Here is a 144,179-nt window from a genome sequence, read left to right as displayed (position 1 = left end):
AGAACCCTGCTGGCCGCCAGCCTGGCGCCTCGCCGGGCCTACCAGCATGCCCCTGCCCCCGGCACAGTCCGGGAGATCACCCAATCCCAAATCCGCAATTCCTCATCGGCCTTCCCGAACCCCAATCTCTTCCTCTCTCTGGAGCTAGGGTTAGCGCCCCCATGGCCGGCGCCGGCATCCACCCGTTCCACCAGCAGTGGCCGCCCGCGGCGGCCGCGCCGCCCCCGCCGGGGGCTCCCGCCTCGGCCTCCGTCCCGCCGCCTCCCCCCGTGCCCGGCGCGCCCGGCACCGCCGCGGCCGACGAGGTCCGCACCATCTTCATCACGGGCCTCCCCGTCGACGTCAAGGAGCGGGAGCTCCACAACCTGCTGCGCTGGCTCCCGGGGTTCGAGGCCTCCCAGATCAACTTCAAGGGCGACCAGCCCATGGGCTTCGCGCTCTTCGCCACCGCGCACCAGGCCGTCGCCGCCAAGGCCGCGCTGCAGGTCCGGGTTCGCTTCTCTCCGTGGCGGGTGAGCGCTTTTGGACGGATGGGGTGACTTGACCCCGGCTGATCGTTAATCTGCAGGATCTGGTGTTTGATGCGGAGACCAAGTCGGCGCTGCACACCGAGATGGCCAAGAAGAACCTCTTCGTCAAGAGAGGTGGGATTCCGTCTACCGTTGTGCACTTGTTCTCTTGCTGTCGCGTTAGTAGTTTGCATCAGCTGTGGGAAGTTTGGACCTGCTAGATTATTGTCGCGATGTTGAGCTTCTAGTTGGTTCGAAGCTCTGTTGGGAGAAACTTGTGATGTGGGTAAACTGAGGTGGTTAAAGAAAGTTTGTCATTGTTGGATGATATGGTGGGTGCGTGAGTAGGCATGGAGTATATCAAGAACTTAGTGGAATTCCATACTTCTTTAGTGATACATCAAATTTGATACTTCTCCTTCAATGATACGTCGAACTTGATCAGGAAATCCCACTATTTAGGTCACATAGGCTGTGTATCCTGGATCTGCTATTTGAGGAGGGCCTTTTCAATTTTTTTTTTCTGTTAATCATATGCTGTATGTTGACCAGTGGGGGAGAAATGTGAGCTTGAAGTAGAGAACTTCGGCTACCTATTTTTTGCTTTTTTTTCTTAGTCAAATAAACCTTTCAATTTTCGTAAGTGTGAGTATTTTTTATTAGGCACTGATGTTCCTTTTCTTCGTTTGTTGAGTCTCATGCAGAAAGAAAAGTTTGACCAATAGTTGATAACCTTGGGATTGTGATTCTAAGTTTGATTGAATTTTTTTCATGCCATGTGTTACATATTTGATATGAGTAGGTGGCAAGAAATTGTTGCAAATTTTTTGCTGAATGTTTTATTAGAGGGTACAAACACTTGTCTGAACTTCTGACATTGATCTACTACAACTTTACTGCAAAGTTGTGGTTACAAATTTGTGTGATATCCGTTTATCCTTCCAGTTAATAATTTTTTTTGCCCTTTTGATAAGTGGGTTGGTTAGCATAATTTTCTCCATGTTTATTATGCATTTAAAGACTTTAAACCTTTTTTCAGGTGTGGGAACTGATGCAAATGCTGTGGACCAAAGTAAACGCCTGCGGACAGGTGGAGACTATACTCATTCACCTTATGTTCCACCTGCGTTTCATCCACCCCCACCAGCTGTTTCCATGTGGGGAACTGCAGGGTAAATTCTTTTCCCTCCTGCACTCAGTGAATCACTCATCAAATGACTTAACATTCTTCTCTTTTTTGGGGTGATTCAGTTATATCACTGCTCCACCTCCTTACAACCCCTATGCCTATCCAGTGCCTCCGGTAGCTATGACTTCACCTTCGCCTGTACCAGGTCCAACTGCCTATGCTCCTGTGCAGGTAATTTTGAGTTAATATTGTTTGAATCATAAACAGAAGGTTGCACTATTTCGTTTATCTCAGATCATGATGACTTTCTCTTGAGAGTTGTATGTAATAAGCCCAGCATCAATATGGTTTAGCACAATAACTTATCATTTTTCTTCTCCTCTGCATAGCAACTTGTTTTTCTTAGTTTGCATAATTCATGTTTGATGAGAAAAGGACCAAGTCATGACTCTCGTTGCTGCCCTCTTTACAAAGTTCAGTTGTGATAGTGATTGCGCCACTCTTGTTATGTCTGCTTTGATATCATAGTTTCTGTAAATTTTTAATATAAGTAACTAAACTTTTACTTTTCTGAAGCTTGGGATACTCAATTTCTTTTAGTCATACTGATCCCTGTCATTTGGTTGGGGCTCATGAGAAAATTTGAGGACAAGAATCCTTTTATGATCAAGCTTAGATTTTTTTTCTTTAGATCACCTATTGAACATGACAAGAATATCTAATGTTTAGCATGTCATTTATAGCCTAGCGCATTCATATCCAACTTTTGATATGAACTGTGAACTGTATTTTAATGAACCTCCATTAACCACTCTTGCATACTCATAATTTTATTTGTGGCTAATTCACATGTATATTAAATCTTGCTTGCCAGTTGTCTTTTCACAAAGCCTTAATGTTTGGATGGAATTACATTGATTAGTTTTGCTGATCTTGTATTTTCCTTTGGGTAATTTCAGTTTGTCACATAAAAAGCTGTATAAAAGGTGAATATTTGTGACATCAATTAATTTACTATAGTTCAAGTCTGTCTTCTGTCTACAGTGATAACTGGTTCATTGTTTTCATTCGAGATTTTTTTGAAGGGTATTCTTATCAAGTATTCTAATTTTCTTTTGCAGAACACAAAAGATAATCCTCCCTGCAATACCCTTTTCATTGGTAATCTCGGTGAAACTGTAGTTGAAGAAGAATTGCGGAGTCTCTTCAGTGTGTAAGAATCTGAATTTGAAACAGAAACATTATAACAGTTGGCGCAATTTTGCTTGCTAGGTGTATGGCTCCACATACTATTGTTCTGGTTGATGCAATCATCTGTGTTTCCTCAATTTTCTTTCAGGCAACCTGGTTACAAACAAATGAAAGTTTTACGCCAAGACAGAAACACTGTTTGTTTTATTGAATTTGAGGTAATTAGTTATACAACAACAACAATGTTTTTTATTTCCAAGCAAGTTGGAGTAGGCTATAAATGAGTTCATCAGAAGCCACAAAACAACTAAAATAAAAATAAATTAATAGGGTTGAAATGCAAAATGCAGGTATTAGTAGTGATAGAAACAATAGATTTTCTTGTGTTTTTAGCATTACTATCCATATATGTCTTAGGACCTGCCCTTTTTTTCAGGATGTGAATGCTGCTACAGCTGTACACCACACGTTGCAGGGTGCAGTTATTCCTAGTTCTGGTCGTGGTGGAATGCGAATACAATATCCTTTACCTTTTCATTCTTAAGTTCTTCAGTTTGTTAATTTATTCACGTCAAGTGTCCAAACATATATTTCTTGTTGTGCCTTGTTCATCCTTTTATTCTTATATATAAATTTTGGTGTTACTTTACTCTAGTTTATATCGATCTTTTTGGCACTCCTTAACATCTAGAACGTTTTCAAAGAATCCCTTTGGGCGAAGGAAAGATTCAGCTGGTGGCGTTGCAGGCATTTTAAATGGAGCTTCAGCAAATTGAGAGCTGCCTGAGGGGATGTATCTTGAACTTTAGCATGCCATCATGGATATCATGCCACTCCATCCTATCTATCATCTGCATGCTTCTGCTAAATGCTGTGTTTTTTTTCTCATGCGTGACATTGGCATCTTCATTTGGTGAAGTTTCTGGGACATGATCATCATCTTCATTAGGTGGAGTGTCTGGGACATGATCATCATCTGGTAGACATTGCATTGTCACCAATACCATTGTTGCTGGTGCTGTTTTCTTTATATTTGTAGTTTTGAGTAGTCCGTTCTCGATTTCTTCTAGGTGTGCATTTGGCATTTGTCATTTGTCATGGATATTATGCAGTTCCCTGTATGCAGTTACAACATTTCTTGTGTTCATGTTATTGTGGCTTTGCAATATGGACATTTTGTAATAGTTAAAGTGATTTATCTGGCATACTAAACTGGGGAAGCTGGGATGATTCATACCATCATGTCATGGCATGTTCATGAGGGAGGAGAGTTGATAGACATGGCATGGCATACTCATTCCATGAATTCTGGAGCATCGCCTTACTATCGAAGCATGCAAGCATCCATTGCTAATTAACTAATTTAATTTGTTTAGCATTGTTTTCCCTCCAGGCTAAGAGAGGCTAACAGTGACTGTTAAATTGAAAACCTGTGCCAGCCTTCTTTTCCCTCTTACCAGCAGATGGTGAAAGGCATGTGGCAGTTCTTCTGGTAAGAGAAGCTTAGTGACGCTGGTGACTTGCCAGGGGTTCTGCTGAATTGGTTTCAAGATAGACTTGTGCATGAGCCAACTGATGGAGTTTATTGCCGTGACCAGTACCTGCTGCTGTTCCATCTAATGGAGATCCACTGTACCTGGTGACCTTTTCATTTTCTTAACAAACTGTTAATGTGGATGTTCGATTGAGAACTTGTTAGATATGCGTGCAGCTGCTTGCTTGTTTGGTCTGTTAGTAAGAACTGAAGTGGACTACGAGAAAGCTTGACAAAAATGACAAGGGGGTCGGGGGCGCCTGGCTGTTTTACATGTCAGAATGTGTAGCATTTCTCTGGAAAAAGGAGAGGAGAGGCGTTGGTGTGCATCTACAGTTTGTACTGTGTAGTACAACGTATCAAAGTAGTACTTGCGTGAACACGGTGGCACTGTTATAGCCTTTTTTGTTGTGGCAGGTATATTGGTACACGTTAACTGTCTCGAAGGTCGGTTGGTACACTAGTGGGCGTGTTCATTCCCTCCATCTATTGTTTTTCTTCCTTCCATTTCTTTTCTTTCTTTCTTCCAATTGTGACGCACCGCATCGGACTATCCTACTACCACCAGCCTCCACCCATCGCCCATGGTTAGAAGTGACCTTGGTACGTTGTCCCTTCGCCCGATTCCACGATCCCATGCTTCCTATGATCTATCCACTCCTCGATCATTATCCTTGCTGCAGGCCACAGAGCACACAAGCGTAATCACCACCGTACCTTCCCTGCCGTCCACAGCAGGCCACGGAGCCCTCCCCGACAACCTTATGTTTCCATGTAAATCTCTCACGTCTCACCACCCCTCGTAGCAATCCGCGTGGGGCACATGTTTCTATCTAGGTTCTCTGCTAACGCTAGACGTGGGAGCCAAGCTTGTGTGACGGTTAGGGCAGGTGGAGCTGAGATGGGGCTAGCTGGCCCTAGGATACGCCGATCTTCCATTGAATGAATGAAGTTTGTGTTCCATGGTCGGTTGCCTATCGATCATAGGGGAGTGCCTGGATCTGGACCACCATGTTATCGGGGAGCGCTTCATTGCCATCCATGTTAGTCTTGCATTCACAAACTTATATTACCAAAAGTCATGAGATCTTTATTGGTTGAATCAAAATAAGTACTACAAAATATAGATATAGTAACACAATCTTGTAAAATATTCAAAAATGTGTTACAAAGAAGTTTTATATGAACATAAAATTATGCCTTACGTACGCATCCTGTAACACATAGGTGTTGGTTTGTAAAAATATGTTACAAACAATTATTGTAATGAAGGAGTGGGTGGCATAGGAGTGTAGTGCGCGCGTTGGCGATGGAGGGGGCGCGGCGAGCTGGAGAGTGAGCACCACGGTGCTGATACTGTCCCGAAGCCGGCTCCGATCTCACCATAAGGTGATGATCGAGCGTGACAGTGACTGACTGAGGATCTTGACTGCCGGGGAGCCGCCACGTGAAGCCGACGCCCATGCATTCGTCGATGAACAGCCACATTGTGCAGACGACGATAACGGAGTGGCGAAGGGAAAGGCTGAGCAATACTATGCCTATGGTGCCAAACCGCAGGGCCTGCATATGCTTGACGGGTGCCAGGATCGGAGTAACCAACAAAGCTGGCCTGGTGTAGCAGAGCGGTGTGCTACGGTGAGCAGGATTGTTGGGCAAGGCAAGTGTCGACGGTCTTTAAGTGCTAAATCTATCTGTCAACGTCTGCAGAAGACAGTGGCATAAAACTAGAGATAGATAGGAGTTTAATACTAATCATTTCCACAAGTTTTGGTTAATCACTGTTTACAAGGACCACGCCTACATATGGAGGAAAACCGTGCTCAAACAAAGGAAAAAGTACATTACAGAGCATTCTATGCAAGCACGAGAATTGGAGGGCCCTCATCCCGAAGCAAATCAACCCAAGAGGCCAACTCCAAGCAAATCAACCCAAAAGAGGACAAGAAACACACCTCTGAATCAAGAGCCCACAAACAGGAGAAAACCGCCTAAACTTACCGCCAACCACCCTGTACCCACTTGGGGACTCACCTGGTAGTATCCCGGATGAATGGCGGCGCGAGAGGCGGCAGCCAGGGGTCGGCCGAACCCTAGGTTCGGCCGAACCTAGATGGCCTCCCATCACGCTTAGTTTTAGCGGGAAGAACCCCGCGCTCCCCCAAGGCGGTTCTCAATGTTTACATACATAATACCCACCAGAACCGATCTCTACGAGCTATATAAGGAGGAGGAGAGCACCCCATTCAAAACACCACAAGAGAAGAGAAGAGCTTCACTCCAAGGCGAAGCCCTACCTCTGTAGTGCTTAGAAAATAGGAAGAGAGTGAGGGGTAATTCGGAGGAAGTGCTGGCCTATCGGCACTTCCCCAGCCTTGTACCTCGACGGATGCTTCCTTTCTAAGTAAGTGTTCATGATTCCCTATGGTGGTGAGTCTCTTGGTTAAGTAAGTGTCGGTGTTTTACCGCCAAGCCCACCAAGGGATACCCCTGAGGTGGTAGGTTGTTAGGTAGGGTATCGCCGAGATCTAGAACTCGAAGGTGCAAGAAATACGAAACTATAGATAGGTTCAGGCCGTCGAAAGCGTAACACCCTACGTCCCGTGTGGTGGTTTGTATTGCCTTAGATGATTGATTGGTTTGGAGGGGATCCGTGCCCGCCCTTATATAGTTCAGGGGGACAAGGTTATAGATATCCTAGCCAGATACGAGCCTCGAAGTCCTATCCGAGTACCACTGGGTAGTTTCCTTCTGTTCCGACTAGTCCTACTCGTGGCCAAGTAGCGTACAATAGGTATAAGGTATGGGACATACCCCATCTCTTATTCTAGAAAGTCTATGCCATGTGCACAGTCCCGTGGCTCCGGGTCTGACAAACCCCCGAGCTCTTCGTAGCTGAGTATTGCAGGCTTCCGAGTACTTCTGAAAGCATCTTCGAGTTCTTCCAAGTTCCATCTTTAAGGTGTCTTCCGATTACTTACTTGGCTGCCTCGAGGCTGTGAGGTGCTCATGCTCCGAGTAGTCTTTTTTTATATGGGATGCGATGACACTCGCACTCCATATGGAGTAGCCCCCGAGCCTTAGGTTGAATCGAAGAATCAGGCTGAGGGTCAAATTAGTCTTGAATCTTCCGGTCTTTATCTTCCAAGAAAATTTGAAAAATAAGCCATTGATGACACGTATCCTACAGCCCCCGCGCCTTGAATCCAAATCCTTAGGTTTGAAAAAAAGGATCCAAAAGGTCATGGCATGCATTGTAAAATGAATTAAGAGTTTGAATTGATGGTTAAAATTGGCAAATTGGTTTAGAAATTTGAAAACCTTTTTTTCAGAATGACATCCCTGAAAAAAATGGTTAAACAAATAGCTTTCTCAAAGAAATCCTAAATTACCACTCAAATCCAAACTTCTGCTGAGAAAAACTCTTTGGCTTCTGCACGATGACAATTGGCCTTCCATAGTAGCGCCCGCTGGTTATTTAATCGCGCGGTAAACCTAGCATTTTCACCCATTCACTTATTAGGCTTCTTGCCTTCGCATTTTAGATCTCCTTTCGCAAGAAACCTAGCGCCACCGCTAGTGACCCAGATCCGCCAATCCTTAGCATAGTCGTTCTTCTGCAATCCGCGCCCACGCAAGCCATTGGCCACTGCTCTGCGAGCCCCCGAGTGTATGCTATTGATGACTCTTAAGTACCATTTTTAAACCGTCAACTCCTGCGTAAACACCGAAAAGACAAGCATCAACCTAGTGGTAGGGGTTTATTACTAACCATTTCCACATGTGTTGGTGAATATTTATATGCAGCTCAACTAGAGGAGAAAACACACCTTAAGAGTAAGGAAACACACCCCTCAATCCAAGGAAAAAGGCGTCGACCAATTAGAGCGTGCCGTTCAGCCTCACATGCATCAATGGGCCCACCAGAGCAAGCAACTACCTTAGAACATCGCCAAGCCCTACACGGGAGTCACCAGAGTCCACCTGCCAGCCTCTCAGAGGAAGCTTAGGTCGGTTGGTGGCTTGGCTGGTTCGGCCGAACCAACCAGTTCGGCCGAACAAGGACCAAGGCCACCGACTTACCTCTTGCACGTGGCAGCTCCTCCTTCCTCCTCAAGGTCGGTTCCAGGTGAATCCCCCTCATTAGCTGGCCGAGACACTTCTGGTACACCCCTATAAATATGAGGGGAGCGGCACCATTTGGATATAAACCATCCAAGAGAGCCTTGAGCCTCATTCCAAAGGCAAAGCCTTGCCTAGCTTGTGTTCAGAGTAGGGAGAGAGTGACGGGGTAGTTCGGAGGGGCGGCAGGCCTGTCGGCGCTCTTCTCTAACTTGTACCTCTATGGATGCTGCGACATTCTTCAGAGTTAAGTAAGTGTTCGTGATTCCTTCTTATAGTGTTATACTTGGTTGCATGAATAGCCTTATTCCCTTGCTATCATAGTATAGGCTTGAGTGCTCTCATGTATGTCTATAGTATACGCTATTAGTTCTTGTAGTTGAGTGAGATCAGTTCTCTTAATTGCAGGTTCGTCGCTCCATATTTATACGGAGTGCTGTAGTTTGCTACGGGACGTCAGATATAGTTAGACTGCAGTAGTAATCAATAGCGTAGACATGGTGTCTAGGCTAGGGGTTATCCTTCATTTGCCTTATATCCCACGGATAGCTAGAGGTAGGCCGTAGGTGGTGACAGCCCTATCGGTCCTTTGTAATCCTCCACATTCGGATATAGCGTAGAGCTGTTGGTCAGAGTCTCCTGGCAGACCAGGGTTAAGCCGGTGCCCGAAGCAAGTATTTTTCTCGAGAGATCGAACTTTAACTCATCTATAGTGCTACCTCAGGAATCCTCTCTGCCCTCACCTATCTTGGTGTGTCCTTGGACTGACTAGAATAGAAGTTAGTACACGCACGTTCCCTTGGAGTCGATAACCCTTGAAATACTCTGAGGTGAAAGCTACAACGGTATCCGTGCACTTGCGGATTTATTCGCTATCGCTAAAATGCCCAATATATGCGCGAGAAGTGCCTCGTCAATTTCCGAGCGAAGATGCCAAGGGCTAGCACTACCGGGAGGGGCGGGAACTAGAGGAAAGCTCACGATGAGCAAGGCGATTAGGCCCCACCCTCCAAGGTGGGTAAATCCAAAGTTGGCGGAGTGGACAATTGGAGGTGGTTGTTAGCGGTCCTTAAATGCAAAATCTCACCGCCAACTATACTCATGAATAAAGGAAAACTACCTCACTTACCCGCATATTTGTATCACTAACCTCATTCCACAGATGTATTTGTATATTTGGCCATTTCAGGATTCAAGTCCAAAATAAGAAGAAAACACGCAGATGACGCAGAAAAAGTACACAGAAGATCCTATCCTGCATCACACTTACGAAGAGGGCCCACTTGGCAGGGCAAACCGACGTACAAAGGCGGTAAACACCTAAAGGATAAAGATAAGACCCACATGTCAGTGCCCTGGCCAAAGGCGGTGGCCAGCAGCCCCACCTGGGGGTCGGCGGACCCCTAGGGTCGGCCGACTCTGGCCTGAAGCCCGTCCAAGTGCATTTTGGCAGGAAGCCTCCACCACCATCCTACATCGGTTCTTGATTGTTTCCATCCTTAGATCCACCGGGAACCACCCTTGGAGAGTATAAAAGAAGGAGAAAGAGCCCTCTCACAACACACACCACACTTGAAGCCTCTCTCCTTCTCTCTAGTTGTGACTTGTAATCCTTAGGCTAGTGGAGCTAGGCTAGTTATCTACCTTAGCGAATCCAAGTGGTCCTAGGGGTCGTTGAGCAACCTTCGGCCTTGGGTATGATTTTGTATTCAACTTGTCGATACTCTACTCATAATGCAGAGTTGATTCATGGTTACCTTACTATCTTGATAGTATGCTTTGCCATGTCTTATGCTCCCTTAAGTTATATAATCATATTTAGCTTAGCTTTAAGTACCAGCATCGGTTCGGTGTGCTTTCAGGCTTGCTCTAGTCTAAAGCCTGGCCATCATCATGGTGGGGGTGCTGGAGGGGCTAGAGTAGTGATCTTGTGCACGGGCGTGGTGCTCTAGGCACGAGGGATCTATCGAACATGACTACATCCCACGATCTATCGGGGGTAGGCGGTAGGTGGTGACAACCCTGTCCGTCCGTTGTAGTCCCCCACGTTTGGATGTGGTGTGGGAGTCTAAGGTGCTATTGCAAGTTGCTGGCAGACCAGTACTAGGCAGTCTCCCTGGTTGTTGAATGCTTAATGCTATCTCTAACCATGTGTTGTATAACCCTTTCTAACTTGAGTAGATATCACTAGGACAACCCTCTTTATGCCTATGCTCCCGCTAACCTTTGGTTTACTTGTTATCCTTTATTCATGAGATTGGCTTGTGTGTGTTACATTACCCTATATTTCATTTATCATGACTTACCCCTGTATGGTTTATAGTCTATCGCTTATGCATATTGTTATGAATATGTATCTGGTAAAACTCTTTTACACCATGTCATCCCGTGAGAAAATATAAATAATGATACCCAAATACTCATCCGGGTGAAATGTTACTGGGTTTATTCTGTAATCGTTAAGACATAGCAACACACATTTCTAGCATCGTTGCCAAGGATTAACAATCCTGGTGATGATGTTACGAAATGCCAACAAGCATTTCTGGCGCCGTTGCCGGGGATGGCATTGGTTAAAAGAATTTACTAATACATACTCTTAGCAATGTGTTTAAGAAATAGCTATTGTTTATACAGGCTAATGTTACTTTTGTTTTCTCCTGCCTGGATGAAAATAGGGTAGTGTATGACTTGTTTCTCCTTGCCAACAAACTTCCTCAAAAATCCAGAGAAGCTTGTGAGAAGGGTTCGATCTCGCGTCGTCCCTCCTCAGATCATCCTCTCAGCAACCAAACCAGTCGTTCAAGCACCATCTGCGCCTGAGCCTAAAGCCGAGCACTCTCTTTCTGACTTTTCCGTCCCTCCGCCACCAACATGGCTACCGGACCCAACATCAATGTCGGGGACGTGAATTTTGAGCTGAAATCAAGTCTTAACAACATGGTGCAGGCTAGCCCATTCTATGGCAAGCCAAACGAGGATGCCAATGCCCATCTCCAGAACTTCCTTGAGCTATGCGAAACCATAGTGATACGGGGAGTCGCAGCTAATGCAAGTAGGCTTCGTCTGTCTCTCTTCTCCCTCTTGGGGAAGGAAAAATAGTGGTTCTATAAGGACAAGGAAGCCGTCGACACATGGAACAAATTTTCTGCAGCGTTCCTCGCTAAGTTCTTCCCACTAGGCAAAACCAATGCCCTGCGCAGGAAGATATCAATCTTCCAGCAAACAGGGATGGAATCCATCCCAGAAGCTTGGGAGAGACTGCAAGAGTACATCCTTGCCTGTCTTCATCATGGGATGGATAACTGTCTCGTCCTCCAAAGCCTCTACAATGGGCTAACATCGACATCAAGAGCCCATATTGATGTTGCTGCTGGAGGAATCTTTATTGATCTCACGATTACCAAGGCCACGACGATCAAGAAAATGGTATCCAATTAGGGGTGTAATGAAGATCGTCTCCAACCCCGGATGAAGGGCATGCATACCGTTAAGGAGAGGGATATGCTAGCCACAAACCTGGACTTCCTTCTGAAGAAGATGGATGAAGAAAGCAAACAACAGATCCGCGCTCCCATCCAAGCTCTGGATTCGCACTTCATGTGTGAAGTATGCGAAAATGGTGGACACTCGGGGAACGACTGCCCCGAGACCCGTGAAGACTGCGCCTACCTCAACAAAAACATCGGGTTTCGTCCACAAGGAAGCCAAGGTGGAGCCAGTCGCGCCCACCGTATCAGGGAGGTAATAATTACACCTCAAATTTCAATTCGAACCAACCTTCCTTGAAAGATCTTGTTCTTGGCCAAGTTAAAATAAATGAATCTTTGAACAAAAAGCTTGTTGCCAATGATAAAACTTTGAAAAACATAAACATAAAAATTGAAACTTTATCCTTTGCTCTTGAAAATCAATTGAGTTTCAATAAAATGATCGAAACACAACTTGCTCAAATCGCTGCTGCGATTCCTGCCGCTGAGATCGGAAGGATTCCGAGGCAACCCAAGGCTCCTGTGGAAAATGTCAGCATGATAACCACCAGATGGGGTAACCCATCTCGAAAGTTATCACACACTAACCGTGCAGGAACACCCACACAAAGGACGAATGTGTGGGGAGGTCAAACAACATTAAGGAAAGGAGACCTAGGGGTGCCTATGATCAGCTGCTCAATCTACGGCTGCCAGTATGATGAGGCCCTCTGCGACCTTGGGGCAAGCGTGAACATCATGCCCAAGGTAATTTTTGAACAACTACAACATCCTACTTTGTCTCCAACCCGTATGTGCTTGCAGCTTGCCGACTCGACCATTCGATATCCCGAAGGTATAGTCGAAAATCTTCTAGTACGAGTCAAGAACTTCTTTGTCCTCGCCGACTTTGTGGTCCTCGACATGGAGGGCGACTTGGGCGTTCAACTTATTCTGGGTGACCCTTCCTAAGGGATGCCAAGGCGAGGATAGATGTCGGAACCGGAGACATCCGCTTCCACATCGGAGTAGACAACATGCATTTTAAATTCCAACACAAGAATGAGCAAAGCTTTGTGATTCATCAGGATCTTGATGGGAGTGGGATTTGGGGAGAACCAATACCCCAACCTAGAAATTCACCTACCACGCCATCAAGAAAAAGAAGAACAAAAAGGGTGTGGTGAAAGGTGGAGAGTGCATCTTCATCCACTTGTCCAAGGAGGGACACTAGTTGTAAAAGCACGGCGGAGGAGAAGTCTCACCCGTCGGACTTTAAACGACAAGCCCATGCTGAAGGTAAATTGGTAGTTATCTCATATTTAAATTTTCTAAATTTACTTTTTCACATCATTTGGATTTTCTCATTGCATATTTGATTTTTTTTCCTACATTCTCCTGCATGCTGGAATTTTAAATTTTTCCCTTTTTACAAAAATCCTAAAAAATATTTCTGAGCATAAATTCCTTTGGAAAATCATATTTGAAAATCTTTCCAGAGCAACTTTGGCTGAAGCACCCAGGCATCAAAGCTTGTAGCCGTTGGAGAGCCAGTGGGCCCCAGCTGTCAGCCAGTTGGGGCACCAGGGGTCGGTCCAACCCCTGGGTCAGCTGACCCAGGAGCAACGGCTCCTGGGCCCCACCAGCTCCAACGGCTACTAGCCGTTGTGGCCTGCATGTTCCTGGCCATTTGAGCTCGTGGCTCTTTAAATAGAGCTCGAGAGGGGAGCCCTTCACTCTCACATTCATTCCTCTCTTTCACTCACTCTCTCAAACTTTGCTCTCAAGATTTTCCATTGGTTTTGTGCTCAAGTTCAAGTGCAAGAAACCTCTTTTTCTTATTTCTTTGATGCAAGAATAATCACAACTTGGAGGAGCAACGTCGGGTAAGCATCTTCCAGTCGGTTTCACTAGAGTAACCCGCTCCAAGTTGTTCGTGTTTGTTCTTGTTTTTCAAGCTTCAACAATAAAGGGCATGGGACGGAAGATCTCCGGTGCGTTGAAGAAAATGACGAGCACGAGCTCGTCCCGTTCTCAGGGTGGCTCAAGCTCCCGTCATACCAACACCAAGCCCAAGCATGATGGACTACGAAGAAGAGCAAGAACAACACACCGAAGAGCAAGCCAAACCACAAGCTGAAGACATGGAGATGGATGATGATGACGCACCCTACCTTGACTTGCGAGACGACCACGAGAGGCAAGCCTACACCCTCCTCAAGCGTCGGGACTTTGGTCACACCAAAGCCTTTGACCCAGATCCCTTCGTATAGATAGGTATGGACGTAGACTTCGCTCAAGTTTGGCATGCAATTGGTTGGGATGGTTTTGTGCCTGCTGAGGAGAATGGTTCTCATCTCCTCACCATCCAGTTTCTTTGCACTATTCGAGAGGTGGACAGTTAAGGGTTATAGTTATGCTTGCTAGTATCCAGTTCTATAATGGAAAGCTGCAAGGAATTCACATGAGTCGGGCTTTTTGTTATATACAAACATCATAGATGGTGCTCTTCTTTGGTCTCATAGAGCATTAGTAAATATCCCCCGTTTCAAGATAGTGGTACATATTCTTCATAGAGCAAAATTCATATCCACTGACTGGATCAATGTAGACCTGATACTGATATGGCATGCATCTTGCTACTCTTCAGTTTGTTTATTTGTTGCATTGCTTTTAAGAATTGTACCTTGCAGTTGAAAAAGTTACCATCTGGCAGCTAAGATTTGCAACTGTGAATTTGCGATACAGGAAGATGGTGACTGCCCAAAGCGAATGTCAAGGAAAAATAAGTGAAGGAAAACTTCCTGATAAAATCAAATCTCGTCAAACTTCAGTAAAATGCATTGTTCCATACAGAACTGAATATAATGAATGCTTGGAAAAGGCAAAACTTCTTGATTTTGCAAAGCTTTTCAACGAGCCAGCTCTTTGTTATTTGCACTATGCTCCTTAATAAGCCAGAAAAATTATCCTTACAGAGATTGGTAAGCATAGTTCAAACAATTTTTCTTGTTAACAATCTCTATAAGGATAATTTTATGTTCACCATCTCTGTTTTTTTCCTAGTACCAACTTTTGGAAGCACCAAACTCCAAGGGGCATCTAGAAAGGGATCTTTTGGCAGAAAAAATTAAGAAATAGCGACTAGTTCGTGCTTTTACTCCTCCCTGTTGTATTTATTCTTAAAAAAATCTTAGGTAACAACCCTTTCTTTTTAGATATTTGCACCCAGTGTGGTAGATCTTCACTAGAGGCTGCTCGTGGTATCACTTGAAGAGTGGAAAATATATGTATATGATTCCATGCAAATAGTTGTGCTCGAATGGACACCGGTAATATATCTTCGATTATGTTGACTTTGGAATTGAAAATTTTCAATTATCATCTACTTTCATGACCTTAATGCATTATTGTAGGCTCCAGTTATGCAAGCTCACTTGAAAACCGTTCTCCCCAAAAAAGAATTTTCTGTGGAATATCCCACTATCAAGAAGCAACAGAACCTGTAATCATCTTACTTTTGGTTTTAAATAATATTATCCGAGTGCTTGCCTTTTGGTTTTGAATATTAATAAATTTCATGTTGAATCATTTACCTCTATGACTGTGGATTCCACGTATGACTGTATATAGAAGAACTTGAAAGCAAGCACATCAATCACATTGATGAAGTTAGTGCTATACCCTTCTTGAAATGTATGACTGTAAAGATTTTGCTTGAAAATACTTTAGAAGTTCTTACTTGTACTTTAACATGCAGAATGTAGTATCAAATTACTGTGAAAGACTCTCCGCGGATATTATGCAGGGTTACCAAGATTTAGCCAGAAAGTGCCCTAAAAAAGCGAAAAACATTTAGCTGCAAATTAGTAGTGATGACTGAAGAGGCCCTTTTTCTTTCATTTAAAATGTTCCAACTATGGCAAAGTAGTGACGACTGAAGCGTGGTTGTTGGTAATGATGTTCCTTTCTGTATTTAAAGTACTAAGTAAGCATGGTGGTTTGAACCTATGTTTCTTTTCAGTCTTATGAACTGATGGACCTCTGATGCATGTTTCCGCTATGTTTCTTTTTCCGCTACCTTGATGACTCGTCATAGTCGTACCGTTGTCGCCTATCCGCCGGAGCCCGGGAGGCGCGCTGTGACAGTGAGCCTCGAAGTGGGTGCTGTGGAAGCCTTCCTCATTGAGGAAGACCTCCTCTGCTTCACGACCTTTGCCCTGATGGCGTACAGCTTTCAGCATAAAGCCACGGACGAAAGTAGTTTTACATGTTCGGCACTACGGTCGTGAGGCCAATTAAGATGACTCTTTTCTAAACATCTCAGAATCATATTTGACTGCCTAAGGCCTTGTTCGGCAGCCCAGTTTCATAGCCAGGCCTGGTTTCCTTCCACACCGGGATTGAGTGGATCCTAGGTTGGCACTCAAACCTGGTCAAGGATTAATTCCGGCCCGGAATGATTTCTAATGTGTATTTTCTACCGTTCGGCAGGAATGGTTCCTGGCCACTTTTTTTTTCTTCAGCTGTTCCTAAGTCTAATCTACCTACCATACATTTCAGTCAATTTAACAAGAGACAAACAAGCCATCAGTCGAAAAAACTGGCTTCCTCACGGATCCTTCATCCGTTCAAAATTCACATGAGCATGCATCAGCCAAATTTAATAGGGAAGCATTTCATTTCTGAGATAAATGAATTTGCTCCTTCAAACCTTGTTTCCTTGGTAAGTTCAGGCAATGCATTCCATACTACGGCCGCCAAATTCAACCAAGCAAAGCTGAGACATTGCAGTTAACTAGCTAATTTGGGTTTCAATAAGAGCTACAACCAAATCATGCCCAGCCATCACAAGATGACAAAAGTCTAGTCTACTTGCTACGTGCACTTCATCAAATGCGCCAAACCATTGTAGCTACGTTATGCAGCGTATCATGGCCTTCCTCAACCTGCATGAACAAATAAAAACCATGCAGTATATATTAATGTACAAAGGACTCATCAGATGGTATAATAATGTAGAGCAAATGTGTCCAACCTCAATGAATATGCAGTGAAATCAAGTAAAGCAACAGGTGAAGTAGTGAACTTATAACAAACTTGCTCTTAGATCAACCTCAATAAATATGTAGTGAAATCAATGTATGACTACTTAGATCGATCCCAAGAAGGGGGAGCTTCACCTTCTCCAACTCGAACCGCTGCGGGAGGGATCTACAAGTAAAAAAGAGTTGATAGAAAGGAGCATTTTCAGATTAGAGAACCACAATATGACTGGATAAGTTAGTGTCTACAATATCATATATACCTGCTAAGCCATCTCACTTCTGAGCCAAATCAAGACTGATTCTTGATCTACTTCACAAGCACACATGAAAGCTTCTCTATTTTCTTTGCTCTTGATGAAGATTGCATATGATTTTGCCTTTTCTTCTTTCGTCACTTCCAATGTGTTCAGAACTGAGATGCACCTTCTGATCAAGAAATTAGAAGCTTAAGCAGCATCCTTTTCTCTTGCCTCCCTTTCTCTTGTCTCCCTTTCTCGTTCCTCCATTTCTTTTGCACGATCTGCAGCTTCAGCTTCAGCTTGCTTGGTCCACATTTCTAGGTATGCCCCTATCATGCCTACTATGTTTTCATTCTTCCTAGGCCTCTTTAGTTCCTTTTCTTGTTTGTTTCTTGATGCAGCAGGTCTTTGTTGTCCACTTCTTTCAATAGCTGGAGCATCAGTTTCTTCATCTCGTGAAAGAGTACCACCCATTCCTTGAAGCCCCTTTTCATTCCTTTCAGTGCCATCACTACCTTCATCATTTACCTCATGAACCACATTGTCATCAAAGCCTTGTGGCTCATCTTCAGCATCCTGAAGTTGCTCAGGGGGTTCTTCCTCTTGCAGTGTCTCAAGAGAAGTGACATTATAAATCCCTTCAGCCAAGTGCCCTACACAATAACAACGAAATATGAGGTCATCACAACAAGCAGGTCACCAGGCATCTATTATGACAGCAAAACTTACCATCATAAAGCTCTCCCAAAGCATCAAAGAGTGGAAAGGTTGCCTTGTTGTTGTTAAACTTCTTAATTTTAGGGAATTCTGCACAATTAAAGAAAATATTGATCATATACGAGGTCATCACTATGAGGTTATCCACATTGATAAAAGAATTCAACTTCAAGAAATCAACTCACCACCATGAGATTTGTCCACATAGCTGGTGGTCCTTCAACCATATTCCTTTTCTCGTTCCAGCTCGACCCGCTCTGTTGCTTTGCCGCTTTGAGCATCTTGTAGTCTCTCTTCAACTGACCTTCTTTCTCCTGAATCTGAGTCTTTGTGTAGGAGACGTACTTGTTCCTCAGATGGAACTCTTTGACCATCTTATTCCACCCTCAAATTTCCATCCATTGTCACCTCTATAGCCACTATCTTTATACTCATGGAGAATGTCAACAAGGGACCTCTCTAGGGCTGGATTCCAATCCGCTCTTTGTTTCACAACATAAAACAATGGTCACGCATCAATAATAGAAATTTCATAGCATCAATAATAGAAAACTTACAAGAAAGCAAGAAGAAACATTAAACACCATACCTCTTGGAGAACCTCCACTCTTTTTTGCCCCACTGCATTTAGGAGAAGGCTTCTTTTTACTAGCACTTGTTGTAGGCATGTACCTACGCAGCTTTGATGAACTGCTCATATTGAACCTTGGGGAGCCTTTTCTAACCATAGCTTTGTAAAGAAAAAGGTTATTCAACAACTTATTCATGATACAAGCTTATTAAATTATTACAACCATGAAAAGATTAATTTACATGATACAAGACTATTAACTTATTGCAACCTATTCAAAGACTAATTTAAATGTTGTTGGCACTGAGCCCACATTTCTTGGGCGATGGTATCTCTTAAAGCATTGCCTTGTGTAGTTCTTAGGTCACTTATTTGATCACCATTTGGTCGAGCAACAAAGTTTGATGAATCGATATTATCCGGCTGATGATCTAACCATTTCTCATCTCCATGAAGTAATCGGATTAGATTGTGGAAGATGGCAGCAGCTATAGGTATCTTTACTTGATTTTCCAACATGTGGAATGTGGCAACTTTGAGAATGGGGAAGCGCTTCTTAAGCACCCCCAAAGCCCTCTCCATATGGTTCCTAAGTAGTGCGTGGCGATGGTTGAAAAGCTCCTTTGGGTTCTGTGATCTTCGATGTCCAGCCCCAAATTCTTTCAAATGGTACCGAACTCCTCGGTATGGAGCAAGGAAAGATGTAGTATTTGCATACCCTCTATCAACCAGATAGAATTTTTCTGGAGGTACCTGGAAGCCCTTGCTCATAGCTGACCTTAGCACTCTGGAATCTGTAGCCGATCCCTCCCATCTACTAGAAATAAAAGTGATGTTGAGATCAAAATCACACGCCACCGTCACGTTTATGCTTAGTGTTCCCTTACAATTTCTAAAAGGAGAATGTTTCTCAGGAGATATGGAAATAGGATTGTGAGTTCCATCAATGGCACCAAGACAATTCTTGAAGAAAGGATAGAATCTAGGATTGTCTTGGATTTTCGGCTGCACTTGATGAGGATCAGGAGGCTGAAGGAAACGGCGAGCGAGTCTGGGAATGACCACCTTAAAGAAGTGGTTGATGTGATGGTGGAAGGTGTCGTTGCTGTGCCCAAAGAATACTTGGCGATCCTCATATGAGATGCTGTGACTTAGCATGTATAAGCAGAAACCCAACTTCTCCTCCATCGTGATTCTTGTATCAATGACAAGCCTTCTCCTTCTAAGATAAGTCGCCACCTCTCATGTGGGGTTCCATCCTAAATGTAACTTTACAGTTCTTGACATGTCCCTTGAGGAGTCAACGAACCTTAACCTTGCCTGTCTCTTCTGATGTATGGTGTTTCTTTTTTCTCCCCCACCTCTAGTAGAACCCATGAGATATAAGGTAGGGAAAAGAAACAGCATAATGTCATCATCTTCTTCCTCCTTCCTCTTTCTAATGCGATCTCGCAATGAGATACTCATTGTAGAACTAAAGCATGTAAATTTATCGATGGGAGACTAATCATAAACTCATTATTCAATATCGATAGATAGAAATTTGGCTGGTAAAAGAATTTTAAAACAGAACATATCACTGACATTTACGAACTTATTTCAGCATGCTGGTAAAAGGTGGAGTACATTTTGGAGTTTGTACCGGATCCCAAGAAGGGGAGCTTCACCTTCTCCAACACGAACCAGTACTGGAGAGATCTACAAGTAACAATAAAAAGTATTCGTTGAGCAAAAAGGACTAAACAGCTAGAATAAATTAGAGGGAGCTACACATAATGTACATAAACAGTTTACTTTTTCAATGTTCATTATTAACATGCTGACAATAATAACATGCAGGAGGGTTCCTGGGATAAAATAGCTCTAACGGATACCAATTCATAGCAAGATTCATGGAGTAATGTGGCAATCCAGAGTAACAACACACTGAATGATTACTGGGAAAATGGAGCTGGAAAAGGTCCAGACTTCTGCTGGAGAGGACTCCTGGGGTAATCTGGCTGCAACACCAGCGGGTAACGCAGATGCGAAGCAATCAGATTCATGGAATGGCTGGAATGCAACTACCCCTGCTGAGAACTCACAAGGTAAATGGAACGAGACAACCGATTCTGGTAACAGCAAAGGCTGGAAATCAGATGGATGGGGTGGCAAATCTGGTAATTGGAGTGGCCAAAGAAACAATTCTAGAAGGCCCCCAAGGAGACCAGATGAGAGGGGCCCGCCTCCACCAAGACAAGGGATCAACCTAGGGTTTCCCTAGAAATCAAATCAAGGTTCTATGCATACTTGCCATGGATCTCAGCTACCTTGTGCAAAAACCTCAATGAGGAGAGGGGAAGGACGAGGAGAGGGCAAGGCCTATCGGCGAGAAGGGGGTGGGGAGCGTCGACGTTGGAGGGGAGAAGGTCGCCGTCGCCATCGTGGTGATAGCCGTCGGGGGAGATGTGCCGCGCCGCCGCCTTGCCACCCCATGCCACCGCCTTGTCGCCTTGCGCACCGCCCTGCCTCGCCTCCTCACCTGCGTGAGTTGTTTGGCGGAAGCGATCCGGAGGTGTCGCGGTGGGGATGAAATCTAGGCGGATTTGGGGATGGAAAGGCCGTTCCAGGCCTCTTTTTCTTCCAGGCCGGCCCAAACCGAGCAACAATTCCAGGCTAGGACTAATTTCGAACCAGGCCGGACGGATCTAGCCGGAATGGCACCCAGAACGGCCATTCCGGAAAACCGAACGGGCCCTAAGGCAACATGCACTCAAGTTAAACACGTTGAATAGAAATTGATCCGAGTGAAATCAAGACCATACTCGAAATGGCTCCTCAAAACCTTAAGGACATGCGTTCGCTTGAAGTGCGCCTGGCATACATCAAGCAATCCATAGCCAATTTTGCAGGACGAATCCAACCTTTTACAAGACTCACCAAAAAAGACATTCCATTCTTTTGGGATAAAAATTGCCAACAAGCCCTAGATGGCATCAAAAGCTATCTCCTCAATCCCCCAATCCTGGCTGCACCGATACCAGGGAAGGAGCTTATACGCTACACCACAGCCTTGGATGAATCTCTTGGGGCTCTATTGGCACAAGAGAATGAAAACAAGAAACAGAATGCCCTCTAATATGGATTCATAGTATACCCATATTTTAAACGGATTCATAAGGTCTGTTCAGCACGTGCCTTAGCTATTGGACCGATTTAATGTGTATTCATAGTATCTCTCCATATATGAAAGTCACTTGAATTGAAAGAGCAACACCTAACCCAAAAAAATATGCTAACCAGATGTTAACAATCTGTTCCTGTGCATGCCAATTACATAGGAAGAATGACCGGTTATATGTGATTTCATAGTATCTCTCTACGCACTCTATCCATATATGAAAGCAACTTGAATTTAAGATCAACATCTTAACCAACACCTAAACCAAGTGGACTCGAACAGTCCGTTTAGTTACATGCAATTTAACATGGAGGAAAAAAGATTATGTCGGCCACTCCCTTACCTATTGGAATGATTCTAATTGAATTCATCGTATCTCTCTGCGCACTCTACCCATATATGAAAGTTGGCAAAGTGATCCTATGCCGATTCATTGTATACTCATAATCCAAACAGACTCTAACGGTCCGTTTAGATCAAAGCTACTTTCAGATGGGGTCGTTCCATCTCTATTTTCCATCCTGGTAGATGAGACAGGGCGATTGGATTGGACAGATAATACACTATGAACAAGAAGATTGGACACGGCGAACATCTGATTTAATATGGTAAAAAATAGAAGCTAAACATCGTGAGCAAATGAATCAATATTGCCGAATAATTTGTTCTATTGTGCCTATCTCTGAGTGCTACACCCTAGAAAATTCAGATGTGCTTGATATCACATGCGCCCCATCTATGGCTTGTCCATCACTTGCTACAGCAAGCTAGTCCAATGAGAATATGCAACCAATATTCTAAGCTAAAAACAAGCCAGCCCGCTGAATCTAGCACAAATGGACCTAATGATGCCCCTGATGGTGATGAATATTTAGCAAATTCTTAACCACAAAATGAACCTTTAGAAAAATATGTTGACAACTATTATTTAGTCGATAAATTCAGAGCTACTTACGACTCTCTCATTATGACAAGGCACAATGGCCACAATCTGATCATGATTTTTTCATGCATCCACCACTTATAAAATCTACAACGGGTAGAAGACAGAACCAGAGGTTCAAAGGATGTAGAGAAGGCAGCACAACAAGAAAGAAAGGGTCACAACAGTGTAAAGTTTGCTAGAAATATGGCCATCGCTGGTATAAGTGCAAGGACGGTGACCCTGAGGACATAGCAGCTATGCTAGCTGAAAAGTAAGCATTGTACTCTTAACCTACCAGTGACTTGTTATCAATTTTAGAGTTTCTAATAACTTATTGGAAACTTATTGTTGTTCATGCAACATACAGGTCCACCAAACAAAAGAAAGAAAATCATTGAGCCATCTTGTGAGAGTAGCATCGTACCTGTTGGTCTAACACATAAGACAATGGATTTTCCTCCTAGCATGTATCTGTACATCTATATTCTGATTTTTTCCAAAGGCATATGGCATTTCATCCATTCCTAATATTACATTCGTATTACAGCCAAAGTGCCTCGGTTAGCTTAGGATCTAGAAACTCTCTCGGGTACATGTCATATTCATTGCTTACACATATTATCATGCTTGGTATTTTTCCATATGTACAAAACTCATGTGTAGGTCCGAAAGTGGCTCAAACCGTGAGACAACACCAACACCAACACCTGCCACCTCCAAGCCCAGGGAAAGAAAGCTAAAGGGAAGGTGAAAGCATCTACGTCCCTAATTTGGATTTTGGTAATTAATGACAACGGTTGTGGACTAACAATTTCATTTGAGAATTGAGTATAGGTTAGTCCCGGAGATGATTTTAGCCTTTATATGTGCTATGGAGATATTCTTTGTGAATGCACGATGAATGGCTCAAGGCAAAGGTATAAGATAGGGCTTTTCCATTTTACCGGTCAAGAGGTGATTAGCGGATGATATTTGACCGGATTAATAGGCTAGATAGCCGTACTATCAAGAGGGGTCAATTTCATTTGCTTGATGGTTCTATAGTGCCACTCTGCTCAAACAATGTCATTGCATGCATATAGGAAAATCATGTTTGAAAAAGTGGAAAGACCGGAGAGGAAACGCTTGTTGGAAATGGCTAACTATGCTTGAAAGGCAGACGGTCTGCCATTTGTACGGCGGACCGTTCCATGACTTGGCCAAAATTCGAGTTGTCTGGTCGAGCTGAAGTTTTCAACGGCGGACGGTCCACTGGCTAATGTGAGCGAATTGACAGAAACTTCAAAGTTTCCAGTGGGCTTTTCACGTTGAACAGCAGACAGTCCGCCTGGTACTGGCGGACAGTCCGCCTGGTCTTGCTGTGCGTCGACAGAAACTCAAATGTTTCTGCCTAATTTTTGACCGTGAACGGCAGACGGTCCAGCCCTGGGGGCGGACGGTCCGTCAGCTAATGCTGTGCAATGATAGAAATTTTGTTGTTTCTGTGTGCTCTTTAACCATGTACAGCGGATGGTCCGGCCCTAGTGGGTGGATGGTCCGCCGGCTAAAATTTGAATCGTGACATAAACTCGATTGTTCTGTGTTGGAACTTCGTTGAACTGCGGACGGTCCGTGGCTTGTGAGGCAGACGTTCCGTCTGGGCTGTAACGATCACTTCTAACACAGTTTGACTTTGAACATAGCCGTTGGTTTGAACGGCAGACCGTCCGATCCTTGTGAGGCGGACGGTCCGCGAATGCTCTATTTTCACGGGATTTTACTGTAACGGGTAGCCACGGGGGAAGGAGCTATACATACCTCATGCCCGGCCGTGGGTGAGGTCTCTTGGCACTTTGAAAAGCTTTCTTGACATATTTGAGCCTTCTTCCCCCTCTCTCTCACTCACTTGGCTTTGAGGTTGCATCTTTGTGAGATTGAGAGCATCCTAGTGCATTGCATCAAGAGTTTGAGCTTTGTGGCACTAGAAAGTCTTCAAGCAAGCGCCATCGACTTGTTACTCTTGGAGGTTGCTGCCTCCTAGATGGCTTTGAGCTATGGAACCGTTGAGCCCTTCAAGGAGATTGTGAAGGAGCCCCGGTTGTTCTTATGAGAGGTCTTGTGCTCACCTCACAGGAGCGGTGAAGGGCAACTCTAGTGGAATCGAGGTTTGGAGAGGTTCATTGATCTAGGTCGGCTCATACATCAAGTGTGACTTGATAGAGGAGCGGTTGGAGCTTTGAATCCATCTCAACGTGGATTAGGGGTGATCGGCAAGTCATCGACACCACGGGAAAAATTCGGTCTCTTGTGTCCTTGGTTATTTCTCTTGCTCAAGCTATTTCTTGCAATTTACTTTGAGCATTTACATTCCTAGAGATTGAATTGATACTTGTCACCCTAGGTTGCAAACCTTCATCTAGAATAGAGTTAAATAGAAATAGAATTTCTCTTGCGTTACTAATCAAATTTTGTTAGTGTTATGATTTTAGTTCAAACCGCCTATACACCCCCTCTAGTACCTAGATCCTACAGAAGGCAAAGGCATCAGTGAAAAAAATAGAAAAGAAGTTTCAGTGCCACATGATAGTCCTGCAATGAGCACTAGAAGCAAGACCCCTCAACAGGACATCCCTGCCTCTCATACCAGAAGCAAAAGAAAGCTTCCACTTGCTGATCTAAACTAGTGTTGATGCAGTTTCTTTTGTGTGTCACTTCCTATTTTGGTTGGTCTTTGCGATACCAAGTCTAGTGTTCTTTTGCTAAGCTTATTTCAGCTAGTTGTTGTTACTCTACTTGTATACCTGCTTGTAAGGAAGCAATGGCTGGTTGCAATGATGCTTGTATGGACATCAATGGCTACTTGTATGGCTGCTTGTATGTATAGCAATGATGCTTGTATGGACATCAATGGCTGCTTGTATGGCTGCTTCTATGGATAGCAATGATGCTATATAGACATCAATGGTTGTTTGACTGGTTGCTTATTTGGATATCAATAGATTCTTGTTCTGTGCACGTGTGACATCAGTTAATATATGGTTCTATTTGGTATGTGCATTAGTGAATCAATAAACATGGAGATCTGATAATATGATCTGTGCAATAGTATTGGCGTGTGTTGCTTCTTATGTATACATATAGACTATTGTTGTTGAATGTAATGGCATATAAGCGATAGTTCAACTCCTCCCTTCTAGGGGTCATATTATCTTTTTTACCTTCAGTTAATAGCCACATGACTTGATGTAACGGTAATGGCACATAAAGGATAGAGTTAAATTTTTCAATGGCATTGAGGGGATGGTTTAATTTTTTATGGCACATAGGGGATGAGGTAAATTTTTAGTGGCATACAAGAAATTTACTCTAGTAGATCTGTCATGAACTAGATTATGAAGATCCATGTTTATGTGTTGTTCATGTTGATTAGGCAAATATCTAACAATATCGTGATAATGTATGCTTCGTCCTGTGATCTTGATATGAATGAGGATGAATTTGATAAGTAGCCGATTTGTGAAGGAATTCCACTGATGCCCAAGTTACACTCCTTAAAATTGTACTGAGTGTGACCTCGACAGTTACGGACTCAAGTGCACCCTTGACAGTTGTCCACTACTGGAAACTCTTCACATTACAAGCTATTTCGAAAAGGACAAGATGAATGAGGAACTAAGGGTGAAATGTGCTAGGGTTAAGAACCTGACTCTTTCTAGTAGGAACAAACCAGACTGTAGCTATGATAATTATTCTGATTATTGTGAAATTTGTCAGGATTTTCGGATTATTTTGAAGGCTCTGAGGATTATTCTGAAGCGTTCGAGAAAAATTATTCTGAAGACAGTTCAGAGCAGGAGTAAGGGCCTGTTTGGGACTGCTCTGCTTCACAAATCGCAGCTCAGCTTTATGAACTTCACAGCAGAGCAGCTCAGCTTTGAAGTTGCAGAGTTTTTGAAAGTGTTTGGCTAGCAGACCAACTTCAGCTTCAGAAAAAAGAGATTCGGATTGGAAAAGTCCCTTATGCCCTTGAACGATGTATGAGGATTTCATTTATGATTTTTCATCTAAACGCTTAATTAAAAATAACAGTACATTATAAATAGATAATAAAGTACAAATATTCTAAAATAATTCCATTACATATCAAGTCTCAATAATCTACTACTCATACTACATCCAACTTTGAGAAATAGCCGTTGCTAATGCATCACAAAAAACATCCATAGTAGGCGCATTGGGTACTGGAGATGATCCATCCGAGGGCACTACATACTTGTTATACCTTTCCGGTATTGTAGGCTCATAATTTTCATCACGCTCCACACGTCCAAAGTCTAAATCACCACTGTTATGCTCACGAATGAAATTATGGATCACCATGAGTCCTATCGGTATCATCTTTTGCTTCCATAATGGATACATCAGCATTTTATAGAGAATTTGCCACTTCATTTTCAAGACTCCAAATGACCTCTCAATAACACTATGAACTCGTGCATGAATACGATTTAACTTTTTCTTAGGAGACCTTGGTTCTACACCTCTATGCCATTCGGGTAAGTGATACCTCTCACCCTTGTATGGTGCTAGGTATCCCGGTCTATTAGGATATCCAGTATCAACAACATAATACTTACCTACAAATAAAAAGTATATGATATGTTTAGATAATAAAGAACTAGAGTTGCAAAATTGAAAATGTAGAAACCAGCCATAAATTACCTACCCTTGGGAGGGTGTGGGAAGAACTTTCGATCCAACTTCATTGCATTATACAACACAGTGGTGTCAGGCACAGAACCCGACTGCCCCACAGAAACATAAGTGAATCTCATATCAAAGTCGCAAATTGCTAGGATATTTTGAGTCGCTATCCCTATTTTTCCAATATACCTTACTTGTTTACTAGGGGGTAGAGATACCCTAATGTGTGTCCCATCTAGAGCACCAATCTAATCTTTGAAGTGTGGAAATGCCCTTCTATCATCTGCTATCTTTTTGTGGACGGTACGAAAGTTTGCATCTTTTGGAACAAGAAAATATTTTGCCATTTCCATCAAAGATTTTAGAATCTCAGTAAATTTCCTACTAATAGTTTCACCAGAGTGATTGAAACGATTTTGACATTTCCTATTGGACTCATTTCCAGAACATATGAACAAGAAAATTGCAAGAGCCTCATAGGTGTTCATGTGCATAGATGGTTGCAGTCCATACCTTGACACCAATAAATTATGCAAATCCATAAATATTTCCGTGCTCATGTGCAACTGAGAATGACATTCACCTGGAGTTCTCAAGATATATTGTAACCAGCCCATGCCACTTTGTTCCGCTATCCTTGGTGGATTTTTGTTAAGGTAGAGATCAACATGTTTCCCTGCCACTTTAGCACCATACAAAATCAAGTTCCAAAACTCAGCACTATCATCATCTGACTCCTCCGAACCATCACTCTCACTTTCATACATCTGAAAATAATAACAAGTAGCAATAGTAACGATGTCATGGATACAAGTAGTAGTAGTAACAATGTCATTATTATAGGTAGTCAATAACAAGGTACTCCCTAGCAGCAATCTAAAAACTAAATAAAATTAAAAAATAGCACTACTGAAAAAAAAGCACTCAAAAATATTTCTCGAAGCCTTCAATTCCCATACTTGTCGTTGTACCTCCTTGTAAGCCAATTCAAACGAATTTCTCTAGTAGGAAGGGTCAAGAACATTTCTCTTTGTTCCTTTTTCACAAACAATTGGGTAGCAATGTCATGCTCATTACTACCATATTATGCCCCACAATCCAAGACAACATCCATCACTTCTTTGATAGAAACGACTTCAGCTTGCTTTTTTGATGTAAACGACTCGGCCGAATCAGCAATCTTTGTAATTTGTTCTTGAATTATAAGAGCTGTACTTGACTTTTTCTTTTTAGGAACCTCTAGAACAACACGAGCTCTTCTTTTTTTATTTTCATTAGCAGGAGATACCTCCTGAACCTCCTCATCCTCTTCCTCTCTATATGACCAATCATGCAACAAATTGTCCTCCTCTTCCTCCTCTCCTGCTCCATCTATGTTTTCAGTGTCTTTTTGGCTTTCGGGTATAACAGGATTGTCACTCATCGGGTTCCAATGATCAGTTTCATCATTAGAAATGTCACCAAACATTTCTCTAAGGAAGTCTTCATTTTGCAGCCTTTCTTCTTGAATTTTCCAGAACCCGGCACATCCTGAACGTAATCAGAACCCTAAGAAGGTATTGTGAACATAGATGAACAGCTAAAATTTGTGAACAAAACAATACTTACCACTTTCATTTTTTTCCACCATTCATTGTCCATGTTAATTACTCCTCTTGTATTGTCCCAACCGGTTACGGTTTGATTCCGCAGTAATTTTTGCCAAATTGACCAATCGTTCTTCAACCTATCCCACTTGTTCTTGATTTGTGTCTTTGATAACTCGATTCCGGTCATTTGGTAAAATCTTCCCGACACTTCAGTGTAACCTAAAGTGTTCAAATGTGTATTTGGCTTATTCCCTCTCCTTACTTGTTCAGCGAATAACTCAAATACAATGCGATTATAATCATCCGTCCATTCCATAGAATCACCCTAATCAACAATTATATGGAGCAATATTTTGAAGCATACATGACAAGACAAATTATGTAATTGACTAGCATGCATACACTTAGCAGCAATGGAATTGACCAGCAGCTATAGAAGAAATTAAGCGAAGAAATTATACCGATTTCGGAAGACTAGAGATGCGGGCATGACCCCTGCTGCCTCCCGCGCCGCCCCTGCTGCCTCCCGCGCCGGCCGCACCCTGGGCCGTGTGGCCCGTGTGGCCCGCGCCACCCGTGGACATGGCCGGCAACTAGGGTTTTGAGGGATGGGAGCGGACAGAGGGCGGAAGAGGGGGGTCGCGGGTACGGGAGAGAACAGAAGAAAAACGTTTCATTCCAGGTATGTAATCAGTGGCATTGGTGGGTAATTTTCTCCCAACTTCATGAGGGAGTTCAAAATGACTATTCGTGAAGTACTATTTTGGCTGCTTCGTGGATTTCATGAAGTTGGGACCAACTTCACGTTTTTTGGTGAAGTTGAGCTGGTGAAGCTGTGGGTGTTTGGCTACAGTTTCACGAAGCGAAGTCGAATTTGGTGAAGTGAAGTAGTCCCAAACAAGCCTTAAGACAAATCTCGTTTGGACGGTAACTACAACCAGGATTATGGTGCCTGGAGAATCACTGCTATCCTCTTTGATTTTAGTGAACTTGATTATATAGATGGATGATACCCTTGGATAACTTTTACCAGTATGCAATGTAGTACTGTTGTAATTATGATGTCATCTCGATCAATGGAGACAAATGTGGGTACTATTGTCAGCATTGTCATGTGTTGAATTTTGTGATATATTCTAGCTCCATATGCTTGTTGTGTGCACTTGCAGTTCTGGACCAAACTCATGTATTATCTGTCATCCAGGATATGGTGTCTGCTGCTAACTCTACTAGTAGCTATCGGACAGAAAGATCTTTCAAAAAGTTTAGGACACGTCAATGAATGTAATGGGCGGGACAATTATTGAAGCAATTCAAATGTACAGATGCTCAACAGTTGGGAAAACAGAATTCCAGGGTAGTCTGTAAGGTTTCCTTGTACGCCGGAAAAGGAAGGGTTACAACTTGAATGACACCTCTCTTTGCATCTGATAGCACCCAATATGGTCAATGACATCGTCCTCAGATTAGCCAATATATATCCAACAGTTGCCATGTATTTCAGCCAGAATTGCGATCAAAGCGTAGCAGAGACACTATTTCAGTTTGTTTTCCACATACATGCTCAACTCAATATACAGTTACGATTTCAGGTAACCGTGCTCAAGATTGTGCCTGGAGTTTCATCTAGATCCAAGCTGCTAGCCAAAAACATTTTCTTGGCAGCTCAAGCTAGGCCACGGCACTAAAGATGGCCTCCAGCTAACGGTCACCACCATTGATTATCAGTGAGGGGTAAGGCACCTTCTTTATATCAACAAATGTGGAATACTCAGAGCTAAGTGGTTGCTTCCACGGCTCCCCGTCCATTTGCATGAATGCGTCCCGCCATTGGCCACCCTTGATCTCTATCCGGATTGCTGCTGCCTGAAACGGTAATAGTAGCACCAAATTTATACAGGTCGCTTCTAAAAGTGGAACTAGTAATACTCTTTCAACCTTCTAGTTTATAGAGATTTTTCGTTAGTGCTATTTGCTCACAAGCCACAAAATAACTCTGTTGTGATCTCCTTTCAGTCTTACTAAACTGAACTGTACTCCCAGTGAAGTACGCCTTGTTATTCACAATTTTGTATTAACAGTTTTAGTGAAACATAAAACTCTGTATAAAGTGGAAAATCACCCCTTTAAAATGAGATTCACAAAAAGGCATTGAAGAGTTATGCCAATAGATAATAAATCATCTTCAGTAATGACTCAAAACAACTTGTGCAGGAAGTACCTGAGCTATGTGCTTTGCAGATATAAGTTCAACCATCACGAGGGAAGCATGCCACCCTTGCTTCAGTCCAAATATTTCAAGAAGACCATCGTCTGAATGAGCTTCAACAAAGCCTCTCTTTTGGCATAAATGAATGCATCAGAAGACAGTGTTAGTGCAAATTACATGATGAATGATCACATTAATTTACTCAACATACCTTCTCCAAATATTCAGGCTTCAAATTTCCCCATGGGTTCCTTCCACTTGCATAGTTGTGAAGGTTTAATGCAACAATAGCCCTCACGCTGCATCACAGATTCACAAATGAAACTAATTTCATTTCCTATATGTGGAAAGCATGGTCCCTAGCTATCCCAAAATAGCAAGGAATTGTCAGCTTGCCTCGATGGTACAGAAATGCTCTCCCACTCAGAGCTGTCCATCCTCTTGATTGATAAACAGATAATGTTTCTCAATCCCCTGACATATTTTAGAAAGAACAAGATAAGAGATCCCATACAGCCTCTGCTAACTGGGTTTGATAAATCAGTGTTGCTGATGATTAACTTCAGATAACCAAAATATTTTCCTTAATTAGAAAGTGTAAAAGCAAGTAGTCTACCCTAGTGAAGAATATTTTGGATCTGCGGAAAGCCTTAAAAACTAACAAATGTATAGTTAGAATTCAGAAGAAAAAAAAAACTGACAGCCGATGTTACTGGATATCTAAACTAAAGACTCAGCAATCTCTATTCTGTTATTTGTCAGTAACTGAAATAGTACTCAGCAATCTCTATTCTGTTATTTGTCAGTAACTGAAATAGTATCTGATTACTGGAACTCTGTGCAAACTTGTGCAAGGATGCTTTCAGCAAAATTGGTAAAAATTGTATTGCACGCCAAAATATGGAGGAAACTCATTTATCTATCAGAAAAAGGGAAAAAATCCAATCTTCAACTGGGGGTCCAATTTTTTTTCTCAAATACGCAGGAGAGCTATGTATCATATCATTAAAAAGAAAATAATATGAGTCCAAATATAAACCTGTAGCTCTGAGACAATCTAAAACACTAACCATTACCTGTCAGAACTGTTTTAAAAGTGACCATTGTTGATATTTGAACTTAGGCCACAGTTGAAGATTAAAAGTGGACACATTTTTATAATAAATTTTTGAACAAGTAAAGAAAATGAAAATACTAGAGTTCTTGATTGATCAGTGGAATTACCACACATGTAGGGATCTGTAAAAAGGTAATATACATTTATTAAAAAAGGTATCGTACCTTAATTCAGGGTCACTAATACACTGTGTAAAGAACCACCCTTGCTTGCAGGTATATCCTGCGTAAATTAACTGTCACAAAATCAGCCAATCAGTAATTTAGTTAGAAATGCCTACTCTAAGAGTGTCTAAAAATATAAGCCACATGGCAAACATCACATTAGTCACACAAGAGCCTAATTTTGTTTCTATTTCAATGCAACTGGAGCATGCTATTATTTTTCTTTCTTATGCTGTTATTGAGTTGATGTTATTCTTTTTCTTTCTTATTTGTACCATGGCCAACAACAAACTGAAAAACTATCCTCAAATGGATAAGGCATGCTTCCAATCATGCAGCAAAACCAAAAATTCTTAAATTATCACTGCTTCAATTAGAAAATCTGTACTTGTTAAGCTCCAAGTTTGGGTTCATTGCTAATTAAGTTATATATAGAAGAAAAGAGATCAACTGTACTCCTTACCCATTATTGTTACAGGGTATTTATATGAGAGAGGTAAGAGGAACGGCTTGAATGAGAAAAAATCATAAACTAGTTGGGCCTATAAACATATTACTAAATATACTACATGAAAAATCCATATCTTTCCTTTGCTTTGCAGATAATTAATGGAATGTTAACATATTGAAGAAAAGGTGATTCGAATTCATATATTGCCTTTTGGGTCACCCAGAGAAAAACTATACATTACAATGAACAGAACATATCTTATTCAAATTGGTTTCCTCTTTCTTAAAAATGGTGACATCATTGTTAGTTAACCAATTAAACTTGCACTATATTGAACGCAGATTTCCTGTACATGCTAATCCATTCTTAAGTTAACATTACAAGCATGAATTGAAAAGTCTTCCTTCATCTAAAAGGATTTATAAGTTACATGGAAAACTAGAATGATCAACATTAGGGTTTAAGGTGATGAGCTGATGGGTTAACATAAGTTGAGGAAAGAGAATCCACAAGTTACTTACCTTATTGGATAAAGGTCCACTTGCAAGAAATGGCTTCTCATCACGTAATTGGTGAAATCCATAAGCCACTTGAGCATCCATTCCTACATTACAAAGGAAGAGTATTGTAAAGACCTGCCCTCAGATTCGTAATGACAACATATGGCAATAGGTAACAATTAACAGAGTCCCAGCATGTATATATTAAGTCCTAATGTCTTATATATCATTTTCTCTGATGTCGGACATGAATTAATGGAGCAACAGGAAAGTAACTCTCGAAAGATTATTCCATGTCTCCAAGGTAGTATTGAGAATGTGTTATGACCATCCTTTATTAGTAAACCAAAACTAAGAAAGCACAACAGAGGGTTTCCTGTTGATATAAAAATATAAACTAGAAAAAAAATAGGAAGAAGTGATCTGTGGATTATTTATTTCTTAGCTGAACTAGCAAAGGAAAGGATCTTGAAATCCTTCGACTTGATACGACCCAACATGAGAAGGTTCAGAAAGCAAACTGAGTGATAGCTCAGTGGTGAGGTAGGTTGATGTCATGCCCACCGACCAGGATTCGAACCCTGGTATTGCACCCAAACCCCCCCCCCCCCACCCCCGGTGCTCGCTGGCTTGTGGCTGTGGTGCGTTGCCGGCCCAGGCTACAGTGCATGCGCCGGCCTGGGTAACGGGGATGCCGGCCCAAGTTCGGTCTGGCCTATATGGGCATGAGCCAGGGTTCAGGGGGTTTTCTTGACCGGGGACATACGATCCCTTCTTAATGGTAATCCCGTGGGGGCGGTTCCTCCCACACCGGTCGAGTTTTTTCCTTTTTTGAGAAGGTTCAGAAAGGATCAAACAGAACAACGATTATTTGACCTATAATATAATAATGACTGTACCCATGAATTTTAAGAAAAACGATGATCCAAAAATTAAGGAGACCCTAACAAGTATGTTCTTGAATAATTACAGGGTGAAAAGGGAAAATACCTATGCTGAAGTAATTATAGAACACACCATCAAAGCAAGACACTGTTTCAGGCAATTCTCCCTTAGCAGTGCCATCCTGCAGGAAAGATAAAGTTCTATCACTATTAGTGACAGGGCCGTGACAACCCAAGGGAATAGTCTAGATGCATTACATCATAAAATGTACACTGTCCAAGACGCCTAAGTGAATGAGGGAGGTCCAATTCTTCCTTTTCTTCTTCTCCATCTTCAGGCATGGAAACAACAACATGCCAACTGCAGAATGCCAACATAATATGAGCCATTCGAAGTGGTACAATCTGGCATATGGATCTTACCTACTGATTAAGGAACTTGGTCGTAAAGTTGAATTGTGCAGCTATAGTTGGTGCAAGAATAAATAACTCGCCAAGAATACCAGTGAGAACAAACATCAAGGAGCAAGCGAAATGAGAAGCTACACAATTGGTAGGGGGGAGAATTTGCCATCTTTCTATTACAAAAATCCCTCTGGAAACATGGGCATAAAAACTCTTGGGATAGCAATCATGGTCTGTCGATTTAATCACTGAACCGTGACCCACCCACCACCAAAGTAATAACACCACCTAAAGTCAACAGCTTCACAGCCCTAGGTCCTGATAGTATGGGTTTAGAAAAACCTAATACGTCAATAGGATCTGCATGCATATACTTCTATTGAGCTTAACAAATGGTTGACTTGGTGGAGTTTGCACCATTTGATTGCACTGTGGTATAGAGTTGTATAGCTGTAAGCTTAGAGCTGGAAGCCATGTCAATTTATATATGTTGTAATTGGAACTCTCTTCATTGCCAAATAAATATAGCTCAGATATTAGATTTTTCAGATGGAAATTAAATTAGTATATTTATCATCAAAACTATTCCATGTGACTGTTTAAAAAAAATCTCGAACACACAGGAGAGCTGTGTGTCATTTCATTAGAGTTTTTACATTTTAAACAACATATACTAAAAAAGATAATGGATAAGGAGTGTATTGGAGAATATCATGCAGAGGCATGAAAGATCTATTTTGGCAATATATTTGTGGTGGGTGTGGTGTACTCGGGGTTCTACTTCTTGCTTCTTCTTTAATATAATGATACGCATCTCACTTGCGTGTTCGAGGGAAAAAAAGATCTATTTCAAAACAGAGAGAGTAAATTGTAAGGAAATTCCTCCTTACAGTGATATCAAGATCAAACTCAATCAGTGCAAAACAAGATATGTCAATATTAAAAAAAAGGTACAGATAAATTTTAACATTAAATTGCAATAGAATGCACTGAACAAGTATCACCTGTCTAAACAAGAAACCGAGCCAAAAATAGCCTTGTAGAGAGATCGTTTAGCAGATGCTTTCCATGAGAAAGAAAATGAAGCACCCTGAAAATAACTGTTATGTGATGAAAACCCTATCGTAATTAATTTTATAAGACTGTATAGTGATAAAAGAGATCCTTTTACCCAACCAAAGCTTCTGGAGAGATCGTTTCCTGTTCCAAGTGGTATGACAGCAACTGGAGGAACAGGCCCCCTGTTCTGAACATATAGTTCTCCTAAACATCCCAACACCCAACCTACTGTTCCGTCACCTCCTGCAACCTAGGAAAGATGGACTATAATAAGTATCTAGAAGTTACAACCCCTTTTCCCTGAAGTGGCAATCAATCAGAGTCCATGTTCAAAATTTCTCAAAAGTACAGTTCTCTTATATATCAAGGAATATTGGCTAACATTAAGAATTGGGATTTCATTTCAGCCTACAGGCCTCAATAGAAAATGAAATGAAATGAAACACACCCAAAAGCACTTTCAACTGCAGATCATTGCTGGGGACCACAACATCATTTGCAATACAATGCAAGGACAATAACTAAACAAAACTCATGGCTAGATTTCATGAAACTCTAAATAGGGCATGGAGGAAACCATGTTTTTTTGGGAATGGAAGGAACTTTTTGTAGACTACTCTAGGGTTCTACTGTTATATGAAACATAAACAACATACTTCCTGTTGACGATTTTGTCTAGATACTTTATACTATTATTTATGGTCAAACTAGTATCAGAAAATTTAACTCATGAAGTTCCCTGAAATGCATTAAACAACTGGGGGCATGGAGGAATGCACAATAATATTGTGTTCTTTGCAGCTACAACCACCAAAGGTTTGTACATACCATGACTCGCAAATTATCGCGAACGAACCTTGCGCTATGATCCCCAGACTCAGCAAGTTGTTCCAAACAAGCCAGAGCATATTCCACAAAGTCAGAAGGCTTCACAATAGTAAGATCAAAAACCTGGATTTAAAAAAGCAGTTGCTAGTAAGAATGCATTTTTTTAGAGGATAGTAAGAATGCATTTAGTGCCAAACCATCTCAAAGTTTCATGAACAGTACAGAGCAACCCCAGATATTAAAGATATGGCATCACGAGAAATGTTCCCACCCTTCATCTAAGCATAGGTACAAAATGAGTGTTTCGACAACTTCCTGTAACAAAGACAGTAACCAAAAAGTGGCAGTTTTTAAATTTAAGTGGTATCTAGATTGTCATGGTCAGATCTGACAAAGTTTCAATATGTTACCTACAAAGGATAGTAATATGCAGTGCTATATAAAATAATGCATCAGGATAGTAATGTTACCTATAAATTTATTGAATTGAACCAACTTCAACGCACTTAAGATAGCTATGGTAATATTTTGCATTAAACATCAGGAAAATTCATGAATGTGCATCAGTTTCAAGACCTAACAATTTAAATTTCTTTAGCACAAGAAAATGAACTGCTCTACCCAGTTCAATTTTATTTTATCTGTCTCCACAAAATGTACTGCCTCCATTTACCTAGATCTCCCTGTACAAAGATTTGATCTCTACCCATGTTGGACAGCTCATCTCTTACTAAGTGCCATAGTAGGGTACGAATGGTGGCAATGGATCTGATATGGTAGATAGAACTGACACCCTTGGATCAGTTGTCAACTGATGCAAGGGTGTCTCTTTTATAGAGACGACTAACTTGATCCCTAAGCAAATATCCTAACTGTATGAATCTAACTTATCTCTATCCTAACAAACCGACTAATCCAAGCACTGTTCACGCGCTACAGTACCGCGTGGGCAGCAAACCTCTATCCTGTACCTTCGAATCCCGGTCCCGGTCCTACTACCATAACAGGATCAGTAGCATTTCCATTTAATCCACAGACAAGGTTTACACCTCTTAGTACCTTACTTGTAATTATCGATTAAAAAGGTAATATCCTTAGTTTCCGCAAATGAATATAGCATGAGTTCAATGCAGATTAATCACTGTATTTGAAGGTTCAAATATCACTAAGTAAAGTATGAACAATTGAATCCATGGATATTATCTTGATGACAGCATAACAGCAGGTGTAGATTAGTAGAAGCAAGGAATTTTTCCTTTAATTAACCTCATTCCCTCCACTTGGGAATCCCTGATACTCAGAATCTTGACGAACAAAAGTTTTTTGACTAACTAATACTCATGAATCAGGTACCAATATCTGCGCAAACTTTATTATCTGTTACCAATAGTCCTTGCAAGAACAACTGCCATCTTTGAACAAATGGAAGCGTGTTCGATCTCTAACAATAATTTCTCTCCCATATACTTTGGATATTAGTTTGGTGACATGATGACAATCATGGCAAACTCTGAGGTTCTTGACTATCCGAATAGGCATGTTGTCACTAGTACTAATCAAAGCAAAAGCAATTGCCAGCTTCTCACTGTGCCGGCGGAGAGCATCCTCCTTCTCCTCTTCTTCAATGTCAACCAACACTTCCTTCTTATCTGGGATGTAACCCTCCTCTAACCTAATTCTACTATCAATCTCATGCCACTTTGTCAAAATATCTTTTATGTGTGGATGAGACAGATCTCCAACAATGAATTGGTGAATAATTCCTTTAATCTCCACAGTGCTACAACCAGGTGTCTTGTCAACTCCCTTTTCACGCATTAGGTGCCTAATTTTCCTCGCAGAATTATGCCTACCTGAAGCAGCATAAATGTTAGCTAAAAGTACATAGGCACCACTTTTGTCAGGTTCCAACAAAATCCAATGCTTGACAACATACTCAGCCAACTCCACATTCTTGTGAAATCTACAACCAGCCATGAGAGCTCCCCAAATCAGGGCATCTGGTTTCATGGGCATTTTCTGAATCATCTCTTTTGCCTCGTCAAGCAAGCCGTTTCGTGCCAGAAGATCTACCATGCATCCGTAGTGCTCAATCTTTGGTTTAATGCCATATTTCATCACCATGGAATCAAAAAGCTCCCGACCCTTGTCAACCAAACCCGCATGTGTGCACGCACACAATGCGCCAATGAAAGCAATATCATCCGGCCTGACACCTGAGCTCTCCATCTGCAAGAAGAGCGCTAATGCCTCTGATCCTCGACCATGGATTGCCAGGCCTTTTATCATAGTAGTCCAAGCCAGCACATTCTTGTCCTTCATTGTCTCAAATACGTCCATTGCAAGCTGCACCTCACCACATTTGGCATACATATCAACCAAAGCAGTGCCCAAAAACAGAGTGATCCTAGTGCCGTTAGCCTTCAGGTAACCATGCACCCACTTACCCTGCTCCAGCGCCCCGTGCTGCGCACATGCTGCTAGCACCCCAACAAGCACCGTGTCATCCGGGCAAACACCTTCAGCTTGCATCCGTGCAAACATCTCCAGAGCCTCCATCCCATCCCCAGCCTGCACATACCCATTAACCATAGCGCTCCAAGACACAGCATTCCTGGCAGGCATTTCGTCGAACAGCTTCCGGGCGTCCGCCACCCGACCCGCCCTCGCGTAGGCCGTAATGAGGGTGTTGAACGAGGCGGCGTCCACGGCAGCAGCTGTCCGCAGAAGCAGAAGCCCATCGTCGAGCCGGCCGAGGAGGCCGGCGTGCACGCGGATGAGCGCGTTGCTCACGAGGAGGAACCGCTCCAGTCCGAGCTTGACGGCGTGGGCGTGCACGGCGAGCGCCAGCACCGCTGCGCCCGGGGCCGCCGGGGACAGCGCGATCGACTTGAGGAGGGAGGGGAGGGTGTGCGGGGTGGGGAGGAGGCCCGCGCGGAGGAGGTGCGCGTAGAGCGGGCGCGCGAGGTGCGGGCGCGCGGAGCGGGAGAGCGCCCGGATGAGCGCGTCGTGGAGCTCCGCGCTCCGCCGGAGCCGCCCCGACGTGACCAGCGCCGCCTGGATCCGCGCGATCGCCCGCGCCTCGCCGCAGCGGGACAGCAGCTCCACGTAGCCCGCGACACCGACCATCTCATGACGTCACAGGCAACGGCACGCGACACGAACGGCCTTACAAATATGGAGAGAGAGAGAGAGAGGGAGGGAGGGAGGGAGGGAAGGGCAAGTGGGCGGCCATTTGACCTGGTCTTCGCCGATGAGCTCCTGGAGGCGGGTCTTGAGGACGGGGCCGAGGCGGCCGCCGCTGCGCGGGTTGACGAAGGCGACGAGCGGCGACTCGGGCGCGCTGTCGTGCGCAGCGGCGTCGAACCACGGGTGGCACGAGCCGTCGTCGTCGCGGTCCTCGAGCGCGAACGACCCCGCGGCCGGGTCCCTGGCGCGCATCGCGGCGTGCACGGCGGCCCGGAGCCGCCGCGGGAACGCGGCCCGCGCCCGCAGGTCTTCCTTCTCGAACGCGGACGCGGCGGCGCGGCCGAACCCGCAGCTGCGGAACGAGAGCGACTCGATGAGCACCCCCACCAGCGGCGGCGCCGGCGGGGGCGGGGACCGCGGCGCCTCCCGCTCCGAGGGCGTCGGCGAGGGCGCCGAGGACGAGAACGACGACATGGAGACCGCGAAGTCGGAGCACGACCGCGACCGCGATCGCGACAGCGACCGCGACCGCGCGCTGGCGGGGGTCAGCGAATGCGCCGTGGGAGGCGGAGGGGGCAGGCGAGCGCGCGGCGCGGCGGTTGGAGCGGAGCGGAGCGGAGGGAGGAGGAACGGGGCGATTTTGTATGGCTGGCTTTTCCCGCGGGGAAGAGGGAAGGAGGGAGGCTCAAGAGCTGGGCGCCAGCTTGCACAGGCAGGCAGGCAAGCTAAACAAAAATTTTGATAAATTTGGGCAAATTTTACTCCGTTTAGAAATAGTTGTCAAATGTATTAAGATGATTCTCTCAAAAGATATGTTTAAAAAAATTATTGGTAAATGTATATCCAACATACTTTGTAAATAAAATCAAAGAATACACAATAAATTTTTCTCGTTGCTAAAGAGGGGATAGATGGGCAGTTCTAGCACGAAGGTATTCAACATGATGGCTTGGCAATGCTACATTGGTTTGGCAGTAAACAATGAGACCCAATCAATGGAGGAGGCGGATAGTCAGTCTCAAACTCTCAATAAAGAGAAAAGATGGTGGTTGACAAAGAATGGTGCCAATAGGTTACGGGTGGTCCAATTGGTGTATAGTTTCTATTGTTACCATAATAAAAAATGCTCTTAGATCAGTGCCTCCAACTTCAAGATGATTGATCATAATTGAAATCAATAATGTATCTACTTTTGGTTTTGTTACATTCCAACTTAGGTTAGAGGCATCTCCAGCAGATTACTTGTATCTCTCTCGAATACCAAAATATTGTTCTTTTGGCAATGGGATGTACTCCAGCAGATTACCAATTCCATCGCTAATACCAAAAAGTTTTTGGTAATCACCAAAATACACCTCCCTCTTGCTCAAATATAGGAAGATTGCTCCCTCCACCTTATCCATTGAGTAATTTGTTGTACCTCTCACTACCGAAAATATAAAAATAGTATTGGCAATGGAGAGATAAAATATATAGGATATGAGAGATAAATAATCTGCTGGAGATGTTTTCAGTGATATCCAATGTAGGCTCAATGCACCTTATGTGTGCTAGGTACAAAACCGTTTTAGATTACATATAATTTATAAAGTGAATGGAATTCGTTTGACGCTGACATTCATCCTGTCCTCATGCCCGAACTAGAACTCATCAGATATGTTCGCAAACATTTGATTTGATAAAATTCGCACTGTGCTCGGTATTTCTGGCATATCTGATGATATATATACCAAATGATAAAGAGGAAGCTCGAAATACACGTGATTGCTTGAATAGACGGGCAATTAGCAACGGTGACAATAACTTGAGATTGTTCGAAAAGAGCTATTAGTGATAGTGATTACAACTCGAAAATGTCATAGAATTTATTCTTCAGCCCTGGCCATATTATCAAGGCAGCTAAACAGCTAATTCTGGATACAGCAGCTCGCAAGAATAGACTGCCCTCTTATTGTACTAATTGTACTAGAACATTTGGCGCCCTTCAGGCGCCCGGCGGTAGCAGAGAGCAGGAGGAGCGACGGCGAGGAGGACGACTGAGGCAGGCAGAGAGGGAGAGTGGGAGGGGAGGCGGCATCGGAGAGGTAGAGAGTAGAGAGGTAGAGGGAGAGAGAGGGCGGCGGCGGGAAGCAAGAGAGAGAGGGAGAGGCTGCCGTGTGCCCAGACCGACCCGCGCACCCCTTCCTCCGAGCCGTGCCTGCCGCCTCCCATCCTAAGCCTTCCACGCCGGCCGTCTCCTGCCCCGCCTCCATCCTCGATCTTCCGTGCCGGCCGCTTCCCGCCCAACTCCACGCGCTGTAGGCCACCTTCGCGAGCACCGCCGCCTCCCGCCCGCCCCCGTGGGCTCCATAGGCTCCCGGCCACCTCCACGCCCACCGCCTCCGGATAGCCACCTCCCGCGCGCCCCCACACGCGTTGGCTGGCTGGCCACCTCCAGCCCGCATCCGCCCACGTCGCAAACTGCCTCCATGCACGCCGCAAACTCCCGCTCGCCTCCTGCTCCCTCTGTGCGACGAAGGCAGACGAAGAGGGAGAAGGGGAGGGGAGGCGGCGCTAGGGAGGCAGAGAGTAGAGAGGGAGAGGGTGGCATCGGGGAGCAGGAGAGGGAGGAAGAGGCCACCGTGTGCCCGCGCCCCCTCCCTTCGAGCCGCACCCCGCGCCGGATCCGGATCCCCTAGGAGCGGGCGGCGGCGAGGAGCGGCGCCCGGGAGGGGATACGGAGACAAGCAGAGAGGGAGAAGGGGAGGGGAGGTGTCGACACTGAGAGCAAAGAGGGAGAGAGAGGGCGGCGGCAGGGAGAAGGAAAGGGAGGGAGAGGGGGGCAGCGGGTAGCAGGAGAGGGAGGGAGAGGACGGCGGTGAGCCGATGAGGAGAGGGAGAGGGTTTTGGGTTCGAAGCGTAGGAGGCGGTAAATGTAAAAGTGCTTCCCGAGGGAGGTTGTAAACAGCATTATCGAACTTCTCCTTCTTTATGTCGAAATAAATATTAGTTTGTTATACATTCCGGATGAGTTGGCCTTAGTTGTAATTTATAGAAAATTGGAGGATTTTTTTGCGAAATAGCCAAATCTCTGGCTGCACGTCACGTGTCCATCTTTTCCTTGTGGAGTCCAGGGAGGAGGGCAAAGCCAAGGACCTTTTAATTAAGCTGATAATATGGCTTTTCTAGCTTCCATATAAAAAATGAATTTTAAATTAATATATAATTTTTGGGGGGATAAACTAAATGAATTATCAGGCTGTCTATGCAAGAGATCCACTGCATTCCTCATCCCTTCAGCCAAACAGCTCCAAAGGACATCTAAAACAAAATGGACTGATCTCATGATGGATCATCGAATCCAGGATGAGATAATTTCTCAATTGGAACAGCATAGGTCATTGTGGCACCAGATCTTTATTAATCAGAATCTTTGCGGATAGCTGAAAAAGAACAACCAAGTTAGTTTCAAAAGGAACATAAAAGAACACTATGTATGCAATATAAACATAATTAAGTTCTATACTTCATGATGGGAATGAAAAAAAAAACTAATTGATAGCAAGGGAGAAACAACTCATTTTCTTCTGCAGAACTTATAATAAAACAAACTGCAACGACCAATATAGCAATAAAATATACGCAACTACTACAAATATTCTCATAAACTCGGAACAAAATAGATTGGATACGCAGTGTTTTCAGGCAATCATTGTGAGCAAGGATAATGTCCAATCCAAACAGCAAGAAATATCAAACTCACTCTACTTCTATAATTTCTTTGCTTTGTGTGCAGACTGCAAGTGTTCTGTATGATGCTAGTGTGAAACTGAAATATCCAGTGGTACAGATCACTATAGCAATATTGCAAGTTTTCAACTATTTTACCTAAGTGATCAGTGTGCAAGTGTATAAGCTGTCCACATCCTTTTGCTAACATGGTTCAAGTTCTACATCACAATAAATTTGAAGACATCTGCAGAACTATTAAGCACTGAAACTGTGAAGGTAGCAGCTATTTATCCAATCATTATGGGTTTTGTAATCTATTTATCCAATCATTATGGATTTTGTAATCTCAATTAGAAACATAATCAGCTAAATTTCATGGAATTACATTACATGGTACTGAAAACGATAGACCAAGGTTTATAGAACGATTGATTTTATTTCTACGAGGATGTTTCGTTTTTTCCCCCATGTTGTGTGTGATTTTCTTTTCTATTTGTGTGTGCATTCGTGCAATGAAAGATTCAGTTAATTATTAGTTGTTATATTTACATCACAAATGAGACAGAAAAAACAGAAACAAGGTACGGGAATGAATAAACAAACATCGTCAATTCCTATCCTGAAGCCAGATTTTCTGTCACAAGATAGACATATTCAGTACCATGATTTCCTCCAAGTTATACGAGTATCATGATTCACTGTAGGACCACAGTTACTTAAAGGATATGCAACCCACTTTCACAGCGATACCAATTACCACCATAACTTCATCCAGCGACATTGACCCAGCTGCACGTTATAATGGTTTCAACATGTTCTGATATGACCCTAAATCCTTATGACATGCACTTTACAGCCAACTTTTACAGTTGAAATGGGAAAGCAAAACCCTCCAGTTTCTTCGTATCCATCAAAGTTAAGATCCTGATTCCTGAGACGCATTCATATTTGGTTCATCATGCCATGTAGTCAAGTTTCGCAAGCACCCAAGTTTGTTGCTAGCCTGCTACTTCATTCAGCTCTACAATCATCAACTGCAGTAGTCGGTAGGGATTTATAAGTGGCTCCATTTACACAATGGTGGCATTTCTTTCGATATTTTCAAATTGCAACATGCAATTCAAACAGAACGGGGTCACATTACTGATTGGTCTGCTCGTAATTAGGCCCTTCCCCAAATCCGCGAAATGTGATTATTTGACCATGGTTCCATCCTATAAGTTTTCCTCTACACATCACATTTCGACTAACAGCATCAAACAGTCACAGGTCAGATCGAAGGCACCACCAAGAAACCAAATGCGAACACTAAGACCCGGACACAGCACACATGAACCACGCAGATCGCATATAATCTAAAAGAATCCAACCAAGGTTGCCGGGCATGAACGGATCGGGGGGAAGGGGGAAGGGAAGGGCACTCACTGGACTTCTCCTGCTTGCCGTCGGCCCACTTGGCGACGGAGAAATGGATCACCGCGCGGGAGGCGGCCTCGGACTTGAAGGGCTCCTTGAGGCAGCCGCGCATCAGCGTGGCGCAGATGTTGGAGTAGCCGATGTAGGTCATCCCCGCCGCGCGCCAGAAGGGCGCCGCCGCCGCCGCCGTCGACATCGTCGCGTTCCGCCGCTCGCTTCTTCTTCTCGCGCCGCTGACGCCGCGTGAGGGTGGTGGAGACGGAGGAGGAAGAGGGATGCGAGGAGGATGCGCGGGTGCTGCCGGGTGGGCCGTGTTATGCGAGGAGGAAGATGGATTTGGTGGTTGGGCTGGTGCTGCGGCCTGTTATGCGGGACCCAACGACCGAACAGTTAGCTGGGCTGGACCTGGTCAAAAATATGAGAAACTTGCACTTGCAATTCCGCGGATTTTCAATTATTTTCATACGGTCCCTCTCAAAAAGAATTATTTTCATACAGTTTTAACAAAAAAATAAAGGATACTTCCAGAAAAACAATGAAGGATTATTAGGATAATAAATTTATACCCGGTCACTGAATACAGATTGGAGTTATGGTACGATTGGTTGGGTGCCAAAATATGGGTAAGCTCATAAATTTTGACATTCGTTCGGTTTAAAAAAATTGGTAACGCTCAGCTCGCCGACATTTTGGTTGTTTCTAGTACTTGTATTTTGGCATCAAATCAATCGATGGTCAAAAATTTAGCTATCACAATTTGGTACCCGATCAATTGCTATTCCTACCCACATTTTGGCATGTAAATTTGGTATGCCCATAATTTGGTAGGGCAAATTTTAGAATCCAACCAATCAGATTCTCAATCTCAGTCTCTTCTAATATGTATGGGATTATTGGAGGGAATTATTATGCTCCCAAGAAAGGCTTAAAAAGGAAAACTGAGACCACCAAGAAGCAATCTTTGGGGGGGGGGGGGGGGGGTGTTGACAGAATGATGGTTGCTTGGGAAGGATTTCTCATGGCAAAGTGAATAATCGATATGGGACATGACAGTGGGTACGATCATAATCATGTTTCCTTGAAACACTTTCCTATTTGGGCCACCTCAACTGAAAACGGAAGGAAGATAGGTGAGAGTGGTTTCGGTTGTGTGAAACTGAATTTCGTACCTCAAACAACTTGCATAACATGCCCTAACCGAATGAAAGAAAATTAAGATTAAAAAAGTATGTTTTAAGATGATGCCTAATAAAGTCAATTACAAACAGGAAAAAATGCATGGCAACGCAGCCAAACCAGCCCGCCACCACCATCGATAGTATGTCATCATCCGTGTCAACTAGAGCTGGGATCTAGCCGTGCATTTTTCAGGTGGGCTACGGCAGGGTCCTTTGGCACGACCCGAAGCACGCACGACAAAAAGTATTTTAGGTCGTACCGACACGACACGAACATGAGAGCCGTGCCGTGTCTAGAATCTTAGCACGATAGGCCGTATGACACAGTCCGCATTTTGAGCCGTACTTGGGCCAACATGGCATGAAAATGACCCGCCGTCCTGTGTGTAGCCCGTTGTTCTAATATCAATCAATTTGCTACTTAACAACCTTTATTCTTCAGTATAGTCATTAGAAAAAGATAACTTTTTATTTTTTATGTATAGAAATCTCTTCATGTAGCGACGAGTAAATATACAAGTATCCACCGAACGATAACTGTAAAATATACCGAGGGTCGTGCTCGGCCTGGCACGGCACGAAGACGTGCCGTGGACCGTGCTTGAGTCTAGTAAAAATATTACCTTGCCGCTATGGCACGGCACGATATGCTTCACGTGCCTAAAAATTTAGACCGCACGAGGCATGAGAGGGACGCGCCGGATCGGCACAGCCCGGCCCAAGTCCCACCTCTGGTATCAGCTACAACGACCAGCAAGGGAGCTAAATGGTTGCCATTAGAACCACCTTTTTCCCATTCTCGCACTTCCAACCATCCACTTCTTCTAGGAGCATGCAAATCCGAAGAATTTCATTGCTAAGGCTATCTCCAGCGATATCCTCTAAATCCCATCCTCTATTTCCATCCTCCATATCAACTTCATTCTCCATACCAAATTTAACTCCAACAATATCCTCTATTTCCATCCTCTATACCCCACAATCCTATTTTTCTATCATTTGTTCCAACGGCCGCCTCCTCCTCCGCCTCCTCCGCCTCCGCCGCCTCCTCCTCTGCCCGGCCGCCCGCCCTCCACGCCTCCTCTGCCCCGCCGCCCGCCCTCCGCCGCCCTCCTCCTCCACCGCCGCCCTCCGCCGCCCGCCGCCGCCCTCCGCGCCTCCTCTGCCCCGCCGCCCTCCGCGCCTCGCCGCCCGCCCTCCGCCGCCTCCTCCTCTGCCCCGCCGCCCTCCACGCCTCCTCTGCCCCGCCGCCCGCCCTCCGCGCCCCGCCGCCCTCCGCCGCCCGCCGCCCTCCGCCGCTCGCCGCCGCCCTCCGCGCCTCCTCTGCCCCGCCGCCCTCCGCGCCTCCTCTGCCCCGCCGCCCTCCGCGCCTCGCCGCCCGCCCTCTGCGCCCCGCCGCCCGCCCTCTGCCGCCTCCTCCTCTGCCCCGCCGCCCTCCACGCCTCCTCTGCCCCGCCGCCCGCCCTCCGCGCCCGCCGCCCGCCCTCCGCGCCCCGCCGCCCTCCGCGCCCTGCCCTTGCCCGCCGCCGCCCTCCGCGCCCCGCCGCCCTCCGCGCCCTGCCCTTGCCCGCCGCCCTCCGCGCCCTTCCCGCGCCGCCCCTGTCCCGCCGCCCGCGCCCTGCCCCTGCCCGCCGCGCCTCCGCGCGCCCCGCCGCCGCCCTCCGCGCCTCCTCCTCCACCGCCCGCCCTCCGCGCCCTCCGCGCCCTCCGCCGCCCTCCGCGCCCTCCGCCGCCCGCCGCCGCCCGCCGCCGCCCTCTGCCCCTCTGCCCCTCCGCCCGCGCCCCTCCGCCCGCGCCCGCCGCCCTCCGCTGGACCGCGACCGGGATGGAGGACGCGCTCGTGGCCTCCTTCTGTGCGGGACGGAGAGCTCATGCCCTATTTTACCAGACGCGATGGAGCATACCGGTGGAGTGGTACAGGCGGCACAGTATCCTCTAATGCTAGAGAACAGAATGGTTTACGGGAGGCCGGTGGAGACAGCCTAAGAGGGTGGCTACAAGCATAGTACGACTATGGTCGTCGGTGCATGTCAGATCCATTAGTGGTAGTTGTTCTGCATCCATGAGGCTAAGATCCCGAGGTTTATATTCAACCCAAAGTGATTACTATGCAAACAACATCACAAATAAAAAAAATCGTACTTTAATTTCACTAGACCACCCTTGGAGTGAAGGCGCTCAACTGAAACTTGAGAGTCGACTACCTTAGCCAACAGTGCTTATTATAAGTTGTCATTGTCTACTAGTGGTATATTAGTAAAAAGATGGTTTCAGAGCAAGATTCTAATCGGAGGCTGGAATTTTGGATTTTTACATTTATCTTCTTTTTTTTCCTATGTATAAGGTGTATTACTCCTATCACAGAATAAAAGCGTAAGAATCTTATTGAAAATATTCTAAGCCCAGCAAAAATTCATTTTTATACCACAAATCTAGAAGCTGGGCCCTTTGTGGAAGCCCACCTTCTCCACCACAAAGGCACAAACCCCCCGTGGGAGGCCCATCACTCGCAAGTCCCAACAACCACCTCCGTCCCTCTCCCTCCACCCCCCCCCCCCCCCCCACTCCTCACTCTCCGGCGTTCGCTTCCCAATCCGATCTCGGCCAGCCGCCGGCGCCCCTCCCTCCTACAGCGCCGCCATGGACGAAGTCTTCAGCCAGGTAACCATCCATCGGCTTCTCCTCAACTCACCCTCCTCTCGCTTTCTCTGACGCGGCGGCGGCGGCCGGGCTGGGTGGCTGCAGATCCTGGAGAAGCAGGTGCTGTCGGCCGCGAAGGCCGTGGAGGATAAGATCGACGAGGAGATCGCCGCGCTCGACCGCCTCGACCCGGACGACATCGAGGCCCTGCGGGAGCGCCGGATCCAGCAGATGCGCCGCGCCGCCGAGCGCCGCGCCAAGTGGCGCGCGCAGGGGCACGGGGAGTACGCCGAGGTCCCCGAGAAGGAGTTCTTCGCCGCCGCCAAGGCCAGCGAGCGGCTCGTCTGCCACTTCTACCGCGATAATTGGCCCTGCAAGGTTCGGGACTTCCTCTCTCGTTACTGCGTTGTGGCTTTGGCTTGGCTTGGTCCGGATGCGGATCTCGTGGTGAACTGTATGCATATTGCGTTGCGCTGTGATTTGGGTAGATCAAGACCAGACCATCCCGTCGGTACCAGTCGTAGTATTGTGTGTATTGCTTGCAGCAGATGGAGGATATAATCCGCAACATCTAGTGACAGCAGTCTAAAGATTTAGTCTTTCTGTTTAACTTCCTGTCTGTCATTGATTTGTTTAGACTCTAACTTAAAGTATTTCCCCTGATGAATTAAACTGAACTTACACAAATGTTGCACATGATTCTGCTAATTAATCCACTCCTAAGGCCCTAACATATCACTCAAGAATTTCAATGCCTAGTGTTACTTAGCAAAGTGTATCAAGCCCCATGAATCAACGCGATCAATACTTACAGTTGTGGTATTTAAATACCTCATCGTTGAGCACGTGGTCATAATTATGTGTGCGATAGCTGGGGGGAGTCAGCTGAGTTTTATGATATTTGATAACTGTACTATAAGCTGGGCTGTTTGGATCAGCTAGAGTTTTTTAGCAGCTTTCTATTAGCTCTAGCTCATCCTATGTGAGGAATTCTATTAGCTCATCCTATGGATTCTAAAGCTTATGCCTCCAACGTGAGGCATTACCAGTTATTCTATATCCAATCAGTGATCATGATATTGCAAATTCAGTTTCAGATATCCATCACTCCTGTCTCTATGTTGATCTAATCCATACATATGTTGCTGCAGTTGTTTCACTTTCCTACAGATAAATGAGATCTAAACCACATGATCTATAAGCAGGGTCTCATGTACAAGAATTGAAACATTATATTACCTAACTTTCATGCACCAGTGCAGCTGGAACTTAGGCATACTTCCTAGCTGTAGATTTGATATACTACACAGTGCTCAGGCAATGTTTGGCGACCCCAAAGTGCCAGGATATGCAGGTCAATTAGAGAACGGGAAAAGTAGTAAACAATGCTTTATATAGCAAGTTAATGGCTTGTTTGGCATGGCTCCACATCTCTGAGATCCATGCTGGAGCTGAAGTTTGTAAAATAGATTAAAATATTTTATATTTTTATTTTAAATCTAAAATAAAAGTATAATGACTCAACGAAAGACCCTTGATTTATTTACAACTCTAGCTCCAAGAATTTCTGGAGCTGGGTATGAGCAGCTCCAAGAACTCCAAGAATTTTCTGGAGTTGGAGCCATGCCAAACACGCCCTAAATATAACCCAATGTTTATAATTTGATGCTCAGGCCTTATTGTATAACTTCAATTAATCGTGTTTCAAAAAAAAAAACTTCAATTGATCACCATAATTTGTCACCAGCTGTATGATACACATGTTATGTCATATGACATGTGGCCATGTAGGTCTAATGGCCACATCAGTAGGGAGCTTTTAGTTGATAATACTATTTTCTGTTTGTCCTGAACAGTCAAACTCATGAGCCACGACACATGAGATTCTGTATGCATTTATTTTCTGTACTACAAGTTGTGCACTGCTTATGTCTACCACATGATAGTATGCTTTGATCCATGATCATCATTCACAATTCACACCTGAGAAGGCATGTGTATCCTAGCTCTAGCCTATGCATAGACTTATTAGGAAGATTTAGGCATTGAGATCTATAACTTTGAACTAGTTGACGAACACACACAATCAATCTTTGTCCATCGCCTTTCAATTGTAAAACCGTAAGGACTTTGCCATTCCCACTGGAATGAATTTGACTGGCTATGGATCAGACTTGCTCAAACTGCCAGTATCTTGTGGTTGTGGGCTATAGTGTGTTACGACATTCCTGAGGGCATTTGTCTCTGTCAAGTGGCTGTTGTTTTCGTCAGGTGTGGGCATATGGCTTGTATAGTTGTATTGGTTAACAAGACGAGGAAATTTCTGCATTCTTCTGAATAAGTGCAGTGCTGTCAGGTCCCATATACCAGTGGGCCAAGATGGCTCACCAATGGGCTGACCTGATTTAGAACCCATGGGAGCAGCCTCCATGCCCTCCCCATCGCTATTCTCTATGCCCTACACCCTCCTACATCCACGGACATTGCAGATGTGCGTCAATAGATCCAAGGAATATGTTGAACTTTGATGTACATTTGGGAAGAGAGCAAAATTATATCTTTTTTCCTTATTGTGTTTCTGGAAGGCATGCGTGTAGATATGTACTGGGAGGGTTATGATACAATGATAATTCACACTGTGACATTAGTAGTACATTGATTAACCCTTCTGGTAATCAATACTGATTCCGCACTCATGAAATTTTGGCACTGGACTGAATTATATCATTTTTTTTTTGAAATTTTAAGACCATGATGTGGAGAACGCTGAACATTAACGCTAACATAATAATTAGAGCACAAGGTAGATTGAGACATATGATGCTGCCCAAGCATTAGCAATTAGCCCACCAATCTGAGGCATCATCTATCTGTGATCTATGTACGTGCTGGTCAGTGATTACAGTGGTTTAATTTTTTCTTGCCCACTGATCAAATGCTGAATGGCTCTTTTTTCTTGTTTAGTCCACCTGTTGTGGGCAAATATGGCTTTACTCCCTAGATCCTGCTGCCTTATTTTTTTTTCTCTTTTATAATGTGTACATCACCAGTTGTGTTAATCTTGTACTAGCATCTTAGGGACATTTCTCATAGTAGTCTCCATTTGGAATAGTGAGCAGCCTAATGTATGAAACTGACCTTGTTGGAAAAGGATTTGTACTTGACTAGTGTGTTGATCAAGATCAACTGTAAAGACTTAGGGCAGCTCCAGTCCTCAATCCGACAGATGCAGCCACGGCAGACGAACCAAACTTTGATTTGATAGCTCCAGCATGTGCATCGATTCGTGGGACCTGCGTATTTATCTGCCCACCAATCCCGTTGCCTGGCCGCTTGGCTCTCCTGCACGCATTTGCAGAGGAGGTGTGTTTCGCTGAATTTTTTTTAATCGGCTCGGTTCGACTCTTGTTTGAAGGTCGATTTCCTTTCTAACATCCAAAGGTCGACCGTCACAGTGTATTCTGTTCGATTTTTTTCAGCCACGGTTCGCTTTTTCCACACATTGGAGTTGCCCTTAGACATTGAAAGGGGCTTTCGAGTATAGATATGTTGGATTATTTATTATGAATCCGTTAAAATGTATGTCACTCAAGTGCGTGCCTTCATCAAAATACCTCCAAATTAATGATAATGTATTGTTAGGAGTTTTTCTTTCTCGAACGCGCAGGAGAACTGCGCATCATTATATTAAGAAGAAAAAGGGGTACCCCCAAGGGTTACAGATATAAAGGGACTGTAACACTCCCTAGAAATACAACTTGTCTCTCACTCTCCTAAGGTAAACAACAAGACCAAGGCTAGACCAGAAAAAAACACACAAGTTTAGGTGGTCGTAGGGGCCAGAGCGAGGAGGAAGGAGACTCCTTTAGCCCCAGCGATAGACCACTGCTGCAGTTCCTCCTTGGTGGTCGAGATGATACTGTTCAAATCAGGATCAGCCCCATTGAAGACACACCGGTTTCAATGATTCCATAGATTCCATGCTCCCAAAATGACTATAGAATTAACTCCTTTTCGGACCTGACCAGACACCCTGTTACTCACATTATCCCACCAATCATCGAAAATCAGATCATCCAGTCCCGGGGCAAGTGCTTGCAGTCCAAGCTCCTGCAGCACATTGAACCACATCTGGCGGGAAAAAACACAAGGGACCAGTAAGTGGTCTATTGTTTCCTCAACCTGGTCACAAAGGGAGCAAACAGCAGGGTGGGGAAGTTCTTTTCTTGCTAGGCGATCAGCTATCCAACATTTTTTGTGTGCCACTGTCCACATGAAAAATTTGCAGTTGCCAGGTGCCCAACTCTTCCAGATTCTTTCCCAGGGTTTGAAGTGAACAGCTCCAGTATACAAAGCTTCATATGCAGATTTTGTAGAGCATTGGCCAGATGTAGAAAACTGCCAAATATGAGTGTCATCCACATCAGGCTGCAGCACAACACCTGAAAAACTTTCCCACAAGTGAAGATATTCAATCAAGACATTTACTGTAAGAGCACCCCTTATGTCAGAGATCCATCTGCTATTATGGAGAGCATCATGTACTGTCCTCTGCCTCAAACAAATGAGGAAAGGCCCGATCTAGTCTTTGCCCAAGCAGCCATCTGTCAGTCCAAAAAAATGTATTTTTTTCCATTTCCAACTTCTGAGGTAATGGATATAGCAAAGAAAGCTTTCACTTGGGATGGAGCCTGGACTAGGAGAAAGGCCCGTGTGGTTTGTCAGGTTCAGTTTTCTGGAGCCAAAGCCACCTTAACCTTAGAGCCCAACCTAAAAACTGGAGGTGGGAGATGCCCAAGCCGCCTAAGTTAGGTGGTCTTGCAACTTTAGGCCAAGCTATCAAACAGTGCCCCCCCTCACATCTTTTCTTCCTTTCCATAGAAAACCCCTTCTAATTTTATCAATTGCTTCCAATGCCTTGGCAGGGAGGTCCAGGGCCAGCAACAGGTAGATTAGCATGGAAGTGAGCACAGATCGGACCAAAATATTTCTGCCAGCTTTTGTGAGCAAATCAGCCTTCCAACCAGGTAGCCTATCAGCAATTTTCTCAATAATGGGCTGAACCTGAGTTTTGGTCAATTTGTGTGGTGAGAGAGGCACTCCAAGATATGTGCATGGGAAATCAGAGATCTGATAAGGGAGGTGTGTTTGTATGATTGTTTTATGTTCATCCATGCACTGAATGGGAAGGACAGTACTCTTCTGCACATTTGTTTTAAGACCAGAGGCTTCCCCAAAGAGCTGCAAGATATCTAATGTGATTCTGATATCACTGGGAGAAGGCTGGAGGAAAATGACCACATTATCTGCATGAAGAGAAATGCGGTGCTGTAGAGCTCTTCTGGATAGGGGTTGCAATAGTTCTTCTTCAGAAGCCTTTTTCACCAAATAACAGAGCACATCCATGACAAGAATAAAGAGCATAGGGGACAATGGATCCCCTTGTCTCATTCCTCGCCTGTGCTCTATTCTGTCACCCGGGGAACCATTAAGCAATATCTGAGTGGAGGAGGTAGCCAAAAGACCACTAACAATATCACACCAAATTGGTCCAAAACCTAGGTTTTGCATTACCTCCAATAAGAAATGTATTGTTAGGAGTTATCAGTATCAACTATTAGGTGTTGTTTTGCATAATTTTTCTTCCACATCTTGGCCTCTTTCTGCACTATGGCGCCATGTAAGAAACAGCCCTAAAGACTAATTCACTAGGAAGTCAACAAAGGATGGCACAACAATGCAGTTATCACTTATCAGTTTATGTGACACTGTGGACGTCTCCTGCACCAAAGGCATGTTCTTAGACTTGGGAGTGTTGATGTTGCAGCCGTTGGCATGCAGCTGCTCATGCTTATTATGGCACCTCATTTTAGTGAGTATGTGGATTGCACCTCTATTTTTAGTGGGATGTTGCTGTGCTGCTCACTTTATTCAGCATTTCGGCATTACCTCAATTGGACCATATTTGACATGTAAGCATAAACCAAAGGTTTGCATTGATGTTATCTGCACATTTATGTTGCGAGGGAAAACCAAAGATAAATTACCATACTTGAGAAATACCTTAAGATCATAAGGTGGTTAAAAGTTGCCACAGGGGTTTTAGCTCAGAGGTTGAGCATAAAATTGTGGTGGTTGAGACCATAGTTCAAGCTGGTAGAGTCTCCATTTGAGAGGAGATTTTTTTAGAGCCTCCACTTGTCCCTGTGATCAAGATTTTTTTTCCCTAAATAAGTTGCGATACGATAAGCTATTTGGCCTTGTTTGAGCTTCAAAGCTCAAGTGATGGATGGTTTGGGAAGAAGTTAGCTTCCTTTCTCTTTTTGTCAGTTCTATTTCTGATGCAAGCGTCAAGTTTTTGGGGTAAGCCTCCAGTAAACATATTAGCCTTGGATATGGCGTGTTACGTGGTGGTCTGAGTTGAGGTAGGTTTTTAGATGGTGAGGTGGCTGTGGGAGGATTATCGATGAGTGATGCAGAGTGGGAGAAGATGAAGACATGTGCTGGCTAAACTGACAATTTCCGCAAATAACGTTTTTCTTTAATTGGCTAATTTGTATCTAATGCTGCTGTAAAAGTAGCCTGTGCTACTAATCTGTTAAATCATGCTTCTGGATACTGTTGTAAGCCATAAGTTGACTTCCTGAGTTTGCAAACCTGATAACTATCTTTGTATTCCCACATCTAGAAGGGATATCCAGAATTCCAGATAGATCTCTTAATGCAGATCACCGTGGAGGAAAATATCCTCTGCATCGAACTATTGAAGAGGCTGGTCAAAGTTGAAGATGCACGAAATCAATACTCTCAGCATTGTTTATCTTTACTACTTATGCAAATGTGTTCTTAAGTTTCTTACATATGGCTATATTACAATGTTTTGGAACCAACCTTGCTGCTCTCATCCCTGTGAGAATTTAAACAGATTTTCATTTCTTGTTCACTGCAAGTGTGTGAAGTTGCTTTTTCCCACTTGCTAACCTGCTTAAAACTTCATAATCTTTCACAACAGACACTTGATTTTTGGAATTCAATAAATACTTTATACACAGATGAAATACATGAGCATTGCATGTCTTTTGCAACTCTACATGCTCAAGATCAGAAGGAAGAAATCAATTTTTTTTAGAAAATGGAACTAGAAGGAAGATATCACTTGATTTAGGGGTTGGTGCAGCATCCGAAAGAGGTTTAGGACTGGAGCATATAGTGTACTTTGATGTTGTACCTGCTCTTCCTCAATTGCTTCTGGTTGTGCAGCCAATCTGAAGCCACTTATGTTCTACCCTGCCTCTGTCATACGCTTTGTTGCCTCCACCTGCTCTCCATTCCCTTTGTTGCCTCCACCTCAACATTTTCGGTCTTGCCATATGCACCTTCCAGTGATTTCAGGATCTTGTCATGAAGTACATTACTTCTTTGTGGTAAAATTGTCCCCACTTCTCTTTTTCATGCAAAGTTTGTTCTTGTTGCCATTTGTCTCAACTGTAGTATGGCAAGACAAGTATAGTACCTTTAACTCCCTTTTGGCCTAGGAATCTTTGGGATTAAATACCATGTATTCTATGGTATGTGTGTAGCACTGTCTCACTCCAAAAGTACTTGGGAATTCATTTGGAACATGAAAAAACATGCTACCTCCAATAGATGTTGATTCTTAGTCCCCTAAGGCCAACCATTCAGTCAAATGAACTTGCAATTCCTTATTTACATTCTAGTCTTGGGAGAAGAATGATAAGGAGTGGAGTACATTGTGGATTAATGAGTTCGCTGTACAGGGCTAAGCTTTCATTTTAGCACTGCCAGTCAATAGAAGGATTGATCCAGCAACTTCATCACATTTGTCATGTACAGACCCTGATAGCATGTGTTTTTTTTTTCTCTTCTCCAAGCCATTAGTTTGTAGTGCACCGTGTCTTCCATGACTACGGATAATCAGCCTTGCAGCTTGTACCTATTATCTAGTTGGTTAGTTTGCTAGTTGTGGGCCACCCACCAGATACACGTGGTTCTTCCTTGTCATTTCTTTATTGAACACAAATGGTATCATGTGAAATAAATAATTTAAAGTTTTCACTGGAGTTGGATTCATGAGTTATGCTACGGCTCTGTGATGTTACATCATGAATACATTCCATCTTTCTTGTATGACACTTTAGTGCTCTCTGTGAACTTAGAAGTGTAGATATATGTATTTGAACTTTCAGTGCAGTTTGGTTTGCATAGATGCCATTTAGTATAGGAAATAGCCACAAATATTGATCCTAATCGACTACTTTTCCATTATAATTTCAAAGATATTGTTACTATTCTTCACCCTGTTTAGTGCAGTCATGATCTATTAATCATGTTATTTATTTGCACTGGTGGTATCAGTGATGGCTTGCTCAATCCTGCATCGTCTAAAATTATTTTTCACATCTCGCTCCTGATCTGCAGGTTTTGGACAAACACTTGTCAATTATTGCGAAACAGCATGTAGAAACACGGTTTATTAAGGTTCATGCCGAGAAGGCTCCCTTCTTGACGGAAAAGCTCAGGATCGTCGTCCTTCCAACTCTAGCTATAGTAAAGAATGCCAAGGTTGAGGATTATGTGGTAAGTGGGCACTCTTGTTAGCCAGTTGGTTAGCTTTGTAGTTAACATTATAATCATTTTCGTTTCTTCTGGTATCGCAAGGTTGGCTTCGATGAGCTTGGCGGCAAAGATGACTTCAGCACCGAGGACCTGGAGGAACGCCTAGCCAAATCCCAAGTGATCTTCCTCGACGGAGAAGGGTCTGCCTACGCAGCGAAGCAGGCTGCTGCTGCCTCCAAACGTAGCGTCCGGCAATCAGACACAGGCAACTCGTCAGACTCTGAATAGCTCTTCCACTGTATCTAAAAGGGGTATACCTCAGAGGTTAGCTGGCTTCCATGCCAGCCTGCCGTGTTATCCTTATCAGGACAAGCAAATGTTAGCCCAGTTTTGAAGTTTAACCTGGGATTGATACATGTGTCTTAGATTCTTAAAATCTGAAGGTACAAAGAGGTTGTGCCCGAGCTGTTGTATAGTGATGTCTTGTTGAGCACATCTGGTTGGTTTGTTTCAGTTATATCCCCCCCCCTGTACCACCAGAACAACTCTGGAGGAAAAAGCTGGCAGAAACTTTGCTATTGCAAGTGAGCTAGTCCTGTGCATGATCATGGTGCCATGAATGAGCGGTCTCAATCTAGGAGCCATCCAGCCATGTGCCCCGGCACATTGTCTCATCCTCATCTGCATTTCTGTACAGCATGGCTGCAGCGTCAACAGATCCTGTGCCGTGCCCTGCCACCTTTTCAGCTGCAGCTCACTCAGTTTCCCCATGTGCCCATCATTGAGCTTCCTGGGCACTGAGATTCAGATCAGAAGGAGCGGGAGGTTCGGATCAAAAGGAGAAGGGTAAAAGGTGGCGCTCCTCTGCCGTGCGCAGGTTGTGCCCGCGCGGTGCTTGGTACAATGCAGCCCTGACGGCTGCTTGAATGCCAGCAAATTTAGGGCTAGATCCCATCAGATTGGGTTCAATTGCGACCTCAGATCGGTCGGTTGGTATGGCGGTATGAATGCGCTTTTCCTGGGATGATTTATTGGGTGTGCTGGAAGTGTTTGTATTGGCATCGTTGGACGACGCGATGCAGGCTTCTGCACCGCCGGTGCTGGTGGATCAGTTCTCTTTGAATGTCCGGTACGGCGGTGGCTAGCTGATCTTGGAGCTCAGGTTTGAAACTAGTTTAGCTGAAACTGGGCGAAACCGTAGAACAGAGAGACTCCGAAACCCGGTGAGTGAAAACGGCACCAATGCAAACCACTGCCTAGGCACAAAATATGTAGAGACTAGAGAATTCAAGTGGATGGTTTTGGTTAGGTTGTGGTGGATGGTTGCATGGGTCGCACGGTTGAGTGTTGGAAGCAGCTTCCAAGAAATGTTTTGGTATGATCGGTTAGGTATACACCATTATCGTTAGCGTGTGAGGTGAGGTTTGTATACGGATTCTTCCTACTTTCTAGTCTTTTTCCTCACCGAGATACCAAGAATCAACGGAGTACATACGGGCTCCAAACTTTCAAATGCATCAAGAACGCTTCAAAAGTCCAATTAGGCCCCAATTCACAGGCATATCCTATATGAATGTTTGCGACTTGGGTCTAGTCATGACACTGAAAAAATAAACCTAAAACGTACGTCACTCATCATGTTTCTGTAATGGCCTATTGACTCGATCCAACAAGGAGACATCTAGAATAATACTTGGGACTTTTGTCAATCACTTAACCCAATGATGCAACACGACATGACGGCACTTTTTGTCACATTAATCTACTCTGGCCGGCCACTAAATAAACTAGGGCTTGAGTCCCTTGCTTAGTATACCTAATGGCTGATGTAACCACAAAAAGATACGCATCAACCGGACTATCAAAAAGGTGGTAGCTAGCAGTTCTGGCTCAGACGACGACCTTGACATGATCTCGAGAAGAAGATTACAAGCAGGAGGCGACAGAAAGGAATTGGACTAGGAGCTGAGGAGTTGTTGGAAAGCATCGTTGGAAAAAATGGCTCTTGTTCATATAATATGCTTGGATCGAACCAACAGTTCAGGTCTTGCGTCACTGAGCCGCCTTCGGTTGAACTTGTCTATTTCAGGGTTGAACTTGAACACTTCCATGGTACTGTGTGAGGGCTCTAGTTAACAAGTTGCTATTCCATGAATGTCGGAAGAGAAAAAAAAAGGTTCTCCTATATATACAACGCAAGATTCTAGAACACATAGTTAGATTTTGAAAGGTTCAGAAATAGATCAATGCACTACTGACTCCTAATAAATCTGACATAGTCTATAGGATTTACTGTGAAGTAATATGATTTGCAGCGAGAATATGAGGATGGTCTCGACTCTCAACACCTAAAAAGTGACAAAATTTGGTTAATGCTAGGAGAACAAACCTAACTATAATCTAAAAATACCATTCCTTAGAAGTTACATGATTTTTGGCACTAAGACGGTATGGACACCTCTAAAGCAACATGACTTATGTCTCTAATGAATACAAGTTACAAAATTCTCGACAATGGCACAAGACACATCACCAATTTAGATGAAATAAACCTTACAATGAATTCTAGAAAAAAGCGATGGGATTTGCATCGGAAAGGTGGCACCGATTGGATTACTAATGGCCAGCCACCAAAGGATTTTATTCTTCTTGTAAAGATGATATAGAATGATTAAAAACAAAAATTAACTTAATGGTAGTCTACGACGATTCTCAAAACAGAAGTGATGGAGTTTGCATTGCTAGGATGGTTTGGGCACCTCAAGAAGGCGACAAAGTTCACGTCTTGCTAAGACAAAACAAACCAAATGATAATCAATAACAGTTTTCTCAAGTGATAGGATCTGTGTCGATAAGATGGTTTGGCCACATGAAATGTGACACGGATTTACAAAAGCACGAAAAAGTGACTGGGTGGACAAGATCCCGGCAACCAGTGGTTAGACACCAAAGAATTTTATTCTTCCAGAGACGACCCAGAAAGACAAAAGATCTAAAATATGCCATTTCACATGCGTGGATTGCGCATCCAAAATGGAACAGACTTAAATCAAAATGTTCAGACTAACTTAACGGTAATCTAGAAGAAATTCTCGAAAGTGAGGGAACTTCATTTCTACGATGGTTATGACTCCTTGACCGCGACCGGATCTACACCATGCTAAGGCAAAATAACCTGAGGACATGTAATATAGAACTAGTCTCAAAAGCAACATGATTTGTGTTGCCAAGATCGGTGGGTACATCTCAAAAGAGATAGGATTTATGTCGCTTCCACAAAATAAACCTAACGATAAGTTACCAAAAAACCATGAAAAGCGACATGATTAAGACAACAAGAAACCTAACAATAATTCACAGAATTCCTCAAAAGTGACCGCAAAGGCGGACCGAACACCTCACCAGCTGGGGGCTACCAATTGTCAGCCACCAAAGGATTTGTCTTCTTCCGGAGACGATCCTGAAAGACCGAAGAAAGATCTGACATACCATGGCAATGCTACTTTCACCCTCGTGGATGCGCATCCACGGCGCCCCAAGCCCCAGCAAACACGCTGTCACACACATACACGTTGCGAGAATCACATTCCACTCCCACAAAAAAAAAACAAGAAGAAGAAGAAGAAATAGTGTGCCTGCATCAAAGTGGGTTAAAGTCACATTGCTATTGCTGCAAGCATCCTCCTCACTTCCACCCAACCATGCCATGCACAAACAAACTAGCTAGATTCGGCAGCGCAGGAAGAGACATCACTCATCGTCACCTTTGCAAGTAGCATCGCTTTGCTCGCTGCCTTTTCTGCAGCTGCCACAACCTTTTGGCCATGGGGCCTTTTTGGAAGAGGCGATGAGGAAAAGCGAGGCGATCGATCGAATCCAGCATCTGGCCCCATGGCCTTTTCGGCCTCCCCATCCCATAATTGCGCGCTGGAAGATTTCGCCATGGGTCTCTATCTCTGATGATGATCATGGTGGGTTGGCAGTAGTCAGGCCAGGCAGCTGCTAGTGCTAGTGCCAACAAGACAAGGCTAGTAGGTCTCCTCATGCATCCTCATCGATCAGGCACCTTTCTGCCTTTATGGATGGATTACTGAAGCTCTGATCGACTGAACCCCATGCTGCTCTCACTGATGTGATCGGATAGGGTTGCAATGGGAGCTAGAGGATTCTCAGGCTGCATGATAGATAGATGCATTTGCCAATCTGTCATGCTCTGTTCCTCCTTGTTCTTCGCCATTCTGCTGATAGGATTGATCCATCATCCCCAAAAACAATAAATTCTAGATTCAACTAAAAGACACAAGAAATGGAAATTACTAGTACTTCTATTAGAGAGTGTGATTTTATCATTCACTGGAATTCAGAAAAGGTTATGGCATGGGAGCAACTGACATGCATGTTTCCTGCACGGGTGTGTACAAGCATGAGATGACATATTGTGGTGACATCGTCCCAGCCAGTGGGCCAACAGTTTCTTGTTTGACAAAGTTTGGTTCCTTCTGCCCTCAAGGAATCCATGGCCACAAGCAACTTGGTCAAGGGTCTCCTGATTGCACTCACCTTTTTGCTCCGTTTTCTCTTCTGGAAAAGATGTCTTCCTTTCCCCAGTTCCGTTTCTTCATGCACAACTAGCGAGTTAACTGCAAGTCCTAGTCAGGATCTAACAGAAAGTGATCACATTCACATTTTCTTCAATGGTATGGGCCTTTTCGCTTTCTCTTTGACAGTATGGGCATGCTTGTGGTTATCTGCTTTTCACTACATTTATTTCATTTATATATATGTAAATATATTCAGATCCATAGAACCTGTACCAGTTGAATAGTACCGAAACTATCATGTTGCAGTGATATTACAAGATAAACTATGCATGGACATAATTGTTCAATTTGGATGTTATTACTTGTATGTAAAATATTTCAGAATGGTTATGACTCCCTCCTTTGACATTTGATTCCACTTCCACAAGCCATTCGATCTGGTCAATTCAACCATTCCCTTTTGTTGACAATAAGCAAGTGGAAAAGCATGTGGATGGATGGAGGCAGATGTTCATGAGCAGGCAGCAGCTAGCTAAAGGAGATAGACGGAGGAGAGAGCACACCACATGACCAAACCAACCCAAACCAGCAAGCAGACCAGAGTTAGGTCCGGAGCAAAAGCAAATAAATGGATGCACATGGAAATGCAGTTGGAGGGGGCGTGTGCCTGTGGGTGGGCGTGGGTCCCACTCTCCTTTTCAGTTTTAAAGTCTCTCATGTCCTTTCTTGTTTGATTCTATGAACCTGTAAAGGCATGCATCTTTCAGCCATCCATCTTTCTGGACTTGTTTTTCTTCTGATCCCATTTGGCCTGGCCTGGCTAGGGATGCCTTCTAAGAAACGGCTCTTCAGTCTTGAGTTATCTTCCACTGTGGCCAACCTCCCAAGTGGCCTCTTTTGTGGCAGAGGCAGATGATCCTCTAGTTGACTGGATCATCTATTAGGCATTAAAAAAAGGGGCCATGCAACCTTGGCATGATTTGTTCTGGGAGGGGATTTGATTCCTACTTTGGATCAGTGCACATGTTGCAGATTTGTAGCCATGGCTGGAAACTGTGTGCCTGGGGCTCCATTGAATTTAAAAGATGTTGGTCATAGGTGGCCAAGTCACATTGAGAACTAGAAAAAGGTGTGGTCCAAGTGGAACCACTTTGTCACAAATGCTAGGGAACATATAAAGAAGAGGGAACTAGAAACACGGCTGCCAATTATACTGGCCTTTTACGATTGAAGAAAAGCCATTGCGAAAGCGAGAGAATAGGGCATCGTCCCCATCTTACAGTAATGCTGAGAATAGACAGAGGCATGAATGCTAACTCGAACCATGATAGGACTTTGTTTCATGTTATATACATGGCACATCAGGAATGATGGGGGGTCAGGGACCATGACCATGGTTGTTAATCAGCCCAATCACATAACTCCGGTTCCCCCGTGAAAATCATATGCAATATACTGACTTAAAGAATGAGGCATTACACAACATATGATAGCATCATTAAGGTCCGTTTGGTTGGGGAGCCAATTTGAATGGAACGGTTCCATTCCGATTTTTAAGGATGGAGCCGCTCCGTTCTACGTTTGGTAAGGAGAACGAAGCTGTTCCATTTTTTGTTTGGTTGTAGAGTGCGCTAGAGTAGAACCGTTTCCATTCTGTGTTTGGTTAGAGAGCCACGTGAGTATAGTTACCTCCCCTTTATTGGGGTGAGGTTACCACCATAACATAATCACCGACAGATCAAGATCAACAAGCAGATCAACCTTCACAGATCACTTGGCAACATATGAACATTGCATCTGTTGAGTAGAATAGCTGCAGATACAAAAACTCGTTGAACTGAACATCAGCTAATGAACATCCTCTAACTCTTCTTGCTGGCAAATTAGACTAATTTATGACGTAAAACAAGTACAGAACAGCAAATATCCATTCTGTATTCACTATTTCACTCGTACATGTCTTGCAACTCTCATCACAGAGTGTTCGTGTTCATCCGCAAGCCAACCTTCACAAATCACAATTCACCTTAAGCACCTGACACAGATCAAGACCAGCACTACAGGGCGAAGCCAGCGCGGGGGGGGGGGGGGGGGGGGGGCTTCCAGGGGCTGGCCGTTGGGGGTGGGGGGGGGGCCTCCAGGCCGCCGTGTCGGGGGGGGGGGGGACCTCCAGGCCGCCGCCCGGCGTGGGCGCGCGCGGATCCGCCGGGGGGTGGGGCGCGCGCAGGCCGCCGGGGGGGGGGGGCCGCCGGCGGCGCGCGGCTGGCTCCAGGGGCGGCGCGCGGGCGGCAGATCCGCCAGGGCGCGCGGGGGGGGGGGGGCTCCAGGGGCGGCGGTGGGGGGGGGGCTCCTCCAGGGGCAGCCAGTCGCTCACCTGCGTGCAGACGGGAGACGAGCGGGCGGTGACGAGCAGCGGGACTCGAGCGGGCGTGGGAGGCGAGCGCTCGCGTCCGCTCGTTTTCACGGAGCGAGCTCGTTCCGAATCTGCACCAAATATTCCTACGCGGGAGCGGTTCCGCTCCACGGTCCTCCAACCAAACGCGTGCAAAAATGGAACCGCTCCGCTCCGCTCACTCTCGTTCCGCCAACCAAACACACGGTAAGTAAATAATTGTCAAACCACTCAACCTAGTGGTTAAAAACGCGTAGTCTTTTGAGCTGCTGAAAGATTATTGGTACCCTGATTTGTATATTTACTCGATCGCTTGGATGTAAATCCTTACTCTTTCATCATAAAACTTGCAAAATGCGCATTTTGTTCTGTGATCCTTTAACCCAGGAATTTCTTTCTTTCTCAAAGAAAGAAAACAAACACAAAAGCCTAACCCAGATGGACAACAACAAGCACTACTCCCCTTATGCACAAGCACAAACAACAGGATGCAGAAGCAGCAGGATAACAGGACTTGGTGGCTCACCAACAGTGCACGCTCGCCTGATCATTGAGGGGCCCCGGGCACGCATGAATGAGGTCGCGGGAAAGGCACCGTACCCCGTCGCCAGGCATGTCCGCCTTCGTCTCCTTGGATCTTGCACGCAGGAGGCATCTGGGCTGTGCCTGCTCTCACGCACGTCTCCCCTGTCCGTGTCTTTCCTTCCTATTCACTACTCCTACTGCTACTCCTGCTGATCCATCATCATAGGGCGCAGTGTGCAGGAGACAAAAGGCTGCGCCGGCACTGAAAGATCGTCTTTACTGCACGCCCGTCTAGGTGGGGCTGCGTCCGATTGCATTGCAACGACGATGGATGGAACAAAGGGTGCAGCAAGCTATGAGCCTGTGAGTCATGCACCGGCTGTGACTGATTATTTCAGTGTGAAAAGCTTGCTTTGTTGTGCATCAATGCCGTTGAGCTAGGAAATGTGCATTGGGTATATGTTACAGTAACATATTCCTTTAACATGTGTTTGGACGGTGGGTCGAAGTGGGTTGGGACGGGTTCGATCCACTCGACTCGGGTTTGGTTGCAATTTCATATGGTTTGGAATGGACTCAGGGGCATGGTGCGGCGGCGCGAGCAGGGGCGCGCGGCAGCGGTGTGGCACGGACGCGGGCGCGGTAGCAGCGGGGCCATGGGGCAGCGGTGCGGTGGCAGCGCACCAGGCAAGCTCAGCGCGGGGAGGGCGGGGCGACGCCATGGCAGGCGTGCTGAAAAAGGCCTAGCTCGTATTGTCCCCCTCATGCTCTCAGCCTGCGACGCAGCTGCCGAGCTCGCTACCATTGAGCCCAATCGTGCCCAGATCCTATATCTATGTGTGGCACTATAGGTCGGGACTCGCGGGCTGGGCATGAACTGGGTTCACCATAAACCGGTTGTGGTGAAGTGATGGATATTGCCTGATAGGACTTACTTGACTCGTCGATCCGGTAGATTAGGAAAAATAGTTATTTTTGGCTAAGGTTACTAGGTTAGTTATGATTGTCGGTATAAGACGGTTTTTAGGGTTTTTGGGCTTTGTTTGGAGCCAATTAACCTAGAAGAACTGAATTACATTTATTCAAAGAAGCTTCGGCTTCTCCAAAAATTTCCTTCAATATGGTTTTAGTTATGGTTAGCTTTGCTCCACTACAAATAGGTCGTCCATAATCCACTTGTTTAGAGTCTTCTTCTCCCCGAAGAAACCAAGGAGAGAAGTCCCATTGAACTAAGTCCAAAATATGCATGTGAGAGGGCTTGAGTGTTAATTTTGCCTTGATTTTGGCATAAAACCTTCCATGCTAAATCACTAGGTCAAATGCAAACCAAAACCTTTTTCACTCCATCCTTCAACTTTCTATCTAGAGTTGAAACGGAGGGAAACTACCTTTCAAAGCCAAGTTTGTTGCTTCATGATGATCACTTTCACTCCACATGGGACAAGAGGGCCAGAAAGGTGAAGTCACAAAGAAGTGATTGCGAGACCAACAAAAAGCGAGGGAGACGCATGAGCGCGTTAGCAACTAATCCCGGGGAAAAGGCAACCGGCAGTGCCCACCAAGTCACAGCAAGCTTTTTCTTCCCAAGCATGGTGACCGACTAAAACGTATCACCTACGAGCCCTGCATCAGCAACAGCAGTATGTGAATGTGACCCAATCATCCGGTGACAAGTGGCCCCCTGAAAGCCAAGTTTATCTGCCGTCTGAGAAGGATAGGTGTAGATCCAACAGACCAACACCTCTCTGCTCTTCCATGTCGATACAAGACAAAAATGGTGCATGACCTTATCTTTTGTCACATGGAAAGGAGCTTTAAACAATTGCCACAACTTTTTGCAAAGGTTGAGTGACCCAGCATGATCAAATAAACAAGTCAGGGAGGGCTGCAAAGTACATGTTAAAGTTAATAATAGAGCCAACTTGATGGGTGATTAAAGAACACGCCACCGCTACACGTACACGCGATGTGCGTTCGGAACCCATGTGATGAGTCACTTACAAATGGGCCCTGTCGCTAACGGCACTGAGATGAGCTGGTGATTCGCTTCCTTAGGGTGACTCTATGCAGGCCCGTAATGAGCACTTAACATTAATATAAAAACAAGCATAGAATGTTTCCAAGTTGATTCGAGTTGGTGATCTGCCACATCAGTGTGGGCCCGCAATTAGGCCAAAAAGTGGCCATTTGGTCTGGACCAGGAGGATTTTTCCATGGAGAAAACAACAAGATGCCTTAGTTCCAAATGAGTGCTGTGTTGGTGGATCAAACCATGCCACATAACCAACATTCATTAAATAACTTTAGGTGTGGCTAAGCTCAATGCCAGGGCATCACCTAATTGTTCACATGACACACCCAAAGATAAAAACAAAATCTCTGATGATTTTTATTTTTTTGAAATAATAAACTTTAGATAATCCAAGTAAGAGATCAAGGAAGCAAGAGATGTAAGAGACAAACCATAGCAGAAAGTGACATTGATCTGTGTGGTCAACCTTTAACCACTCCAAAAGAAATAAAGGAGAAATGTTGTGCTGTCACATGCAAAGTAGTGAGGAACCGGACCACATTTATATTCTCATTTTAAGGAAATTATGAAAGTAGGGTTCGACGTGGACCGCGGTATGGCTGAGATTCACCACTCAACTCTGCCTTGAAAACGATGTGCGAAAATGGAAAAAAAATATAAGCAAAATACAAAAGAAGTCGGCAGTAGCAATAAATTTTGAAAAAAAATGGAGAACCACACGTGTTTCTTCATTCTGAAAACTGAACCAATTTGGAGGTTCTTTATGCTCTACAGCTGAAAGAATATTATGATGTGTCTCATTTTTCAACCGTATCCTTGCAAAAAATTGCCGAGATATACAAGAAGCAGAGGACGACGTATTAATACATTCACATCAAACAGAGCAAATAACTGTAAAGAGCTCGCAATAAAAATGATATATTCACATGCCAACTATTTGCCACTTGATGCACACTGAATAGTTTATGCAAATGACAACAACTGATCTGACTGGAATCGAGTTTGATTGAGGGCTACATCATTATTTTCCTCCTCTACACCATCAGTCCCTGCAACATTAGGAAGTGCAAAAGAGAAACCTTTTTTCTTTTCAAGGAACATAGCTACATATATTATCAAAACTATAGATCACATTTGTTGTTATAAGATCTATAACCTCCATGCCTATTTGGTAGTCAAAAGGATGTTCTTCCTTCCCCCTATGTGCTTCATATAGTAACCTCCCCAAGCTTATAACAGGGAGTTCTCCCCAATATTTACATATCTACCATACAAAGAATGTACTTCCCCCCAAGTTCCCTCTACATGCCATCAATGGCAATCGGTACCGTCGCTGGTAGCCCTTCTCTACCCCCTCCCCACCTTGGCAATGCCTTGTCCGCGACCGCCGCAAGACGGACAACAGCACGGCCATTGTGATGCTTCATGTTGCGCCACAATCGTTCAATACTGGGCATGAGCACTTTCTCAGCCCAGTCCTCAAGCTTCTCGTCAGTGAGCCAGGCGCTGCCAGCCATCCGGTCAATGGCATCTTCATCGATTCTGAATGAGTTGCTGCTCCCAATGAGCGACTCGAACTTTGCTGCTATGCAATCTGTGACTTTCTTCCTAAATGGCCCAAAGTCAACTGGCCGGAACACGATGGCATCGTCAACGAGATTCAATATATCAGTGTCAGGGGCTGGTGTTATACACTTGACTGCAAGGTGCCTTTTCTCCTGTTCTTGTTCCACAGAGAGATCGCTGGAATTCCGTGAGCTCTCAGTATCATCCAATGCCCCAACTGCTAAATTAAGGTCAAGCGATAGACCATGCCCACCGGATAATTCTTTGGCTACCTTCGCTGGGCGAGCATCATCACATAACCAATCCGCTCGGTGCTTGACCTGCTTGTCCCCAATAGAGAGCTCAAGCTGCCAATTAGAGTTAGCTACCTCAAGCATCCTTCCTTCATCTTGGAGCAATGTTTCAAATTTCGGTCCCTTCAGTTCTTCAGGTAACCAATTTGTGGTGAGAACAAAGATGACGTTGCCAAGGCTTACCTCACGGCCCCGGGAGTCTGGCAGGCGACCAGTCTCCATTGCCCGTTTGATCTTTGCCCGCACAACAGCATCCACTTGATCAATACCCTCAAGAACAATAACGGACAAGGAATTTTGCCGAACTGCCTCAGTGACCCGGTCAAGTGAGGTCTTCCCCCAGAAACCTGCATTGAGTCCATTACCATCCTTGCCCAGCCGGGAGTCGCCACCAAAGTTTACAACCACTGGTTGGGTGTTTGCCATCAGCTCGGACAATGCATTCACCATCTTCCTTTTGCCTGCTTGGTCAGGACCAACAAACAGGAGCCACATGTCACCCCTTGTCCCGATGTTTCGCCGCTTCCCACTGCCAGATCTGCATTGTATTACAACAGCAGCGATCGCTGAAGCAGCATCTGATTGCCAGCTGACCTTCTCTGTAAGCCCCTTGAGGAGCCTCTTGAATGACTCGATATCGGAGATTCCAGCTATCTTAGCCTTTTGCATGGCAGTTAGTCCGTCTGTGTAAGTTTCCTTCTGGTCTTTATCCACAGTAGCACCCGGATCCAAGGGACCAAGCACAAGGTCGGTCTTCACTGGGCTGCCTGGCGGGCTCTTACGAAGCTCGGACGTAGGGGTGCCCTCTGCCTTCTCCCAATTGGTGTTCATCTTAAGGGTGGGAGCAGCACCCCTGGCAAGTTGTAGTTTGGGCTCAACGGGCGGGCGTGGGCCAAAGGCAGCCATCGGCATGGAGAGAGCTGGTGCTCCGCGGGTGCCGTGGGTACGGGCGCAAGTCTCACGCCATTTCTTCTCAAGCTCTTGGGCAGTCCCCTTCCATTTCAACTCTTGCTCCTTGGTCTGTACAAGAATGAAGGACTATATCAATCACCATTTCATTAGTAGAAAGCATATTTTTTTTACAGGTTAACATAGAGAAAAGACACAAACCTGTGGTTGATCACTGCTGGGCTGCAGCCAGTGTGGCAAACCGGGCTTAGCTACCTCAGGGCGCGATGTGGGCTTGTCCTTCCGCTCCGCTGCAAGTTTGACGAGCTCACGATCGTAGCTACCCTTGCAAAGGAGACACATGGCCGGCTTAGCCATGAGGGGCTGGTCACTCCCTGCCCCTGGTGGCCATCGGAGCGCTGTTTGTGTCACCGGCATAGGCCGAAGTGTAGGTGATAACATCCCCACCGTGTTGCCGAGAAGTCCAGGCCTACAAATTTCAATAACTGATCAGAATGGAACTAAAGGTAGGTCTTCCATCGCATAGTACAAAATTAGACGTCTACTGATACACCAGAAAAGGCAACACACTTTTTGGAGTTGCACTAATCAGATCAACTATCCAACTGTAGTAAAATTTTGGTTATCATGCAAACTACTGTCATCCTTTTACTCATCCAACAACACGGAAAAGGATCATAAGAAATATGAATAACTAAAATAGCAAGAAGAAGAACCTCACAAGACATGGTAAGTCCAACAACCAAGCAGAAAAGGTGAAGACAAACGCACCTGAGAGCAGCGCCGGCGAGCGGCACGCCGCGGGCGATCGGCACGGCTTGGAGGTCCCAATCGGCCTCCATGGTTGGGTGGTAGACCTTGCAGCGGAGGTAAGTGGCGCAGGCGGCGGTACCGACGGCCCAGACCTTGCCGCTCCCGAACCGCCTCAGCAACCGCGCCATCTCAGAAACCACCGCCTTGCCCCCTTCCGACGTTGCAGCTGCCAGGCCGTCCACCAGCCACTTGAGGTCTCCAAGATCAAGAACCACGGCGCCGTGGTCAGCGAGGAGCCTCTCGACCACCGCAGCCAGGTCCCCGATCCTCGTCGCCATGGCTGCCTTGTCGCCGGCGTGCTTGGCGAGCTCCGCCTCGAGCGGCAGGACCTTCGCCCCGGCGAGGGCAGGGGACCCGGCCGTCGGGATCCTCCTAACCGCCTCCTTCAGCACCGCGTCCGGCCCCGCGTCGCCCACGAGCACCGGGTTCCGGCGCGCCGGCTTGAGCATGACGTCGAGCACCTTGCGCGCGTCGTCCCCGGCACCGGCGCCGGCGCCTGCGGCGGCCGCCAGGCGCGGGTTGATGTAGGCGTTGGCGGCGCCGAGGCGAGGGAGTGGAGAGGGGACCGGGGAGAGGGGCGTGGTCCCGGCGAGCGTCGGGGCGGCGGCGGCGGCGGCGGAGGGCGCCGCCGGCGAGGGCGAGGAGAGCGACTGCTCGATGGTGGACTTCACGGCGGAGGAGGAGAAGGAGGCCTCGCGCATGACGCGGCTGACGGAGGGGTCGTCGAGGATGGAGAGCACGAGCTGCTCGAGCTCGACCTTGACGGCGAGCAGCGGCTGCTGCGCAGCCTCGGGGCACCCCCGCCGCTGCTGCGCCTGCGCGCGCTTGAGCGCCGCGACTAGCGCGTTCGACACGGGCGGGCCGGCGCCCTGCGCCGCGGCGGAGGCCGCCGAGGCCGCGGCCGGCAGCCTGTCGAGCGCCACCGAGAAGCAGAGCTCGAGGGCGCGGCACTGCAGCGGGTGCGCGCCACCGCCGCCGGCGGTGGCGGTGCCAGGCCCCGCGGCGGCCGCGCGGTCGCAGGCCTGGCGCAGCAGCCCCGCCGGCGCGGCGAGGAGCGCGGCGGCGACGTGGAGCGGCGTGGTCTGGCCGTGCCTGCGGCGCGCGGCCTCGTCGATGGCCCGCGCCAGCGCCGCCGCCGCCTCCTGCGTGAGCGTCTGCTGGATGGTGCTGAGATCCGCCCTCATCGCCGCCGCGCGCCGCTCATCAATCGATGAGGTGAACCCGGGAAAAAGAATCCTCCTTTCGCCGGGTTATAACTAATTAGTACACCTACTGCTCGGCCCGTCGGCGCCCGGGGAGTCGGAGGGGGCGGAAAAGGGGAGGCTTGGAGGGGAGCGGAGGCGGGAGAGGCGGAGGTATCGAGAGGGGGAAGGAGCAGGAAGGAGGAGTCAGGTGAGGGCAGAGAGAGAAGGTGAGAACTGGACTTAGTATAAAGAGCAGAGCAGAGCAGAGAGAGAGAGAGAGAGGGAAGGAGGCGAATAGAATCTTCGTCTCCTACTTCTCGTCGTCGCCGCATTTCATCACCACACCAGGTCACCGTCCCGTCCCCCCTTGTTACCCGCGCGCACAGGGAAGGAGGTGAATAGATTTCCCCCCCCCCCCTCCTTTTCTTTTTTTATTCTCTATTTATTATAATTATATATATGTATATATATATATTATTTATGTTTTCCATTGGATGGGCGGGAGAGTGACACCCCTAGCAGATCGAGGAAAGACAAAAGGCATCAGGGCTGATCCGTGTTTCCCATGTCCATCAACTGTTCCCTCCATTTAACACGCGACTAGGGCCACACTTGATCTACGCTGTTACATTTTTGCTACTTGCAATTAGGCATGATCTTCTTCGACGGCTCCAAGCATATCGTCTCTAAATCATGTGACACCAAGCCCCTCTCTGCCCTCATCACTACTCTGTGAATCATTTTTATGAAAGTTTTCGATTAATGCCCTGAGGGATTAGGGAATGCATGGGTTATTTTGCTCCCTTTTCCCTGAATGGTGAAGGGAGGTCAAAGTGGGACTATTCCAATCTAAGATGAACATGTGGCGGCCATAAAGGCTAAGGATTGGAAGACGAGAGAGATGAAGGGAAGTGATGTAGACGAGGGAGGGATGATGCTCTCATGCTTATGGTAGGTTAAGTACACGTTGAATAGTAGTGCCGTTAAGATAGAGTTTGGTCTTTTTCACATAATTGCTACGACTATCATAAAATTTAATATCATTTTAATTGGAAAACTATTCATGATTGAAAATTATGTGAGGTTAAATGCCATGGCTTTTTATAATCACACTGTTCGGCTGGCTAGTGGATGGCTAGGCTGTAGCTGCTGTTGCAGCGCAGCCAGCAGCCGATCGTCAGCTGCAGCCCAGCAAGCAGGCGGCAGCCGGGGCATCCAGCCGAACAGCGTGAATATAGAAACCTCTTATGCTGAGAACAAATAACTTAGGTATGCATAGTTCTAGTGCTAAAGCATCGAAGTGGTTCCATATATATATATATATATATGTTTGTTTGTTTGACCTTCCCGCCCTTACGCTGAGAACAAATAGCTTAGGTATGCATAGTTCTAGTGCTAAAGCATCGAAGTATGTTTGACCTCCCCGCCCCTGAAAATCATGAAACCAAACCAGGTTTCAAGATATTCCTCACTCTCAGTGCGTTCTATGCTTATAGTGCGATTGGTTAATAAACCAGGATAGCAATCACACAGTTAATGGCTACCTAGCCACTGGATTAATCTATGGTGCTGGTCAGCTCTTCCAAGCCAATGAAATGGCACACCTTTTCTGGCATCCTCCCACGTTGAGCATCCAACAATTTCATGAATTACCGTATTTTGTTACCAAACGTATGATCAACAAAAAAAAATAATTGGAGACCCTCTTGAGTACTGACCATACCCTCCATTAATAAGACGCGTAACATGCATATCCCACTTGATGTTAATAATCAAAGTCGTTCCCAAGAAAACAGAGAAAAATAAACCATGCCATGCATTTTCAGGAAACATGTTGTGTTGCTGGATGCACAGTAACTGGTTCATGCAACATATGCATAGAAATTTCGATATTTTATACTTTTTTTCCTCTAGAGATGTTATAAAAAAAATCCTGCGTCAGAAAAGTTTATGCATGTATATTTAATTCATTAAAAACAAACACGCTTTCATAATCACAGAAAAATTTCAGGGCAGCAGCTTATCTATCCCATCTGGTCATACTCATCTGGAATCCTGTGGCCTGCAGCAGGGGGGGTTTGGAGCTTGTGGCTGGCATCTTTTCCGGTCTCCTCTCGGCGCATCTTGAAAAGTATTAGCATTAGCTGGCTACCTGTCCTTGAAAGTAATATCCCGGTATGAACAAGGGGGCTCCTTGCCAATCTTGTCCTTGTTTGCCAAAAGGCGTCTTTCGTCATATCCGTCCTAGTTTGTTAATCCAGCTACATACTATTTGCATTGCTTTGTCAAGCCACTAATAATAATCAAAGTTGTCAGGAAAGCGTCGCTGCTGTAAAGACGGCAGAATTTCTTGTGTATATATAGAACTTTGGAAGAGGATTAGGATTGGGGCCATTGGGGGTGAAAAGTAAAGTTCATCCTCTATTGACCTGATAGTTCACTGTCACCTCCAGGTTGGCTTAGCTTAAATCTGAAAGGTCAGTTAATTGGCTACAGAGGTAATCTCAACCTCTGAAGTAAATTAAATTTTGAGGAGAATAAGTTTATGATTCAGTGGATTTTTAGTAGAAAACTGTCTTTAAGGGGGAAAACATAGTACAGACCGTCACGGTTCGATGCAAACAAAAGTACCTACCTTATGTTTCACACAAAAAGTATTTACCATGTACTCCTCCCGTTCTAAATTGTAGGTTGTTTTAGCAAAGTTAGATGCATAATTTTTTATATGAATCTAGACACAGTGTATATCTAGATGCATTGCAAAATCTATGCATCTAAATTTGTCAAAACGATCTACATTTTCGAACGGAGGGAGTAGTAAATAAACAAAAGCTTATTCTTCATGTAAACTAACACTGATTTGTTAGCAAAAAAAATTCTTAATTGAGAACGTGAAAATCTGTTCTCATATTGGTAGTCCGTTGCTATCTATCGCTATTTGCTAGTTCCAGCCATGCATTTGAGAGAGTTTGGATGGCAAATTATAAAGCTTGTAGAATATCATTTTATATATTTATCATGTAGGATACTTCATGTCCCTATTCATCATTTACATTTTCAATGGCTTTTGTCTATCCGTATATAATGAGGTTGGATAGGTATCACAGTCCATCCCCGCCTTCCACAAAAACTGTACGCATAAATAGAAAGACTATTCTAGAAATGTGTAATTAATTTCTAGGTTGTTAGGAAGTCGTGTCTGTGATTAAGGAGCAACAAAAACCAAAAGCATTTGTAGATTGCTAAAATATTAGCAAATCATCAACAAAGTCATGTAACACTATCACTGTCAAGAGTTCCATATTACCCGCTCACTTCTTTGTGGATGCATGGTTGCCACTTATTTTTAATGACAATTTCTACATTTAATATCTCAGACGATTTATGAAGAAATACAAGCATGCTTGGTAGGGAATGAAGTAGGAACCACGATCTAAAAATTGAAACGACAGTGAGAAGTCTAGTCTTCATTGATGTTCTTCTCTGATGGTACGTATCGTGATGGGAAGACCATACTGTTAGAGGATGGAGAAACATATTATCCTTGCAGTTGTAAAGTGGACAGTTCGGGAATTCCTTTGGAGAATTTCCGCTGCGACTAGCTTTTCGCTGTTGATATGAACATATGCATATTGGAGATTGATAGTTCTCGTTATAATGTTCTCGGTCAGGGTAAACATTCATCAATAATCATCAGGGGAGCTCTCCCCTCCCGTTTCATTAAAAAAGTAGCAATGAATTACCTCGCTTTGCAATGTAACTACCTGTCAACTTTCGGTATTTATTTCTACTTACAGTTATACTCCTACTTTTTTATTTAATGGTTTAGACATCAACACGGAGTAATTAACTACTTTCTTTTAGTAGTGAAACATAGTCGTTTGAAAAAAAAAATATTTAGTACCGCAAGATCGATACATTTATGTTTACTGCAATTGCGTAAGTTTGAAAAAATTATCCACTTATTTTCCTTTTATTACAAATAAGGACCCTAAACATACACTGGCAAGCATGATCCATCGTGCCTTCTGTAGCGTAATCGCCGTCGAGAACGCACACACGACCGGAAGCTTTCTGCAATTATAGGCAGGCGTGTACACGCACGCTCCGGCCTGCCGCGGGGATCATACCAACTGGCCTGCCTGCCGCCGGCGTGGTCAAGCAGGTCGGCAGGGCGTCGCCGTACGTCGGCGTCAACCTCGCGCGGCCGCGGTTGGCTGCGCACCACGCCACCACGGCCTACGCTTCCCGCCCGCGCGCCTGCTGCCAGCCAAAAACCGCTTTCCGCGCGCACACGGCCGGGCGCGCTTCCACCCCATTCCATCCATCCGCACCACCGGGACACGGTTTCCACAGAGACAGGGGGCCCTCGAGAAGTACTGGTCGTGTGGTGTTTTCTCCATTATTTTTCCTATCTATACATGTTGTCATTGTTGATAGTGAGGTTTCAATGCATGCTTCGATCGGCGTCGTTCACTACCTTTTCTTTTCTTTTTTTCCTGTTGCGAAGGTCGTCTAGCTTACCCCCTCAAGAAAAAAAAAGGTCGTCTAGCTTTGTACCCGCGAAAAATGGGGAATCCAGACAGTGACACAGCCGGCAAATTTCAAAGGTCTCTGGCGGCACGTGGGGAATGGATCAGTTAAGGACACGGGAAGAGGGGTTCGACAGTAAATTTGTATCGATCGGACGGTGATCGATCTGCCCGGTGGGTCACCTGTAAAGCCCGGCGCCGGCGAGACCAAGTTGCGCGCGCGACAGGGACGGTGGTCTGCGGTGGCGAAGCGGCAGCGCGCGGCGCGGGGGGGCGGGGTTCCCTCTGTCCTGTTTGGCATGATGCCGCGGCCGGCGGCCGGCGGCGCGGTGGCTCGAGCGGCAGCAGGTTGACTACTCGCTCGGTGGAACGGGACGGGCGCCGGCCAATAAAAGCGAAAAGGGCAGGGTGATGGTGGTGGCCTGGTGGGGATCGTCGGCCGATCTGGGATCTAGCTAGCATCCGCCGCTTTCGACGCCGGGCGCTGGAGCTTCCGGCGCCGTCGCGATGCCCCGAAACCAAAGCCAAAACCGCAAAGGTCTCGGGCGCTGCCTCCTCCGTGAACGAGCGAGGTGGCCTCGACCTGTCGACCACCGTTCTCTGGAACTGGAAACTGGCCTGCCCAGCCGGCGGCTTCGTCGCTGCTGCCCGGCCGGCGCAGGTCGGCGCGCACATGCGAAATTGCTGCTGGGCAGCACGGTGGGAGGCTGTGGAGTGGAGCGCGCGTGGCGGTGTGGGGCGGCGCGGCCACGTGCGGCGGGGCCCCCGCGCGGCCAGGCAGTTGATTACCGCGGCGCGGTCGTTGGCCACAAGGAAACGGAGCGCGCGGGGCCTGCAGGTGCCCGGGACCCGGACGGAGGTCTCAGCCTGTCAGCTGCTTGCTCCGTCCGCACACACGGCGGGCGCCCGGGGCGCGCGGCCACACGGGTTCCGGCGCGGCATGCACGGCGGCGTGCGCGTCCGTCCGTCCAGAAGCTTCAGTTCCACGCCAACGGCGGCGGCGACGACCAACGGACCGATCCACAGGGCTGCATGCTGCGGTAAATCGGGGCTCGGCCGCTCGGGATCGCTTTCCCACGAATTTTACCAGGCCTGGGGCCGGTATTCATACGCCCGGCCCGTCGCTACCAGCCACGCTTCTTCTTCGTCGTCGCCGTCGTCGTCGTCGTAAATCATATAGGTGCTGCTCGTTATGGACACGTACTGACGTAACCGTGCCGCAAGCTTGGCATGATTAATCATTTAATTAACTAATTAATTAATCTGCGTGTCAGCTGTTGCTGTTGCTCGATCGTCGACTGAAGGTGAGCGCAGCAGGGCCGCAAGCAGAGAAGCGACAAAATATTTTTAAAAAGTTTGGGTGAACATTAAACTATAAATGGTCGGGGAAGAATGTGACACGACGTAAAATGGTTTGGAAATGCCGGTCAGGATTTGGCGTTCCATCTACCATAAGCATCAGCAGCCTCTCAGTTCCGGCCTGGACTAAGGCTGTCTCCAGCGATATCCTCCAAATTCCATCCTCTACATCCTTCATTTACAGAATTCTCTACAAGATTCTTTCCTCTATATCTCATTTCTCTCCAACAACGTTCTCTAAATCTCATTCTCTATACATTAAACCCTATATTAGAAACGTATTTTGTTCCAAATTTTTGTACGTACGTATTTATCATACCTCAAACGCTATGGACATATTTTATTTTTATTTAATTCAGTGTTTGAAACGTAAAGAAAAGAAACCTGTAGGATTCTCTATTTTAGAGGACCATTTAGAGAACGCTGCTGGAGCAATAGAGAACGGAATCTTCCTCTATATATAGAGTACAGAACGCTTTACAGTTCCCCGCTGGAGACAGTCTAAGAGCAGATGCAGCTGTATATATGCAGGAGCCGTTCTGTACACTTGCTCATCACTGCGTCCAACAAAAACCTAAAAAAAAAATGTATGATGGTCAAGTGCTTCGTAGAAAACAAAAGTATAGCAACCAAAATTTTTAAAACCACCTCAACAGTCGGGCTTTTTAACCAAAATTTCAAGCAATTCTAAAGGATTTCCAAATACTTGTCCATGGATCCCATTTTGGTATAACAGGTCGAGATGGTGCAAGAAGAAAAGTTTCCAAAGAGTACTAAGATTTCTTATTTTCGAGTAGAGTTGATATTGCACGCACGCAAAGATGCCAAATTATAGGATGCGCATCCGTATATCTCCAAGGAAACAAAAAGGATATCCATATCTCCAAACTTCTGTTGTACTTCCTCCATCACCATTTTTATGATAAAGGCCGTAAAATTCCCTTGTCCGTGAGAGCCAAAAGAAACCAAAAATAGGTTACATTTTTACAAGTGAACACCGAAAGTGTATATGACATGTTTCCCCCTCTTTTTCGTACTTTATATCCGTGACTAAAAGTTGGATCTTTATTTCTTTTTCCTTTTCTTTTTCCTTTTTTACGAGGGATTAAAAGATGGGCACGAGAAGCTATTTGCAGAATGAGATTGCAGCGTTTTCACATAACTCACTGTTAAGAAAAAAAAGAATATTTGCGAGCGAGACACGCTAAGGACGGGGAGCTTCGCTTATCTCCAATGCAGGTCCTACAAATTGAATTCAGAGCGTGCCAATCAATTTGATCTGTAATTGATAAGAGAAAATAAATTTAATCCGTAAAATAACAAGAAATCTATCGGCCGGGATTCTGAATAGTTCTACAAACAGCATCCGCCAAAAAGTCCGATTCCAAATCCGATTCCACACGTCCATCGGCTACAGAGCCGAATCATCCAAAGTGAGATTAAGAACAAGAATCTCATGATTAAATACGGTCGTTTAATCGTACTAAATTCACCATCACCATTAGTTGGATCGGACTTAACTGAGATAGCGCTAATAGCAGGGCAACAAATCAAGTAAAATTAACCGATGTATCTAACCAATCAGAACTTGCACTTAGCATGAAGCTCAAATCGGCCAATGGGACCGATTGTGACTACCGAGCCACTGCAACCATGTCATCGTCATGAGACAAACAGATCTAATCGATAAGATTTGACGCAACAACATCATCCAAAGATCGGACCAAACCGAGACAGTTTAATATAATAAGATTCGTTCCGATAAGTTTTACCCATGACAAACTCCAAGATTAATTGTAACTTGATAGTTTTGGTAAAGATCAATAAAGAGATTGGCCAATGAATTGCTGCATGAAAAGGTTAGTGAAAGCTGACAACTCTATGATAATTACCAGATAAATTATAAAATCCACTAAGAACTAGTAAGAGATCAAATGATGCTATCTTACAATAACTTTTTAGAGATCGATAACTTGGTAGATTAAACTAGACGAAACTACAGTGATGCACCGGTAATTAAAGCCTACATAAATATGATAAAACGAGCTTACCAACGAGACGGAGATCGAATCAATTTAGCCCTACTTGCTGAAGAAGTCGCCGAAATATTACTTTACTCCTACTCCTAGGGTTTTTGACGAAGTACCAAGAGGATGTTGTATTGATCGATGATTCTCCTTACAAAACCCTAATATCCACTATCTATAGCTTGAGGCTATGACTTCTAACTTACCACGTTTTAACCAACTTATTCCGAAAGAAAACAACTAAATCTACTATATTTACGAGATATATTTAAAAGAGATAGAACTCCTAGATCTTCAGATGATGTTATCTCCAAGTCCGATCCAATCTGCTCCCAGCCGACGCCTAGGCTGCCTTTGACTATCCCCTAGTCGCTTCAACCCAAATTTCTGACAATTTGACCCGATAGTTGTCTCCAAAACTTTCCTAATCGGCTCTTTTCTTTCTGCAAAATTTTGACATCAACAAACATTCTTTCCTTCATTTTATTTTGCATTTTCTTAATAAAAGCTAATGAGACAATCAAGGAATTACAAAACTTGCACAAAGTGGGCCAAAGGAAATAAAAGAAGGGTAAAGCCTTGCACTAAGAACCCATTTTCTTGAAAAGCACACTAAGAACCCGTGTATGCACAATCTGCCGTGCGTTTCTTCCATTGAATATTGCCAAAGCTAGCATGATCATATCCCAAACTCATCGCATCCCTCCCTTTTCCCCTCTACCAAATCGAGACAATGCAGTGGCAATATAGCATTATCTAATGAGTCCCTTTCTGACCCCCAAAAGACCATGCTTGCCTCATCTGTCCGAATTCAAGAACCCATGATCCCGTGACTAGGCCCAAAAAGGTGCCCTCCCATAGTCTCTCTCCCCATCATGCTCCTCTTGTTCTTTGTTTAAAAACAAACCTAAAAGTTCATCACGATGTTGCTCTTCAAGTAACCATATCGGTTAGTCCAACTATCTCTTGTCGGCAGCTAGTGGATTATTCTTTGGTTGATTCGACGCGTATCATCAGCAAGGGTTGCAAGTGCAAACAATTGATAATCTTATTAAATTAGGTGAACAGATTCAAAGACAATGCGCTGGAAGTCCATAAACAATTAATGGTGTGACTTCGGGTGTGCTTCTGTAAACAAATAAAAAACCGAAAAAGCACTAACGTGCGTGTAAAAATCATGGATTAATCTTTACGAAGTTAAAGGATTTAATTTCCATCCACAAATTAAACCCACTCACCTGAAAACTGAAATCGTCGGCGAAATCTACGAAATTAACTTCACCAGAAGCTATCCAGAACAAAGAAACTAAACAATAGTTCCACTCCATTATTGGGCGGCAAACTCAGCATCCAATTGCTGATTGTGTATATGCAACTTTTCCTTTGCGCATAGTGCTCCTCCCTTTGCATAGTTGCAGGTCATGCTTGAAGCAACAGCAAATTAAAAAACACCCTTACCCTTGATAAAGCGGTGGCAACAAGGAAAAGAGGCTTTTGGCAGGATGCCTAAATAAGCAGAACTCCTTTGGCACCTAAATGGACTCCACTCACACTCACTCTGAGACTGGAGGAGTGGCTGCTTTTGAGGAGAATTTTCCTTGGGAATTTGATGCATCAATAAAGGTAGGGGAGGCCAATCATTCCCCTGGAATGTCTCAAAGTGTTGCTCAAAAGGCCAGGGACAATGGAGTAGAAAGGACGTGCAGTGGTGGGGTGTGCTTTCCAAATGTGCTCTCCCCTAAAGCTCCTTTTGGATACCTCAAAACAAATGCACCTAGAAGGCCCAAGATGTTGCTGTACTGCTAGCTTGCAGTACTAAGCACTACCATGTAGTACTACTAGTCATCTTTTAGCATGAAAAACATGAGCAGATTCAGTAGGCAAGTAGGCAGGTATGCCTGCTTTTGTTGAGTTTGCTCTAGTGATGACTGCTGCCTTATCTGACGGTGCTCTATCCTTTATATGTGTGTAAAAGGAACCTGAAGTTTTCACAAGTGAAAAGTTGCGGGTGGAAAGCCTGATCCAAAGTGAGATGGAAAGCGGAAAGCACCATCATCTGACAGGTAAATCTACTGAGGTGTTCACAAGAGCATGTCGTCCTGATATGCAGGGTAAAATGATGTCTGCAACTGCTTTTGTCTCCCATCCCCTCTGCTTTCTTGCACCTTTAAGTCTTTTCAGTAATAGCTACCCTTCATGTGTGCAAATAAATCACAAATATAACAAAAAAGAAGTCTATATGCAGGTGCTATACATTTATTCATGATACCTGAAGGAAATTGTTGTTGGAAAAAAAGGATGACCAATGAGATGTGCACCTTCTGATGGATATTATTTCCCGTAAACTACATGAACTAATTTACAAGAATAAATCAATATCACACCCAAATTGATTTCAGTGACTAATTTTGGAACACGCTATGTAGCTCATGACAGTCTGAAAATTTATTTAATTAATTGCACATGCATAGCAGCTTTCATTTCCAATAATTACATTATAGTTGTATTAGTGGTCCTCCAAGTCTTCAAACCTGTCCTCCCACCTCATTCAAGCTCTAACTTCAGTTTTTGTTAGTACCACAATTTTCTTGGCTGTACTACTTAAGTCCATCTATTAAATAGGTAACGGAGAAAAAAAGGATGGTTGTGATGTGGATCGGATAGCTACTTTAATTAAGCAGGCATTAAATCTATGAACCTGAACTAATTAAACAAGTTCATGATTCCTTGTTATCGTCCCACATCATCTGTTTTATGCCACGCACTCAAGAGAGGATGGGCATTCATAAGTAGCATATAGGTAAGCATAAGGACACAACAGCAAACAAAACAAAACTTTTAGGATCCAAACGAAACATTCATATAAATTCGAGGGCAACCAAAAATAAATATTTTTAAACATGATTTTATTTCTAATTTTTTCGGTATATATACTGAGGCAAAATTATACAATTGTGTTTGCTAAAAAAGAAAGCACTCCTCGATATCTTGAAGAGTAGCAAAAGCTAGTTAGTGGCTAAGCATGATAAATGCAAAACCAATTAGTGAGGCTTTGGAATAACCTAAAGCTTGGAAAGAGGTGCTGGCATTCCATGCATATGTCCGTATGAACAAGTGAGCCTAACCCCCTGTATTGCTATGGTGGATGCTGGACAAACTTTCCATGGGAATAAATAATGGCCAAGAAAAAGGATTGGCCCTTTTCATGTGCTCACTGCTCCATCCCCTGCCTTCTTTTCTCCAATCATCAAGGACAGTGGTGGGTTCCTACACTTAAAACAACACAGCACACAGTGGTGGGGACAATCAAACTAAATGTATGGGAGTGGTAGCTTTTGTATGCTATGTGAGGAAGAGAGCATCAATGTGTAAGCTAGCTAACAAAGCCCTCGAGGAGTTGAGACCACCCTTTTCTCTTGTGGTCCTGCAATGTCCTCTCTCTAGCGTGTCATTGCTCCCACAGCCAAGACAACTGTGTAGAGAACAACTTTTTTTATTTTTAAAAAAATTATATAATAATGATACTGTTTGTGCTCCAAGAATTAGCAAATAATCAAGTAGGACAATTGGATATATTTTGATTGTGATATTCTTTCTCCAAAACGAAGTCATGTAAAGGCAATAATTAGGATGTGGAAGAATCTTTTGTTTAGCCCCTTTTTAGTTTTTTTCCCCTCACGTTCACATCGTTGTGGTTCCTTTTAGTTGCTGCTAGTAGCCTAGTACTGCTTGTACCTAGCATGCCATGGGAACTTGTTCAATGTAAAATTGATTGCTTTCTGTGGCCTGCAAAAGTTGCTCTTCTTTTGGGAGTTCTCATGTTTGGCAGGTCGGTCACCCTCAATGCCAACCATAGGGCAGTGCGTCCCACTAAATGAGTTCCCACAAGGTACTATACACATGACAGCGACGAGCAAGCTACAAATTTATGCAAGCCCATAATACTGTCAAATAGAGGAGAACTCGGATGTATAAGTTTCAAGCCCAATATGTTTATGAAAAACGACACTCTGTCATGCCAGCAGTCATCGACTACGGCATGGACGATGATGGGTGGGCTCTGTGCTGGCCAATCAGGGCCCACGGAAATTTATGCCCGGAGGCCCGGCCGGGAGTCAGCAGGCATCGCATTTGCGTCTGGGAAAAGGGAATGGGCCTGAAAGGAGGGAGGGAGGTGTGGGGACGGGGTGCATTGACGAGCTGCAGACTTTTGCGGTTGGAGCGAAAGCAAACCAGGAGGAGCTCATTTGGAGAACAGCGGCCGGGCAGCGAATGAGAGCCTGCTGCATGCATCTAGCTGCAGTGGTGGTACCGTTGCTCCTTCATTTCATGCTCATCCGGTACTCCGTCCGTTCCTCGTCCTGCAGCGAGAATTGTGATCGGGTACCATCATTTCGCTCTTCTTCTCGTCCTGAATGATTGAAAGTGGGCTGCATGCACAACCCAATATGGTCTACGAGACACAAACAACACCTGTTTGAAGATGAAACAAAGAATAGTGAGTGAAACCATATGCGCTTGCTTATGAACACAAATGATACGGAGAGAGCGCAAACGAATCTAGTATAGCGCCAACCTTACGTTGTTAATTTGTATAGTTTTAGACGTTGATGGTTGGTGTTAAAAGAGCGTCCGAACTAGGACAAACCTAGAGAGAATTATAGTTGCGATTGAAAAGAAATAGAGAAAACATAAACATCGTCGTATATGTGGCACCCACACACACACACACACACACACACACAAACACACACACGCGCACACACACACACACACTACAATGTGGGCATCAGCGTCTTGATCTCCTGCTTTCAATTTTGGGACAGCTGGGGAGTAGCAGGGAGCGAGTGAATGCATAAAGCGACCTATGATGAAAAGGGTCCAAGGGCAAGAGGACAAACGGCCCATCTCAGTCACAGATCGAGGATCCGAGGGCCCTGATTAATGGTTCTATTAATGAGTGCAAATAGAATGTGAAGATGAGTAACTCCATTATTAAAAAACATACATTGCCCATGTTTAGTCAACATAACATTCGTGTTTTTTGTCAGGCAATTGCATGGTCAACAATTTTCTTCATTTGCAATTCAAAAAAAATAAGTATTTACTAGTACTTTTCTTCTTTTCAGAAGATTAATGGTGCTGAGATGACGATGCATTACAAGAGGATACCGTCATGTATCTTTATTAACCAAAGTTCTATTAGATAGAAAGAATCGAGCTATGTTTGGAAGCTAATTAAGTAAGTTAAAAAGCATCCATTCTAGCAATGACAAATATCATCTCACATTCTCACCAGAGTTAGTTAACCAGCAAGATTTCGCAGCAAACGACACAGCTCGATCTGTTCTCTGGTAGTTCATTAAAGGTACGAAAACTGAATTTCACATCTAACCAGGTTTTGACAAAACCAGTACTATTCACCATGTTTTTGAAATTTAAATGACCATTAAGATTTCTATACTTATTCAATAAGATAAAGAAAGTATTAGTGCTAACCTTTTCCCGATTGATTAATTTTATTTACTTGGATGGGCCATTTTTTGCATTTCAGCAACTTTTGTATGATCCACAGTAATAACTGAGAAACGTAAAAGGTTACCACATTAAATGATGCTCTCTAGTTTATATACATGCGTGGTCGAGATAAATTGAAAGTAATTAATCTCATTCTTTCAAATCATTATGCAAAAGTAGCAGTAGAATCAGAGTATGATCCAAGCTTCCTGATCGTTGGGGAAAGAATTCCTTTTTCACATATATAGTACTTTCCGTTGACCTATAACGTGGAAGTCAGAGTTTAGTACTAGTAACCAAGATCCAAGATCCTAGACTGATGCACATGGAAAACTTTCTCAACTGTGTCCTCTGTTTGAAGAATCATTTGTGTCAGAATAATACGAAAATTCCAACATAGTGATATTTTTCTGCAGGCATGGCGCCATATAATGGAAAGAGAGTTAACAAAGATTTTAATAACTGTGACTCATATGCCCCGCTTGGATATTAGAACTGAACTTTTTTCGCTCACACTCACAGGGAGAAACTAAGTATTAATTCAATACACCTGAAATAGTAATTCAAACCTTCACTATTATCTCCAAACTCAAACAGAGCTGTCATGAAAATTTCGAACTTCCAACTTGAGTTTTCAGACTTGAATCTGAAGATCAATCTTTCAGGTCAGCAATATATACTAGAAAACAGGAAGATTCCTACAAGGCTACAATGTAACACAGGCCCATGTACATTGGTGGTCTCTGTTGTTGTGTGTAACCCATGATCCCACATATTGTAATCAACGCCATGTCTCCTTTTATTGGGCCTGTTTGGGACAGCTTATGGCCCAGCTTGTGAGCAATTTTAAACCGCGGGCTGGCCAAACGCTCCGCTTATGGGCCGCTTTCCCCACCAGCGCTTGCCGACCGCCTTCATGAAACGAGCAGCCGATGCTGACCAGCTTCCGCAGCTTATGCGGTGTAAGTGCCCTCACAGATCATCAAAAATTACCCGCTTTTGCCATCGTACAAATAGGCTGCCTCCCTCTCCACCCGTCTCGCTTCCCCAATCCATTCCCCCCGCGCCGCCCCCCTGCGTCGGGCCCCGGCGCCGCGCCGCCCCCCCACGCCGCGCCCCCTCGCGCAGCTCCCCTGCGCCGAGCCCCCTGCGTCGCCCCCCCCGCGCCGCTCCCTGCACCGGCCCCCCGCGCCGTGCCCCCGCGCCGCCCCCCGCGCCGCGCGCCGGCCTGCGCCGCCCCCTGCTTCGGCCTGCGCCGAGCCTGCGCCGCCCCCTGCGCCGCCCTTCCTGCTCCGGCCCGTGCCGCCCCTGTGTGAAGGTATTGGCTCTGTTGATTGCATACATGTCTATCTCTGATCTTTTTTTTTTTGGAAATACCGAGTATTTTTATTCGAGGTGGAAAATTAGTAGAAGACAATCTGTGTCTCAAATGCATTTAAATGATCGTTTTCAGTATAATTTGATTCAATAATGGAAAGAGATTCCTAGGAAACAAACACACTGTGAAAATTCAAAGAATTTTCTAGAGGCTAATATGAAATAAAAGAACACTCATCATAATACTAGGTAAAATGATTGCAACTGTCTACAAGTAAATGTGCAGCGCATAGCTACAAGTACTGTCCATAATTTTAGTAGCACATATCCAAACGAGGTAAAATGATTGCAACTATCTTATGAAAAACTTGAGAACTCCAAGGTGTATAAGTTTTGCCACTGAACAACTTGAGAACTCCAAGGGGAGGGGTGAGAGGGTGTGACAAACATCAAATAGTATGTATATTGAAAACTATAGAGAAGGCAGATGTGTTAGAAACTTGTTTGACCATGTGCACAGCAGACTGCTATATCACAATTTATTTTGTCACTCGCTATATTTTATCTTAAGTCTGAGTTTGAGGATCATTAGTCAAAAATTGAGGCCGAACATTGAAATTTAGAGTTTGGCAAACTTGAGAGTGAATACTTTTGTTGAATTTTTTGAATGCATAGATGGAGAACATACCAATGCCAAAGACTAGGAAACCCAAAGCGCAATGGGATGCAAATGCCGCACAAATTTTTAATGAGATATGTGTGGAACAAGTCTTGGCAAATAACAGACCACAAGGTTGTTTGAACAACAAAGGTTACGCCAACCTTATTAGCCAATTCAATGAACGGACGGGTAGGAATTACACCCGTGTTCAAATGAAAAACTGATGGATGCATTGAAAGCTGATTTTACCACATGGAAGACACTACTTCTTAGTGCGTCTGGATTGGGAAGAGACCCAAAGACCGGTACAATTGCGGCTAGTGATGATTGGTGGGAAGAAAAAATTCAGGTAAGCAACCTTGTATTTGATTTTGTTGTATTTTCAAATTATGTTGTTGTATGATAATATAAACTCATAGAGTTTTTGTGTTTCAGGCCATGCCGTTATGCAAGAAATTTAGATTTTCCCCTTTGGATAACGAAGAAGATGTTGAAATCATGTTTAGTGGTGCGTCCTGTACCAATGCGAATGCTGTGGCTCCAGGTGCAAAAGAGGGGTCAGCTGGTAATGATAAGGATAATGGTAGTGATGATGTCCAAGAGCTACATCCAAGTGCTGTTGAAAAACAACCTGCGAAAAGAGGTGCTGCTTATAAATCTCCAAAGAAGGGGAAGAAAAATTTTAGAGATATGCAGTTCAAGCGATTTGTGGACTCATTTGTGGAGAAAGCTAGTTCAAGCTCTGCAACTTCTTCACCCACTGATCATGCTAGGCAAGAGATAGCAGAAATGTTGCAATGAGTCATTGAAGCTGGGGCATGTGAAGGAAGTGATGAACATTTTTATGCCACGCAACTCCTCATCAAAAAGGAATTCAGAGATGTGTTTGTCACTCTTAAAACCCCTGAAGGGAAGCTCGCATGGCTTAAGAGGACTTGGGAGGAGAGGAAGAAACGCTAGAGATTACTAGTGTATTGTATTTTCAAATTATCATTTATATTGTATCTTTAATTTAGTGTGTTGTATGCTGAACCAGTTATGAATTTTGAACTTTGACATATGGTTTTCAGTTATCTGTACAGATGGCTTTCATTTGGTATGTTCTTATGGATGTGCGGTGCACCTCAATCAGTTCGGCAAGCAAAGCATATTTTTTCACATTCTTTAGAAACTGTGAGTAGGAGGTTCAATGATGTCTTAAAAGCTGTGAATCTTTTGGCTGCCAAAAATATCAAACCCATAGATGAGACCTTTGCTGTGGTGCATCCAAAAATCCGAGAGCATAGATCCTGGCCTCATTTCAAAAATTGCATAGGTGCAATAGATGGAACACATATTGAAGTCATTGTTCCACCATCTGAGCAGGCAGTGCATATGAATCGACATGGATATTGCAGTCAGAATGTTATGGCTGTTTGTGATTTTGATATGAGGTTCACATTTGTGGTGGTGGGATGGCCTGGGTCCGCTCATGATACTCGCATATGGAGGGACACTGTGTTCAATAAATACAAAAATAATTTTCCACATCCTTTCGACGGGAAGTATTATCTTGTTGACTTAGGTTACCCAAATAGAAAGGGCTATCTAGCACCTTATAAAGGTCAAAGGTACCACATCATAGAATTTTAAAATGCTGGCCAACCAATTGGGTTGAAGGAGTTGTTTAACCATGCTCACTCATCGCTTAGAAATGTTATTGAGCGTTCATTTGTGGTGCTGAAAATGAAATGGCGCATTCTTTTAAAAATGCCGAGCTACTCAATGGAGAAGCAATCAAAGATTATAATTGCTTGCATGGCATTGCACAACTTTATTAGAGATAGCAATTTGAGTGATAATAACTTTGATACACTTGCATCTGATGAGACATATGTTGATGGGGATGCGAGAACTACTACTAGTTATGTTGGTGATGAGGAAGATACGTGAGATGTACGAGATGCTATTGCGCAAGCATTGGCTGGAGGATATTGATAACGTAATTTGCGCAAAAAAATGATGTAATGCCACTCTATTATGTAATTTATAATGATGTTATCTAATTTATAATTAAGTTATCATTATCTTATTTAAGAGTAATTTATGATTAATTGTATGATATATTTGTGTTGTTAATAATTCTATTATTGTTCTGTTGTAAAAATAAATAAATATATATCTGTACATAAGAAATACATGTATTCAGTACACAGTAAGGGTATTTCAGTTATTTCTCACTACTGACAGGATTTCAGCCCATTCAATAAGCAGTCTGCCAAATATTTAACTTCTGTGACCAGCTGTTTCTTTAGCAAGCTGCTTCTCTGGCCAGCTAGCCACCAGCTGACTTCTGAATAAGTTTCAGCTGTGCCAAACAGGACCATTTGGCCTCAAGAATCAAGATCCGTCACATGAGCCTCACACTCTCCCTGACCTATTAATCAATTGCGTGGTTAGAATCCAGTGGTGGTCAAAAGCTGCATTTAGTTGTTGATGCATCAGAGCTTAAACCGCGTTTGCATCCATGGACGAACCTAGGGTTGACCCTGCAGGCTAGCAGACCAGCTACCTCCAGCTCGGCGTCCGGGACGGTGGTGTGTGTATGAGAGAGAGAGACCATAAACAATGCAACTGTACCATGTGACAAGAAAATTCCAAATTAGTATTAATTTCAGATGCAGTACACATGTATGCGTGTCGGTGGCAAAAGTCTAACTTCGTCTGTAAGCCTCTTGTCTGCCGAAATTTCAGACTGCATATACCGCCACTTCAGTTTTATGCTGTTTGATCAACTTACTACAGTTCTACTATATTCAGTATTGCTTGATCATATACTTCGGCTTGTAGGATGATTCTGGTTAGATATATATAGGACCCAAATCAGAAGTACTAGATAAAATTCTATTGTGTTTATGAATTATGCAAGATTCTATTGAGTTTATGAAAGTTGTGAAACAAAAGCTCAAGGCTTTCCGCGCGTGAAACGTTACGAGGGAAATGGCATGTTACCCTACCGTGTTTGATGGCCGTGTACATATATATGCTTGGAGGCAGCATTTGACCCTCATGGATTAACAAATGCTGTTACGCGAGCGGTGATCCGGTGATTGACAGGTATTCATGTAACCCACAGCTTGGCAATCAATTAAGATCTAGGGCATTACACCGACAGAATTTATTTGTGTTCAGGCATATATTTGTTTGAGGAAGTGCTTGGAGTTGGTGTTGTGTGCCTTGATGAATGATTCTTGCTGTTCCTGCTTTATGGCAGAGTAATTGGTAACGCATAGGGTTTTGTGTGTTCAGGATGCACTGGGTTGTTCCCCACAACAAGGTTTAAGTATTTACTTGGCTGCAATGGTGCCTTCAACTGTCTATAAAAGCAGGAGTGTATACAGTTGCACATCCTTTACATCAGTAAAACAGTAGTGAGTTCAGTCATGCATCTGCGGAGTGATCTACTCATAGTTAGAGCAAACTACTGATAAGTCTACAAAAAGTGTATAAGTTAGCTGATAAAAATTTCCCATCACAGAGGAGAAGCTGATGCATGCTTAGCAGATTTGCAATGCTGACACATATAGACTGTAACTCAGTTGGTCATCAGTTGCTGCCTGATATCAGTCCTAATGCTAGATCCACCATTGCTTGTACTGAAGATCGACCTTACAGCGTGAATGCATATTTGCGACCCACCCGCAAGAGATTTCCATTTGTTTCCATGCGACATTGATTTGAACTTCAATTAAAGATCAGAATGTCTAAGGTTATGGTACTACTATACGTTTAGTTATGTGCACTAGCTAGCCAGTTCATCCACTTACCAGGTTATAAATGGAAAAATATATGCATGGGAGACGTGTATGACAGTATCTGTGCCCCATCCTTTCTTTGCACAGGGTGACACTAACTTATTGACAAGCAATGCAACAGGGTGTTATTCAATTAATAAGCTAGAAGTTACTAACAATTTGCATTATCTAGCCATATGTCGGTCTTAGCTTTGGTATGTGGAGGAAAAGATGCCAACATACCCTGTATGCAGTTAACAAGTCTAACTTGGTGAAGATGCCTGTAATGCATTACATTACAGGTAAGGATGCAAGTGGGTACCCAATAGCATTTTTTGTCAGCTAATTAATTATGATTGCATACCACTCTAGTTCATTTCTCCTCCTAAATTATTTACGTAGAATGTCATTCTAATTTATTTTATCAATTTTTTAGGTCGACCCAATGATCCAAAATATATATAACTTGCATCCCTGATTACAGGGTTCTTCACGTCCGTATGGTCCCATTGATTCTGCCGTATATTGTTTTCCTGCTCGATTGCTGATGAATGATGAGCATGGATGACAGAATGCAACTCACGTGGCGCCCTGTTGATCTATGCCTTCCTGTGGCAGAACTGCTTGAATTATTCCGGTTCAAGAGTGCAGACCATCGCTATACAGGCGACATGATCTCAACGCACTTCAAACGGAACAACCCAATAGTTTGTCGGGTAACGTCCTGATGAAACCACCGAATTCCGGATCGTCAAGCGTACCTCGCACGAAGGTAAGTCCAGAGATACAATCACCGTCACATTTTTACAACATAGGTCCAAATAGTTGGTACAAACCAGTACGGTAAACCTAACTAAAAACAAATTTATACAGGCAATGTTTGAAAACTTCAAGTTTTAATAAACATTATTTAGAGATGGCAGCAGAAAGAAAACACGACTACTCGTCGCAAAAGTAGGCACCATACTTAGCCCAAAGCATAGTGTCATTCCGAAGGGTCATTGCCGGCTAGGGACGGATCCCATTCCACGGATCAACCAGGCGGTAAAGTGCAGGGCCATGGGGAACTCACAAATGAGTCCTCGAATGACATACCTGAAAACCACGTTACTAGCAAGGCTGAGTATACTAATACTCAGCAATGCTTACCCGTCAATTGGGTATACTTAGCCCATAACTAGACCATAAGAGGTTGAAAGGCTCTAGGTTTCTTTTGCTGAAAAGCAACAAAGAATATGTCCTTATTTCCATATTTTAGCTTTTAGGTTCTAGTTCAATTAACCATTCTAAGTGAGCATCTATACTAGACAAGCAAGGTAGATATTAAAGCATACATCAATATTGTTCCATCAACTGTTACTTTTGTTACTCTATGTGGCAGAAGTATCAAGCAGTCTCAATCACCGCGAGAAACGGACGATTCCTGAATCAAATTTCATAACCTTGTAAGGGATCCTAGCTCACACGCTTGGAAACTTTCCTTTCCGGGCAACCATTCCCCTCATATTCCGGGTCATGGATCAAAACCACCACAAGCAACTTAGGACCATACGCACTTCCAATGTGCAGGACGTACGTCTACAACGTGACTGTATGACTGTACTCCTGTCTGCTATGCAGAATGTACTCCCACACATCGGTGCATATGAATATAAACAAAGAAAATTCGAGTGGTGGGAGACGTCCACTTGCCGGGCCAATCAGGTACTAGGCTTACCGCGTACCATATTTACGGTATGTGGCTAGTACTTTCAAACACTTGACCATCAATAACACACACTGCAGCCTTATCAAATTGACCAACACAGACGGGGTACCATTCCAAATCATGGTACTGCACATAACCCCATCCGTGATCCTTATAGTGATTGGTAAATAGTAAACAATCAGCTCCTATATCGCGCGAGTGACAGGAAATCACTCGACTTCTGCCGGTCCTATTAGCAGAGCATCTACTTGATAAGGACTCGAAAACATTACATAGGTTCCTGTGTTTCATGCAACTAGGGTTCCATAACAACTCCTAACACTTAATGCACAAGATAAATATATAACAATATAAGTGCATAGTTTAAAATACTGGGTTATGCACCGGAGCTTGCCTTCACTGGTGAGGCTGGGGTCAGTAATGTCAGTATGTTCCGAATCTAGGTTCGGGGCTTCAGAAATACCCTTGGTGACATTTACTTGAGCTTCAGAAATACCCTCGTCGGGTTTCGGGATTAGCTCGTAGGTACCGTCGGCGAGTGTCGTCAAATCTACATGATATGCAATAATTTGAAGCAAATGGTTATTATTTTGTTTTCACGATAAAGTTGCATTCCAAAAAGATTACATTCGGTACATCACTGCAAGACTTAACTAATTTTGTACAAACAAAAAGATTTGAAAGAATAACTTAAGTAGAGTTTCTGGTGTAAAAACTTTATTCCAAATGGCTATCGGTGAAGATTACTACAGAGCTGATCGAATCTACTTCACAGCATGCTTTTCAGATAGCTTATCCAGCTGATTAGGGTATGCATTAGCTGTGATTTTTCTTCAGCAAAAGTAGTCGATAGGGGTGTAGCCGATCGACATGTAGTCGATGGGCATGTGGCCGATGGGTGTGCAGTTGGCAGGCATGTATTTTACAAACAAGACCCTAGAAAGAAACAGAGGCTTGCATTTGGGTATCTAATCGGCTTAAACAAAATAAGTCGAGCGGCGATGATTAAAATCCGGCGAAGAGGCTCACCGGCGGCGAGGGAAGGGTGGGAAAAAAAAAGGTCCAGGAGTTCACAGTGGACTTGGGGTGGTTGGAATCGTAGAAGGGAAGCTTGGATTCGGCAGTTCGACCAGAAACAGAGCCAGCGCGGCGAGGTTCCGAAAGCGGAGACGGTGTTCCGGTGACTGGAGTGTAGGAAGGCGAAGGAAATTGGTCAGGGAGCTTCGGCATGGAGATGTGGTGCTGATGGTGCTCTTGGCGAGGAAGGAGAAGGGGTGGAACTTCGGTTTGACTAGAATTAGAACGGCGGCGGAGAGTGAGATCGCCGGCGCGATGTTCTGGGCTGCGCGTGCACGAGAGGAGGAAGAAGAGTGGATCAGAAAGGGGCAGTGAGATGTGGCGGTGCTGGTGGAGCACGAAATTGGAGAGGAGGAGCGGCGGAGATGGCTGACGGCGGTGGACAGAGGAGCTCCGGTGAAGTAGTCGAGCGGGGAAAAGAACAGGAATGCGGTGCGCGTGAGGGAATAAAAGAAAAGAGACGTTTACTGGGAGCATCCCCGAGCTAAAATGAGGCACATGGCCGGGCGGCAAGCAGCTGCTGGCGGTCGACGGCGCGCGTGGTGGCTCTGGCGGGCGGCGGCGCGATGCGTCCGTGCGAGGAGGAGCCAGCGGGGTTGTTTAAGCGGCGGGCGGGCTAGGTGGGAGCCATGTGGCGCAGGAAGAGCGGCGAGGGGGCAGCTGGCGGCCGGGTAAACACCAGCGATGGGCGGTGGGCGGCGCTGCAGAGAAATAGAGAGGGGAAGCAGGAGGAAGAAGATGAGGACCTGTTCGTAAATTTTGCAAAAGTTCAAAAAGTTCACTGTAAAGTAAAATTTTCTTCCAAACTATAGCTCTAATGAAAATATGCCCAAAGTCAAAAGTGTAGAGCTTAAAAAGATCTATCACTTTGCTTTAGGGTCCAACTTTAAAATAGTTAGGGTTTTGAAATTATTTTTAAAACCAACAAATCATTCAATTTCAAATAAATCCAAAATAAGTTTTACCTTTTTACTGAAACCTTGAAGCATTTACACTTCTTACAGTGGTTAAAAAGTGAAAATTTATGTTTGCAAATCAACCCTTCACATATTTTTAAATTACCTTCCATTTGTACAGAATTTACAAAAAGAACCCTAGTTTTCCAATATTACAAAAATACCCTTTTAATGGATTTTTAAGTTTTTAAAGGCATTCATCAAAACAAACACACACTAAGCTCCAACAAGCACAACTTCCTACTAGAAATTAATGTGTCTAGCTCCTAAGTACCTGAAATGTCAAACTTCCATCATAAGTATAATATGTAAATGGTCTAATGGAATATATAGATCATATATATACATCAAATGCATGCATGACATGGTCTCATTATTTGGGTGGTATGACGGCCTAAGGTTTGGATGATTTTCTACTAGTGAAAGATATATCCTTGTCATGATAAAACAACTTGTGTTGGTAGGTTTTCAGTTCTTCGGTAAGAAAAGGTGGACAATCGTCTAGTATATATATACTTCAACAATGGCAACTTCTCTAAAATAATGGAAACACCAGTGGACTAGGTTGATTATATGTGTGAGCCACACTATGCACTAGAGAAACTATTAGTCAGTGTTTCCTGATTATTTTTGTTCAATATCTTGGTTCAAAGCTAGCTTATTCATAAACAATGCAGTAGTACACATAAATATCAAGCATCTATATATAGAAATATGGGCGTTTCTGAATTATTTGGCTACAATATTTTAGTAAATAATTTACATTGTCTAACCATAGGGCTTAGCTTGGCGTGTGTCAGAAAAGGTGCCAACAACACACGATCTGTATGAGGTTAAATAACAAGGTTTAGTCATCTCAAAATACATGTATAAATACATTGCATGTTAGCTAGGGTTTCTATGCAACTATGCCTATTGCCATGGCCTATGCTAGTATTTGACAAGTAAGTTCCGTGTGTGTTTCTAGGACAGAGGATCTTCATTTATTAACCATTAGGTTTATAGTTGAGGCATTCAAGTATGCAAGGGGCCGGGTTCTTCATTGAGCCTCAAAGGTCAATACTTCTAAATTTTTAGAGCTTTATTGATCTCAGGTAATTACAACAAGGTGACACTAGTTTGTCGGCTTCTATGGATTTGCTTTGTAAGGCTGCGTGCATCATCGTTATGCAGAGGCTGGGAGTATTTCAAGATCTTTATATCAACTCGATGTAGCGATTTGGCATCCAATAGAACTTCCTTTATTGGAAAAAGCATCATGGTGATACAACCAGTCTAATAAGACCACTACTCCCGGTCCATGCACAGTAATGATACACACATAATCAAATTATTAGAGGAAAATGACATGGCATCATGTATCATGCCACAATGAACTACAGCAAAATATAATTATCTTCAGTTTTGTGCACCACCATAGCGGTACTTGGACTACAAGGAAGGTTCTCCAAAAAGCAACACCTCCAAGAATGAGATGACATGCATCCGTGCCGTTGTTGCTCCAAGGAGACATGTTTTCACCCTGGAGATCCAATACTTCAAACTCCAGAGTCCAGACAATGCCTTTAACAAGGAAGAGATAAAATACAACCATTTCCAGGTAAGACCAGCTATATTTCTCCCTTGAGTCGATCCATTAATTGGTACCCAACAAGTATCACCAAATCAAAATCCTCCAATGTTGCTCCTCTCCCTTTTGGAGTCCATGCTGCCATACCTATGAGTCTTAGCCAATTGCAGTCAACTGCACTCCCAAAGACATATAGACCTTCTTTCTATGCAACACCATACTACGACAATGTTGCAAAATAGCTGGAATATTTCCTGGAATGCATCGATGTTGATCCATATGCTAGCCAGACGATCGAAGGGGAGGGTTATGAAAGTGGGGTAAAGGGAAAATACCAGCACAGATACTAACTTTCCGTGTGTTGGCCCTTAATGTGGGCTGGCATGAATACATGGACTATCCGTGCTGGCACCGGTTGCGGGTCCACTTGGAGTGTTGGCATGGCTATATAGCCGCTCATAGCCCAAACCTTACCCATTTGTACTCCTCTCCCCCCACTACCATGGCGTCACATCCAAACCCTTGCTTCTGCACTAAAACCTAGCTCCGCGCCTTTGTCGCCTTCTCCCTAGATCCTCCCTTGGTGCGGTCCCCTTTCCACCTCTTTCCAGGTGGGCCCACTGAAGGTCACGGACGTAGAATTAATAATTTTTCCAACAATTATATTTTGACGATGAACATTTTTTCTTAAAATTTCAATGGGAATGTCTCTAGTTATAATTGCAGCGTGAATTAATTTGTATTTTTTGAGGATTGCCTACAGTGACGGTGTTGGCTAGTAATTAGCACTAGTAGGATATCCTAATATCTACTGGATGTAATTAGCATCACTAGGGATACTCTATTATCTGTGTTGGCTTTGATGCCGGCATGAATGCTTATCCCTCTTTAGTGCCACTTTTCTAGTGTCTGTTTGATAATATAACAAGCCCGGATAAGATGTTTTGCAGTAGTATAATTCTATCAGAGTAAGAGGTCACGAGTTAGATTTTGGGCTAACACATAATTTAAAGAGAAAAAAATAGGTGTGGGTCCCTAATCAAGATTGGCTTGTAGCTCTATGCTTGATATTTAAGATACGGTGGGCGCAATTGTGCAAGGCAATATAGAGTATATATATTCCCAACTTTTCTCTAATAATTTAATCATATTTTTGAATGGTGCTTATCCCAGCAGAAATTTCCTTTTCTCTTCTCTTCGTGAGATGACAAGAGGGCACGGTTCACTACCGGAAAAAAGATCTTTGCCGAGTGTCAAATGTTTTGCCGAGTTTTTTTTGGGCACTCGGCAAGACACTCGGCAAAGACACTCTTTGCCGAGTGACTTTTTTAGACACTCGGCAAAGATAATTTTCAAATCATATTTTGAAGTAGTAAATTAATTTAAATAAAAATATTTTCAACTACAAAGTTGTATAACTCATCAAGATGCACAATTCTTATTTTGGACATTTCTTCATTTGATAAAATAAATATAAATTTATTCACAAAACATATATATCTCTCTCGTAGTTTATGAAACTATAAGAGAGATATATAAGATTTGTGAACAATATTAGAATTATCATGTCAGATGAAGAAATGACAAAACAACCAAAATAAACTTTGTAAATCTTGAGAAGTTGTAAGATTTTACAGTTGGCAACATTTTAATTTGAAGTCATCTTGTCAACAAAAACTACATCTGAATATAGAAAATTTGAAATTCGAATTTTGCAAATGACCTTGAATGGAAAAACCATCAAAATTAAAGTTGTAGATCTCAAAAAGTTATGAAATTTTATAGTTGACAACTTTTTGATTTGAAATCATTGTATCATATTAAAATACGTTTGAAGTTTTCAGATTTGAAATTCAAATTTTGTAAATGATCTCGGATGAAGAAACTACCAAAATAAAAGTTGTAGATCTCGAAAAGTTATGCCACTTTGTAGTTAACACCTTTTTCATTTGAATTTATTTACTATCTTAAATGAATAATTTACACTCTGTTAATTATAATATGTGGAGAATAAAAACGTAATGTTGACACACTTGGTCCAATGATGTAGTGGTAGAGGGAGTTGTTTGTGTGCAGGAGGTCGTGAGTTCGAAATCTATCATCGACAAATTATGAAAAGTTGCTGAAAAAATGTGCAACCCATTAGATGGGTCACTGGCTGGCTGTGCATGCCTCCCCCAATAATTTTTTTTCCTGTTTCATTTTTTTGGATTTTTTCTGATTTACATTTTGCCGAGTGCTTCTCTTTGCCGAGTGCCCGACAAAAGGCACTTGGCAAAAACATCTTTGCCGACGAAATCGATGCCGAGTGCCCTTTGCCGAGTGTAATCGGGGTTTTGCCGAGTGTCTCCTGAATCCGGTAGTGGTTATCATAATCTTCCACATGGAAGTTCAGCAATAGTGATCATGGAGTCTATAAAAATCGACGTCACTGGTGACTCATTTTTATTTTCTACATACATTAATATTGTGATATTCATATTATTCTAGTATGTTATTGTAGTAACCCCACAAATCAAACAATAATATCGTTTCGCTCCGATGTTAAGTGAAGCCACTATATATCTATTGAGTTGTGTGCACTGACCAGCCATACTTAAAAAACTAAAACTGATGCGGAAAAGCAGACAATTTACTTGTTATGCTTCAAAACAATATCGTAAAACTAAAATAAACAATCGGGGCCTTACTATTTTGAACACCAACAGTCCAAAGTTTGTTACCCCAATTCTTGCATCCCATGCACATTATTGTAGAATTTACCCTCGCGCGCGCTTACATTATTCACAAACAAAGTGTTCCTATGGACGCATATATTATGTGTGTGTGTGTGTGTGTGTATATATATATATATATACATATATATATATACATATATATATATATATATATATATATATATATGCGCGTGTGTGTTTGTGTTCGCATGGTGCCTACACAACATGCACACCGCCCGCCTCATTCGATCGGACTACATACAGTGTCGGTAGAAACCAAAGTATATTCCTCAACAGGCATGGTGCATGCGCGCGAGAATTTAACCGTTTGAATGAGCACGCGGCTGCACCCCCTCGATACACACGTAAAGTAAAAGTGGCAACAAGTACTGCCTCGAGATCCGCGCCGGTGAAGGCTCTCCGATCCTGCAGCAGGATTATTAGACCTTAATAATACTCTGGCACCAGTTAGTTACTTGTTTATTAGCTTCACTCAGAATTACAGGAGATTCGCTGGCCAGGAACCTTCTTCTCAAACGGTCTGCGACCTGCGTACACGGCAGTGACGGTGCGGTGCGGTGCTGTGCTGAAGCAGCGCCAGAGATCGAATCAGATACGCGCGCGCACGTGAAGGCGCATCTCTTCCCTTTCTCAGGACCGGCGACATTGCCGGAGCACGGACAGGTGTGGCCACCATCGTCGCATGCGCGTCGGCGATCGATGGCTCGGAGTCGGCGTCGCCACTGACGGCCGGATTTCACAATGAAGCTTCCTCCGTGGTGTAAGTCGTCGCCGACGACAGGGTCAAGCACCCTCAGTCTTACAAAAATGTACGTTTGGACAGGAGTGGCTCCAAACTGAAGTTTGTCAGACGTTTGTATATATGCCTTCTTCCTGTATTTACAAAAATAATAGGTCCATACAAATAGATAAACTAGTTGTCACTCTCCTTGTTCACAAAGCTTCTCTTTCTTTCACAAAGATAGAGAAACACCATGGAAAATAAGTAATTACCTACAATATTGTTCAATTTCTTTATAACCGTGGGAGACAAAGTAAGGGTAAATGGGTAATTTTGCTGCTGGAGGTTTTTATTGACACTACTCAATTATACATTTGCCTCGTAAAAATTGTTATTTTAATGGACATGGTGTCTTGTAGAAAATATCCAAACTTGAAGAGTGTACACCGGCAAATTCATGATTGAGTAGTGTCCAACAGCAAATCCCAACATTGAAAAATATCCAGCAGCAAAATTACCCATAAAAATATGCTTGAGCCAAAAATGGGTTGGGATCATTCAAACACTATCCAGCACGATCAATGGATTTTCAAGCACGGTTAGATGGTGACCAATTGATGATCTAACAAGCCTTAATTCACTCCTTAAACTCATCAAATACCATCTTCCTTGTGGGCCACGAGCAACAACAAAACCCCCCGGTCCCTTATATCGCCCTGATTGCTCTCTACCTCCACCGCCACTAGGGCTGGAAAAAAAGCTCGCGGCTCGAAGCTCGGCTCGGGCTCGGAGCGGCTCGGCTCGGCTCGGAGCGGCTCGCGAGCTTAGAACGAGCCGAGCCGAGCCTCTTTTCTCGGCTCGCTAAAACGCCGAGCCGAGCCGAGCCGGCTCGCTCCGGCTCGCGAGCCGGCTCGCGAGCTGAGGCCAAACCAATGAAAGCCTGCGTGTAGCTGTTTATGATGCTCTTTATGCATTTTTTTCTTGCTGTTAAACATTTAAGAGTTAGAAGTAAATTAAACTAAGAGAATCTTGCTGTGGTCCTGTTAAAACCTTGCTGAGTTGCTGTTATGAATGCTTCTTATTGAAACCTTGCTGTTTTCTTCAAAACTTATCTGTAATGCAATAACTAGTTGTGGCTCGCGAGCCGGCTCGAGCCGGCTCGCGAGCCGATAACGAGCCGAGCCGAGCCTCTTCCACCAGCTCGTGAAATTACCGAGCCGAGCCAGGCTCGGCTCGCTAGATGACCGAGCCAAGGCGAGCCGAGCCGAGCCTGGCTAGGCTCGGCTCGTTTCCAGCCCTAACCGCCACCTCAATCGGACATTTTTCCAATAGATCTTCTGTCACTGTCGGTGGAATGACCCATGTGATGTCATCATAAGAAGGGGAGAGGTTCATTTAGGACAACGAAAACTACTAGGCACAAATTAGAAATTTGAGAAAAATAAATCTAAAGTACTTATATCTGGATGAAATTAAAATTTATCTAGTGTGTGTATTCTACTGCAAAAGAAACTTGCAAATAAACTACATTAGGAAACTAAACACATGAACAATATGGAAGAAATTAATATAACGTCTGGCCCTCAAAAGCCACGCTGCCAAACGGGACGAGCCTACGTACACATAGCATCTCACTTATACTTCTATCCTGCTCGCGTAAAAGGTTAACCCGGAGGTGCTAAGATTGGAGAATAACAGCTCTATCCTTTTTTGCACGCACACTCATGAACCACTAATGGGCTACATATCAAAATTAGGCAAGGTGTCACTAGTAAACACGGAAACATAGATGCAGTAAGTACAGAGTTGAGAAAAAGGATTTGTATCAATGACCACACAGCCGCCCATAATCTTTGTTGGATCATAAGCCGAGGGTTATACTCCCAGCCGCCTCATCTAGAAGGGTTGAGGCCTCCGTCTCCACTAAAGTGGAGCTCGAACCACAAAAGGCTAGGACCTCGAAGTCCCATTGCATTCTTGCCAGCACTCCAGATCAAGTCAGAGTGTCAACAAGTTTGACCCACCAAGGTTTAAGGTGCCTAAGATCCAGAAAGATCCTAGGGCAGTAGCTCATCGAGATTACAAAGGTTGGGTCACATCTTGACCCCTTCTCAACGCAACAAACATCTCTCTAGCCCCATGCTAGCACTAATCATTCTTAGCACTTTTTAGCTTGGTAGTCTTATTTAGTATTTGTGAGTTTATCTAGACTCTAGGAACCTCAAATGACCAAGTGATGAGGGGTATATATAGGCTTACACCCTCAAATTAGTCATTGGTCCAACAGCTCAAATTTCCGTGATCATCCATAAGATGTGTTCCGCCAGTGCAGAGCAACGCCGTGTACCAATACTGGAAGTGGTGCTGCTCAGTGATAAGGCCTGCCAGCTTCCTATCTATGACGTGAGATCTGGTGAACACACTGAGAGCGCTAGAACACGCGGATCGTAACATCGTCCTGCGAAGCTCATGCGCACACTGGTCGGACCGGTATGCAAACCAGTCTTACCGGTCCAGATAGGCGCGCCACGAAAATCTAGATCCAACGGTCCGGGATGGACCCTGTCGGCCTGGTGAAGCTAGGGCTATCCTGAGGTCGGTTGTCCACTCAAAATGCCCTCGAACGCCGTAGAGACGCAAAAAGAATAGAAATTAGGGTTTGGAAAAGAGGTGGATTTGGTAGAAAAAAGTAAACATATTTATGTTTGATTTGATTGGGCTGCCCTCAATCGACTGTATCCCTTCATATATATAGTGTGGGGAAGTTGTACTCCATTAGGAACTGATTTCCTAAAGTTTCCCGAATAAAAAATCTAAACCTACTAGATTGCACAGGCTAGACTGGTCTGATCGGTCTGCCTCGGATTTTGCCAATTTTGGTCATCAACGGTTCCCATTGTAGATGCTGAGATGGAAAAGTACGCACCAGTTGATAATGAATTTCATCTCTTCCAATATGGTCCTGCACAAAAATATGAAAAACCAAGTTCTCGAACACTCAAGAAAGGATAAAAAAGCGAATTGAGCATAGCCAGTTGGTAAGGTTCCTTGTAGTGGCCGTTGGAACCGGTGGTGAAAATACCTTCACCAACGGTTTAAGATACAAACCGGTGGTGAAATTAAAATGGTCATCACCACCGGTTCATAACTGATGATGACTACTTTTACTGCGGTTCATGGTACAAACCCACTGTGCAGTAAATTGAAACGCATCAGTCGTATGAAAAAAATTATAACGTTATCATACAAAATCATATGAAGATAAACTTTCTATCAAAATTACAGAGCTCAATAAGATCTAAAACTTTATAGATGATAACCTTTTCATTTGAAATTATCTATATACCAAAATATTTGTTATAAATTATTAGACCTATCAAACGAGCTTAGACAAAAAAGATCAACATCAAAGTTGTATTGCTCGACGAGATCTAAAACTTTGCAGTTGATAATATTTTCATTTGGTATTATTTTTTATCTAAAAAGTTTACTATAAGATTTAGAAAATTTAATATAAAAGAATAATATCCATTCACTTATCACAAATTAATTGTGAAGAGTAGTGGTATAGAAAGGTCGCACGATCCTGTATGTTGGATGTTGGATGTTGAGATGGTTGATTGTGCGGTAGCTGGTTGGGCATAAATTTTTAAAAAGGCTATCACCACTGATTCATGGCTCTAACCGGTGGTGATGATGACCAACAGCATCACTGCCAGTTTAGGGCATGTTGGATTAGGGTCAATGGTGATGTTAATAGCTGTGGTAGTGTTTGTTGATGAGGCCATCACGTGACGTTCATAGACGGTACTAACAACCTAATCCGTGTTAGGGCGCCACGAAGGCCGACATGCTAGTTGCATGCGTGTCAGCACGTGTACCTTCTTTGCCGGTTTCATTTTAGCAATGGCCAGGCCGATTCGGATGAGCTTTTGGTATTGGTGCTAGGTAGGTGTAAATGGATGAGATGTTCTATAGTAGTTAGGGCTGGATAACGAGCCAGCTTGGCTCGACTCGGTCTGACTCGTTAAGATAACGAGCTGGCTCGGCTCAGCTTGTAATCCTAACGAGCGGAAAAGCCTGCTCGGCTTGGTCCAGCTCGCGAGCTAGCTCAGGCAGCTTGCGAGCCAAACACTTGCCGGGGGTGTTCGCCCGTTCCTTATCATCCATGGAGCAATGGCGCCCGTCATGCTGATCCCATGGTCTGTGTTGTGGAGGAGCCCTGAGAGGGAGGCGGTGGGGGAAGGCTGGGGGTAGCCGATTTGATTGACGGTGAAGGGCCAGCCGCACGGCAACACGACCACGCAAGTCGGGGGGTGAGCGAGCAGGGCTGAGACTCTGGGTGGGCGAGCGGACGAGCTAAGGGAGGCCAGCCGGCGCCTGCGGATGAGCGTCTGTTGGGGCGACAGGCAAGCGGCCGCGCGTGTCAGGGGCGGCGACCGAGTGGCCTCGCGGGATAGGGGCGGCGGATGAACGAGTTTGGGTCAGGTGCCGGCGGACGAGGTGTGTGGGGGCTAGGTGGAGCCGTGGGGGCAGTAGTGATTGGGACTTGGTACTAGGGTTTCGATGTTGGGCCTATTAGGCCACATTTTAAGCTTCTAAACGTTGTAATATGGACTATTAGCATGTCAGCATGTTAAACTAGTTAGGCTCGCGAGCTGGCTCGAACTCGCTCGTTATACTAACGAACAAAAAGTCTGGCTCGACTCATTAGGAATTGGATGGAGCCGAGCCGAGCTGAGCCGAGCCGAGCAGAGTAGAGCTAACTACGAGCCGAGCGAGCTAATGAGCCACAATCATTTTTTCCAGCTTTAGTAGTAGTGATCAAGGGTATCCATTGTAATGTCGATGGTCAGACTGATACATATGAGCTTTCAGTATCCATGATGGGTATCGGTGCTCGATAGGTCGAAATGGATGAGATGTTCCGTAGCAGTGATCACATGGCTGATAGGACAAACCGTGAAAAAGTTCTACCTTCCAGAGGATCTAAAGCCGTGAGAAACTAACCAGTTTTTTTAAGATAATGAAGGTAATATCTAACCTCTGCAGAAATTATATTTTGTTATGTATGTACCAGGATTTGAGAATGAATGTAAATGAGCATATGTTTTGCAAGCTATAGATCACCAAGGCAACCTTGGAAACCTTATTAGGCGGTTAGTTTAGTAACGTGGTAGTCTGTTAACAGTCGAAGCTTTGTGGAATAGAATATGAATTGGACAAGAAGCAAATGAAGTAGTCTCAACGTTTTGTATAATATTATTATGCTTTTGACTGCATCTGCTACGAAAACCCGGCCTTCTCTGAATTTGGATCACATATCAACAGTGTATATGCAAAATTTTCCCACAACAGCATGTGTAAAGGTTATCTGTGCTATGTATGTTATGTAGAATCATATAGAAATAAGTGATAGCTTTGTAGAACATTGTGCACTATTTTTATTCATTGTTACCAATAGTTTTGCTTAATATGCTGCTACTCGATGTGAACTATTTTTTGGACAGCAAGATGTCCGACAATGCAGATTGGAATGAGGAGAACACTAAGCTTTTGTGTGAGTTGTTTGCTGAACAAGTGACGGCACACAATCGCAGTGGCACTCACCTTAACAAGAGTGGCTACAAGAATGTGATGGAAAAATTTAAGGACAAGACTGAGTTGAATTATTCCAAAATGCAGTTCAAAAATAAATGGGATAAGATGAGAAGAGAGTATGCCAATTGGAAAAGATTGGTTAAGGAAACCGGATTAGGATGGGACAATGAGAAGAAAACCTATAAAGCACCAGATAGTAGGTGGAAGCAGCTGAATAAGGTAGCCTTACGAGTTTATGAGGCTATTTTTTGCATATATTTGAAGTGCCAACAATTTTTTAAACTTATTTGTATATGTTTACACGATTATCCAGGAATTAGCAAATTCAAAGATGGACCCCTTCAGTTTGAAGAATTGAAATCATGTTTGAAGATATTCGAAACTCAGGAGATGACCATTGGGCTCCTTCAAGTGGTGCTGCACCTACTAATCAACAAGATGCCGAAGCTGATGAAGCGGAAGACAAGGATGAAGATTATGAGGCTAATGAAGCAAGTGATGACCGTGAAGAGTACTCCCCTGAACCTTCAAAAGGAAAGCGTCCTGCTCCTTCTAACCGGAAAGACAAGGGTAAAAACCAAAAAGTTCAGGAGGACATTGGGTGCAAAAAGAATTGAGCAAGCTCGTTGCTTTGAGTGAGAGAAGCACTGCATCATGTGAGTCTTTGCCAAGGAAGGATGAAAGTTCTGGTTGTTCCATCAGAGATGTCATGACTTTGGTGATAGAGTGTGGAGCTGTTCCAGGGACCAAAGAACACTTCATAGCTTCTCAAGTGTTTGTCAAGCGGGCTGAAAGGGAGATGTTTATGACATTGGAGACGCCGGAAGAACGATTCCAATGGCTTACCATGAAGCATATGTGGATGACTAGGAATGATTCATCCATGTAGTGCGAGAACATGCTGTTTGCATGTTTCTCTGTACCTCTTTTCCTTGTGTGCATTTTTTTTCTATGAACCTTACACAATTTTACTAGTGTGGTTGTACTATTTTTCCATGAACACATGATTTATTTTCCTGCTGTATTGTACCATTTTTTATTGAACATATGACATTATTCTTGCTGTATAACAATATTTCTCAATGAGCTAATTCCTGTTGTAATAATATATGGTTATCTTAAATTTTGTTTATGTATCTTTTGAACAGATGTCTTCTTCTGAGAGTGAAAGAGACTCGAGTGACTCAGAAGATCATGATTTGAGAGTCATGGAGGCTATTAAAGAGAATCAAAGCACTATCCATCTTGCTGCATCATTTTTATCTTGGTACTATGCATCTTATAATGACAAGAATGAGTGTAAAACACCAACATATCCTGGTTTGGCTTGGGTTATGGATGCTCTAGATGATCCAAAGAATGTTATGAAGTCTTCAGAATGTCACCACGGTTGTTCTACAAATTACATGATGAATTGGTTCGTGATTTTGGCTTGACTTCCTCTATTCATATGTCATTTATAGAATCTCTTGGGTTGTTTCTTGTGATTTGTGGTCAATGTTGGTCCAACGGCGCAATCAAGAAAGATTTCAAACATTCTAGTGAGACTATTAGTCGCAAATTTACAGAAGTGTTGCATTGCATGGTACAAATTTCCAAGAAGTATATACAACCTAGAGATTCTAATTTTCGAGATGTTCATAGTAGAATTACCAATGACCAAAGAATGTGGCCTCACATCAAAGATTGCATTGGAGCAATCGATGGCACTCATATTTCTGCAACTCCACCAAAGAAAGACTTTATAAGGTATATCGGAAGATCTGGAAAGCCTACTCAAAATGTGATGGGAGTAGTTGATTTTGACATGCGGTTCATATATGCATCTATTGGTCAACCTGGTTCTATGCATGATACTACGGTATTGTACCATGCACTTGAAAATGATGAAGATATCTTCCCACATCCTCCTTTAGGTATACTTTTATTTGTATCATTTGTTATATGTTATTTTAACACTTATTCATTGCTTTAACACTCAATTTTTATCTTATATGACATAGGAAAGTATTATGTTGTCGATGCTGGTTACCCAAATAGAGATGGTTATTTAGCTCCGTACAAAGGTCAGAGATATCATGTTCCAGAATGGAGGAACGGGACTCCACCAAATGGTGAGCAAGAGCTGTTCAACCACTTGCACTCAAGTCTTCGTAATGTTGTGGAGCGCACATTTGGTGTATGGAAGATGAAATGGAGAATCCTTTTGAAGATGCCGACATATCCACTGGATAAACAAATGATGATTATAGCTGCTACAACGTGTCTTCACAACTTTATTCGTGAGAATGATGCATTTGATGAGGAATTTCAAAGGTGTGATCGAGATCCTGATTATGTGCCTACAATTCCTACCCGCTATAGGAGGCATATGCCTCAAAATGCATCGGACACATCCACCGCAGGAGCTAGTACTAGGAACATGAATAGGTTTCGTGATGATCTAGCTAAGGCAATTTGGGAGAGAAGGTGATTGGTTCTGTATTATGGTCATGACTTGTGTATTTTGGAGATCCCTATGCTTTTGCGTTGTATCTTGGATGACTCTAGGATGATAATTGTATTTTGGATGACTCTAGGCTGACACTTGGAGATCCCTATGCTTTTGCGTTGTATTTTGGATGACTCTAGACTCTCAATTGTATTTTGAATTACTCTAGATCCTTAATTCTCTATATATAATATTTATATATAATATTTTGATTTTGTTTTACTATTATTTCAGTTTTGTTTGCAAGTTTGCAAAAAGAATATACAATGAAGGGTATTATACACATTTTCATGCAATCAGCACATAAGAATCAGTTTGCCTGCCAAACGATTTTTCAAATGATTCTCCAGGAGGATCAGGAGAAGCAGCTCCCAAGGAGAATCAGGGAGCGGATCAGGAGAATCGAGGAGCGGAGCTCTGCCAAAGGGACCCTTAGTCCTTATAGGTCAGTTGGCTTATTACTTTGACGTTATATATCAGAAAAGGGGCCCTTAGTCCTTATAGGTCAGTTGGCTTATTACTTTGGTGTTATATATCAGACGACAGTGCGATTAATGTTCAACAATACTAGATCTATCATTTTGGTCTTGACTTTGTAGGTAGAGTCTGACATGGAAAATCGAAAGTGCAAGTGTCACAATTCGTGGAGTCAAACAGTAAAACACTCGGATGTGAGTCAAAAAAGGTAGTGCAACACTTGGCCACAAGGAGACAAAAGACGAAGAAATTATTTAAATCATGTCAACAAAGACCGATGCTGCGACTAACGAGGTCCTTTACGCGAAAGGTCTTGTGGCAATTGGTAATTTCGAAATGTTTCCATATTTTAAACTTGGGGCAGCTCGTTTATTTGTAACCATGCAAGACAAGGTTGCCTTCGCGGATATTGTCAGTTTAGAGTTATTAGCATCAGAAGCAAATACTCCTGCAGTCCTAGTCTTCCTTTGTCAAATAGAACAGAATTCAATTTGAAGACCCGTAATTAATTAATTTGCATTGAACGTCCTCTCATTTTACATCGGCTCCCTGTAAGATTCATGTACAGACATTTCCATCCCAAGAAATGGCGTGGGAGGCTTCTACATGCAACTGTAGCACACTAGCATTTTATTTCAAAACCGGTCCCATACATTGAAATCATGAAAGTAATTTTGTAATATTGAAATGAAAATATATTGTGCCCATCTTTCCTTGTACGTCCTTCTCTTTAATGATTCATTTATATTTCCAGGATTGCTCAATATATTACGATCTAGGCTAGATTAATGTACAATAGCCTACTCAGTCTTGCATTCCTAATACTAAACCTTGGTTAATGTGTAAAATTGTACAAATGATACAGTACATCTACTGAGGAACATAGTACATTAAATCTATTACTTGGTCTCTCAGGTCTCTAATTAGCATTAAAGATGAGTTTACTTAATGCCTAATCCTTTCATGAGTGGAACTCAAACTCCGCGTCATTTTGTTTTGATACCATATCATCATCTCTCCTCGGTGCAAATTAACCTGTGTTGTCACTGCATGGGCGCTCCTTCACATGGTATACATCAAGGATACTTGAAGCGATGCACGAGTGCACAGTAATTAATGCCGAAAACTTTGATGGTGTCCTCAATCTTTCCTTAGCTTTACAGAAGAGAAAAGTTAAATCGCAGCGAGATTGTGAACGGGGATGAAAAGAAAAATAGAACCAAGGACAAATAGTACACCACCCTCACGCGGGGTTGGGTTTCCATTCTCGGAAGTGGTGAGATTGATACCGCGTCGATCTCATCTTTTGACTATAAGATCTGATCAGGCTTACTCTAAAGTACTGCAAGAGGCATTGACCTCTTATAATTAAGGTTAGTGTGCAGTACAAGAAATGGTATAGATTTTTGTTTCATGATAGCTGGAATGAGCACTTCGAGGACAACTGATCATGCCGTGTTCATCTGAATTGAAGTGTGAGCACAAGTTTGTATGAACCTAACACTTCACACTGTAATTTGGAGTTTTAATTTGGTCCTCATGGTTGTGCTAGCTGTAGGTTCTTAACCCCATGAATGTTTGTTTTCAGACTCAAGCACAAACTGCCTTCATTCAATTAGTTCATTGATGTATAAGATGCTCTAATTAATATCAGTGAAATTACTCCCTCCCATATGCAAATAATTGTCACTTCAGACAGTTGCCCTGTCATTAGGACACTATTTTGACCATGACTTAATGGTATTAAACACATTCGAAACATAGTAAATGGGCAATATTTTCAAAACTACTATTGAAGAAAAATTTCATCATACCATTGTTAAAAATTAATTTACAATATTCGAAGAGAAATTAATAGTCAAAACTAAAATCCATTGACCACAAGCATCCCAAAACGACAGGTATTATTACATTCGGTGCAAAAATGGTACTAATATTTGTATTGATTCATTAATTAAAATAGACTGCTAGGAAATACTTGATAGGTATGTACAGTTTCAAAGAACACAAAAAAATTATATATATAGGCGACATCAATAATGGGAGATTTATAGTTTTATATGACAGAGAATTTACACTTTTATAGGCAGCTAGAGATATTGCTTCTGCCACAAAGACGAGACTATAAAGCATTTGTTCTTTGATCAGTGCCGTTCTGCGTGGACTGTATGGTCCATCATTCAAGGGGCTTCAAGGTTTTCACAGTCAGAGTGTTTCTCATAGGTTTGGGACTTCGCTGTGGGGAATTACAAAGGAACTGAAACCTTTTATCTGCTAAGAGTGGCAGTCACATTTTGATTGCTTTGGCTATGTAGAAATGATCTGCTTTTTGGAAAAAAAAATAACTCCTCTCTATTCTAGATTATCTACTCGAATGTACACTGGCTTTGTTTGTGGTCTATCTACATAAACCAGTTTTGCAAGATACGGTTGTTGCGGCATCGCAACGCTTGGTCTGGTGGATAGCGATCTAGTGTACGGATTGCTTATCATAAACGCCCATTGAGGCCATATCATCATTTCTGATATAGCACTGAGCTCTTACATGTAAGGATTACAGATTAGGTAAATCTCAAAAGAAAACATTTTTCTGGAAGGGATCATAGTAGTGGTGACGTTATGATTGACACGGCTTCCTTACATCAATAGCATCTTGTTCACTAAGTTCTTGGTTGACATGTTCTTGCATGAGTTTACAATTGACACTGGCCAACGTGGAGGGGAAAAACCTAGCTCTTGCTGACTGATGACTTCAGCTGTCATAAAATTTTGCACCATGCAGGTCGCGCGCTTGGCTCATGCCAAGTCGAAATATATAAGGTTAGAACGTCGGTTAATAACTATACTGTGACCTTCATTCGAAACCTCAAGTTAATCTATATGGTCCAGTACCCTAACATGCATGTGATACATGTTTTCCGAACGTTACAATTCTTGACTTGTTTGAGATGTGTGACAAGTCAATACTTGCTTGAAGCATGAGATGCCCACAAGATCAAAGTAAATTAGCTACTGTGGAAGAGCATATCGGAAACTAAACTATGTAAACTGTACTAATACATGAAACAGATGTTGCAATAATCTACAACCGCCACAATCGAATCATCCACTCACTACATCAGATTCGACCAATCAAAATAATAAGAATAATTGATGGGGATTATTCAAGTTATATATGTTACTGCAAAGTTAACATTCTTTAGAAGATCATTGAAATTTTCCAGCTTACATAAAAAATTTCAATGTAGCTATGAAAATACTTCATGGCAATCAAGGTTTGTGATTGAACTGCTACTGGGTGGATTGGTGTGGCCAGTGGAGACTTTTACTCGGATTTTGGATGTGGCAAGAAACTGATCAGCTCCCCCAAATTTGTTGATACGCACAATGGCACTCTCTCCTTAACTAATTAATGGAACTCTAGTTGATCTCATTGCTGCCTTTATGAACTCATTTGGAAATTTGCAAGCATATTGGAAGGAAGGTAGGAACCAACATAAAAAGGAGAGCGAGGGGATGGGTAAGGAGGAGGAGGAGGAGGAGGAGGAGGAGGAGGAGGAAGAATAATCTAAAACCTTAAAAGTTTTAATCTTTTCTACCTACCACAAGTGTGAAGCGATTTTTGTCAAGGACTCTCGGACTGATAATTACATATATCTCTAAAAAATTGTTGCATTGAATTTCTCCATGCTGTGATCAAGAAGCAGTATGCCTAATTTTGTGGTATGTAATCAAAATATAGGTGTAGATAGAAATGGTTAGTGAAGGAAACGTAAGATGAACAGTGGCAAAGTGTCAGAAGAATTGGATACACATTAAGCCTGTGTTAGTTGTTACAATATTCAGACAAAACAAACTTGTCCAAAATTCAATTTGAGTCCGAGCCCAATAACAAGAAGCCCAGGTCCAACTTGCAGGCATTAGCCCACAGGATCGGACAGAAAGCATGGCACTGTGCCAATCAGGAGAAATTCCGTCGGAAAAAGAAATGCCAACCAGAGAGAGGGAAAAGAACCCGGCAATCCCAAGATATTCCAAAGGAAGCTTCTTAATCACCATCTGACGCCACAACTAGCTGTGTGCCTAACGGTTAATTCACACCTAGCATGGTGCATTTGGGTAGTTCATAAGTGTAGATTAGCGATAATAATAATAGCACTTAGCCGGGGTCTAACCATGAGAGCGGAGGCTCCGCCCCTCTAGCAACGCCAACGGGCTTGTGCTTCATTTAAAGACCCCACATGGCATGGGCTCGATCGACGCACACGGTGCCGGCAATGGCAGATTCCGGCTCGATCCCCCGCCCAAGTCAAGATCGCGTACGCGCCACCCTCCGCCACCCCTAACATGAATTTAATGCACAAATCAGGTCAAAACTCGCAGCCTCTACTATGCTCCTGCTGCATCCAAAAAAAGTAAAACAGTGTGAATATTTTTTTATATATTTTTTTACTTATTTTATAATGGGAGATTCTTCTTCTTCTTTTTTCTCCTAAAGAAAAGAGATCCGCTTGACAGTCTATGCATCACTGGCCACTGTTAGAGTGTTGCACACTAGCTACCACTGCACTTGCTGCCTTGCAGATCTCCCTTCTCTTGCAGGGCACCATCTCTCTATAAAACCCTACTAGTGGCCTACCTGATGCTTTACTCTGGAGTCTAGAGTCTGGAGCCTGTAGTACAGCAGTAGCGGTTTGGTGGTCACACTCGAGCTCAGCTACTCACTACTACTCTCCACTGTATCTCTACTATCCTCAAACTCAAGCAGCTGGCCACTGTGTGAGCTCATCTCTAGACATCAGAGTGTGTGCTCTTGTGAGTGTGCGTGTGGAAGTCTGTGTGTGGCTCCGTGTCTGTGCATTTGCCTCGTCGAGGCATCAGTACGTCCTGGTCACACCTTTCTTGGATCTGAAGCTCGTCAGAACGAAGAAGGCTTCTCTCATCAGGTTACAAGGTCAGTACTCATCAGTAATCACTGGCACTTTGTTTGCTCTTTACATTGTGTTTTGCAGTTAGTTAAAGTTCATTTGGTGCAATGATGTGTACTTGCAGGTGATTAAGTTCACCGAGAGGTAAGAACTGAAGATCTAGACAGCAGCAGCTGCTAGCACCATCACTTCACTAGCACAATCCCAAGGTCTCCGAGGGCCACGCGGAAGTGGTAGGAAGCAACCCCACATGCTGTAGTGTTCTCGGGAGCAACAAGCAGCTTGACGACCGCGCTTCCGAGAGCCCACTGATCGGCGCGCGCTAGCTTTCTTCGGTCGATCGATCGCTCCGGCGAGTGACCGACGAGCAGCTAGCTAGCTAGCCATGGCGCCGCCGAGCTCGTGGTGGGGCAGCGAGGAGCAGCGCGGCACGCCGGTGGTGGTGAAGATGGACAACCCCTACTCCCTGGTGGAGATCGACGGGCCCGGCATGCCGGCCTCCGACAAGAAGGCCCGTGGCAAGAACGCCAAGCAGTTCACCTGGGTGCTCCTCCTGCGCGCGCACCGCGCCGTGGGCTGCGTCGCCTGGATGGCCGCCGGGTTCTGGGGAGTCCTGGGCGCCGTGAACCGCCGCGTGCGCCGCAGCCGCGACGCCGACGACGAGCCCGACGCCGAGGCCTCCGGGCGCGGGCGGGTGATGCTCCGGTTCCTGCGCGCGTTCCTGCTGCTCTCCCTCGCCATGCTCGCCCTGGAGACCATCGCCCACCTCAAGGGGTGGCAGTTCCCGCAGCACCTGCCGGGGAACCTGCAGGAGCTGGAGGAGCAGCTCCAGCACCTGCCGGAGCACCTGCAGCACCTGCCGGAGCACCTCCGCCACCTCCCGGAGAACCTGCGCCAGCTGCCGGAGCACCTCCGCGTGCCGGAGCGGCAGGAGATCCAGGGGTGGCTGCACCGGGCGTACGTGGCCTGGCTCGAGTTCCGCGTCGACTACATCGCGTGGGCCATCCAGAAGCTGTCCACCTTCTGCATCCTGCTCTTCATGGTGCAGTCCGTGGACCGCATCGTGCAGTGCCTCGCCTGCTTCTGGATCAAGATCCGTGGCATCAGGCCCCGTATCCCGGCCTCCGGCAACAAGCCCCGCCGTGGCAGGAAGAGCGCCGCCGCAGACGTCGAGAACGGCGACGCCGATGACGACGCCGACGGCTACTTCCCCATGGTGCTCGTCCAGATGCCCATGTGCAACGAGAAAGAGGTCAGCTACTGGCAGTTCTTCTTCTACCTTGTTCCTTAATTATATTAGCAGCCATGAAGTAAGAGTGACCGACCAAGCTAAGCTTCTTCCATTCCATGGCGGCAGGTGTACGAGACGTCCATCTCGCACGTGTGCCAGATGGACTGGCCCCGTGACCGGCTGCTGATCCAGGTGCTGGACGACTCGGACGACGAGGTGTGCCAGATGCTGATCAAGGCGGAGGTGACCAAGTGGAGCCAGCGCGGCGTGAACATCATCTACCGCCACCGCCTATCGCGCACCGGGTACAAGGCCGGCAACCTCAAGTCCGCCATGAGCTGCGACTACGTCAAGGACTACGAGTTCGTCGCCATCTTCGACGCCGACTTCCAGCCCAACCCGGACTTCCTCAAGCTCACCGTGCCGCACTTCAAGGTACCTAGCAGTCTTACTGCTTTCTGTTTAATTCTGCTCCTGCGCATCGATCTCCTCGATCAGTCCATCACATCCTAGTCTCGGATCTCAACATGTGGATGCAAGTTTTATATGGTGCCTACACATTCTAGTAGATTGAGACTGATGTAAACTATGCCATAAACATGTGATCTACGACATGGTTCCATGAGCCTAATTAAAGCCATGACTTCAAGATCTGTAACTAATAATTCTTGTAGTCTGTTTACCACATTCCTCAAGAAATAAACAAGTACATGACGTGTTGACGTAGCACTGTGACAGGATGGATAGTGTAACTGTCATGGTAGCCACTGAAAATCTGAAATTTAGTAGGGCATGACCGTCCAAAAACCCAGATTCGCTTGACTTGACTTATAGGTTGGCTGGTGCACTATACATAGGTTTTTGTGACAAAAAAATGAACACCTTAATGACATCGATCGTAGGACTATATTAATCTGGATCCCTATGTTTAGTCAGACAAATTAAAGACAATGTTATCGTTGACAATCTTGTCTCCACGTCGGTGCGTGCAGGGGAACCCGGAGCTTGGTCTGGTCCAGGCCCGCTGGAGCTTCGTGAACAAGGACGAGAACCTGCTCACCCGGCTGCAGAACATCAACCTGTGCTTCCACTTCGAGGTCGAGCAGCAGGTCAACGGCGTCTACCTCAACTTCTTCGGCTTCAACGGCACCGCCGGCGTGTGGCGCATCAAGGCCCTCGAGGACTCGGGCGGCTGGATGGAGCGCACCACCGTCGAGGACATGGACATCGCCGTGCGCGCGCACCTCAACGGATGGAAGTTCATCTTCCTCAACGACGTCAAGGTACTTGTTGAATCTAGCTTGGACATGCTTGCTTGTAAATGGTTGCTTTCTTAGACATTGACGATTGTTGTGACAAATAATAATGTTCAGGTCCTCTGCGAGCTGCCGGAGTCTTACGAGGCTTACCGGAAGCAGCAGCACCGGTGGCACTCCGGCCCCATGCAGCTCTTCCGCCTCTGCCTCCCGGCCGTCTTCAAGTCCAAGGTAAACACATAATAAGCGTCTCCGATCCTCCATTGACGCATGCATGCTTCCAGAGCTCGAGCATTGACGATGTGGATGCAATCTGTATGCAGATCCCGTTCTGGAAGAAGGCGAACCTGGTGATGCTCTTCTTCCTGCTGCGGAAGCTGGTGCTGCCCTTCTACTCCTTCACGCTCTTCTGCGTGATCCTGCCGCTGACCATGTTCGTGCCGGAGGCGGAGCTGCCCATCTGGGTCATCTGCTACATCCCGGTGCTCATGTCCATCCTCAACATCCTCCCGGCACCCAAGTCCTTCCCCTTCGTCATCCCCTACCTCCTCTTCGAGAACACCATGTCCGTCACCAAGTTCAACGCCATGGTCTCGGGGCTCTTCCAGCTGGGGAGCTCCTACGAGTGGATCGTCACCAAGAAGGCCGGCCGCACCTCGTCGGCGTCCGACATCCTCTCGCTCGCCGAGGAGACCCACGTGCCGGCGCGCCCGGCCGCCAAGCTCGTGCGCGGCGTCTCCGAGGGAGGGCTCCAGGAGTGGGGGAAGCTCAGGGAGCAGGAGGCCGCCGAGTGGGCCAACAAGGAGGACGCCGCCGCCGCGCTGGCCGCCGCGCCGGCGACCCCCAAGAAGAGCAGCAAGGCCAACAAGAAGCCCAACCGGATCTTCAAGAAGGAGCTGGCGCTCGCGTTCCTCCTCCTCACGGCCGCCACCCGGAGCCTGCTCTCCGCGCAGGGCCTGCACTTCTACTTCCTGCTCTTCCAGGGCGTCACCTTCCTCGCCGTCGGCCTCGACCTCATCGGCGAGCAGGTCAGCTAGCCGCCGCCAGCAGAATAAACCTAGTGGCCGGCTCGCCGTGCACGGCGTCGTCGTCGGTCGATCCAGGCCACATGCACAGTGTCAGCAGGCCTCGCATGCATGCGTGCAGGTGCAGCCATGGGAAGGGACAAGTCCGATGGATGGATGGATCGGCAGGAATTATTTTTTTAGACCTTTTCTTCTCTTAATTTTTATCCTTTTGATATTTTTTTGTTCAGAGATCAAAGAGTCCGGTGTTACTACATGAAATGAACTGTTCTTCTGTGCTCTAGCTAGTGCTCTGTTATGCTAGGGTAGTAGGCAAAGCAAGCAAGCGGGTTGTTCATTACCACATTCAGTAGCCTTCTTGTTTTCTTTCCACATTACATTTGTGATCGATATGGTGTAACTGATACTACATGTCAATGGATAAATCAAATCTTGTATGCTTCAAATGTTCATGAGTTCAGTCGCATTGTTTTACTTTCAGACATCGTACGAGTTACTCGACTCAAGTGACTGACAGAGTTCAAATTAAAATCTTCAGACATACAGAAAGTACTTAATAGCCTCTATGTAAGGCAGATCTATACAAATATATTATGATCACATTAAAAGGAAAAGCGTCCATCCAATTCATCACTCGAATCAGTTCTACATGTTCCTTAAGAGTAATTTTATATAATAATATCTAAATATGAGCAAATATTGTACATGGACTTTGTAGCATTTAAACATCAACTTGAAATGCAAAGTAATGATGGACTCAAGCTCCTAGTGCTGACCCAAGTGAAAGTGAAAAGGACCAAACCAGGACAAGAGACAGTTGACATCTACAGGATCGTGCCATAACTAACCTAGCATTTGTCAACTATTGGAACAATCAAAACAGCAGGGGAAGTGGGGAAAAAATACAGAGAGTTGGGAAGCTCGAAGCTTGCTTACCTGACAATTGACGCTGCGATCGATTCAGAAGGCCGGTCAGATCGTCGACGGGCACATGGTGACCTCGATCACCGGGAATTCCTTTTATCCGATGATTCGCCATCAGGGTGGGTACCTTTTCTTTGGGGGAAAAAAACAAACCTCAAGTGAAACCCTAACCCTACCCTACAATTCGAGGGAGTCAAAAGGTGGCAATCAAAATCGAAGCCACTAGATCAAAAATTCAGCGATTTGTGTTGAACTGAACATGACGGATTTGAGCGAATTTGAAGGCTGATGTACCCAAAAAAAAATCACGGATGGATGTCTTTGTCCAAGGCGCCGCCTTAGCCGCGGCGAGAGAGGCGCGAAGATATGGGCAGAGCACGCCAAGCTGGGGCGGTCGGTCGCCGATCGGCGCGGAAGTGGGCGAGTTCCCAACGAGTCGGTGGACGTCGTCGCCGAGGGCACGCCACGGGGACCGCGCCGGCGGCGAGCCGCGAGCGCCCGGAGTGTCGCGGGCCGTGATGAGCAGGCCGGTTCTGGAAGCGTGAAGCCGGTGGAGTACTAGATTGGGCTTCCTGGGCCTCGTAACAGGCTAGTGCATTTGTGATGTTCTTTTTGGGCTACGGCCTAGTAGGAATGAAGCACAAATCTCCATGTCTGCCTGGGCTTAAATGATGAAACTTTGCAGTCTACTTTCCCTGGCATGCCTACTTGGTTGGTGCGCTCCTCAATCAAATTGTTCTCGGTTCCTCCCAGGCCGTCTGTTGAAGCATCTTAATGCATGGTCTGCTAAGACCTCTCTCAAGAGCTGGAAAAGGATGTGGTGTTGAAACCAGTTGCCCAGGCTGTCCCTACTTACGTCATAAGTTGCTTTCAAACCCCCATGATTATGCATGACAGAATGAGAAATGTAAAGGGCTTCATCAAAGCAAGACCATAATGCATCAGCAGCCCTGCGACATTGAACTGGTTGATTTGAAGAAAAGATAGTTTGCAACATAGAAAGCTGAAGCAACTTCAATCACATCTTGAGGTCTCTGCTGTCCCCGTAACGTTGCAGCAACGTACTGTTCATAAAGCAATACAAGAAACAAAAATACATAACTTGAGCAAGTTACAGGCAGCAAAAATCTGTTCGGAAGTACCTGCAGTATTTAGTCTATCCATGGCACTACGATATGCAAAATTGCAAATCATGTGTATTTGTAATACTAGTGCCACAATTACATGCCGCAAAGGGGCCATGAAAGAATCGGTATGATAAAATAAAAGCATGGGATATAAGCAAGTGTTATAGCAGGGCATCTCGAGAATTAGTAAGAGAAAACGAGAACCGAGAAAAAGTCATCATCTGAAGTTTTATTGACGCCACAATAAAGCTCTGAATTATTTTTGAACTACATAACTCCAAAAACTGAGAAGCGGTTTTGGGGATAACAACTGAATTTAGTCATTGGAAGCAAAAATTCAGATGCCGCCTAGTCCTCTCAGCATGTGTATTGGTATCGACAAAATGAAAAGCCCAAGACATTGTAGAGGGCAATGCAGGACTGCATTGTTGTTTTTTAAAAAAATTGTGGAGTACATCTGAAGGTAGCTAGTTTACTTGAGTGGAAGGTATTGATCATTAGTCATGCTGAAGGTGAACCCTACCCATTGTACGTAAAATAGCATTATGAGATGGGCCACAGATAATGAAATGCAGCATAGAGAAGAAATGATTTTACCTCCCCATAAGCTACACACAACTAGTTGTCCAGGTTCTTTAGTTTAGCCTTCTGCATAGCAACATGAACTATGCTTCATGCTGATTATGCATCCAGCGAACGGGCCTCTAGCTGAACTGGTTAGATGGCTCAGGTCCTAAGTTCAACTCTCTATGGGAGCGAATTTCAAACTGGGGTTAAAAAATTTTCCCTCGCTTCCTTCAGATGAAATACGGTGGGGTTTTCTCGCTAACTTCGGGGGGTTTTCTGGACCGGAAAGCCGGTTTGCTTCCTCTTAATGAAATACGGTGGGGACCGTCGTATCTCCTCCGGTCTAGTTTTTTTCTGATGATGCATCCTGATGAGAGAAACAGGACTTCAAGATGCGTAAAAATAATGAAACAGGGATGCACCTGCTCCTTACAGAAGGAAAATATTATGGTAGTATTGTGCTCAGCAAACACGCCACTAATAAAATATTAAACAGTAATTGCAAATTTGGACGGAAGTTTCATGGAATCTAATCAGGTAAATATAATAAAGTTAAATCATAGAGGTCAGGCATTAACTTTATGCAAAAGTTTTGCAAAATTATTTAGACACAAGTACAATTAGAATCCTAAAAACAGAGGGGGAGATGGATGGCATGAACCACTACAGGAACAGAGAGGGATGAATAGCACATTGTAGGGCCCGGCTAGAATTGATACATGAACAGAGAAATCAAATTACAGATGTTCAACATGAAAACATCAACGACAGGAAGATTGGTGTTGAATTCAAGTGCAGCAAGGCAATGTTGTTCGTAAGCACCAAACAAAGCAGCGCACTACAGATTTATAGCTACAGATTTAGGGCCTGTTTGGACGCCTGCCTAACGCGCCACGCCACGCCACACTTTTCACGCCACAGGTGTGGCGGCCAAATCGGCCGCCGCACCTTAGGCGTGGCGTGGCGCCTTAGGCAGCTATCCAAACAGCCCCTTATAGCCACACCTTAAATTCTTCACATGCAGTAACTGGCTGAAATTGGTTAGAACCATACAAATTTGAGAACATCAACAAACTTTAAAAGTTTCACGATCATAGGTAATATATACTAATTAATCAACTAAGCATATAGAAATATTGTCTGCACAAATTTAGGGCAAAACACCCAAAAATCCTCATCAAGGTCTAGCACTAATAAATATGACGCCTCAGTTCCAAATATGGCTCAATCATACTCGCACGCTGAGTAAAGCACGCACTCGCACCAACCCCGCTTACGCTTTCGTCCTCGTTTTGTATAAAAAGATTAACCCAAGGGTTGAAATGTACTTGACACTTGAGTTTATATGTCGGTAAACCTCACCCTCAACTAGCAAGGTGGGACAATTTCTCACACATGGCATGCCACTCACACATGAGCACTAGTGGGCTGCTGGGCCAGGATGTCACGTACACCCCTCCAGAGGACCCAACGTCCTCGTCGGCAACATACCCACACACTAGGGTAATTGACTAGGATCTTCCCCTCTTAGCACACGTCTATGCATCTAGTACTGGCATATATGCTATGCCGCGTGATCACACAGGGTCCACACACGCCATGCGCTATATGTTCATGTCCCTGGCACGCACACGCCCGTGTAACCATGAGGGTCAGCTCTGACACCAATTGTAAAGCCCCGGTCTCAAATATGGCTCAGTCCTACTTGCACGATGAGTAAAATGCGCACTCACACCAACCCCGCTTACGTTTTCATTCTCATTTTGTGTAAAAGGATAAACTCAGGGGTTGAAATGCACTTGGCACTTGAGTTTATATGTTGCCGAACCTCACCATCAACTAGCAAGGTGGGACAACTTCTCACACATGGCATGCCACTCACACATGAGCACTAGTAGGCTCAAAATTTGTCCTGCTGGGCCAGGATGTCACGTACACCCCTCTAAAGGACCCAACATCCTCGTCGGCGACATACCCGCACACTAGGTCAATTGACTAGGAATTTTCTCCTCTTAGCACACGTCTATGCGTCTAGTATCGGCACATATGCCATGCCGTGTGACCTAATATCGGCACATATGCCATGCCGTGTGACCATACAGGGTCCACACACGCCATGCGCCATATGTCCGCGTCCCTAGCACGTACACACACTTGTAATTGTGAGGGTCGGCTCTGATACCAATTGTAACGTCCCAGTCCCAACTATGGCTCAGTGCTCCTCGCACGCTGAGTAAAACATGCACTTGCACCAACCCCGCTTATGCTTTCATCCTCGCTTCGCGTAAACAGGTTAACCGGGGGTTGAAATGTACTTGGCACTTAGGTTTATATGTTGGTGACCTCATAGTAAGGTGGGACAACTTCACACACATACCATGCCACTCATAGATGGACCACTAGTGGGCTCTAGGCTGGGATGTCACAACAAATATCGATGATTTTTGTCAAATGTATTGGTTGGTGCTAGTGAAAAAGTGTATAGAAAACAAAATTAATTTTATAGTACTGTGTGGAGCTTAACAAAATTAGCTTGGTGAGGCTAGAGTTCCTTTACGTTAAAAACAGGCCAAAGTTCCTAAGAACAGAAGAAATCCATTGTTTTGACTTTGGATCTCCAATAGGACACCCACTCTATACCAGTGGGGGACAAAGACGACGATGAACAAAATGGTACCTGCACGAAGCGCTCACCTGGCAAATGCTCACCTCATCACCGTCCTCCTGAGCATGGAGTCCCTGGACTCGGCTCGAACGACGGGACATCTGCGGTCAAGGAGGGATAGGATAAAATTAGGTGGCTCTCCCTATTTATTACTAGGGTAGATTTGCATGTATATAAATATATAATAGCACACAATATCAACAAGTCATTCAAGCACCACACAAGCATTCATTCAAACAAGCAGGGATACATGCCACGACGGATTACAATAACGCGGCTCGACTTTTAAGGGTCAGCCGGGATGACTCGACTACTGATCCCTACAACACGGTCTTCGGGATCACTGTTTCCGGGATCTCGGGGAGACGCGGGAGGCGTGGGCGGCACTGGTTCACAAATCCTCCTGTGCGGTTGGGACAAAGGGTATAGTGGGATCCCCTCTAGGATGGTTGACTCAGCGGCAGTCCCAGGATGGTGTCCCTTACGCTTGGCGCGATCTACTAGGTAGACACCTCTAAGAAGCTGGCTATGGCGGTCTGCCTGCTCCCTAAGGTTTTCTTCGGCCATGTTGAGGCGGCTCTCTGCTTCAGCTGCTCGGGCTTCTGCCTGCGCTAAGGCCAGCTTAGCCTTATGCCAACGGGACTCCGCTCTCTCAGCACGCTGGATCAAATTTCTCATGTGTTGATGCAGTTGGTCGCACAAATCATCGAGGCTAAGCAAATAGCCCGACATAGCGACAACTGTGGGGTTCTTCTCTGTCCCAGCAGGACTTTCTAGGTTGCGGATCCTTGCCGCCCAAGCAGGACGGTTACGATCCAACGGTGGGAAGTACTTCATGGGAGTGGAACCCAAGTGCCATTCGAACATCTGGCACAGGTGCCGCAGTGCCTTGCGAGCTGCAAGTTGAATGGTGTCAGGCATACGGGCTCCAGTGGCGGTGACACTCCAGGGTTGCATCTCCAAGTATTTATCGCTGGCGCCAATATGGACGGTGACCTCACAGCTTTCGGTGCCATGCTCCATGAACTCGCGACCCACGTACTCCGGTCGTTCCGGAATACCTAGTCGCACCGTGGCAGCATAAAGCACCCTGGGGAATCCATCTTCATTGATGCAGTAGGTGGTGGTCCAGTCATCCGCCATCTAACTTACAAAGGTAGGGTTAGCATAATAAGAATAAAGTTTTAAGGAGTAATAGGGTTCCAAGAATTGACCATCCTAGGGCTCCTACGGTCCTCGTTACTACCGATTCGTGTCCTACAGCCAACCTGGCTCTGATACCACCTGAAGCGCCCCGACTCGAAGATCAAGGCTAAACCATGTATTAATTACCGAACAAAATCTCCGGCATAATACATGTTACATCAAGTGGAGTCCAGAGTCATACAGAGCTTTATTCTACAAGTACACGAGGAGTAATGCGACAACACAGAGCTACACAACTCAAACATAGGATAGTGACTATCATGACGGCGTGGAGGACTAGCTCTTCATCCATCACGACTCCACTCGACCAGCTTGGGTGCGGACACGATCTACTCACAGTCTTCTGGAACAAAGTCGGGATCCTCTGGAGAAAAATCAACAAGGGTTGAGTACAAGAGTACTCAGCAAGTTCCACCTCACCCTAAGGGAGGGGAATGTCATGCATGACTCACATTAACCACAATGCATATGCAATGCAACTCATGGTACGCCCTTCTTCCCGACACAACCCACAGTAGGTAGCTCACTAGTTGTTAGGACCACACCGTAGCTTGTCCATTCCGTGGACACGGACCATTCGAATGGATTCTACACTCTGCAGAGGTCGTACACTGTACCCACAAGCTCAACTGCCCGCACGGACAATCGACATAGCCGACACCCAGCCGTGGTCATGCCCCAGCCCGGCCGCACAAACCCTCGGGCCCTGACCACAACGGTCTATACCCATGAAACATCCCCGCGACCGTCAGGCTAACCAGTGGGATTAGGCTAAGTCCGCCCCATAACGGAACCTGTGGTCGTACTAAGGTAAGCTAGGTGAGATGTCAAAACAACTCGGTCCTTATGGTTCGCCAGGGCAGCAGCCATCCCTCAACACATCAACTCGAGCCTACCTCCACGGTAGCACTCACCTGCCAGTCTACCACCACGGTAGCGCCGGCTTCCAACATACCCAGCTGCCCTAGCCTCAGCCAAATTCCTTCATAACCTAGCCTCAACTCTGGATATGCATAACTACTCATATGTAGGTATGAGCACACTCGATCACTCAAGTACCGATATATGTAATCGATCCTAAACCAGGGCTACAACTAGACGTCCTCACATGGATGCAACCGCTCACGTAGGGGTCGATGAAACTTGCCTTCGCTTACGTATGCGTCGTTGGCGGCGGCTTCCTGCTCGCGGTATGGGTCTTCTGGCTCCTTGGCAGGCTCCTCCTCGGTCACTCCGTGATCTACGGGCGGAAACGGCACAACCGGCAAACAAACACAAGCAAGCTATAAAATAAGCTCAAATGGAAATGACAATAGGAGTTGATATGAAGGAGATATTGGGTTTATAGTTTTGGTTGGTACTTAAATAGAATGATTTGGGTTAGGTGCTCACGGCCTGGTGGATGTTTTGGGCCTTTATTAGTATTGCGGAGTTAATGGTCGGGGCTGCCTGCCATCTCACCTTGGCGTGCAACAGCTCGAGGAATAGGGTCAACTGTTGGGGCTTCGTCTCGTGAGTGAGCTGGGCTCGTGAGGAGTGGTTCAGCTAGCGGAGTGAAGCGGCTCGGTGTGCTTGGGCTGGTGATGGAGTTCGTCACGGCCTCGCTCCTTTTATAGGCGAGGGGAGTAGCAGCGGCGTCGCACGGGGACGGGCGACGGCGTGGGCTGCGGCAGCTCGCCGTCAACTCAAACAGTGACGGTGCTGAAGGCACGAGCGTCGAGGCGGCAAAGCCGGCGAGGACGCTGCGGTGGCGTGGGCGAGGTGGGGACACGGAGGTGGGCGGCACGGCGCGGTGCCGGCGGCAGTGCGCGGTCCCGTCGTGGGCCGGCGTGTCGCGCGTGCGCGGGCGAGAGCGAGCGTGCGCGGCGGAAAAATATCTCGGCCGGCACTGTGCATGACGGTTTATTCCAAGGTCAATGGTGTGAGTACTTTGTGGTTTCCAGGGGATGATGAAGTTATTGCGAAGGAAGTAGGCGCTGTTATGATTATCTGAGAATTAGGGCGTGGTGCGGTGACTTGAGAGGCTTCTGGTTACTTAGTGTACCGGGTCCTTTTGAATCACAACTTATATACTAAGTACTTAAGTTTAACTAGGAGACTAACGCTTATAAAAAAACACTTACCTTATTGGAGCGGCAAAGTCCCGAAGGAACACGCGCCTTTAAGTGGCTAGTCCAGCACTAACCCTCCTAGCCCTACCACAACCTATCTACCTTGCTCATGGGTGGATGTCATGGTAAGGAGGGGGGCTCTATTTATAGGTCAAGGGAAGCCATGGTATTAGGACAAGTGTCCTCCTTCTAGAGAATTCCAAAATATCTTAACATTTTCAAAATTTTATTTATTACTATTTCTAGAGTCTTCCATGGAAAATATCTCCCCCCTTGCTTAGTGGAGAAGGATCCTTGAGAATATTTTATTCTTGCTTAGGGGCTAAGGATCTCGAGAGTTGCCTTGAAAATATCTCACTATTGCTTAGTGGCTAAGGATCTAGAGAGTTGCCTTGAAAATATCTCGCTTTTGCTTAATGGAGAAGGTCTTAGAGAGTTGCCTTGCATCTTCTTCAAAGTGATGAAAATTGGGATGTTACAGAGGGGAAGCAAACTCTCGATATGAAGATTTATTTTGTGGTATCGGTAGGCACAAAGCCACCCCTAATCCACGTTGTTGAAGCACTAACTAAGAGTACTACTTCCCGATCACCGAGTCCCTTGCAGGACTCTTCTTGACTCGCCACCAAGGCTTACCCACCAGGGCTCTCGCCAAATCCCCGATCACCTCGATGCCATCTCCACTAATGAACTTCTCAATGAAGGAAGAGGGTCTCCACGTCCCCAGCACAAAGCCGTCGTCACCGCTCCACACCAAGCCGGAGGGTCGATGATTTGCCAGCGAGCCAGCAAGACTATAAGGGGCCGGCACATTGAGATACAACTTATGGTTCACTCAAGAACAAGCACACAAGGCAGCAACGCCTTGCTCTCTCACTCTCTCTAGAGCTAATCCTAGCACCAACACTCTCAAAGCTTGTGCTAAACTTAAGGATGTGATTAATAAGCTCTTGGATGGCTTGAAGAACTTCTTCAGAGTGTGTATAGCTTCTCATGAACTCCAGCAACCTCGAATGATCTGGGGTGAGGCCTTATATAGCCTAGAGATCGACTCCTAACCATTACATGCTTTTTCCCTAAAAAGCATAAAGCGTCGGTTAAATCGGTCGGCGCCGTTGGTTTAACCGGCCACACTTAGCCTACCTACTAGCCGTTGAACTCCAAATGCCATCCTCTGCTGACGTTATTGCATCAACGCAATGCACTGACAATTGTCGGTTTAATCAGTGCTAAAAACTTTGCTTGGAAACCCTTCTGGAACCAAAACATGCGTACTGAGTAACCACAGCACGCTTGCACCGATGTCTTCTTTTGCACCATCAGTTTAACCAGTGCTTCTATCATTTCTTCACTTGATTGTTATGTCATCTCCTTATTGCACCGACGCCTCTATTTTTATAGCGTCGGTTCAACCGGTACTATTGTAATTTCTTCACTTGATCGCCATATCAACTCACCAAAGCACCGACCCGTTATAAGTTCATGCCGCTCGTTTAATCGACGCATGTAATCAAGCTGAACCTTGTCCAAATTATCTTGGCTGTCATTTGGACACCCGTAAATTATCTCTGCATTTTTACTACTTGAACATCTTGATAGCAATTTGGACCATCTTGTATATGAATTGGACTCCATCCAAAGGAACTAGAAATCCTACAAATTTGAGCTCACAAACTCGTTAGTCACATTGACTATATTGTCATACAATCACCAAAATCACAATCGCATTCTAATAGGATCATATTCCTTACAATGCAGGAACATTAAAAGTTACCCGTCACTGAGGGTCACATGGCAAAACGAATTCTGGCCAGAAACAAAAAAAAGGTACATCGATGCTTGAAATGCCTCTTTTTCTTCCGGCAAAATCGTATTCTAATTGGAGAGACTTTAAGGTACACATGATCTCCAACCTCAAAGCTGAGCTCACGCCTTCTCTTATCCGCATAGCTTTTCTGGCGCGACTGAGCTGCCTTCAAATTTGCTCTTATCTCGGCCACTTTGTCTTCTGCTGCTTCAATAAAATCCGGTCGCTCCACGATGCGATCCCCAACTTCAAACCACATCAGCGGAGTCCGACACTTCCTTCCATAGAGGGCTTCGAACGGCGACATTTTGAGGCTGGTCTGATAGCTATTATTATAGGAAAACTCGGCATATGGCAGACTATCTTCCCAGTCCTTACCATAAGTGAGGACACAAGCTCTCAGCATATCTTCTAGGATCTGGTTGATCCTCTCAGTTTGGCCATCTGTTTGAGGATGATAAGCCGAACTAAAATCCAACTTAGTGCCGAGTGCTTCATGCAGACTCCTCCAAAACCTTGAGGTGAACTGGGTCCCTCGATCTGAGACTATACACTTGGGCACTCCATGTAACTTCACTATACGGTCGATGTACAGCTTAGCTAGTTTGTCACCTCCGTAAGTGGTGCGCACAGGTATGAAGTGGGCAACTTTTGTGAGGCGGTCAACCACTACCCAGACGGAATCATTACCACTCTTGGTTCTGGGTAGGCCAATAATGAAGTCCATACCAACTTCATCCCATTTCTAAACTGGAATTGGCAACGGTTGGAGTAATCCACTAGGCTTCTGATGCTCAGCCTTTATCTGTCGACATACATCACAGTATGCCACAAACTTAGCTATATCGCCTTTCATTCCATTCCACCAGTACTTTTTCTTAAGGTCCAAGTACATTTTGGTGGCACCAGGGTGAATAGAGTAAGCTGAGTTGTGTGCCTCATCCAAAATGGTTTGACGGTAATGACCTTGCTTTGGCACACACAGCCGCTTCTTAAACCATAGAACTCCATCCTTATCCACCCTGAAATCCGGGGCCTTGTTTTCTCCGGTTTGGGCCTTGATCTCCATTAGCTTCTCATCATCCTTTTGAGCCTCTTTGATTTGGTCATCCAGGACTGGTCGAACACTAAGGTTGTAATTATAGGAATGGGGTACCACACTTAGGTTCAACTTCTCCATTTCCTCACGTAACCGTAGCTCCTGGGTAACCAAGTGGTGGCAATAAGCTTTTCTGCTTAAGGCATCTGCCACTACATTTGCTTTACCAGGATGATAATGGATCTCCAGATCATAATCCTTAATTAACTCCAACCATCTCCTTTGCCTGAGATTAAGGTCCGGTTGGGTGAAGATATACTTAAGTCTCTTATGATCCGTATAGATCTCACACTTATTCCCAATCAGATAGTGCCTCCAAATCTTCAGAGCATGCACTACCGCTGCTAACTCCAAATCATGAGTTGGATAGTTCTGCTCATGGGACCTCAATTGACGAGAGGCATAGGCTACAACTCTCCCTTCTTGCATAAGCACACAGCCTAAGCCTTGTCTGGAAGCATCACAGAAGATAACAAAGTCCTTGCGAATGTCAGGTAAGACCAACACGGGTGCGGTAGTTAGTCTTTCCTTTAGTTCATGGAAACTCCGCTCACAAGCTTCTGTCCAGACAAACTTCTTGTCCTTCTTGAGCAGCTCCGTCATTGGTCTGGCTATCCTAGAAAATCCTTCAATGAATCTCCGATAATAGCCAGCTAATCCAAGGAAACTTCGGATTTCTGAGACGGAGGTTGGCTGTTTCCACTCTGACACCGCAGTTACTTTCTTCGGGTCCACTGCTACTCCTTCAGCAGTCAGGACATGCCCAAGGAAGCTTACCTTCTGTAGCCAGAATTCACACTTACTGAACTTGGCATACACTTGGTGGCTCCTAAGCTTGCCCAAAACTACTCTAAGGTGCTGCTCGTGCTCTTCGGCACTCCGAGAGTAGACTAGTATGTCGTCGATAAAGACAACGACAAACTGGTCCAACTCCTCCATGAACACTTTATTCATGAGGTTCATGAAGTAAGCAGGAGCATTGGTTAAACCGAACGGCATTACCGTGAACTCGTATTGACCATAACGAGTCACAAAAGCCGTCTTAGGCACATCTTCTGGCCTAATCCTCAACTGGTAATAGCCTGACCTCAGGTCTATCTTGGAAAAGAACTTGGCTCCTTTCAGCTGATCAAACAGATCATCTATCCGAGGCAATGGGTACTTGTTCTTGATGGTGACCTCATTCAGGGCTCTATAATCCACACATAGCCTCATGCTTCCATCCTTCTTCTTGAAAAAAAGGACAGGTGCTCCCCACGGCGATGAGCTAGGTCTTATATAACCTTTTTGCAAAAGCTCATCTAATTGCTTTTTCAACTTGGCTAGCTCTGGGGCTGCCATCCTATAGGGTCTCTTAGCAATAGGGGCTGTACCGGGGACTAGGACAATGGCGAATTCCACTTCACGCTCTGGAGGCATACCCGGTAATTCTTCAGGGAACACATCCATATACTCCGCTACTACCGGTACCTCCTTCGGTGTTTCAGCCTTTAGGTTGTGCAGCATGGGGCCTGGTCTACTGACCCTAACATGGCAAGTGACCGTTTCTCCATGATGATTGGTCACGGTCACAGTCCTTTCTGCACACGCTATGCTTCCTCGGTGCTTGGTTAACCAATCCATCCTGAGGATAACATCTATCCCTTGGGAGTTGAGTACCACTAGGTTGGCTAAGAACACTACCCCACTTAGGTTAATAGGGATGCCGATAACTCCTAAGTGGCAAGGTATGTGGCCTCCCGGGGACTGAGTTATTAATGGCCTCTTAAGGGCTACCGTATCAACATTATTAGCTTCCACAAAGCTTGACGAGATAAAGGAATGCGATGCACCGGAGTCGAAAAGCACAATTGCGAGAACTGATTGGACCAGGAACTCACCGAGTATCACTCCTGGGGCATCCTCAGCTTCTTCGACGTAGACGTGGTTCACCTTCGCCTTTCCAAATGACTGTTGACTCTTTGCTGGTGCTCCACGGCTGGCTCCAGATGCTTGCTTTGGTCCATTCACTGAGTTGGAGAAGACAGACGGTGCTGGCTTGTTCTTATAGGGACAGTTGGCAATAAAGTGCCCTGTCTCACGGCAGTTAAAGCAAGCCTTCGGGTTGGTCAGCTGGCTCCCTCCGGCTGACTGAGTGTGGTTAATACCTTGAGTCTTAGCAGGTGCAGACTGAGATGGCTGCCTGAATGATGTAGTAGGCACCTTGTAAGACACCACACTATGACTCTTTGGTCCAGAATAAGCTGGGTGCTGAGTTTTCTGGGCCTTCTCCTGGTGAAACACCTTCTTGCTTTCAAACTTCCTCTTTTTGTCCTTCATTTCTTCCTTCTTGTGCTTCACAGTAGTGATGGCCTTGTTAACTAGGGTGTTGAAATCCGGGTAAATAGAAACTCCAAGCAGGGTCCTTATCTCCGGATCCAAACCACGAAGGAAGGCATCTTGCTTCTGTTCATCTGTCTTCAGCACTTCTGAGGTATAACGGGACAGCTCCGTGAATTTATGCAGATACTCTGTCACTGACAGATTCCCTTGCTGGAGACTCATGAACTCCTCCAACTTAAGCTTCATCACACTCCTAGGAATGTGATGCTCCTTAAACACTTTGACAAATCTGTCCCAAAGCATGGTGTTAGCATCCTAATTCATCTCTCTGTAGCCATGCCACCATGCTAAAGCTGGTCCTCTCAGTTGCTGGACGGCCAATAACACCTTATCACGGTCATCAGCATGAACAACTTCTAGCTTCATCTCGATTTCTCTGATCCAGTCATCAGCCTCAATCGGGTTGTCGGATCCTCCAAACTTAGGTGGCTGCAAGCGGTTGAAGTCTGCAATCCTGCTGCCATTGCCTTGATGCATTGCAGGTCTATTGTTGCCAAGATTGCCTTGAGCTTGAGCCGTGAGGGTGGTCACAAGAACTTGAAGGAGTTGGTTCTGTTGTTGTAGTATGGCTGCTAGGTCAATGGGTGCGGGGGCACGGGGAGGTAGATGCGGTAGGTGTCCATTTTCTTCTGGAGCTACATTCGGAGGGGCCTGGTTCCTCGGATTGACCTCGTCACCGTCCTCCTGAGCATGGAGTCCCTGGACTCGGCTCGAACGACGGGACATCTGCGGTCAAGGAGGGATAGGATAAAATTAGGTGGCTCTCCCTATTTATTACTAGGGTAGATTTGCATGTATATAAATATATAATAGCACACAATATCAACAAGTCATTCAAGCACCACACAAGCATTCATTCAAACAAGCAGGGATACATGCCACGACGGATTACAATAACGCGGCTCGACTTTTAAGGGTCAGCCGGGATGACTCGACTAATGATCCCTACAACACGGTCTTCGGGATCACTGTTTCCGGGATCTCGGGGAGACGCGGGAGGCGTGGGCGGCACTGGTTCGCAAATCCTCCTGCGCGGTTGGGACAAAGGGTATAGGGGAATCCCCTCTAGGATGGGTAGACACCTCTAAGAAGCTGGCTATGGCGGTCTGCCTGCTCCCTAAGGTTTTCTTCGGCCATGTTGAGGCGGCTCTCTGCTTCAGCTGCTCGGGCTTCTGCCTGCGCTAAGGCCAGCTTAGCCTTATGCCAACGGGACTCCGCTCTCTCAGCACGCTGGATCAAATTTCTCATGTGTTGATGCAGTTGGTCGCACAAATCATCGAGGCTAAGCAAATAGCCCGACATAGCGACAACTGTGGGGTTCTTCTCTGTCCCAGCAGGACTTTCTAGGTTGCGGATCCTTGCCGCCCAAGCAGGACGGTTACGATCCAACGGTGGGAAGTACTTCATGGGAGTGGAACCCAAGTGCCATTCGAACATCTGGCACAGGTGCCGCAGTGCCTTGCGAGCTGCAAGTTGAATGGTGTCAGGCATACGGGCTCCAGTGGCGGTGACACTCCAGGGTTGCATCTCCAAGTATTTATCGCTGGCGCCAATATGGACGGTGACCTCACAGCTTTCGGTGCCATGCTCCATGAACTCGCGACCCACGTACTCCGGTCGTTCCGGAATACCTAGTCGCACCGTGGCAGCATAAAGCACCCTGGGGAATCCATCTTCATTGATGCAGTAGGTGGTGGTCCAGTCATCCGCCATCTAACTTACAAAGGTAGGGTTAGCATAATAAGGATAAAATTTTAAGGAGTAATAGGGTTCAAAGAATTGACCATCCGAGGGCTCCTACGGTCCTCGTTACTACCGATTCGTGTCCTACAGCCAACCTGGCTCTGATACCACCTGAAGCGCCCCGACCCGAAGATCAAGGCTAAACCATGTATTAATTACCGAACAAAGTCTCCGGCATAATACATGTTACATCAAGTGGAGTCCAGAGTCATACAGAGCTTTATTCTACAAGTACACGAGGAGTAATGCGACAACACAGAGCTACACAACTCAAACATAGGATAGTGACTATCATGACGGCGTGGAGGACTAGCTTTTCATCCATCACGACTCCACTCGACCAGCTTGGGTGCGGACACGATCTACTCACAGTCTTCTGGAACAAAGTCGGGATCCTCTGGAGAAAAATCAACAAGGGTTGAGTACAAGAGTACTCAGCAAGTTCCACCTCACCCTACGGGAGGGGAATGTCATGCATGACTCACATTAACCACAATGCATATGCAATGCAACTCATGGTACGCCCTTCTTCCCGACACAACCCACAGTAGGTAGCTCACTAGTTGTTAGGACCACACCGTAGCTTGTCCATTCCGTGGACACGGACCATTCGAATGGATTCTACACTCTGCAGAGGTCGTACACTGTACCCACAAGCTCAACTGCCCGCACGGACAATCGACATAGCCGACACCCAGCCGTGGTCACGCCCCAGCCCGGCCGCACAAACCCTCGGGCCCTGACCACAACGGTCTATACCCATGAAACATCCCCGCGACCGTCAGGCTAACCAGTGGGATTAGGCTAAGTCCGCCCCATAACGGAACCTGTGATCGTACTAAGGTAAGCTAGGTGAGATGTCAAAACAACTCGGTCCTTATGGTTCGCCAGGGCAGCAGCCATCCCTCAACACATCAACTCGAGCCTACCTCCACGGTAGCACTCACCTGCCAGTCTACCACCACGGTAGCGCCGGCTTCCAGCATACCCAGCTGCCCTAGCCTCAGCCAAATTCCTTCATAACCTAGCCTCAACTCTGGATATGCATAACTACTCATATGTAGGTATGAGCACACTCGATCACTCAAGTACCGATATATGTAATCGATCCTAAACCAGGGCTACAACTAGACGTCCTCACATGGATGCAACCGCTCACGTAGGGGTCGATGAAACTTGCCTTCGCTTACGTATGCGTCGTTGGCGGCGGCTTCCTACTCGCGGTATGGATCTTCTGGCTCCTTGGCAGGCTCCTCCTCGGTCACTCCGTGATCTACGGGCGGAAACGGCACAACCGACAAACAAACACAAGCAAGCTATAAAATAAGCTCAAATGGAAATGACAATAGGAGTTGATATGAAGGAGATATTGGGTTTATAGTTTTGGTTGGTACTTAAATAGAATGATTTGGGTTAGGTGCTCACGGCCTGGTGGATGTTTTGGGCCTTTATTAGTATTGCGGAGTTAATGGTCGGGGCTGCCTGCCATCTCACCTTGGCGTGCAACAGCTCGAGGAATAGGGTCAACTGTTGGGGCTTCGTCTCGTGAGTGAGCTGGGCTCGTGAGGAGTGGTTCAGCTAGCGGAGTGAAGCGGCTCGGTGTGCTTGGGCTGGTGATGGAGTTCGTCACGGCCTCGCTCCTTTTATAGGCGAGGGGAGTAGCAGCGGCGTCGCACGGGGACGGGCGACGGCGTGGGCTGCGGCAGCTCGCCGTCAACTCAAACAGTGACGGTGCTGAAGGCACGAGCGTCGAGGTGGCAAAGCCGGCGAGGACGCTGCGGTGGCGTGGGCGAGGTGGGGACACGGAGGTGGGCGGCACGGCGCGGTGCCGGCGGCAGTGCGCGGTCCCGTCGTGGGCCGGCGTGTCGCGCGTGCGCGGGCGAGAGCGAGCGTGCGCGGCGGAAAAATATCTCGGCCGGCACTGTGCATGACGGTTTATTCCAAGGTCAATGGTGTGAGTACTTTGTGGTTTCCAGGGGATGATGAAGTTATTGCGAAGGAAGTAGGCGCTGTTATGATTATCTGAGAATTAGGGCGTGGTGCGGTGACTTGAGAGGCTTCTGGTTACTTAGTGTACCGGGTCCTTTTGAATCACAACTTATATACTAAGTACTTAAGTTTAACTAGAAGACTAACGCTTATAAAAAAACACTTACCTTATTGGAGCGGCAAAGTCCCGAAGGAACACGCGCCTTTAAGTGGCTAGTCCAGCACTAACCCTCCTAGCCCTACCACAACCTATCTACCTTGCTCATGGGTGGATGTCATGGCAAGGAGGGGGGCTCTATTTATAGGTCAAGGGAAGCCATGGTATTAGGACAAGTGTCCTCCTTCTAGAGAATTCCAAAATATCTTAACATTTTCAAAATTTTATTTATTACTATTTCTAGAGTCTTCCATGGAAAATATCTCCCCCCTTGCTTAGTGGAGAAGGATCCTTGAGAATATTTTATTCTTGCTTAGGGGCTAAGGATCTCGAGAGTTGCCTTAAAAATATCTCACTATTGCTTAGTGGCTAAGGATCTAGAGAGTTGCCTTGAAAATATCTCGCTTTTGCTTAATGGAGAAGGTCTTAGAGAGTTGCCTTGCATCTTCTTCAAAGTGATGAAAATTGGGATGTTACAGAGGGGAAGCAAACTCTCGATATGAAGATTTATTTTGTGGTATCGGTAGGCACAAAGCCACCCCTAATCCACGTTGTTGAAGCACTAACTAAGAGTACTACTTCCCGATCACCGAGTCCCTTGCAGGACTCTTCTTGACTCGCCACCAAGGCTTACCCACCAGGGCTCTCGCCAAATCCCCGATCACCTCGATGCCATCTCCACTAATGAACTTCTCAATGAAGGAAGAGGGTCTCCACGTCCCCAGCACAAAGCCGTCGTCACCGCTCCACACCAAGCCGGAGGGTCGATGATTTGCCAGCGAGCCAGCAAGACTATAAGGGGCCGGCACATTGAGATACAACTTATGGTTCACTCAAGAACAAGCACACAAGGCAGCAACGCCTTGCTCTCTCACTCTCTCTAGAGCTAATCCTAGCACCAACACTCTCAAAGCTTGTGCTAAACTTAAGGATGTGATTAATAAGCTCTTGGATGGCTTGAAGAACTTCTTCAGAGTGTGTATAGCTTCTCATGAACTCCAGCAACCTCGAATGATCTGGGGTGAGGCCTTATATAGCCTAGAGATCGACTCCTAACCATTACATGCTTTTTCCCTAAAAAGCATAAAGCGTCGGTTAAATCGGTCGGCGCCGTTGGTTTAACCGGCCACACTTAGCCTACCTACTAGCCGTTGAACTCCAAATGCCATCCTCTGCTGACGTTATTGCATCAACGCAATGCACCGACAATTGTCGGTTTAATCAGTGCTAAAAACTTTGCTTGGAAACCCTTCTGGAACCAAAACATGCGTACTGAGTAACCACAGCACGCTTGCACCGATGTCTTCTTTTGCACCATCAGTTTAACCAGTGCTTCTATCATTTCTTCACTTGATTGTTATGTCATCTCCTTATTGCACCGACGCCTCTATTTTTATAGCGTCGGTTCAACCGGTACTATTGTAATTTCTTCACTTGATCGCCATATCAACTCATCAAAGCACCGACCCGTTATAAGTTCATGCCGCTCGTTTAATCGACGCATGTAATCAAGCTGAACCTTGTCCAAATTATCTTGGCTGTCATTTGGACACCCGTAAATTATCTCTGCATTTTTACTACTTGAACATCTTGATAGCAATTTGGACCATCTTGTATATGAATTGGACTCCATCCAAAGGAACTAGAAATCCTACAAATTTGAGCTCACAAACTCGTTAGTCACATTGACTATATTGTCATACAATCACCAAAATCACAATCGTATTCTAATAGGATCATATTCCTTACAATGCAGGAACATTAAAAGTTACCCGTCACTGAGGGTCACATGGCAAAACGAATTCTGGCCAGAAACAAAAAAAAGGTACATCGATGCTTGAAATGCCTCTTTTTCTTCCGGCAAAAGATGTGTGTGTCTATATATATATATATATATATATACTTTCTCAGTAAAAAAAGAATGCAATTCTAACTTTATACCAAGTCAATCTATCTTAACTTTAACCAAATATACAAAAAATAATATTATTCATAATACCAAAAAATTATAGTTAGATTTAACATGAAATATATTTTCCTAATATATCTATTTGGAGTTATAAATATTGATAATATTTTCTATAAATTTAGTGAAACTCAAAGAAGTTTGACTCATTAATTCCAAATTTAGAATAGCATACTTTTTGGGATGGAGGTAGTAATAAATTATTATGATGAGCCATCATCCACTATGGTAGGAGATGCCGCTTTGGCATATATTTCGCCAAGAATATTTTTTCACGCCTCTATTTTTGCACGGTATCTCCAAAGCTAGTGGCATTCAGGCTAATAGCATAATATATGGATCACACTGTCTAACTATAGGGTTACAGATTTATTTCTAGATAACATTTTTTTCTCGTTGATTTGAAAATATTTTTCTCCTTAATCTAAAGCCTTCGTCTTCTGATTCCTAATTTTTCAGGATTTAATAAAAGGCCTTTTAGATTGAATAAAACATTTAAGCTTATTGTGAATCAAATGCTATCACAGTTGCTAGCTTAATATATAACATGAGAGGCAGAGAAGGTACCTGCTTTAAATTGTATTCATTCCCACCTAGGTTAGGTTGTATTACCCGGGCCTAATATACTGTCGTAGTGATTGTTGATGGTCCATATGGCACATTTGTGGTTGTAGTTGATGGGTTTAGTACCACCTTAAAAAGTATAGGGAGGTAAGGGTTTGCATATAATCTCTTTTGCTCCAAACAGACCTCCAGAGATTAACACTTTTATACGAAGTATGGACGAAAGTAATAGATGCTATATATGCATATACTTTGTCCGTATCACGTGAGGAGCTGAGTCTGGATGACAGATGCAAATTACCATGAGCTGGAGCTGTAGGGCATGGATTCCAATAGAAGTATTGGTTGTAATTGGCCAATGATTCTTAGTTCTAGTGCATGGTTTGGTATTAATTGTAATTGACAAATGATTCTTAGTTCTATTGCATAGTTTTGCATCACATGTGCTCAAAGCGTGATCCACATATCAATTTGACCAGCTATGCCTTGGCGCCTATGTGTGAACGCTTTGTGATCTTGGTGATAAGGCGTACATATATAGTCGCCTTGGCTCGCCTTTTCTCCTTTGAAACACTGCATTCGACACTAATTAGTGCATTGATGTTACTAATGGCACTAATTGGTTCGATCATGATATAACATATATAGAACACGATTTCCAACGGCCTTCTCAGTCCTTTCTTCAATAGATGGTTGTATCCTAAGGTAAAAAAATAAGTCAAGATACACGTAATGTAAAGTTGAGTTGAAGTACTCACTAAATTTACTTGTAAGATTGTAGTAGCTCTTGGTCACAAATGGTTTGGAGGCATTATTGAGATCTAGCTTTTCTTAGCCTTTTCTGAACATACAATCACAATCATAGTTAGTATAAATGATAGGAGAAAAAAACAATAAGAAAAAGTATGTCAAGTACAAATGGACTTTGAGATATTTGCAGTCGTTGAAATTTCGGCTTCTTTTACTTTCCTCTTGATATTTTTATTTTCATTATCTGGATTCCTCGAGCATTTCCTTGAGTTGTGCTCATAACTTCTATAAAGCATGCATCTCATATTAATTAGTGCACACCTTAAATAAGTTTATATCTTTGTGTGCTTCAAAAGTATTTCTTTTCATCCCTCCATTTTTGGCCTTCCGTAAAATCTTCAGATATCTAGGCAGGGAGGGCCATTCATGATTAGATATGGATCATCCTAACATATACTTCATTAACAACATGCGATACTCATAAGCCTTGTTTTGTTGTATCATTATACTATTAGTTGGTGATGTATACTCTACAACATCTTTAGATACTAAAAAGTAAATGCCAAAATTGCATGACAACAAGGGATGCCATAAGGTTGCTCATACTTACATGGCCATGTTCTTTGAACAACAACAATCTTGTACCACTTATCTTCATTGTTCACCTCAAAATCATCCTGGAAAATATTATCAATCAAAAGAATATGACAGAGGTCATCCATGTCTTGCAATCTTGCACTTATCTTTTATTTTGTCCCCAAAATCTTATAAGAACATGAAAATTTTGCCCAACCACATGGCATTCCACCCAGTCAACTCGCAATCTATATTCTCTCTCATAGTATCATGGAGCTTCAAAAATAAAAAAAATTCCGTATGCACATGTATAATTAGTAGTTAATTTTTTAGTTATATGGAAAAAACTAAGATCATTTATAGCAATACAAGTATTTCTAATTACACTAGATTTGTAATGTCAGCTATGTCAACAAACTTAGAGAAATATTTTTAATCCATCTACATTAAATTGATAGTATGATACATTAAATTGTAATGTCAGCTATGTCAACAAACTTAGCTATGTTTGACAAGTAATAAGGAATACGATATCTCTAATAGGATGAATTAAGGATCTCACCCGCAATGATGAGTTGGTGGTTGGTCAGTACCTGTTTATGAGAAAGAAAAGTAGTTGTGTGCCTATATCCACTAACAACTTTAACTTCTTCATAGATGGAGTAGCGTCTTTGTATACTCTATTCGGGTGGCTCAAAAATTGGCCGAACATCGATTTTATATTTCTAAATTTTGCTTTAGAGTTCCTGAGATCTTAGGGTGCGTTTGGTTGGGCGTCGGAGGGCTGCGTTGGCGGTGAAAACGCAGAAGCCCAACCAAAGGGCTCCGCGCGCCGGCCTGCTTCTCCCAACGCAGCAGCCCAACCAACGCAGAAGCCCAACCAAAGGGCTCCGCGCGCCAGCCTGCTTCTCCCAACGCAGCAACGTTCGCGCTGTGTAAAATTGAACGCAGGTCCGAGCTGCTTTTGCAGCGTTGGAGGCGCCCGCGCCCGCGCCCGCGCCCGCGCCCGCGCCCCGACCCCCCGGCGCCCGACCGCCCCCAGCGCCCCCGCCGCCCAACCGCCCCCGGCGGCCGCCCCGACCCCCCGGCGCCGGCGGCCGCGCCCCCGCCGCCCGACCGCCCCGGCGCCCGCCCCCCGGCGGCCGCGCCCCCGACCCCCCGCGCCCCGACCCCCCGGCGCCCGCGCCCCCGACCCCCCGCGCCCGCGCCCGCGCCTCCGGAAGGGCTCAAATGGATCGCTGAGGTAGCTATGATGCTGGTGGTTCAAGGAATTGGACGGGAAGGACTCAGCAACGACGAATTTTGCCGGCGAAGGGAGCTCGGCCTTGGTCTTTGAACCTGTCCCCGTTCTTCTTTACCTTCTCTTGCACCCGAGTTTTGCAGCCCTTGGTTCTCCAGAATTCTCTACTAAACATCAAAATATGTGAACATAAAAGTTGTAAAGGATACTTCCCTCTACAATTTTTTATTCATGCACTTTGTTTGAATCTGGCTCTAACTTGCTCAAAAAGGGCTCTGAACATTGCTGTATACCTCGGTTTCAGTCTGAATATTTCTGAACCCGAGCTTTGCAGTCCATTTATCTCCAAAATTCACTACTAAACTTGATTTGTTTACTGTGCATACCATCAATTCACAGTTTCACAGCAGGTTGAACCAAACGGCGTTCAGCTTTTTCACAACAGCTTTCTCACAGCAGCTTTTCCACAGCAGCTTTTTCACAGCTCACAGCTGAACCAAACGCACCCTTAATGTAAATCCAATGTTATGCCTGTTGTGGGTCATATATCTCTATCAAAGAAAATTTTTCTTATATATAGGTTTGGTAGAACTTACCAATGACAATTTAAAAAATTAGCACATGGTATATGTCCTCACAATCACTGCTTTTACCTACCTTGAAACATTGTCCTCGTGGCATCACTAGGGTGGCTTTCTCCTAGTATAGCCAAATTGGATGAGCTCTTATCAGGCCCAGCCCCGGGGGGGGGGGGGGGGGGTGCCTTCCCATGTATGCGGAGTATTCAGCTAGCTGACTTATCATTGTAGTTGGATCAGGCCTAAAGGAAGAGCATCGTGCGCTGAGCAGCAAGCCAGAAGCCACGCCAAGTCCTGAAACCAAATGATTCCCTTGCCCTCCACCCCTCCGGCATGCTGCGAGCTTGCAAACGTGGAACACGTAAGACCAGGTAGCGACTGTCTTACTAATAGTATGTATGCTTAATGCCTATCAACGAGCAATTGATTCTGTTATACTTTATCAATTGGTTGTTGATGCTTGATACTTTGAGCCTTTGATTAACCGTGAGGTAGGTAATTGATTAAACATTGGTATTTTTATATAAGATATAAGATTCTTAGTTGATCAGTTACTTCTATAGCTTTTTCCTAACAATTTATTAGAAAAAATTGCAGAAGCTAATTTAAGGTAATATGTAAAAGAAACTTGATTGATATTTATAATATCTTTTTGATGCATTTAAAAGTTTTACATATTTTCTACTACTCATATTTTGAGAATTATGGGCCCCATTTTTAATTCCGTCCCGGGCCACTAAAATCTCACGATCGGGTCTGGCTCTTATCAGCTTTCATGTCATAATTTCATCTTATTAGACATCCATATCCATATTTGAAAACAAATCTGTATACATTTTGTGTCTATTAATTGTATATGGATGTAGCTTGATAAAATTTTGTCGTATGTGCAAATATGGACATAGGATAGGGTATGTTACACATGTGTGACTGATGATATGCATGGCGTGGCATATGTTAGGACAATGCATGCACGTGCGTCATTTTCCTCAAAGTGCAGGTGCAGGCCACAAAGTATAGATGTGCATGGCATGAACGGCCCGTACAAGAGGATGACGATGATAGATGATAAGCCATAGAAAACACGATCGCCACCTCTGATGTATGCTCAAGCATCTACACATGATGGCAAGCATCATAGATTAGATCAAGTTGGTTTCTGAGAACTAGTAGTGGCACAGTAAGATTTTTTGTGTAAAATCCGACTGAATGGCATATTTTGTGCATGCTTCTTTTGGCAAAATTTTGTTCAAGATCAAGTACGCCTTTGTTTTCCTTTGAACATAGCAATAAAAAAGTAACATTTATCTTAAGATTGTCTCCTAGAGTACTTTTTTAACATGTTACCTAAGTCGTCTTCTTATCATGTAGTGTATGCTGATCACGGCATGTGTCTGCTAGTCTTTGACACTCTTATTTGTTTGAGATGTAAGTTCAAACACTAAGATGATCTGCCAAGTGTCAACCCAGTCTATGGGATGCGCTGATAAGGGTAGGATGTGTGTTTATAGGGGTGAGCATGCGTGCATATGAGTGCCTGTTGTTCAGATATTTTGACAACATTTTACATGTTGTGTTCAGTTTGTATGATTTTTGTGGTTTTGGTTTGTGAGGTTTTTGACTTACTCCGATCTTATACAGTTTTGATGGGAGCATGGTTCCCCGCTCATGGTGCGACCAGCCCAAGCCAGCTTCTTCCCATCTAGGCCTGGCAACGGGTACCCGAAACCCAAGTCCCGATGGGTAAAAACTCCATTAGGGTCCGGATTTGGGCAAATTGTTGGACCCACGGGTCTGTTAATGGGAAAAAAGAGGACCTAACGGGTATAGTGGGTACGGGTTCGTTCTCCATGAACCCATACCCGTTTACCCATGGGTAAAAAAATCCAATTAAATTAGCCTAGCCCATTTAAAAATTGTAGCCCAAGCCCAACAGGTAACAGCCCAACTACTCCTAACCCTAGTCTTCTACTCTTCTCTCACCCAGTCACCCACGACCCACCCCATCCCCACGCGGCCAGGCGCCCAGGCCGCCGCCGCCTCTCTCTCAGACTCTCTGCTCTCCCCGTCCCACCCCGGCACGCCGCCACCCCGCCAGCTCGCCACGCGCCACGCCGCCGCCTGCCGCGCAGCCCGCTCGCCCACACCGCCGCCTGCCCGCGCAGCCCGCCCCGGCACGGCGGCACCCCGCCTGCCCGCGCAGCCCGCTCGCCCGCCCATGCCGCCGCCTGCCCGCGCAGCCCGCTCGCCCGCGCCGCCGCCTGCCCGCGCAGCCCGCTCGCCCGCGCTGCCGCCTGCCCGCTCGCCCGCGCCGCCGCCTGCCCGCGCAGCCCGCTCACCCACGCCGCCGCCTACCCGCGCAGCCCGCCGCCTCGCACGCTCGCCCACGCCACCACCCCGCCAGCTCGCCCACGCCGCCGCCTCTCAGACTCGTCGTGGTCCGTGGAAAGCCGCCGCCGCCGCCGCCGCCTCTCAAGCTCACAGTGGAAAGCCGCCACCCTGGCCGCCTCCGAGGGTTCCGCCGGCGCCAGCCCGCTAGGGTGCAGCCTGCTCCCATCCGTCGGCGATGTTTCCGATCCAGGCGCACAACCGACGGCGACACACGTGCACATGGCGGGGATCACAGGCTTCAACGAGGACACGGGCCGGTGATCTTCTATTCTCTTTGACCTTTTTTGCCATGGCAGTTGCAGACAGTTAACCTTCCAAGTCCCATTCAAAGGGACACCGTCACCATGCACAAGGACTCGGGAAGCACTGAGCAGACGGGCACTAGAGCTGGATCAAAGTTGAGGCCACCAACAAACAAGAAGAACAACCGGCCCCCAATTTGTCCAAGTTCGACCACTACCACCGATTGCAACATTCTGCAATCTCTTATGTAAGAAAAAGTTCATTGCAGTTCTTATTATCTTTATAGTTAGTGTAATTAGTATGCAAAAGTTTAATTAAATTTCTTGACAGATTTAATAAAATGGCTGCACCTAGTGCCAATAGTAATCAAGGTCCAAATAGTTGGTCTGAATCTGTTAGTGACTCAAAGCCGGTTGAAATAGATGATGAAGATGCGGTTCAAATTGTAGAAGAAAAAATTGATGGTGCTAAATGTGGTTCCAAGAGAAAACTAACTTCACCTGTTTGGAATGAGTTTAGTAGAATTATAGTAAGAGGTGTGGTAAAGGCAAAGTGCATGCACTGTTCAAAGTACCTCTCTGGAAACAATGGAACTAAGCACCTTCATGATCATTTGAAGATCTGTACATTGAAAAAAATCAAGATGGCTGAGAATAAGTCACTTTCCCAAGCTTCTTTAAGGTTTGGTTCGTCGAAGTCGGGGGCAATTTCAGTTGAAAATTATACATTTGATCAAGAGACAGCTAGAAAAGAACTTTGTGCAATGATAGTACAGCATGAGTATCCCTTGAGCATGGTTGATCATGCTAGTTTCCAAAGGTTTGTAAGCTCTCTTCAGCCATTGTTCAAGATTGGGACTAGAAATACAATCAGATATTTAAGATGCTCATTATGCTACTGTCCTTATGTTTAGTTGCTTACCTGTATTGTGAAATGCATTTGTGATGGTCTTTTATTTTATTTTTAGAAAGGACATATTGATGCAATATAATGTTGAGAAGAAGAAAGCCATTGAATACATGGTTGGAATTGATTCTAAGGTGGCTATTACTACAGATATGTGGACCTCTGGTAATCAAAAGAGAGGTTATATGGCCATCACAGGTCATTTCATTGATGAATCTTGGACTCTTAGAAGCATTATCATGAGGTAACTTATTGAAGGCTGTAGCATATTGTTTGGTATTCACATATAGATTCATCTTTATTGAGTAACATATTGTTATATGATTACGCAGGTTCATTTATGTCCCTGCCCCTCACACCGCTGATGTGATTTGTGAAGAATTATATGAATCTTTGGTTGATTGGAACCTTGATGAGAAGATATACACTGTGACTCTTGACAACTGCACTACAAATGATGCGGTAATTCCTTCTCTTGTGAGAAAGATTGGAAAGAGTAAACTCATGAATGGTGGTAAACTTTTACACATGCGTTGCTGCGCTCATATCCTTAATTTGATTGTAAAGGATGGTCTAGAACCTTTGAAAAATACAATTAAGAATATTCGTGAAAGTGTAGCATATTGGACAGCCACACCAAAAAGAATTGAGAAGTTTGAGGAGATTGCTAAGTTTGTCAAAGTTCATATAAAAACTAAGATCTCTCTTGATTGTAAGACTAGATGGAACTCAACCTTCAACATGCTTAGCATT

At 44.8% G+C, this 144,179-nt stretch overlaps 6 protein-coding genes, 1 non-coding gene and 1 pseudogene across 8 annotated transcripts in view; 5 read left to right on the top strand and 3 right to left on the bottom strand.

Moving 5' to 3' along the window:
- Positions 1-77: 77 nt before the first annotated feature.
- LOC112897236 (RNA-binding protein mde7) lies at positions 78-4,745 on the top strand. The gene is made up of 8 exons (XM_025965491.1): positions 78-485; positions 569-644; positions 1,549-1,681; positions 1,761-1,869; positions 2,760-2,851; positions 2,978-3,047; positions 3,266-3,348; positions 3,524-4,745. The coding sequence occupies exons 1-8, from the start codon at positions 162-164 to the stop codon at positions 3,603-3,605; spliced, it is 969 nt and encodes a 322-aa protein (XP_025821276.1). The 5' UTR covers positions 78-161; the 3' UTR covers positions 3,606-4,745.
- Positions 4,746-11,677: 6,932 nt separating this feature from the next.
- On the bottom strand, positions 11,678-11,784 carry LOC112898633. Its single transcript, XR_003229895.1, has one exon. It is a non-coding gene; the product is annotated as a small nucleolar RNA R71 (small nucleolar RNA).
- Positions 11,785-30,330: 18,546 nt separating this feature from the next.
- On the bottom strand, positions 30,331-40,344 carry LOC112897937 (diacylglycerol kinase 4-like). 2 transcript variants are annotated; one of them, XM_025966342.1, is made up of 12 exons: positions 39,745-40,344; positions 36,505-36,627; positions 35,789-35,926; positions 35,622-35,707; positions 34,471-34,573; positions 34,319-34,394; positions 33,350-33,432; positions 32,378-32,448; positions 31,493-31,570; positions 31,308-31,395; positions 31,109-31,225; positions 30,331-30,753 (listed from the first exon to the last, which is right to left on the bottom strand). In XM_025966342.1, exons 1-12 carry the CDS (start codon positions 40,165-40,167, stop codon positions 30,589-30,591), a joined length of 1,551 nt encoding a protein of 516 aa, XP_025822127.1. In that variant the 5' UTR covers positions 40,168-40,344; the 3' UTR covers positions 30,331-30,588. The 2 variants fall into 2 exon arrangements, 1 of the variants encoding a protein (XP_025822127.1); XR_003229787.1 differs by lacking the exons at positions 30,331-30,753; positions 31,109-31,225; positions 31,308-31,395; ... (6 more) ...; positions 35,789-35,926; positions 39,745-40,344 and adding an exon at positions 37,771-39,735 and having other exon boundaries at positions 36,503-36,627.
- An 8,193-nt stretch (positions 40,345-48,537) lies between these two features.
- On the top strand, positions 48,538-57,803 carry LOC112897046 (thioredoxin domain-containing protein 9 homolog). Its single transcript, XM_025965232.1, has 4 exons — positions 48,538-48,659; positions 48,744-49,016; positions 57,078-57,236; positions 57,318-57,803. Exons 1-4 carry the CDS (start codon positions 48,639-48,641, stop codon positions 57,501-57,503), a joined length of 639 nt encoding a protein of 212 aa, XP_025821017.1. The 5' UTR covers positions 48,538-48,638; the 3' UTR covers positions 57,504-57,803.
- Positions 57,804-67,664: 9,861 nt separating this feature from the next.
- Positions 67,665-71,675, bottom strand: LOC112896651 (protein SMAX1-like). The gene is made up of 3 exons (XM_025964700.1): positions 70,245-71,675; positions 69,675-69,942; positions 67,665-69,584 (listed from the first exon to the last, which is right to left on the bottom strand). Exons 1-3 carry the CDS (start codon positions 71,468-71,470, stop codon positions 68,007-68,009), a joined length of 3,072 nt encoding a protein of 1,023 aa, XP_025820485.1. The 5' UTR covers positions 71,471-71,675; the 3' UTR covers positions 67,665-68,006.
- A 15,431-nt stretch (positions 71,676-87,106) lies between these two features.
- Positions 87,107-105,644, top strand: LOC112898111 (annotated as a pseudogene).
- Positions 105,645-112,632: 6,988 nt separating this feature from the next.
- Positions 112,633-116,881, top strand: LOC112897336 (probable xyloglucan glycosyltransferase 3). Its single transcript, XM_025965613.1, has 6 exons — positions 112,633-112,949; positions 113,048-114,175; positions 114,281-114,589; positions 115,147-115,437; positions 115,528-115,641; positions 115,734-116,881. Exons 2-6 carry the CDS (start codon positions 113,309-113,311, stop codon positions 116,445-116,447), a joined length of 2,295 nt encoding a protein of 764 aa, XP_025821398.1. The 5' UTR covers positions 112,633-112,949; positions 113,048-113,308; the 3' UTR covers positions 116,448-116,881.
- Positions 116,882-143,283: 26,402 nt separating this feature from the next.
- The window catches only part of LOC112898110 (zinc finger BED domain-containing protein RICESLEEPER 2-like), a 998-nt gene continuing 102 nt past the window's right edge, over positions 143,284-144,179 (top strand). Inside the window, exons 1-4 of the mRNA XM_025966506.1 lie at positions 143,284-143,389; positions 143,484-143,670; positions 143,759-143,888; positions 143,994-144,179. The exon at positions 143,994-144,179 is cut by the window's right edge and continues 102 nt beyond it. Coding sequence (XP_025822291.1) covers positions 143,284-143,389; positions 143,484-143,670; positions 143,759-143,888; positions 143,994-144,179 — 609 coding nt within the window. The remainder of the gene's footprint in view (positions 143,390-143,483; positions 143,671-143,758; positions 143,889-143,993) is intronic.

The sequence above is a fragment of the Panicum hallii genome, chromosome 6 (assembly GCF_002211085.1).
Source record: "Panicum hallii strain FIL2 chromosome 6, PHallii_v3.1, whole genome shotgun sequence".
Lineage (NCBI taxonomy): Eukaryota > Viridiplantae > Streptophyta > Magnoliopsida > Poales > Poaceae > Panicum > Panicum hallii.
The sequence above is the reverse complement of the archived record's forward strand: the minus strand, read 5'-3'. Positions and strand labels throughout refer to the sequence as shown.

Coding starts and splice junctions, on each gene's coding strand:
- LOC112897236 (XM_025965491.1), top strand. CDS start 162: ATGGCCGGCGCCGGCATCCACCCGTTCCACCAGCAGTGGCCGCCCGCG. Junction 645..1,548: donor GAACCTCTTCGTCAAGAGAG/GTGGGATTCCGT, acceptor ACCTTTTTTCAG/GTGTGGGAACTGATGCAAAT. Junction 1,870..2,759: donor CTGCCTATGCTCCTGTGCAG/GTAATTTTGAGT, acceptor TTTCTTTTGCAG/AACACAAAAGATAATCCTCC.
- LOC112897937 (XM_025966342.1), bottom strand. CDS start 40,167: ATGTCGTCGTTCTCGTCCTCGGCGCCCTCGCCGACGCCCTCGGAGCGG. Junction 35,927..36,504: donor GCGATAATTTGCGAGTCATG/GTATGTACAAAC, acceptor CATCTTTCCTAG/GTTGCAGGAGGTGACGGAAC. Junction 31,396..31,492: donor AGCATTTCTGTACCATCGAG/GCAAGCTGACAA, acceptor TCTGTGATGCAG/CGTGAGGGCTATTGTTGCAT.
- LOC112897046 (XM_025965232.1), top strand. CDS start 48,639: ATGGACGAAGTCTTCAGCCAG. Junction 48,660..48,743: donor TGGACGAAGTCTTCAGCCAG/GTAACCATCCAT, acceptor GGGTGGCTGCAG/ATCCTGGAGAAGCAGGTGCT. Junction 57,237..57,317: donor CCAAGGTTGAGGATTATGTG/GTAAGTGGGCAC, acceptor TGGTATCGCAAG/GTTGGCTTCGATGAGCTTGG.
- LOC112896651 (XM_025964700.1), bottom strand. CDS start 71,470: ATGAGGGCGGATCTCAGCACCATCCAGCAGACGCTCACGCAGGAGGCG. Junction 69,943..70,244: donor CTCGCCGGCGCTGCTCTCAG/GTGCGTTTGTCT, acceptor TGAAATTTGTAG/GCCTGGACTTCTCGGCAACA. Junction 69,585..69,674: donor CCAGCAGTGATCAACCACAG/GTTTGTGTCTTT, acceptor ATTCTTGTACAG/ACCAAGGAGCAAGAGTTGAA.
- LOC112897336 (XM_025965613.1), top strand. CDS start 113,309: ATGGCGCCGCCGAGCTCGTGGTGGGGCAGCGAGGAGCAGCGCGGCACG. Junction 114,176..114,280: donor CCATGTGCAACGAGAAAGAG/GTCAGCTACTGG, acceptor CCATGGCGGCAG/GTGTACGAGACGTCCATCTC. Junction 114,590..115,146: donor TCACCGTGCCGCACTTCAAG/GTACCTAGCAGT, acceptor CGGTGCGTGCAG/GGGAACCCGGAGCTTGGTCT.